The sequence below is a fragment of the Musa acuminata genome, chromosome BXJ2-9 (assembly GCF_036884655.1).
Source record: "Musa acuminata AAA Group cultivar baxijiao chromosome BXJ2-9, Cavendish_Baxijiao_AAA, whole genome shotgun sequence".
Classification (NCBI taxonomy): Eukaryota; Viridiplantae; Streptophyta; class Magnoliopsida; order Zingiberales; family Musaceae; genus Musa; species Musa acuminata.
In genome coordinates this window covers 42,178,921-42,303,856 of record NC_088346.1, presented here as the reverse complement: position 1 = coordinate 42,303,856, position 124,936 = coordinate 42,178,921, and the positions used below count along the sequence as shown (strand labels likewise).

The 124,936-nt window shown below is 41.2% G+C and overlaps 7 protein-coding genes and 3 long non-coding RNA genes across 13 annotated transcripts; 6 read left to right on the top strand and 4 right to left on the bottom strand.

The window, feature by feature from the left end:
- Positions 1-3,404: 3,404 nt before the first annotated feature.
- Positions 3,405-6,417, bottom strand: LOC135623456 (protein WRKY1-like). Of its 2 annotated transcripts, XM_065126446.1 has the most exons (4): positions 6,327-6,397; positions 4,970-6,224; positions 4,756-4,881; positions 3,405-3,906 (listed from the first exon to the last, which is right to left on the bottom strand). In XM_065126446.1, the coding sequence occupies exons 2-4, from the start codon at positions 5,758-5,760 to the stop codon at positions 3,729-3,731; spliced, it is 1,095 nt and encodes a 364-aa protein (XP_064982518.1). In that variant the 5' UTR covers positions 5,761-6,224; positions 6,327-6,397; the 3' UTR covers positions 3,405-3,728. The 2 variants fall into 2 exon arrangements, with proteins under 2 accessions (XP_064982518.1, XP_064982517.1); XM_065126445.1 differs by having other exon boundaries at positions 4,970-6,417.
- Positions 6,418-7,665: 1,248 nt separating this feature from the next.
- LOC103975113 (uncharacterized) lies at positions 7,666-18,262 on the top strand. Its single transcript, XM_065126443.1, has 13 exons — positions 7,666-7,812; positions 7,946-8,008; positions 8,086-8,256; positions 8,738-8,869; positions 10,235-10,374; positions 10,975-11,061; positions 12,045-12,170; positions 14,674-14,829; positions 15,042-15,104; positions 15,563-15,664; positions 17,217-17,387; positions 17,466-17,545; positions 17,880-18,262. Exons 1-13 carry the CDS (start codon positions 7,782-7,784, stop codon positions 17,935-17,937), a joined length of 1,380 nt encoding a protein of 459 aa, XP_064982515.1. The 5' UTR covers positions 7,666-7,781; the 3' UTR covers positions 17,938-18,262.
- Positions 18,263-20,522: 2,260 nt separating this feature from the next.
- On the bottom strand, positions 20,523-26,077 carry LOC135622152 (uncharacterized). Its single transcript, XR_010490993.1, has 5 exons — positions 25,250-26,077; positions 24,996-25,166; positions 24,775-24,915; positions 24,514-24,576; positions 20,523-20,948 (listed from the first exon to the last, which is right to left on the bottom strand). It is a non-coding gene; the product is annotated as an uncharacterized LOC135622152 (long non-coding RNA).
- Positions 26,078-26,517: 440 nt separating this feature from the next.
- On the bottom strand, positions 26,518-28,280 carry LOC135622153 (uncharacterized). The gene is made up of 5 exons (XR_010490994.1): positions 27,747-28,280; positions 27,411-27,557; positions 27,234-27,301; positions 26,944-26,997; positions 26,518-26,861 (listed from the first exon to the last, which is right to left on the bottom strand). It is a non-coding gene; the product is annotated as an uncharacterized LOC135622153 (long non-coding RNA).
- A 3,790-nt stretch (positions 28,281-32,070) lies between these two features.
- LOC103998610 (phytochrome-associated serine/threonine-protein phosphatase) lies at positions 32,071-43,243 on the top strand. The gene is made up of 10 exons (XM_009420118.3): positions 32,071-32,295; positions 33,630-33,776; positions 33,880-33,947; positions 35,105-35,162; positions 35,402-35,512; positions 35,722-35,772; positions 42,136-42,279; positions 42,351-42,443; positions 42,605-42,676; positions 42,964-43,243. Exons 1-10 carry the CDS (start codon positions 32,215-32,217, stop codon positions 43,045-43,047), a joined length of 909 nt encoding a protein of 302 aa, XP_009418393.2. The 5' UTR covers positions 32,071-32,214; the 3' UTR covers positions 43,048-43,243.
- LOC108951234 (receptor protein kinase-like protein ZAR1) lies at positions 43,220-49,111 on the top strand. The gene is made up of 4 exons (XM_018818134.2): positions 43,220-43,295; positions 43,467-43,531; positions 44,994-47,556; positions 48,074-49,111. The coding sequence occupies exons 3-4, from the start codon at positions 46,062-46,064 to the stop codon at positions 48,721-48,723; spliced, it is 2,145 nt and encodes a 714-aa protein (XP_018673679.2). The 5' UTR covers positions 43,220-43,295; positions 43,467-43,531; positions 44,994-46,061; the 3' UTR covers positions 48,724-49,111.
- A 2,533-nt stretch (positions 49,112-51,644) lies between these two features.
- Positions 51,645-52,037, top strand: LOC135622045 (uncharacterized). The gene has a single exon (XM_065123676.1). It carries the CDS (start codon positions 51,645-51,647, stop codon positions 52,035-52,037), a length of 393 nt encoding a protein of 130 aa, XP_064979748.1.
- A 27,588-nt stretch (positions 52,038-79,625) lies between these two features.
- LOC135621988 (uncharacterized) lies at positions 79,626-83,121 on the top strand. 2 transcript variants are annotated; one of them, XR_010490989.1, is made up of 3 exons: positions 79,677-80,310; positions 80,387-80,950; positions 81,131-83,121. It is a non-coding gene; the product is annotated as an uncharacterized LOC135621988 (long non-coding RNA). The 2 variants fall into 2 exon arrangements; XR_010490988.1 differs by lacking the exon at positions 81,131-83,121 and having other exon boundaries at positions 79,626-80,310; positions 80,387-81,018.
- A 648-nt stretch (positions 83,122-83,769) lies between these two features.
- Positions 83,770-101,283, top strand: LOC135623454 (uncharacterized). The gene is made up of 9 exons (XM_065126441.1): positions 83,770-84,153; positions 84,244-84,321; positions 94,805-95,482; positions 95,598-95,700; positions 98,149-98,249; positions 98,359-98,533; positions 100,367-100,537; positions 100,612-100,712; positions 100,811-101,283. Exons 1-9 carry the CDS (start codon positions 83,842-83,844, stop codon positions 100,886-100,888), a joined length of 1,797 nt encoding a protein of 598 aa, XP_064982513.1. The 5' UTR covers positions 83,770-83,841; the 3' UTR covers positions 100,889-101,283.
- A 10,571-nt stretch (positions 101,284-111,854) lies between these two features.
- LOC135623453 (uncharacterized) lies at positions 111,855-115,742 on the bottom strand. Of its 2 annotated transcripts, none has more exons than XM_065126440.1 (5): positions 115,159-115,742; positions 114,563-114,724; positions 112,475-112,573; positions 112,218-112,373; positions 111,855-112,129 (listed from the first exon to the last, which is right to left on the bottom strand). In XM_065126440.1, exons 1-5 carry the CDS (start codon positions 115,636-115,638, stop codon positions 111,998-112,000), a joined length of 1,029 nt encoding a protein of 342 aa, XP_064982512.1. In that variant the 5' UTR covers positions 115,639-115,742; the 3' UTR covers positions 111,855-111,997. The 2 variants fall into 2 exon arrangements, with proteins under 2 accessions (XP_064982512.1, XP_064982511.1); XM_065126439.1 differs by having other exon boundaries at positions 115,168-115,737.
- Positions 115,743-124,936: the final 9,194 nt, after the last annotated feature.

The window sequence follows — 124,936 nt, the reverse complement described above, 5'->3', positions numbered from 1 at the left end:
TCTTCTTGCTTTAATTATATCAGTTACTTCTGGCTGAATTTTAGTTATTTAGAGGAAGATCGAGTTGTTGAACTCATAGATTCGTAAATGTGTGAGTATCATTGTCATTGTTTGTCTCTTGAAATATTCTGATCCAAAGGTTGCATACTGTTGTCTTCCCCAAATTCGAGTTACTTGATTACTTTTCTTCTTCATCCATAATGCAAACTTTAGATTAATTTCCATCAATCCCAATATTTTCGCAATCAGCAACTCTCCAACCTAATTATCAGTGCAACCATTAGTATCTGGCTGTTCCTGTCATTTGGATTAACAGTTAAAGAGTCCTATGAGGGTCCTATGAGACAACTTGAAGCTTTTGGCAAGAATCTAAACTGTGCAAAAGTGAGAACATTGGTTACAGCAATTTGTAGTTTGCATCTACTTGTTTCAATTAGTTGAGTCACCACAAGCTGTAGCAAACCAGTTGATTAACTTGTTCCAAACAAAATAAGCCTCATGCAAATTCATAGTTCTTTTATTTGATGCCAGCCATTAGTTTATTGGGCTCCTAGTGGTAATCATCTCTTCTTGGATGAACCTTTCTTGTTCCTGAGCTTATTACTGTTGCTTTCTTTCCTTGTGGTATCGTTCTAATCTAAAAGTGTTTTTCAGTTATAGACGTGTTTTTCAGTGATTTGGTAGGACATCTCCTTCTCTTGTTTAGGCTGTTTCACTTGATGATTGCAAGGCTGACCTGAACAGTTAATTTTAGCTGCTTCTTCCTTCAAGGCCTTTCTCTCTCTCTCTCTCTCTCTCACTGTGTTTGTGTAGTGCTATGCATCTTTCTGCAGACTCAAATGCTTGATTTGTCAGAACAATATTGTCATTCTTTGATATCTACACTTTGCAAACTAATGTTATGTCAACATAAGGCAATGGTTAAATTGGTTCAGATAATCCACAAATATGGATGTATCACAACTGCAGCTATGCTTTCTGGTAATGCTCCCTTGTGTCAATCAATATACTCTATTCTCTAATCATGACTGACTGCTCCCCTGAAGCTAAGCTTGACACCATATTGCTTTGGTAGAAAAGATGAATAGGTAATGAAGCCACATCAACAATGCAAAATGTAATGAATAAGCAAATTGAGCCATCATCAACTGATCGCTGGGAAGTGCTTTTTTGTAAGTTCCCAAATGATATCAGAATTTGTTAGATGTCAGATAGCATCACATTGTGGAATACAGTGGGGTGCTTCTTATGAGTTTGAATATTGTTATAATTCATTTACTTCATGAATGTTGGCAATTGTAACGATCATCTTTTGTGTATGTTATCAAATTTTGTGAGAATCATGCGCTACGAGACTAGCTAATATATCTTATGAGTTACGGGAACAGTTTGCCGTTTCCAGCCAATAAATCATTTCTTTAATTGATGTATATACGATGTAATGGATATGGCCTGTTTGGAGGTGAGAATTTTGCTGCTGTCCACAAAAAAGTCACACTTCCATCAAGCTTAATCTTTCCTCTACTGTTAGAAACTTTTGCAAGCTCCTCTGTAGAATGGTACATTCAGCTTCTTTTTATGAATCAATTTTGGTGATGAATTATTGAGTGTACTCAGCAGACAAGTGCTTCTTGTCATTTTGTCATTAATCAAAGTAAAGATTACTATCAATCATTACTCAACTGTCTTTACAATGCTTACTACAAGTCATCGTGTTTCACCGGCATAAGAATGAAATGATGAACTTAGTCATTTGATTTTAGGTTTGTGTTGGACTGATCCTATACAAATCTGGTCCTTTAATATCTTGTTCAACTTTCCATTTATGACTCCGTTGTTCTAGTCCTTTAGGATGCTATATAACATTATTCAGATTAGAAGGAAAGACAGCTTGTCATGTAGAAAAGAATTTTAAGCATTGCAAAGTTAAGAATTTTTATGGTGCATTTGATGAGGACAATCTGTCATGGAGCATATGTTTTGTAACTGTGGAGACTGAGAAGAATTGATTCCGGCTTTACAAGTACTATCAGCTTATGAAAGAAGGTTAGTACTATAATGCTATATGCATCAGTTGATTCTAAGCACTATCGATCGAATGAGAGAAGGTAATCGCTACGATTGCCATATGCATCCAAGTTTCTAAAGGTGTAACAAGATGGGGAAATTGCAGAGATTTTGGGCATATTAGATGATGTGTGTGCATCCAAGCACTGTTTCTGTGTATCAGTGAAACTAAAGAAAGTTCATTGCTTGGTGTTATGTATAGCTTTAACCTCAGACTATTAGATGCTTATCGATCCAAAATGCTACCATCTAAGTAATGTTTCTTCTATTGTTTATGTAGCTTTCACCTCAGACTATTAGAAGCTCTGTTTGTAGATGTTTGCAGTTAACCACTTGTTGTTTCCTCGCATTACAATTTAGCTTCTATAACATGCAAACTCATGGCTGTAGGATCAGGTCTTCCTCAAATTGTTACCAATTGTGGATTGTCTCATACACTGGAGACAGGTTCATACACTGTAGGATTCAAGGACACCCAGTCTTGAGCAGAGACATCAAAGAACATATGGTGGGAAAGCAAACCTTGTGTTTCCCTTCCTTCAACCAGGACTCGACGATGTAGCATTGTCAGATGTTGCTGACAATTCTCTTTGCAGGCAAGTTTCTCAGTTGTTTGTTTCTATGATCTCCCTGAAGCATTTCCAGCTGCTGCTTGGCATTTTGCATGAATCATTCCAGAGAGCATCAGATACTGCACAGTGCAGGGAAATCACTTGCCACACCCAAAAACTAAGCCTGTAACCCCAACATGTGGAGCAGTTGATGGAGACTTACATGTCTCTCATGATAAAGATAAGCTGGGAAGCTCCATCAAAAAACACTTGTGAGAGACTACTCTATAATTTTTCTCAAATACAACTTCTATGTACAAATCTTGAAAACAGAAAATTTATAAAATGTGTCGAGAAACAGACATTAATCGGAATCTACAAAGGCAGAATCACAAATAGCAACATCCAGCAGATGTAGCAGAATAGAAACATGTATTACCCATCATGCTCTCAAGCTATAATCAATCTAACAGCAAGATGTTATATTTGATTATAGCTTTACCAGAGTTTAGTCGTTTAAATAACAATAAATGAAGACAAGTGTACATTAGTTGATGATGTCAAAAACATTGCTGAACAGATGCCATCAACTACTATAGTACATACATTACTGGTTAGCTCAGCAAAGTACAGATCGTCAACAAAGAAACCAAATCAAAATTCATAGTATCAAGTAAACCCCACAGAAAACAAGTCCAGTGCACTCCCAAGTACAAAACCAGCATTTAAGGCCAATAATTCATTCACAGGTATTTTGCAAAATGGATTATATTATACCAATCAGGATGGACACAATTTAAAATTCTTTCAAACCATGGCTTTGTACTATCAGAAAGCCATTCTGCTAGGTTTAACAAGAGATCACTATTAGAAGCTCCAACCAATCCTATTTCAAACAAATAAAGATCACAAAATTCCTCCATGGTGATGGTCATGATATTCAACTAATAGTAGCATTCTTTTGAGGCTCTATCGGTGCATCTTCCATCTTACATATTTTCCCATTGACCTGAACCCATGCAGCGGCTATACCCCAACATGTTTTTCTTGAACACAAGGAATATATACAGGACAAGCTACTTGCAATGGAAACTGAATGAAGAAAAAAAATCAACTCGTCACTAATGGCTCTTTGACCGACATCAATATGTGGGCAGACTGGGTCAATAGCTTGGCATGGTTGTGTTCTCCTTCATAAGTAACAATCAACATTGTTGGATCTTCAACACACCGCTCGACATGCTTTTTTGCAGGGCAGCCCTTCATGCTGCTGCATTTGTAGTATCCTCTGCTCGATTTATAGCAGAAAATATTTTAGTACCAAATTAAAGCTGTCTAGAACAATATTACAGGACAAAAATCATTTAATAGTATATAAGATTGACTATGATGACACTTCCATATCATCGAAGAGAAGTACAGTGAATCTACTTAAATACTCCACTGGTGGAATTATTAGTAAAATGTTCGAAGTCAATTTTAGGATTTAAAAGTGAAAATAAGCAAACAAAATGGTATTTGTTACTGGTGATTGAACCGTGGGACCTTTACTTTGTAGCATGAAGATCCAAGACTCATGGAGATTATATGTTGAAGCCTTGAAGGCCCAGCATCTTAATCAGCCTTGCATGTTATTTGGTAACTGAAACAATCTGGAAAAGTATGTGAACATACTTAAATTTAACCAACATTTGAGAAATGCTAGACCTATTTTCTGCTATAAAAAAAGAAAAATTACTAAAGAAAAAAATAAATTATAACTAGCAATCTATTATTATTCTGATAAGGAAATTGTAAAATAATAGTTTACTGTTTGTTTGAACTTGGTTATGAAAAGAAAAATATAAAGAATTTGTTAGCTAAAGTTCCAACAAAATCAAACAAAACAATGACTAGATCCATGCAGTTTCATCATCTGAGAGAGAACAGATGGAAAACAAGGACATGCTTGTTTCTAAGAATTATTACCTAAATTTGTGTACCACTGGCTATTTAAATTTATCAATAATGATTCCTGCTAGATTACCATTACGGCAATGATGTCAAAGCACAATAATTATGCAATAAACAACAAACATCTGGCATGTCAGGTCACTCAATCGAAGAGAAGTGTTTAGGAAAGCCAACAACACCATACCTAGGATAGGGAGAACCCTTGATTGGCTTCTGCCCATACTTTCTCCATGAGTAGTCATCTGCAGGGATATCTCCAAGCTTGTTACTTATAGCAGGAACCTTAATGGTTCTCTTCACTCTCAATTTCCTGCAAAAGCCAAGGAGAACTTTGTCTGAATGAGAACATATTCATGAAAAGAAAATAGAAAAAAAAAACATTACACAGGACCCCTGACCTCTTCTTTGAGCAGTGGCACCTGCTTGTTTTGGCACATTTGCCACTTCCATCATTCTCTCCTCTAGAACACCTCCTATCATTTAGGTGCCAGTTCATCGAGTCGGACAACTGTGGTCCACCAAACAGGTTGAAGGCCTTCCCATCCATGCTCCCCATGCTACCATCAATGCTCAGGGATGACAAGAAAGAACGAGAAGACGATGCAGTTGCTGTGCAACTTGAGTTGTCAAACATGAGGTTCTTGCCGCTATTGCTGCTTCCATACATCTCATTCTGGAACTTCATATGCTGCTGAATCTGAAACACCTGACTGTTGTGCTGCTGTTGGAGGAAGTGAAGGTGGGTGGGGTTAGGACTGTAGGCAGCTTGAACAGTGCCCCTGGAAGCAGCATCCGTTGCAGCTGCTGGATTCTCAAGCAACATTCTTGGGGGGATTTGTGGAGGGATCTTGGCAGTGGAACCCAACTCGTTAACTGGCTTTTCTAGTAGGTTTCTTGGAAGGAATTGGACCAACAGTGGAAAAGGTTCAGCTCTGGATACCGCCGGACTATCTAAGAAGATGGTATGGTTAAAGTGGAGTTGTTGGGGGTTCGTGAGCCTCCTTAGCCTCGCATGACCTACACCATTACTAAGCATGGAAACAACCTTGTTAAACATAGAAATAGCGTTTCCAGTCTCTGCCTTTAGAACTTTGAAAGCTAGGGTTTGGTCCTGAGTCTCGGATAGCAGGTTCAGCACTCTGTGGCAGCTCACCACAGCTGCGCTATTAGCTTCTTCCACACCCTCCATCTCAGAAACCCCTAAGAGTGACCCCCTACAGATCTCTTCCGCTCACCCAACACACTCCCTCAGCAGCAGAAATTTCCCATGTGTCGCCACCTAGATAACCAGAGATGAATCACGAAGCAACCGAACTACGCATTTCACCAGATTTTGCTCTCTCTCACAGTGTTCAAATGCGAAAAGCAACTGATTTGATCTACTGTAGTGCAACTCAATCAGAAGAAAAAGGGGGAAGACGAAGAGTCCTCAAGAAAGGTCAAAAGGCAAAGCAAAGGGCATCCGAGGACTTGAAACCAAGCTAAAAACGAAAGCATCTAAATATCAAACACGAGAGAACACCATGAAACCGGTAAGCTGAGGTAATCCAAGATCCAATTCTGACGATACCGATCCGCTATAGCTGCCATTTTTTTCTCCCGTTTGTACCGATAGCATCAAACGCTAGAAGAAATCTTTCGTTTCCCGGAAACCTACAAGAAATAAATGATATCTCGACACCAAAGGCGACCGGAAGAGACGAAAAATAAAATGAAAAGAAAACCCCTCAAAAGATGGGAAGGGAAGACGGAAACCCTAGAAACCGACTGCGGGGGTTGCTGGGCGTCACAGCCAATACCAGAGAGAGAGAGAGAGAGAGAAGAGAGAGAGAGAGTGATTTCCTTCAACGAAAACACAACGGAAATTAAAGAACTAGATTCCGAGGAGAGGGGAAGGGCACACCGCCACCGCTGGGGGATCCTCACCGCTGGAAGTGGATCGGACGGCGGAAGAGAGGTCGAATCAGTGTTGGAGGTCACGGGCTCTGACGATGCGGGCCCCACGCGCCGGCACGACTCGGCTCGGATGGTTAAATCTTGGGTTAAGCAATCGGTTGTCGCTTTGCTCTTTTATCATCGACCTTTATCGATCCTGGATCCTCTCCAAAATGATCCGACATCCGACTAGAATCAGACGGTTTACCATACCCAGAATCACAACTAACGGACAGATGAGCGTCTATTTTTCAAGAAGGATTGGAGAGAATCTACAAACCTTCGTTCCTCAAAGTCGTCGTCGTCGCGGTCTCGGTTGAGACAACGCCTCCATGTGTATGTTGACGGGGGGAAACGGAAAGGGTGCGGTGGCGGTCGGCTGACGCGGACGTGGGACCCGACGACCCTCACGAGTCGCAACGCAGTTGACGCGGTGGGACCGGGTAGCGTGTATGAACTCGTGGTTGGGTCGAATATTAGGAAAATTGTCATACAATTCCCTATAATAATTAATGGATAATCCCTTAAATCAACTGCAATTAGTGAGCTTTAACATGTGTTTTCTTTTTCTTTCACATCCTAATCTTTCTAATTTTCATTACACATAATCCCTTTGCCGATTTAATATGCATGGAGCTAAAATTGCCTAATTTCACATAGCTCAGTGGAGGGTGTCACTCTCAAAGATGTCCACAATATGAGAGTCAAAAGTGACGTGCGGATGGCTAAAATTTCTCATTCTTGTCTTTCTTATGATGGAATTAATTATTTAATTTAATCGATTAATATTATAATAAAGTGATACAATAAATATTTTGATTGTAGACTTAAACCATTACTGGGATTAATTTTTCATTTCACAATGTGTTACTACCATTTATTTTGGATACTTTCTCAATTTTACTTCGATTTTGAGGCTATAAATATCCTATGTCACGTGTGATTTGGGAGGCATCCACATTGGATTTTCATGTAATTATATATATAATTAACTGACAATTATAATATTATATTTATAAATTTTGGATCTTTTATATATATATATATATATATATATATTACAAATGGACACGCAATAACCAACCTTATATAGACCACTGGCTAATCCGACGGTTTTCACGTACTTTAAGATTCGTATTGCAACCCGTTAAACCTAGCTACATTAGCGGGTTCATTACGTCCCTCCGAACTCCAAGTTTCTACGAGACGCCGCTCTCTTCGAGAACCCGTCCGCCCCTTCTCCCGGAGGACGAAAACCCGCCGTTTGTTCCTGCCATGGCATCCGATGCTTCCGCAGCCCTGTCAGGTACAGCATTTCTTCGTTAAGAATCGCGACAAGCCAACCCTTTCTTCCTATTCTCTTCTCGTGTTTTTTTTTTTTTCCATCTGTCTTCTGTTTTATTGATTCGTTCTGGTCGATCCTCCTCTTCCGGATGCAGTGAGGCAAAAAGTTCAGAAGTTTCTTGATGCCGCTCGCTCTGGGAACCTCGATCTCTTCAAGAGTTAGTGTCTTGATCGTCGTTCTTTCGTTCGATTCTTGGTTTGGCTTGTTTCCCGAATGTTCTTGTTGCGACTTTAGAGCTGGCGAAGCAGCTAGACGAGGGGAAGGGGCTGGCGACAACGGTGGCTGACGTGAAGGACGCGAATAAGAGGACTGCGCTGCACTTCGCGGCGAGGGAGGGGAGGACTGAAGTGTGTAAGTACTTGCTGGAGGAGTTGAAGGTCGATGTCGACGTGAGGGATGACGATGGTATGCATCTGAAAGCTAATGTAGCAGAAGTTGGATATCCCTGTTAAAGAGTCGTTAAAATTCTGATAAACCTTGATTTTGGAGTTGTGAACGTGATGAAGAAACTGGCTTTCTTATGAGCTTCTTATCCATTGAATCGTCGACCTTAATACAGTGTTTATGATTGTATGCATTTAGCATGTTATACTTGGCTTGACTAACTTTTTTCCTTTTGCTAAAATCATGTCGTCGACTGACCTGCCTGCAAACTTCAGTTTTCGTAAGCATAATATTCTTTTAGTTGAATATTATTTCTTATACTTTTGTTGTTATAGAAAATCTTATTTCAGTTGTTTCTTCCTTTTAAAATCTTCATTTCGTACATGTTTTTTCTCATAGAGGTTAATATATTTGACTGCATAACAAATTTATTTTATCTTGTTGGTTGGATGACCAAAAGGAGCATCTGGTGCTAGAACTGTAATTTTTCTTTTGCTTACAGGCGAGACTCCTCTTATTCATGCTTCTCGTCAAGGACATAATCTTACAGCAAAATATCTACTTGAACAAGGGGCAGACCCTTCTGCTTCCAGTGACTTAGGAGCCACTCCTCTTCACCATGCTGCTGGAACAGGTGAACTCCAACTTTATGGTCAAAGATTTAAATGTGCTTCTCTGGAGTTCTGTTAGCCTCCATATTTATTAGCATGAAAATTTATTGTCGTGTTTTGTTATAATGAGTTGTTCTTATATGTTGGAGATATTCCAAGCTGTAAATTCAGTGCGACCAAATTTTCAAGTATGTCTTTTTCCTGTTTTAGAGCGCTAAGCACTCTATCCTCTGGGGGAAAAAACATGATATTCACTTCTTCTATGTGATATATGACTGATTTTTGAAGTCCTTTTACGATAGACTAACAAGCTTTGATAATCTGCAATGTACAAGTGTTACAGACTTATTCTCGGTCTGAGATAGCTTTTGATTTGGTAGTCTTCTGTTACTTTATTGTACAGAAATTTGTAGTTGATGGTAAGTTGGTAACTGCTAATTCTCTGAGTTTTTGCATTAAAAATTGTGGTGGATAGATGGTGAATGTTGCTAATTTCATGTGAACAGAAGCAGAACATGGCTTATTAAACTTATTTTGAGGAATGCTATCAGTTGGTTGAGACATTTGATTATAGATTTCATCCTTTAGATCTCTTTTTAACTAAAGTTTAGCTAGGCTGGTAGTTAACCTAAAAGTCGCTTTATTTGCTCTTTGAAGGAATGCAGCATTTTTTTTGTTAATTTAATTGATAAAACTGGAGGCTGGATAATGGATTTTAGTTTTCCTGCATATCAAGTTTTCCCTTGTTATGTACTGGTCCATATGCTAAAAGGCATGGGCCCCATCCAAACTGGGAAAACCTAAGTGCTTTAGCAGGTTTGGTAGTAACTCTTCAAGTTTCAGCTCAGTATCAATGGATATTTTAATTTAGTTTTAGCCCCATATGAGTTTCAGTGCCAATTTGATGTTTGAAGCTTGATATGATTTGATAAATATTCTAAGAGCATATTTTGTTAGGGTTGCGTTAGGCATTCAGGAGGGTTGGTATTTGTTCTGAGGCAGATGCAAATTTGGGTCAGGTTGACCCTTTTCTCACCTAAACAACCAAACAAATCATTTCGTAAACAACCTTACCTACTACTAGGTTTGGCTGAGCAGGTCCACGTCAACTCCAAGTTGCAGCAGTTAAAACTTATATAGCTTCTTTAACCTGATTACTTCTTTGTTTCTTGTGGTCTTTTGTGTTTAGGCTGAGTTTTTCTTATCTAAGCAACCAAATAATTCATCTACGCAATCGAAGGCCTACTACTAGTTTGATGCGAGGAGGTTCATGTCAAGTCCAAGTCAAGTTTCAGCTACCAGAACTTATATAGCTTCTTTAACATGATTACATCATTATTTCTTATGGTCCAACATATTTCCTATCTTATTGGATTGGATATATGCAGGGAACATTGAGCTTTTGAACCTCTTATTCTCAAAAGGAGTTAATGTGGAATCACAAAGTGATGCTGGTACCCCTTTGATTTGGGCTGCTGGACATGGGCAGGAAGAATCAGTGCAATTTTTGTTAGAACATCATGCTAATGTAAGTTGTGCTTATGCTAGTTAAGCACTTCCAAATTTTACGTTTTTTTGGTAGATCCAATGAGCAATGTTTAGTTTATATTACCTAGATTTTCACCTTGGCTTCATATTTTGCAGCTGCTTCTCACAAACACTGATGTTCGTTGAGTTTGTCTTATCTAAGTTTTCATGATAAATAAACCTTTTTAATGAAAAAATCTTGTAAGTTATAGGTTAAACATCAATTTTGTCGTCACTATTGGACTGATGGCTTTGATAAACCATGATAAGGTTTCACTACTAGAATTCTATTTTTTTTCAGCTTTTTGTCCAGTATAACTTACAGTGTTTGCTGAAAAACTCGTATTGCCAATGTCGTGCATATTTATTTAGCTAGACTTACTGTCAAAAGCTGTAGTTTTTAGTCGATGACCTCATTGTGGTTTTTATTTATCTATCAAAAAGAAACTATGTTGAGTCCTTCCTAGGTGATTAAACATAGAATCTTGTCGGAATCACCTCTTAACGTCTCCTTTTTCACCTTCTTCCTCTTTGTTGTTATTCTACACGCGTCCACATTAATGAACTCATGATATGCTGTGATTTAATGCAAATTCTGTAGGCCAATGCTGAAACTGATGACAATATCACTCCACTATTATCAGCTGTAGCAGCTGGATCACTTCCATGCTTGGAATTGCTACTTCAGGTATAATCTTGTGGTGTTTCTTTTTTGTGGTTGTTTAAATGTTTGGTTGTATGCATATATAAAATTAGTATATTACTTTATTGGTTACTTTTTGAATATATCTTGTGGTATGTGGTTTATTGTAAATTATAGTATTTACTGGTCAACCATATTTTCAGGTGATTTTTATGAACTTCACATGATATAGTTCTAGTTTTTGTTGCTTGTGCTTATATCATTGACTGCCCTTGTTATATCTCTTTGCAAAAAGAAATCAGTTAGTTTCACAATAGACAGTGGCATTTGTGGGAAGCAAAAGCCACAGAAGACTTGGTTAGAAGTAGTGTCAAGGGTTTGATGCTCCAAGGATTGTAGTTGGATGAAACCTGAAGGACACGGTGGGGAATTACTTGTGCAGAACACAAGGTTCCAAGTTCAGGTGACATGGAAGATGCAATAGTAAAATGATTTGATGAGAATTCACAGTAAAAGGGATGAAAATTTGAACTTAAGGTGTATCTGTTGGAGTTAAAAACAAGGTATGCTAGGCTAGACATTTGATCAGGATTTAATGGATCTAGGATTGTAAGAGGATGAAATACATGGTGTGAAACAACTTACACACCTGTGGTTATAAGTTTAGATGGCTTTTGGATGTGCCAATCGCTTACTAAAATCATATGGTGGACATACTGAGCTATGCCGGCTTTCAAAAAATTGAAAAAGGAAGCACAAAAAGATCAGCAAGCTGTGATGTCCAAATTATTTGGATTTAGGCCAGCTGAGGGTGATATTATTCATCATTAAATCATCTTTATGTCTAATAAAGTTATCATAGATTTCATCCACCTTTCCTCGGACATGGCTCAAACACATCCTTCTGTGTTGTATCAAATTAACACAATTCTTTGGAAGTAGCATGTATTTTTCTTCCAGTGTATAGCATTTGTAACAAAAATATACTTTATCTGGTGAGACAGTGACTTATGTTTTTATCCGTGTAGGCAGGTGCTAATCCAAATGCCAGTGCAGGAGGAGCAACTCCGTTGCATGTTGCTGCTGATAACGGAAGTAGAGAAATTGTCAGTTGCTTAATAAGAGCTGGAGGAGATCCTAATCTATGTGATGATGTAAACTCTTGCAAGTCATTTTGTTTATGCTTGAAGCTGACTTGTTGTTTATCAATATCTTATTATTGGATTGTGAATGTGCCCGACTGTCCATGTTAGAGAAGTGGGTTTCTGCTTTAGCTCTCAGTGCACATGAATTGGGATGTTATGCTTAATATGGAAATTGGAATAATGGCATTAAGAAAAAAATCTTTTGCAAATTATGATTCAATTTCTATTGAAATTGACCATATCATGTTTTAGTCTCCATCAAGGTTTGTCATACCGAAGCGTACCGCCCGTATCGGGCGGTACATACCGGTCTGACAGGTTATCGGTACGCGGACCGTCCCGTTCCGCTATAGTGCTACAGTATACAATAAAAAATTATTCGGTACACCAGGGTGTACCGCTCGGTACGCCCTGATGTATCGCCCGGTACACCGGTTCCATACCATACCGAGTTCGGGTAGAAACGTCGGTATGGTACGGTACAGCGAACCTTGGTCTCTATTATCTCAGCATATCTTCCTCTACTGAACCACAAAAACAGGATTATTGTATAAATTTTGTCTTAACATTTTTTGAGGTACAAGATGTACAAGTCTTGACCTTTTCGGAGAATTGTTTTTCTTGCAGACTGGAGAAAGCGAGATAATGCTGATTTTCATGACAGGGTTACTTTGTGATGCAGGGACTGATATGTAGTGTTTTACTTAAATCAGAAACAATTTTATTATTTTCTTTACGCTCTTGATGGTAATAAAGGCATAAAATTCTATCTGGAGTTGTTTTCATATCTTAGTAGATGTTATAGTATGGGATTTCAAAATTGATTATTATCTGATAATTTTAGGACACATAAGGGCTTGTAGTGTCTGGTGTAAAGTGTAAACTAGATGGGTTGTCAGAATAACAGATATAGGCTCTCTTTCGTTTATTAAATGGTGTGACTATGCAATGGAACCAAAGGTTTGAAATCTTCTAACCTTTGATTGATTATCAGACCCTAGAGTGATGCATTCTGTTCCTATTTTCTTTGAAATTATCCTTTCTTTTAATATCTCTTGTCAATTTTCTTCTTGCACCCTTGATCTTAAACTCTGCAGTTGTTCCTTTATGATTATAGAAAACCCCAAATCCTTAATATCGCCCTGCAGCCTGTTTTTAAAAGCAAGGTCTTCAATTTCGAATAATACCGCCCATACCGGGCGGTACGTATCGGTCCGTCAGCAGACCGGTACACTGACCGATCGCTACCGGGCGGTGTATATATATATATATATATATATATATATGTATGTATGTATGTATGTATGTATATATGTATATATATGTATGTATGTATGTATATATGTACATATATGTACATATATATATATCTCGTATCTCTTCTCCCCACGTGGGGTGATGTCACTGAGGCGACGATGTCTCGGCGATGTCACCCCACATGGGGAGAAGATAGGCGACGTTGCAGATTTTTTACTTTATATATATATATATATCGTTTGGTATATAGTACCATACCGTATCGAGCGAATCTCGTAACTCTGGCATGGTATGATATTTTAATCATTGCTTAAAAGTCTTATTAATTGTATTTTCTAATTATCTGGGTTTTAATCTCAAAATGTTTTGGATTTATTCTTTTCTTTTGCTCTTCTTGAGGCAAGGATTAGTTGTCATATCTGATAAACAGGAATCATGCTGCTGAAGCTAGCCTTTGGTTGTTGGAACTGTTGGACAATTGGCTTCTTGCTTTCTTTTGTTTTAAAGGAGCCATGATGTCAACTCCAGGCATCTTTCCACATGAAAGGAATGAATTTGATATACTCCAGGTATATTCATTTTAGTTAGTTTAGTGATTTTATCTTCTTTATTAGAGTACAAAGTGTGAGCTTATTTAGTTACTGGGATTCAACCTGCTCAAGATCTCTGAAGTAAACCATTTTGTAGATTCCCTGTAACTAAATAAGCTCACACTTTCTACTCTAATAAAGAAGACAAAATCACTAAACTAACTAAAATTAATATAGACAAAATCACTAAACTATTCTTCATCAACATATTACTCAAGCATATCATTTTGTACAAGTTTCAGTTGGATTAGTCATTTCTTCTCTCTTTTCTAGTCCTCTGTTCCATTTTAATAAATTGAATGAACCTCATAATCTAATCCTCTGGCTCTAGGTAAGGCTGTCCTGCAGTTGACTAGAATGTGTAAAATTCAAATGCTCTGAGACTTTGCTGACATTTTTAACTAGTAACTATTAAGGAAGTAGATAGTTTGTCTCTTCATGACTGCATTGCTACTGGTGATATCAATTTCTTTTGTGTGGCATTATCGTTTTTCTGTCTTTTCCTTTGGATATGTCTTGAGCTTATATGTACAAGAGACTTGTTTAATGGAATCAACTAGTGATCCTGGTCAGTTTAACTGCTTAATTTGGCAGCAAAGTTTTAATGGTTATCTGCTTTGTGAAACAAAAGCATATTGCAACTAGATTTTCTACTTTTGTTGCAGGATGGTTTAAAGCCAATACAAGTTGCTGCTTTGAGGGATATCAGAGATGTTGTTGAAGTTCTTTTGCCATTAACATCTCCAGTTCCAAACGTTTCAAACTGGAGCACAGATGGATTAATTGAATTCATGCAGTCTGCTGAAGCAAGCAAGGAACAGGTTTCTGAATGATGGGCCCTAGTCATCTAGTAGTAGAAGAAATTTGTTTCCTTCTCACTTATGCATGTACTCGTGCATAAAACTAGATATAGTTAGCATATGTCTTTGCTGTTAAGTTTCAAGATTGACAGCTTTGTAGGTTTTTAGTTCACTTTTGTGTTTGCATGTAGCTGTTTACTTTTATCCAGTAATGGACTAATGTGAACTGACAGGCCAGTAGAAGAGAAGTTGACTTGCCAAGGAGTGCCATTTTGCATAAAACAGAGATGGTTGAGGTGTCACTCTTGCTCTTGGATTTCATTTTCTATCTTATGGTTGTTGTCAGTACCCTGTGAGAAATTTTTTTAATCAGCCTGTAACAAGTAGCAACTTTAGATATAATATAATTGTTATCTATCCCAGTTACATTACAATTGAAATTGGAATTTCAGTTTTATCTATTCTTAGAAATGTTAATATCTTGTTTCCTACAATGTCGTTTTATCTATCCCAGTTTTATCTAGTCACGGCAGAGATGCCTAGTGTAAGAATAAAGGGGTCCCTTGACTATCTGCTAAAAAATTCTCACTTTGGTAGTCTAAAACCAATAATCACTAATTTGTTAAGCCTTAATTGGTGGTATGTGTGGTTTACCATAAGAGATCTAAAAAAGAAATAGGTGCTCTAGTGTATCAGATTGTCATTGTTCAACTATCTTGTTAAAACACTTCAAATGCTCATTTCAATTATGCAGGTAACTCCTGAATCCAAAAAGAGATCTATGGAAGCAAAGTCACGCGGTGATGATGCCTTCAGGAAAAAGGACTACCAGATGGCAGTAGATGCTTACACCCAGGTAATTCCTTGGGCTGGATTAAGATATTGACCAACAACTACAAGTTTGAATGGTTCTTTTATGGATTTGCATATACTAACCTAGGAGGAATAACTGTATTTCTATCAACTGAGTCTCTAGTTGATAACATATCTCTGATGCTGCAAAAAAATTTTGTTGATGACACTTAATCTCCCACCACATCCAAAGTGACAAGAGATCACATCTGTTACCACATATCTAATGCTGAATGCAAATTGGAAAGAAGAATTGTGATTGATAATAGGGTGGTGGCCAAAGGCATGAATCTGAATCCTTTGTTTGATCTTTTCTATATTTAGGTTGAAGCATTTATTTTGGGTGGGTGTCTGTGCTGTTCAATTACCTAGAGTTTTAATAAAATTTCATTAATCCAAATTTCACTTATTTTTTTTACCATTTTAGTTTATGTAACGTTTGAATGAGATTTTTTTGCATCTTTAATAAGCTAAGACAAACATCTGATGAGTCACCTTTTCAATGTCATCCTGTTATTTAAAGTAATGCTTGGCTTTTTTTTAATTATATTGAACATTCAATTGTAGATGACTTCAATTGAGATTTATATTGAACAGTTTTAATCGGAAGCATGTTTATCACAATCCCTTGTCTTTGGTTTTTGATAAAAAAAAATGGTCTCTATTTATCATTACAGTTAAGGTATCTATGATTGCTACAGAAAATACTCTCTAGAAAGAAACAAAGAAAACTAGTTCTGAGTCTTTGCTAGATATAGCTCTAGATTTATTGTAATTTATGATGTATATTTGTCTTCTTGGTTTGTTTCAGGTTGGCTGTAGTTTTGTCATGTTATACTGAATTCAGATATTTGGATCCTAGGTTTGGTTTAAATTTAATTTGTCAATTGAATTTGGTTTATGTGATTTTGACCCGTGATGTGTCAATGTTGATGGGCTAAAAAATTGTTGGATTTTAACCAGCAAATATGGTGATATAAAAGGTAGATGAATGCACAAGAGGAAGCACAAAATTCTGAGAATGTTTACAATTCAAACAACATTATCCTCCTGGGTCTGAAAAAAGACAATTATTGGGGTAAATACAATTAGAAATGTGCAGGTAAATAAAGTATACTGGACACCAGCTATATGTGTCTGTGTAAGCTCAGATCCGTAATGTTGCAGTTCTTAAGCCACTTTGCCATGATGAACTTATGACAGATAAATTGTAGTTACTCAATCTGTGATCTTATGTCGTTCTAGTGGCTAAACTGGGTTTCTGGTTGTCACCTGAAGTAAGATTCTTATTAGAGTTCTAGTCCATGATATTTAATGTGTGATGCACATTCAAATTTTTTTTTTTTTATGAATAAATGATATCTCAATGTCATAGTATTACTTGGTTGTCACTAGTTCAACTTCTGTTAATGTAAATAGCAATTCATTAAATCATCTCCAGCTTGTCCACCCATTTGGACTAAAGCTTAGACTGCCATCCTGATCTCATACTAATCATCTCACTGAAATTATTCATACTATCCTGTGGAATTGTAACATATATAATTATAATTCAGGCTATTGATCTGGACCCAAATGAAGCTGCTTTGCTATCAAATAGAAGCCTCTGCTGGATACGACTTGGACAAGGCGAACAGGCCTTGGCTGATGCTAGGGCTTGCAGAGCGCTGAGGCCAGACTGGGCCAAAGCTTGCTACAGGGAAGGTGCAGCACTACGTCTATTACAAGTATGGTCTCTTCTTCGGATATTTGGTTGAATAAAATACTTCTGTGATGAGCTTATTATTTCACTTTTTCTTTATCAGAGTTTTGATGAAGCAGCAAGTGCCTTTTATGAGGGAGTGAAGCTTGATCCTGAGAACAAGGAGCTTGTAGATGCTTTCAGGTATATATATATTGTAAACCATGAATTCCATTATCAGTTTGTAATTGCATGCACGGGAAGAAAGGATAAATAGTGCTCTGTTTTTTCGGTTGAAACCTTAGAACAAACAGAATGAACTATTCAAATTTGTTATATGAATAAACCACTATTTTGTCCATGAGTTGCTCTGAATTGAGGCTATGCTGTAAAACGAATGCTCTGTGTTTGCATTGGCATTAACAATTGACATGCCGAGTCACTTGGTGAGATCATAATACTCCGAATATGCTTTGAGTACCAGATTTTGTTAATCATAATTGTTTATTAATTTCACTCTTTCCTCTTATTTCAATAGGGAGACTGTTGAAGCTGGACGAAGATTTCATGGAACCGAACAGCAGCAAAAACAATAGCTTAAATTATTTGGCGGGGGCTCAAGATCCCTGTATATTTTACCGAAAAGTACTAATCATTGTCTAAAAGCAACTGTTGTGCCCGTCTTTGACCCAGAGGAAGTGTAAATAGGATTTTGGTGAGCCCAAATTTTTAGACCATTTGCATGATTAATGCTTCCTTTTTCGCTTAATATTGTTAGAAAACCATGTTGCTCCCAGAGGGATGGTGGGGCGTGTATCGGTGGACAGACTAATTTGGTATTCAATCATGCAACTGTCAAAATCAAGAACTGCTATGGGTACTAAAAATTGCTGTTGCAAACTTGGGTACTTTTTCTTGTCACATCCTTGTTGTTGGTGGTGTTATATTTTTGTTTTGGTTTGTTGCAGCAAACATGCGGATGCAACTGATGAAAAGTGTACTGTTCGTCCATCAGAGTAGTGCTTATGCCAATGGTTTCTTCAAGTTCTTGCCTTGTTTATTTTTGCTGATATAGTTTTCTTGATCTGAAGACTTGTAAATCTCACTATGATAAGGTAAGGCGGCTGATTCGCTGGATTTGGCATCTCATGTGCAAACATACTATAAAGGGGGACTCCCCGAGTACCATTCCACACAAATTGAGAACCGTCGAACCATCCAAATCCAATACCGGCTCTTTTGATATTTAAGTCAGTTAGTTTTGGATTTGGATGGTTCAGCAGTTCTCAATTTGTGTGGAATGGTACTCGGGGAACGAGTCCCCTTTTATAGTATGTTTTAAGAAGTAGATTGTTATAGTGAATGGTTATGTGTTACTCTTGAGCCATGCATTAATTAGTTTGACTCAGTCGAGATGATGGTCACATATCGTTTACGTAGCTTCGAGCTGTTGGCGTATTGGCCACATGGTGCTATGTTGTTGTTGATCGTGTGATATGCCCGCGAGCCATGTGGTGTCAAGGTGTTGGCCACGTGTTGCCTGTGTCATTTCCATATCCTTAGCCCCCTCGCTTCTATAGGTTACATAGTCGATGTTTCAAAATAACTTTCATGAGTAGTAGTTGGTTGGATGTCGTCGTTCATTTGTGTGTCCAATCATTTCGATTGTGCGTCATCAATTTGCATGCTCGGTTATTTCAGCTGCACATTATCCATTTACATGTTTGATGGATTCAACGACAGGTAATAAAAAGATCGAACATGTATTTGATGATATGTAATAGAAACGACTGAACGGCGTGTGTTCCACATGTATTGAGAGCTCATCCAAGTCGTTGGAACGCAAATTCCACGTGGTTTAGTTTGGTACGTGTTCGATACCTTTGGAGGTCAGAAAGAAGTAAAATTTGCTGTGAGACTAACAACACAAGAAGGAACTTGAGTTCACTCCAAAACCGCTTCCACATCAAAATTTACACCAATTTATTTTGCTCTCGCCGCTGTTCGTTGCAAAACGATGTGTGTCTGTGCTGTATAAGCGATCGTGATCATACTATTCGTTATTCCAATTCTATGTTGCCTCGCGGGAGGTTTGCAGTATGCGATCGTATTGTTCTTTATTTCTCGATTCATTTGTGGGAGTTATTGCGATAGTGCGATTGTTTGGATGATAGATTGTTAATATTTGATGTGCAAGATTTTGTGGCTTAAGTCGATGTGGCTATTTGATTCCATTTTGGTTGGTTCGCTGCCACAAGAAAATGTGTCCTCATAATATAGTTGTCGATCGAGTTAGCGTGCCACAGCTGCAATCCTCAACGATGCCGCAGAATATAGTAGTCGATCGCATTCTCTTGCGAGTCTGCGAGTATCTTTTTTGGTGCAATTGCATGACAAGAATGTTTTGTTCAATCATCACATAATATTATTATTCATAGTATATGCCGATTGAGAAAATATTTGTTCTCAGGGCTAAACACGTACTGCCACAACGATGGAAAAGACAAATCATCATAACAGATCTGCTATGTCAGTCAAAAACAAAATAAAAAACATTCTCCTCTACACAATACCTTACCTAATAGAGTACTGATATTATAAATACTTGTTACAACGATGCATTCTAACGAGTAATCCGAACACCAATAATCAAAATGTTTAAACTGAAATCAACATAATACACTCGTTAGATCCTTATAAGTCAAACTTAATCTTTGTCCACTCCGATGTGAGACTAATTGGGGTATCACAATCACCCACACTCAATTAGCTTGACGTCATCCTCAAGACCCAACATAACCCATATTGAACCCTAACATAGTACATGTGAGATTTAGCCTAGTGGTGGCTTCACACCGTGATGAGTTCTCTGACTCTATCCACGAGTAACCCTTTCTTACTTGAGCCCTCTCACCGTGTTTAAATACTATATCAGCTCTAATACCAAATGTCACGATCCGAGCCCGATGAGCTAATTAGCCAATAACTCTGTTTGATTCAAATCACTAACAAAAATACTTAAACTGAAATTAACATAATACACTCATCATCATCAGACCCCTATAAGCCAAACTTAATATTTTTACCCACTTTCGATGTACTAATTAGAGTGTCAGAAAGAAATAAGCTCGATGTCATAAAGAAATATAAATCATTGGTAGATTTCCTCAGTATAATTTGATTAGACTACTTTTTACATATGATCTGTTCAAGCATCAAGAGATGGTTTAAAATAAATACACGAATACTTCGATCAAAAATGACCCGGTTACATCGTTCAGAATTAACTTGCTATTCATATACTACTGTATTCTACACCCTTTGCAGGGATGAGCCTCGAGTGGCACGTCTTGTAGTCTTCCGTGAAAACTGAACATTAAGCACTTCCTACGAGAAGTTAATCTTTTGCCAAGTCTAGATGAAGAAGAAGCAATCCTATGTAGTACACTATCGCCATCAATCCAGAAAAGATCAGTGAAGTACTTATGCAGCATCAAAAAGGTTTACACCAGTAATGATCACTGCAAACGCTCCATTGCTGCACAATTCCTGCCTGATTGTGAGACTCACTGCTGCATAACGCTTCCTGGCCGTAGAAGCTGCAGCACTGTATTTTATTTGGTTTATATTCTGAAGAATCAAAATCTCAAAGTAAAAAAATCAGATCCATAAAAAATATGCAGCTAGTGGATGTTGCAAGTTCATTGTCACATGAATCTAGCTTATTTAATAAGTTAATGCACACATGAAAAGTTTGAAGGTAAAAGGTTATGTTAGGTCACTGACAACTAACGTAAAATTATGTTAGATCTCATGAACATAGATCTTAATCGATTTCAGTGTAAAGTTAATATCATGGAAGTGACGCGAGACACCTTCATTTTTTGGGTGTTCCGAATTACAAACGATGGGCTAGAAGGTCGCCCAGAAACAGACCATCACATCAACACTCGGACATGGTGCAAAGTAAGCAAGGGTTATCTCATTGTTTTGGATCAATGAGAGTAAAAAAAATTAGTCCAAGAACAAAGGATTAAGTAAGCAACTTGGAATATAAGAATACTTTCATAAAAGAGATTAGAATTGATAAACACTATGATCAAAAGAAGAATAAATATTATTTGCTTACAAGAGACTAAGTGGATAGGAAAAAGTTTTAGAGAGATTAATAATAATGGATTTAAAATTTGGTATATTGAAAAAATTAAACATAAAAATGATGTAAGAATTGTTGTTGATAAGAATGTTAACAATAATGTTGCAGATGTGAAAAGATTTGAAGATAGAACTATAGTTTTAAAATTTGTCAAAAGGACAAGATATTTTGAATGTCATTTGTACTTGTACCCCTCAAGTTGGATTAGATGATCAAACCAAAAGAAAATTTTTGGAAAGCTTAGATGATATCATTTAATAAATACATATAACTTAAAAACTTACAATTGAAGGAGATTTGAATGGACATGTAAGCAAAATATATAATGAATAAAGAGGTGTGCATGGGCGCTTTGATTACGGGGAGAGAAGTGAAAATGATGGTATGATTTTGAATTTTACAATTTTGTATGATCTTATAATTGTAAATACTCATTTTAAAAAAAGAGAAACATTTGGTTACTTATAAAGTGTAGGCCCAATTATAGTAGATACCTTTTTCTCACTAGAAAAGTAAATAAAATTATGCATAAGAATTATAAAGTTATACTTAGAGATAGTTTGACGAATCAACATAGGTTGATTGTATTAGATATTTGTAGAAAATGAAAGAAAAAAAAGATAATAGAAAATTTTACTAGGACTAGATTGTGAAACTTTAAAAATGATAATGTACGAATTTTTAACAATAGGATGAAAAGAGAGGCAATTTGGAGCTTGCATGGAGATAATATTAATATTATTTAGACTACAATGACTAATAAAATTAAGAGCTTGACAAAGGAGATCTTTGGTGAAATTAAAGATAAAGGTGTAGCTTTAATAGAGAATTGGTGGTAGCGTGAGGAAGTTCAAAAAATAATTTTTATTAAAAGATCATGTTTTAATAATCGATAATATTGTAAAAATGAGGAGACATTTAAAATATATTAAAAAATCTAAAAAAGAAGCTAAGAAACGATTAGTATGACAAGATATAAAATTTATGATAATTTTTCTAATAAATTAAGTATTAAAGATGATGAAAATGATATATATTGAATTACTAAATATAAAGAAATAAAGTGTAAGGATTTAGATAATATTAAATGCATTAAAGATGAAGATCAAATAATATTTGTTATTGATAATGAAATCAAGAAAAGATGAAAAAAAATATTTTTATAAATTATTTAATGAACATTCCACATATGACTTAACTTTAACAATAAATAATAGTTATAGATTTAATAAGCATTAATTTATTTAAAAAATTAGAACTAGTGAAGTAAAAGATGCCTTAAAAAAGCTGAAAATATCAAAGGTGTGGGACGTGATGGTATCGTTATTGAGGTTTTGAAAAGTTTATATGACAAAAAATAGCTAGGTTAATTAGAGTTTAAGAAAGATACATGAAAAAAAAATAAAAAATTAATGTCAATTTATAAAAATAAAGGTGACATTCAAAACTATTCTAATTATAGAGGAATAAATATCTTGAGCCATATTATAGAACTTTGAGAATGTTGTTGAAAGTATGATAAGGTTTGAAACAAATATCATTGAAAATCAATTTGGTTTTATGCTTAGAAGATCGAAGCTATTTATTTATTAAAATGATAAATGAAAAGTATAGAAAGAAATAAAATATTTGCATATAATTTTTATTGACCTAAAGAAAACATATGATAAAATTTCTAGGGATTTATTATGGTATATTTTTGAAAAAAAGACCTATCCACTAATTATATTGATGTTACTAAAGATATGTATGATAATGTAGCTAGTATTATTATAACTATAGGGAGCATATCTAGTGAGTTCTCTATTAGTATATGATTATATCAAATATCCGTATTAAGTCCTTATCTTTTCATATCGATAATGAATGAACTTACTAATCCTTTACAGGATAGACCTCCTTTGTGTATATTATTTGTTGATGATATTGTCTTAGTTGATAAGAGCCTAAATGAAATTAATTATAAACTTGAGTTATGGAGGCAATTCTTAGAAACTAAATGTTTTAAATTAAGTATCACAGACTTAATATAAGAGATGCAATTTTAGTAATACTAGGAATAGGTAGGATTGTATAGTTAAGTTAGATGGATAAGAAGTTCTTTAAGTAAAAGTCTTATGTATCTTCGATCAATTATTTAACAATATAGAGAGATTGATAAGCATATTATTCATAGACTAAAAATAGAACGATTAAAATGGTGAGAGGCGCTAAGCATCTTGTGTGATTACTAGATACATTTGAGATTAAAAGAAAATTTTTATAAGACAATCGTGAGACCAACAATATTTTATGGTTTATGTGTGGAATAATTAAAAAATGATATATACAAAAAATTTATTACCGATATGAGAATATTGAAATGGATGTGTCGAGTTACAAAGAAAGTTCAAAAAAATATTTTTATTTGTGAACAACTAGATATTACATCGATAGAGGATGAGATGAGAGAGAAACGTTTAAAATGGTATGAATATATACTTAGGAGACCTATGGTTGTGATAATTAGAAGAGGTAAAATGATTAATATTAGTGATATGAGAAAAAACAAAGGAAGACTTAAAATAACCTTACTAGAAATTATAAATAAAGAATTAAATAGTCTAAACTTAACTAAACAAATAACTTTTATATATCATGGTTTGCAGTATGGGCGGTACGGACCGGTCCGACAGACTTTCGGTACGCGGACCATATGTTACTGTTCCGACACTGTAGCAGTATTGTAGCACTGTAGAACTGCTACAGTGCTCGGCACGCCTGAATATACCGCTCGGTACACTTGGGTGTACCGAGCGGTATATCGTACCGTACCGGTACCGAGCCCAGATCGAAACTCCGGTACGGTACGGTATTGCGAACCTTGTTATATATCTCAATGGCGACAAAAAATCCATGTAGTCAACCCCAAATAATTAAGACTTACAATTTTATTGTTGTTGTATATATAAAAAGTTTGAAGAATATGCATGTTACTAAAGTTTGCTGCACACAGTAAAAAATTCTAATGACATACCTCATGAGATGACTCATGAGTTACTCATCAACTTTGTGATTTGATCTCAATGCCACTCTTCTCCTAGAAGTCATGCAAAAAAGGGAAAAAAATGATAAGCACTTAAGATATAAACAAAGAATAAAGAATTATAGAATAAATTCTCCATTACTATGTGAAATTTTATATGGCATGACGAAACTTGAAACAAAATTAAGCCATTCACTATGTTTATAATTTTACTTTCATAAAAGATAAATTCAAATTATAGACTCAACAAACCATGGCTAAGGAAGGACCCTTCCGGAATTTTCCAGTTTGACTCCTCATGGTGACAAGCTCCTCAGCAGATGTTGGATGAATTCCAACGGTGACATCAAAATCTGCTTTTGTCAATCCAGCTTTTACAGCTATAGCAATCCCCTGAAGTATATGAAATTTAAGCCTGCTAAGCTAAAAGCTAGAAGATACAAAGGGATGGAATTAAAGCAAAACAAAGAAACCTGTATAATCTCTGGTGAATCTTCCCCACACATGTGCACACCTAATACTGTATTTGTGTTTGCACACACAATAAGTTTCATAAACACCCAATCAGGCAGGCCAGAAAGCGTGGCCTTTAGAGGCCTGAAGTTGGCTGTGAAAATATCAACTTCACCACACTCTTGAACAGCCTGCACCATTTTCGGATATTAGAGGGGAAAGAATATCTAATGCACACTTCAAAGAACAGTTATGACAGCAGAATTTGTCTCACTTGCTCCTCGGTAAGACCAACTTGTCCAATTGGAGGCTGGGAAAATACAGCAGAGGGCACAGCTCTGTCATACACATGCAATCCACTAATAAGATATTATTTTGCACCGACAAACTACCCATTTAACTTTACTTGCCCGAAAACTAAAACATACTGTTAGTGAGAGTTGATTCACAGTCTCAAATGTAGAAGCATGAATTAACATGTCTCACAAGAACACGTCATGCAAACTTAAGCTGCAACAAACAAATGTTCATCATCCATTTGCACCTATGCTTCTTACTTGGTTGACTAAGTGCATGGACACTCTTCATATCATATATTACCCATCAAACTAAGGATATATTTCCTTAAACCCTAAAAATAGTTTTGCAATTTACCCAACATAGCACAGGAAGCACCTGATCATAAGAAATTGAAATCAAAAGGTGCCATGAGTTACTGCACCATAGACTAATCCATTTAACAATACCAGGCAACTGCTTGCGGTTGACAACCAGCAAATATGTTCATGACCTCGGGGCAGGTTCCACCTTATTAGATCTAGGAGGTTTATGGTTGTAAAAGGCTATCTTTGTAACACTCCGTTCAAGTACATTAAAAGAAATAAAAAAGAAAGTTCTTTCCGATGGGGATAATTGTCACCTTGTGGCAATGATGGACTTCACAAGCTAAGACAAAAGACATTATCGTACAGAATTACTTGTCAAAAAGGGTTGCCATAACATTTAAAAAACTGGTACTGTTAAAGCTGGTTACCATAACACTGAAATATGGAATTTTAAGCCTGAAACCAATTTAATTGCTTAGTTGTTATAGCTAATTTTTTAACACAAAATAGCAGGTTTATGCATCTTTTCCTCTTCGATGAATATAAATCTGTAAATCAAAATTGATCGTGTTCATCTTCTGTTGTAATTATTTCCATGTATTATTTAGAGGATTGTTATTTCTTACACAAGCTTCATCTATAAACCAGAGAGTAGATCCTACATTCCAAATAGCCTTTAGGTTGATAGTTGCCAATAAAATTTGGCAAAGTCCATCTTCCATGAAGCGTATATAAACTTTATTTTGCTGCATACCTGACCCATAGCATCAGGAGGTTCAATAATGACATTCTGCAAAACTAAAGACAAAGAAAAACAACACATCAACTTCTATCATATGTGACGAGTAACGACAACTAGTAGGTTGCAAAAGAAAATGATAATGATAAACAAATATTAGATTAGAGATGACTCTGGAGGCTCATTTAGAACAATTTAACTAGCTAGCTGACGTTGCTAGTGGAGATAATCTTGACAAAATGCTTATGCAAGAGAATACAGGGATTCTAAATATTCTCATCTTCTTGTAACATGCTTGTTTCACTAATCATAATCAGGCCATAGTTTACCAGACATCATTTCTTTTTAGAGCACTATCTACAAATTGCCCCTACAATGCTATAGATACAAATCTGTAATCTGGTTTTGTGGGTTCAGTACCAAACACAGTTTCAGCAAATGCCCCTCCCTTCCATCAATGCAACAGGGGTCAAGTTCACTCTATCTGTAGCATCTCCAACAGCCCAAATGGAATCAACTGATGTTCGAGAGTATTCATCAACCTGAATCAAATTACTGTTTTCATACAAAGGCTATGAAGTACTTCTGAGACACAATAAATTAAGTTGGTGAATTCATATGTACCAATACTGCACCAATCTTTGCCAACTCTACTCCAACATCCTCCAGTCCCAAGTTCTGCATACATAAAGGAAAACCATACATAGCTATTCAACATTAGAAAGATCCAAAGTAATTAAGACTAGAGATGATAGTTATCTTTCACAAATGTATATAATGTATATAGGATAAAAGAAACAACAGAAACTTGTGCTGGCACATCTGCCCCCTGATTCTTGCAAATCATGCATACAATATACTTAGTAGAAAGCAGACTGAAAAAATGAACAACACTACACGAATATAAATTTTACCTGGCTTTCAGAAGCAAAAGAATTGTGAAAACTTCCAGATTGTTATAACCACGATCGACAAAGTCACCCTGGCTTTGATGTAGGCAAATTTTGAACCATACATTCATATTGGTATTCTTGCATAATAACATACATAAAAAAAAATCTTCAATTTGCTTAAAATGAGAAGAACTTCACCATGAATATGTAATTTGTCTCAGGAACATGACCTCCAGTTTGAAAAAGTTTCATTAGATCATGAAACTGGCCATGGATGTCACCACAAACAGTCACAGGGCTATTAACCGGTTGTACATTTGACTCCTCAACAAGAATCTCCTTAACCTGTTTACAATGAATATAATAGTCCAGAAAATTTTAAATTAAATTCTGACTTACGGAAACATAAAGTCTACCATTTACAGAAGACAGATTTAAGGATAAATTCCGATTCACGCGGACTCGCGAGAGTACAAATTGAATCAGACTCCTCAACTCTTTGCCGCAGAGAAAACCAAGCAAGGGTGCCCTTACGTATTCGCCTCTGGATGCTGCCCTTTCTTCACATTCGCGATCCACTGATCCAGTTCCTTTGCGGAGTCCTTCGTCGATTTGGGACGTCGTGTTTCGCCTACGACATGGCTCGACGAGGATTTAAGCCATGAGGATTTCGCCTGAGAATGCTCCGACACTCTCCCTCCCTGAGTAACCGCCGCCGCCGGCATCTGCACCAGTAGAAGAAGAAATATCTTCTCCACCAACCGTTCCGTCCGCTGCCGGAGAGCTCCGACAAAGCACCCAGCCGTTTCAGATACGGGTGGAACGGCCCCGCTCTGCATCTCCTGTCGTCGCCCGCAACAGATCGAACGGCACCGTTCCACGCGTCCGTCTTCCCCTCTCCCTTTTACACCTCCAACACGTCATCGTTTGGCTCCTCGGGAAACCACCACCACCCGAACTCAAGGACTGCAACCTAAAAGTTCGTTGCCGATGCAGTACTCAACTCACTGGTCATCCATCGGTCATCGGGTTACGTAATTTTAAATACTCGACGCCACATTAATCATATTTTTTATAATAATAATAATAATAATATTAAAATATATTGTCACTAAAAAATCGTAATTAAATTTTTTAAAAATCATAAATTAGTAATAATTTTATCACTAATATTATCACAAAAATTTTAGGTATTATTATTTTTTACTAAATAAGATATCATTACGGACCCATAAAGGTAACCAAACAATACAAACTTTAAATCCAACTTATGCTCAAAAAATTCAAAAATGCGATCGACTAAAATGACAATGAAAGTAAATATGAGATAACTCATCAAATTGAACACCACATAGCAAACAATGCCTAAGTATCTATAATACCAAATGCAGCAATATAATGAGAAGTAGGTAGCTTTAAATATACCAAGTCACACTAGGAATAATAAATTGACTGTAGTCGGTTTGGGAGATTCTAAGTATCCACGATTCCAAGATTCTAAATATCCAAGATTAATTTTTGACACATAAGAATCCAAGATTCTAAGTATCCAAGAAACAATAAGTAAATGGATAATAACAGACATAAGAATCGACTTAATCAGAGTAATCTTATCGGCTTGAGATAGATAATTAGCTTACTAAGAGCTAAGTTTCTATTGAACAATTTACACACAAGAATCAGAAGCTAAAGCAAACATACAATGAGGAGAGCTCATGGTTTATAGGTACTTAAAAGGGAATTTACCCTCCTTAATACTAAAGAACCCACAAATGGAAGACATAGTTTGCCTATTAGCATGATGAAATCTTTATATTTCCTAAGATTCATTCTTTGATTGATAAAATATTCATTGGCATGAAAGAGATCAATGATCATTCTATATTATTTTTTATTACCTCTAAAGCAAAAATATATATTATTTTTTATTAACTCTAAAGCAAAAAATTTATTCTTAAAATTAAAAAAAGGATAAGTTTACCATTCTCAACAACCTTGGTAAGAAGATAAGTTAAGAACTGAGCCAGAGGCAGAGAGATAAGGGATTATCCTATTTAAAACCCCTACCTACCTTAAAAACCTTAGATGATTTCTCATTAATCAAATAAGAAAATTTAGGAATAGAGATGCATAAATATAATAAATGAACACTTCAGGAAAAGCATGCAAAACTTTGAAAATAACATTTTATAAAAGCCTATTATAGTTTTTTTCTAAATCAACTTTAATAATGATAAAAGGGTTTTTACTCTTACGAGCAAGAGAAAAATAGATTGCTCCATGACAATTAAATCAGGTGAGAAGGGTTTGATCCTATTAGCAAGCAAGGGTCAAAATGTGATAAATAATATTACATAAGGAGATAAGTTTATAATCCAGAATAGCATTAGGATTAGGACATTTAGAGAAAAAAAAAAATAAAAGTTTGAACCCAAAGTTAATGCAAAAATAGAAGTACAAAGGAAATGATTAATGGAGACCCACATAGAATTAGAAACTATGTTGAGATATGGTTTTCAAGTTTTATAAATTTATCCATAATGTCTTTTGACTGATTAACCGCAAAAGCATTAATCTTAATAGAAAGAATCTGAATATGTCTATTCGAAGTAGTGATATTTATGATAGTAGTGAATATATCTGTCATCATTAGAAATTCACTTGGTTTTGACCAAGGCCATCACTAAAGACTAAGTTGCCTGAGGATAGCTTTGAAATGATTCTGTAAATAAATTAACTAATTACCTTCAACCTCATTTAGATTAGATCCAAACTAGCCTCCTTAATTTCAATTAAAGTAGTGTTAGCTTGAAGCTTAGATGCTTGCACATTAAGGTACCCAAAACATATCGAGTTTCAACAGGACAAACACCCCATAAGGTACTTGACGTTATAAGTAATAGAGGCTACAAATATAGAGGAACATAGATGCCTAGACTAATTAGATTAAACCACATCATTAAACTTCTTGTTTTTAATCTAAATGTTTTGAAATCTAAACAAATAATCCTTAAACTGCTTAGGATCAATCATAAAAAACATAATCAAGCAATGTTTAAAACACACCCGAAATAGATGAATCATCAAAAAGTTGAATCTAATAGGGATGGGCAAAAGCCTAGTCTAATAAGACCAAAACTTGCAATAGATGTATTTTTTTTAGGCCAAAAGCCCCTAAGTCGAAAAGGCCAAGGAGAATAATTCTTTAGTTATATGATAGCATAAATACATTGAGAATGGTTAGAAAGCACATGGACCATGTTCGTAGTAGATCAAGCTAGTAGTATTGCCCCGGACGCTCCCTTAGTAGGGTGGGTGAAGCTCAACTAATGTCGACCCAAATACCGAATCAACTCATCAAATTGAGAAACATCAACATGTGTTTCTTACAATACAATAATATCCAATAAAATAGAGGTCAAAAGAAACTTGAGATAATCTCTAATAGGACAAGGGCACACCTCACAAGAAACGAAAAGAGTAAGAGAAAGAAATACCTCCTCATGTCCTATGCTTATGAGTATTCTTTGACTCAACTAAGATGCAGTAGCCTTGAGTCTAGTCTCAGCGACCCCCCATGAGTGTTAGGCCACTTTGGCTAGAGGAATATCCACTATATGAGTATCATCAAGTAAGTCAGATGGCTACACTTGTAAATCCTTAAGAACCTCCACACCTTCCATAATAGGTAAGCCACACAAAATCGATCCGATAGTTTCCAGTAAGAGGGTAAAAGGAAGATTTTGAAGTGGTAGGCTTAGAAATCTTATCACCAGCTCTAATCAAAATAGGGGACCGAAGATGCATAGGCTACTACTTGGGTTATGAAGGAGGAACCATAGGGATTAAGACATTAAGGTCTATTTGTGGGTCAGCAACTATTACATCATTGATGCCCACCTTCTAAGGTAGGATCTATAATTTTCAAAAGATCAAGAATAGAATCTAAAGAATTAGTTGTCACACCACCCGAGTCACCCCAAGAGGTAGCTATCCCACTACCCTAGGCACCGGGCTATCCACTGATTGATTCATTAGCAAGCAAAAGCAAGAGCCACAACTTCCAAGATATCAAAAGTAAAATAATGAAAAATCTACTTGGAGGTAGTTGTCTCACTATCGGTTGGGAAATAATTGTCTCACTACCCAAGCCACATAGTAACCATCCATCACGTCCTCCTTGAGGTACCCATCAATATACAAGAATAACCATCTACAGATTCTTGAGAGCAATGTCTCCCTTTGCCTCACATGCTTCCTCAGCAATAGCTTTTAGTGACATCGCATGCTTCTTCGACATTTTCTCTTACACTAGCCTACTCGTCTCACTGATCAACACGATGTTTTACGAATCATTATTTTTTTAACTTTAATCAAGGAACCATAGATATTCGGTTCTAACGTCCTTAGACACAACTTTTGACAAAAACTATAGAGTCTTCCAATCCCAAAGAGGATTGCTCCACAACCTATCGAAGGATGAAAAAAAAAAAGAGACATATGGTAAGTGACTAAAACCATAGAATAAGACTCTGACTTATGCTCCACGTAATCATATTTAAAATAAACTATCATTAGATTTTTCATTAAAAAAATAATCTAAAAAATTTAAATCGAACCACCTAACCAAATTTCCTAGTTAAGGGGTTGGACAAATTCCCTTAGTGTATCGTTCCTTTCTAAGGTGAAATATCTCTCGTTCACCATGGATGACCAAGAAGAGAAGCCCGTTGGAAAAAGAGAATTTTCCATGTCATCCGTGACCGTCACAAGGAAAATACCCGTTATAATCATCAATACGTTTGTGTCGGCCGCTATAAGAAAACACGACTTTTGTATTCTTGGTCTTTATGCTAGAAAAAAAAAGGGCTCGCACAGCACGGCGGAGTCTATACTTCCATTGGCCCCTTTGCACAAACTCTTCGACTTGGGTTCCCCCTCTTTTCCTAAATCGACGAAGGACGATACCGGACGAATCCACCGGTTTCCTGCGTTCTCCGTGATGGAATTGGATCAGTGGATCGCGAAGGTGAAGAAAGGGCAGCATCTGGAGGAACACGAGCTACAACTCCTCTGCGAATACGTACGCTAGGGCACCGTTCTTTTCTTGTCTAAGCATTTTCTTGCTTCTTGTTCTCTGTTTTGTATCCTAGATCTAGGTTTGATGCGAGGTTAGCGTTTCATGATATGCCCTCATATCGTATCTTTATCTTTTTCGTTATCAATCATTCGTTTGTCTGATTTGGGTTCTTGTTGTCTGATGACTCTTTCGTTATCAATCATTCGTTTGTATGATTTTGGTTCTTGTTATCCGATAGCTCTTTAAATTCCCAATATATCGCTTTCTTTTGCAAGAAAATGTTTTGTTTAATAGTGAGCGTTGCTAAAAACGAAAACCTTGAAAAATCTTGATTCTATAATGTGATAGATTGGGAAATAGGATGTAGGCATGAAGGAATGACCAGTTTGGTTGGATTACTCTAGATGCTGATGTTTCGATGTGAAATGAACAGCGGATGCATGGAGTAACAGAGCTATTCTAAATCATGCACACGTTTTGAAGCTATTGTTAAGGTTAGTTTCCCAAGTAAATGAGTGACAGGTCTAACACATAAATGTAATGTATAATTATCTGATGACAAAAAAATTTAACTATTTACGAGCAAAATTCAAGTCATGGTTTGTAAATTTTCATTTCTTCTGCTTGGCTGAGAGCTAAGGTTGATGGGAAAATTCATGGCTTCAGATTAACTGTAGTTTCAGGGGAAGTTGATATTTAATCAACCAACCTGATCCCCATCAATTACCTTCCAATTTTCTTCTTTAGCAATTACCTTTTATACTATGAGAAGTCTAATATCAATTATCTTTCAAATATCTCGATCGTTCCCCTCTTAATTTTCTTTCTTAACTGCTCTGTCTAGGCTGACTTTATATAAAAATGGTCTTCATTCTTTATTGCACTTTTAGGTTGTCCAAGTTAGTCCAATTTTAATAGAATTGTGCTATAGTGATTGTTTCAAACAATGAATTCATTGTTTGCAGAAAATATTTAGGAGAAATTTTCTTGCTTCAGTTGTTCTATGGACAACGTGAAAGTTAGTGAAACCAGTGTTTATAATTTCACATGCTAATGTCGCTTCTCCATGTTGTTGTCGACATGCAGTACCTAATATTACGGTTGATCTCTTGTTTAGGTGTTATTGACATCTGCATGACATCATGCTTCCAATTTAGATATGCAGAAATGTGTACTGATTCTATAATCTCTTCCAAAATATTTGACAAGAGATTTTATCCAAGAAAAATATAACATTTTCTTTTATCCTTAATCTGTCTTCTGTAAATGGTAGACTTTATGTTTCTGTAAATCATATTTTTTTTAAATTTCTGGACTATTATTTTTATTCTAAACAGGTTAAGGAGATTCTTATTGAGGAGTCAAATGTACAGCCGGTTAATAGCCCTGTAACTGTTTGTGGTGACATCCATGGTCAGTTTCATGATCTAATGAAACTTTTTCAAACTGGAGGTCATGTTCCTGAGACAAATTACATATTCATGGTGAATTTCTCATTTTAAGAAAATTGAAGATTTTTTATGTATTTTATTATGTAAGAATACCAATATGAATTTGTGGTACAAAATTTCCCTACATCACTGCCAGGGTGACTTTGTTGATCGTGGTTATAACAGTCTGGAAGTTTTCACAATTCTTTTGCTTTTGAAAGCCAGGTAAAATTTATATTGGTGTAGTGTTGTTTGTTTTTTCAATCTTTTTTCTACTACGTATATTGTATGCATGACTTTGCAAGAATCAGGAAGTAGATGTGTCAGCACAAGTTTCTGTTGTTTCTTTTATCCTATAAACATTTATGAAAGATAACTGTCATCTCCATTCTTAATTACTTTGGAACTTTCTTTTTCTTAAATATGTATCTTCCCAATCTGAAAGTCCCAGCTGCTCCAAAGTCCAAACTCTTAATCATTGCACATCTTATTTGAAGAGCAATTACTCTGTGATATTAACTCTTGTAGTGTTCATGATCATTTTATTTTGGACGTGGTTGTAGAAGATAAAATTTAAATTCTTTTTTTAAAAAGCCCACTTCTTTCTTCATTTTTCTCTCCCTTTTTCTATCCTATTCATTGTGCCACTTTAACAATGAGCTGCATCAATTTTTTTAAAATGAAATATAGCATATGGTTTATGGACGCCACCATCAGTGATGGAAATGGGGAACAGATAATTATGTGTTTTGAACTTTTATGTTTGTTTAAATGATCTATATGTGAGGAATGTGTCACTTTCTAAGTTCCAGATTCAATTAATTAACTTTGCATTTTGACATTCTTGTTGTATGCCAAATTGCTTTGCTTGGTGCCACTAAAGATGCATGCATATCCATCCATTGGCTGTTGCTATTCAAACTAATTTAACATTAGAGACGGTTTGTAGGCCTAATTATGAGTTATAATGCCATCACAAGCTTTCCTTTTGTTATTTTTTATTTAAGATCACTATTGAAATACTTGGTGCCAATTTTTCAATATGTTGTATTTTGTAATGTTCTGATTCTTGCATTTCTGATTGAATTTGTTCACAATAAAAGTAATTATTCTTGTACGCATAACATCAATTTTTAGACATTAGTCTTAGGCTTCTTTGAACATAATCTTTGACTTCCTTGGTGACTATTATTTATTCTAATGGTGTATCTTTTATGTTTCTATTGTTATAGTTGCAAAAAAACAATAATTATTTTGATATCTTCGGAGTGGTATGTCTAAATAATCTTTTTTATCTTTCTTATCTTTGGCTATTACAGCCTTTTCATTGAGAAGAACATTGAGTATGATTTAATTGAAATTTTTATCTTCTTTTTAATCAGGTACCCTGCAAATATCACTCTTTTACGTGGCAATCATGAAAGCAGGCAATTAACACAGGTATCCAATCTTTTACTGTGATGATGATTATTATAGGCCCCAAGACAGATTTTTATGGTAGTTGAACTTTTACAGAGTTTATTTTAAAATGCATGTCCTAGTTGATATTTATTTTACCTTGTTTAATTGCATCTCTTCTCTTCATGTTTTATTGTTCTTGCCACAATGTTATTGGACAATCGAAACAATTTGTATGATTTTTTATCCTGTTTATTGCTGATGATGAATGTTTCTCTTAGGTGTATGGATTTTATGATGAATGCCAGAGAAAGTATGGGAATGCAAATGCATGGCGGTATTGCACAGATGTTTTTGACTACCTTACTTTATCAGCAATCATAGATGGAACTGTAAGCTTGTTTTCTTTTTAAGTGCTTATATTTATGTCAACATAGCAATTTAACTTTTTTCCTCCCCCTCATATTATTTGTTACTAAATAACAATATGTTTGAATATATCTGTTTTTATTGTAAATGCATATATTTATATTGACATAGAAATATAATTTTTTCTCTTCCCCTTGTATTATCAGTTATCCAATATCATGTTTCAATATAGGTGCTTTGTGTCCATGGTGGCCTTTCACCAGATGTGCGAACAATTGATCAGGTGTGCTTTTTCTCAGCATTAACGGTTTCCATAAAGTTTTTGGTTTGGCCCTTTAATTCCTTTAGTTCATAATTTATTTAATATTATGTAAATTTATCAAATTTTTATTGGTTGCATTATGATTCCACAGTGATTCTTCTAGGATAACTAAGGTCTTTGTTGCTTCCCATAATTATCAACTTATATTGTGAGAATAATCAAATGTCACTGCAACAGCAAACAGCGGACTATATACTTTATCTTGGTTTAGTTATTGCCATTTTTATGGCCTGAAACAACTTGCTGGCGCTTATGGTACTACCAAAATAGAAAGAGCCACAAACGAAAAAAAAGAATCACATCAGGTGATTAAAAGAAAAGTCCAAGTCTATCTAAAACAGCTTCTGGGAGTGTGTCCTTTACCTACTAGCTGTCTCTTTCACTCGGTTGGTTCTTTTGTGACCCCATTTCTGGTTGTTCTTGTTTCTATTCTCTCCTGCTCATTTACCTGCACCCCTTTTCTCCCAGTATCCTTGTTACTCCCATGTGGAAAATGTGCTCTTTGTCACACTATGTACTTGGCAATAATCAAGTTTTTTTTTATAAGTTAAAAATGCACATCGATTCCTTGTTCCAAGTGTATGATATACCAGTAATGGATAGATCAATTAGATTTATTCCCTCTAGCGGAATCTTGAAGCCATCCACTTAAGGTTCATGATATGGAATCAGTTTTAAGATTGATTTTGGAGTTGGTGCTAGTATTCAATTAGTTGTATTGCATCATGCAGCGATTTAAAAAGGTGCTCGAGCGCTCGCCTAGGCGCTCGGGCGAGGCGAGGCGAGGCCTGAGCGCCTCGCTAATCTTCCAGGCGGCACGCTTCAAAGAGGCGTCGCCTGGGCGCTCGCCCGAGCCCAGGCGTTGGGCACTTCGGGCGAGCGCGTAGGTTAACCAAGGCGACCGAACCAGGATTTTAGGTCTGGTTCGATCTTGGTTCGGTCTCCAGTGGTTGGTTCAATCGAACCAACTAAAACATATATCAGTGACAACCCAACCCTAACCCTCGTTGCCGCTGCCGATCCCGATCCCGATCCTACTGCTCGCCGTTGTCGTTGCTCGCAAACGCTGTCGCTGTCGCCGCTCGCGCCTCCCGCTGCTTGCCGCTTCCGCTCCCGCGTCCGCTCCCGCTTCCGCTCCCGCGTCCGCTCCCGCTCCCGCTTCCGCTTCCGCTCCCGCTCCCGCTCCCGCTCCCGCTCTCGTTGCCGCTGCCGCTGTCGCTGCTCGCAAACGCTGCCGCTGTCACCGCTCGCCGCTGCCTTCTTACACTCCGCTGCCGCTGCCGCTGTCGCTTCCTCTTTTCTCAGTCAGCAAGCTCAGCACCCCCTTACACTTCCTTCTTCTCCTTCTGTTAACAGTATACAGTATACTGTTAACAATATACTGTATACCGTTAATATTATTAGGTTTATTTAAAATTATTAATTTTTAATACTGTTAATAGATTAATAATATATTATTTTAATTTTAATACGGTTAATTTTTATTTATTTGAAATTATTGCTAGGTTTCAAGATAAATGACAAGTGTACAGAGCAACTCAATAGAGTCTCCAATAGCATAAAAAAAAAATTCAATGAAGATGATTTATATGAAAATGACGATAATATTGATTATGATGAATGACTTTGATATAAAATTTTATTGTTTTGAATTTTGAAACTTTTTGTTAATGTGACATTGTGATTTTGTATCTTAGATTTTCTTAATTTAATAACATATTTTAATTTAAATTTTTAAATAATTATATTTATTAATTATATTATATATTTTTATATTTTAGCGTCTCGCTTTGCTCGGGCGAGCGCCTAGCGCCTCGGGCGTTTTTGGACCTTGGCGCCTTTTGGCGCCTAGTGCTCTTTAAATCACTGGCATCATGTCTTTAGTCTCTTTCTTTTTCCGTCAAATAACAAGAAGTTAATATATAAAAAATTCCAAACTGGATTCAGTTATGCCAGGTAAACAGTCTATTCCCTCAGTTAGAGTCCACGATAATCAACTAGGTGTGGCAGAACGTCCTGACCAATCAGGAATTAGATATCTATTGATCTGAACCAAAAGGCTTCCTATTTGAAATTGAGGTAAATTTCAAATCCAGATTGCATTCAGTCGTGCCACATAAATCATTCTATCCCTTTAGCTAGAGTCCATCATAATCTAGAATGTCTTTTTGATTTGAATTGAGAGGCAATCTGTTTGAATTTGAGGTCAATTTCACCATCCTATTGCATCTAAGGGAAGACTATGATGTTTGACATCATCATATGAGGTTGTTAGCCTAATCCAACCCTTTGATGAAGGACCAACCTACTAGTTTGTAAGAAAGACAACTAAAAAGTACATGACAATTCAATTTTAAAGAGAATTTTTCTCTTCAAATGACATTTTTTGACATGAAACACGAGAGAGAAATGGTAGTCCAAGTATTAAACAGAAAATTTATATGCTGATGTACGAAGTCATGCTTGTGCATTGTTGTTATGAAAAGGAGCTCGGGTGCTTGCCTAGGTGCTCGAGCGAGGCGAGGCATAAGCACCTTGTATAGTTGCTAGGCGACGCGCTTTAGTGAAGCATTGCTTAGGCGCTTGCCTGAGCCCAAGCGCCTAGCACCTCAGGTGAGCACCTGGTTGGCAATCAAACCAGATAGTCAACTCTGGTTTGATTGAGCAGTAACTTGGTTGGTTCAATTGAAGTAATTAAGCATAGAATAGTAACTTGGCTCAATTGACCCAACTAAGGACAATAAATAGTAACAGTAAACCCCCTTGTGACCCTTGACCTATAAACCCTAGGTACTTCGCCACCCCGACTTACCTTTGGTCTCGTCGCTACCTCTATTACTGACGGAAGGGTCCGAAGCTCCCATTGCTATAGCTTTCGTGCATAGTTTCCTTTGTCGTTGCTACTTTTGTCTGCAGCTCCTTCCGCCATCAAGGGACAGGATCATAACTTCCTCCACCACCGACAACTTCCTCTGCCCCCGATGTCACTGTCTGTAGCTTCCTCTGTTGTCGATGTCATTGATTGCAGTTTTTTCCCTCGTTGTTGTTGTCGTCCATAGCTTCCTTCATCGCCATTGTTGTCGTCCAAAGGTTCCTCCACCATTGCCCTCTCCTTCCCCACATTCTACCGTCAGTGACTCCTTTCCTCCCTCTTTATTATTATGACTATTGTTAACAATGGATTAAATACTATTGACAATGAATTGTTAATCCTTAACTGATATTAAAACTATTGTTAAGTGTTAACTACTATTATGATATAATAAACTAAAATTGATATCAATCCTTAGAAATATTAACCTATTTATAACTAATTCTTATTTAGAATTACTAATCCTTATTTAGCATTGTTAATCATTATTTAGAATTGTTATTAGTCCCTATTTAGCACTGCTGATCTCTATTTTTTTAGAATTGTTATTAGTGTTTCAATATTAATAGCAAGTGTACAAAGCAATCCAGAAGATTCATAAAAAAAATCAAGAAATACAATTATCTTACTTGGAAATACAATTATCTAAAGGATCCTAGAGATCCTAATGCATTTACTTGTATCTTCTGTGAGAAGATTAATAGAGGTGACATTTTTCGTGCAAAACAACATCAAGTAGGGAACTTCAAGAATGCATCAACATGCAAGAAGTGTCCATTTGATGTAAAAGAAGAGTTGTTGGCTTATATAACTGAAAAAAAGACATAAAGGAACGGATCTTATGGTATTTTATTCGAGGATGATGTTCAACATATTAGAGATGATGAAGAAGACGATTATACATAAAGTATTAATGCCAATTGGAAAAGAGTATATGACAGAAAAGAAAAATAAGTCTTGATTGTTAAGAAGGGTAAAAAAGGACTGATAGACATATGTATATCAAGGATCATGGAAGCAACAATGTCAAACAAGAGCAAAATTAAGACAAACAAATATAAGTAATGTTTGTGATAAGAAAATAATGGGAAGAACGATGCAACATATTGCTCACTTTGTTTGTCAGGCTGGACTTCCTCTTAATACTTGTCATTTGGATAGTTTTAAAGAGATTATTGAAGCAATTGGAAGATATGGTGAGGTATTAAAATCTCTAATTTATTATGAGTTGTGAGTTCTATTATTGTAGAAAGAGTTGGATTATACAAATGACTTATTGAAGGGCCACAAAAAATCATGGGTAAAGCATGGTTGCTTTATTATGTCAGATGCTTGGATCGACAGGAGACGTAGGAGTATAATTAATTTTACGATCAACTGTTATTTAGGAAACATGTTTATGAAGTCAATATATGCATCTTCTTCTATGAAATCTGAAGAAAAGATATTTGAGTTGTTTGACAAGTTTATGGAATAAATTGGTGAACAAAATGTCCGTCTAAGTTATAATCGATAATGGAAGCAACTATATGTTAGTTGGTAAGATTTATCTTTTGAATTTTTAATCTTTAAATTGCTCTATGTCTTCGATTCAAATGGAAAAATTATGTAACTCCCAAGTCTTATCAATTTTGTTATCGTTTTGTTTTAGGTAAATTACTTGAGGTAAAAAGATAACACTTGTGTTGAACTCTATATGCGACACATTGTATTAATCTAATGCTGGAAGATATTGGAAAGATTCTTGACATTAAGAAGACTTTAGAAAGAGCAATCTTTGTCTTTGGATTTCTCTATAATCATATCGGAGCTTTGAATATAATGAAATAATTTATAGGCAACAAGGAATTAGTAAGAATTTATAGGCAAGAAGCAAATATGGACAAAAGAAGCGGAAGGCAGGAGGGTTAGTGATATTATCTTAATGCTGTCCTTTTGGAATCTTATAGTTTATACATTAAAGGTAATGAACCTTCTTGTTTGTTCGAGTCCTTCAGTTGGCAGATAATGAAAAGAAGCTTGCAATGAGATATATTTGAGACTATGGATAGAGCAAAAGAAACAATTCAAAAGTCTTTTGATGGAAATGAAGAAAAGTATAAGAACATATTTGCAATCATTGATGAAAGATGAGATTGTCAACTTCATCGTCCATTACTTTAAACCTAGAATTCTTTTTTATAAGAACATCTTCATTAAGTTGTAAAGGAGTTATATAAGTGCATTACAGGATTGATTCCAATCCTTGAGGTGCAAGATACGATCATATGTGAATTATCTTTATATAATAATGTCGATGATCTTTTTGGAATTCCTATGGCAGTTTGATCTAGGGCAACTACTCTCCTAGGTATTTATAACTTTATATAATTAATTTCATGTATAGTATGCTATTGTTAATAATAAAGTTAAATTTTACAACTGAATAGTAGAGTCTATTTGGAAATTCCACCTCGAACTTATAGTAATTGATTATCAAAATTCTTAGTATGACTCATAGTTTTGCAGATTGTGAGTGAACCTGGAGTGCCTTTGAACATGTAAGTATATAAGAATATTTTTATTTTAATTAATCTATTCTTTTTTAGATAGATGTATTAATATATTTTTGATTCATATGACATGATAGATTCATACAAAAAGAAAAAAATTGATTAGAACATCAACAATTACATGATCTGGTTTATATAAAGTAACATCAAGCACTGAAAGCTCATTATGATTTGTGAAATAATATTGATCCAATCTCATTACAAGACATTGATGATTCAAATAAATGGCTGGTGGGGGAAATGACTACAGACTTGCAAGATGTCGAAGATGAGTTTGTATTTGAAGATGATAGCTTGATATGAAGAGATATGGCAAGAGCTTCATGTGTTGGAGATTACAGGCATATACAGGATAGATGACGAAAGCAAAAATGGGTGCAAAAAGCCTCAAGGTCACCTCCTACCATTGTTGAAGAGGAGAAATATATTTTGATGAAGATGAACAAGAGGAAGAGAGATGATGATAAGTTTGAGAATGACGATGTTGATTGTGATGATGATTGAATTTGAAGTAAAACTTTATTGTTTTGATTTTTTTGATATTTTTGTTATTCGAAGATGGACAATGTGACTTGGTATCTCATATCTTTTCAATTTAATATCATATTTTTTATTTATATAATTATATTTATCAATTGTATTATATATTTTTTATATTTTAATATTCTAGAGCATCTTGTTTCGCTTGGGTGGGTACATAGGTGAGCGCATAGCGCCTTGGGCGTTTTAGAACCTTGGCGCTTAGTACTTTTAAAAACACTAGTTAGAATCTCAGACCGTCATTGTAGGTGTAGAATCAATGTAAACCTTTTCATCATGTGGGATCTTTGGGAGTGTCTTAACTGTTTTGACAGAGATTATATATCTCATTAATGTTTTTAATTTCCTTGTGGTTAACAGATAAGGGTTATTGATCGCAACTGTGAAATTCCTCATGAAGGTCCTTTTTGTGATCTTATGTGGAGTGATCCAGAGGAGATTGATACATGGGCTGTCAGCCCTCGAGGTGCAGGTTGGCTCTTTGGATCAAGGGTGACATCAGAGGTAAACAAAATTTTCTGGGTTGAAATTTTAATTGATTTCCACTGATCAAGAGTTTCATGTTTGTTCTATAGTTTAATCACATAAACAAGCTTGATCTTGTTTGTCGGGCACATCAGCTGGTCCAGGAAGGCCTGAAGTACATGTTTGACAAAGGGCTTGTAACTGTGAGTTCATCAGTAGCATAAATAGTGCTTCCCATGTTAATTATGGCAGAAAGTTAGCTAATTTTTAATTAGTTTTTTCAATTTCTTAGTTGTGACTTTGATCTTGCCTCTTAGCTTCCTGAACTCTGATGTCTGAAGATTGCACAATTCTTGGTCTTCAGGTTTGGTCCGCGCCTAATTATTGTTACAGGTGTGGGAATGTAGCTTCCATATTGAGTTTCAATGAAAAAATGGTATGATATTGACCTTTATGCTTTAAATGGTGTTCTGCCTTTTCTACTTTTTTTTTTTTTTCATTCCATGCACCTTTGATGTTTGTTAAGATTTTTGCATTTAAGTTTGTTATCAAAATTTATGAATGTGTAAAACTTGTGGAGGTACTCGAGTGATTTCAAATTTCCGAGTGATCCAAATCAAACCCATAGAGGAAGAAAGCTACCTTTGATGAATGGCACTTTAACTATGTGATCAGAACAGTTGCATTCCTATCCTTTATTTAACTATTACTTCATGAAAACAGGAAAGAGAGGTGAAGTTCTTCACTGAAACTGAGGAGAATAATCAAATGCGAGGGCCGAGGACGGGGGTTCCTTACTTTCTTTAAGGCAGATGACAGATTGTTTGATTTCATTTCTGTACCTCGTAAATTCATGCCACAGACATGAGCGTGAACCTGTAAGACGAGCATTGTAAGAGTTCGACGGGCTTCAGATACGTTGATTATTGCTGATCAGATCCTAACATATGTTGGAAGCTGATTGGTTTAGCTGCATATATTTTGTATTATGATACTTGCTACAGCTGTTTCTTGCCATGTATGTCTTGACTACGCCATTTTCTTGCCATTCAAAGGTTAGTACATCTTGTTGATGAAATTTCATCTAATGAAAATTTTCAGGGGTCTATTTTTCAGTTGTCACTAAATTTAGTTGTTATGTTGAACCTCATTCCTATTTCCTGTGATTCTCTAAAATAGATTGTCATGAAATATAACTTAAAATCTGGTTAGTGTATATAATGCAGGCTACGTGGTGGAGGAAATGATGCAGGTTCTCATGGTGAAGAAAAAGCAGGCCATTATGCTTGAGGTCAGTGTGTGAACTTTTCTTGTCATTAAGGTTCTGTTTATTAAGCGAAACCTAGGTAGAAAAATATTTACCTTTTATTAAACTGAGATGACGGAATACAGCCTTAGCCTCCTTAAACCATCTTATGCAATGTCCTCATCTAGCCAGTCTATTTAAACAGTAGAAATAGTATCCCAACCACGTAGGGGTTAGATGCATGCATTTGATGCTCCCCACAGGCAAAGTGAAGGACGAGATGAGTCATGACACGTTTCTCTATGCCCCATCCATTAATTTGACACCAGGGCCACAGAGTCAATGCATGTACAATGAGTCGTACATGTATATAGGTTTAGCAATTTATCATAAGAAGGCCTTAGTAATTGGTTTTTAGTAGATGACTTTTTCATAATTAATTTTCCTAAGAATTTTTTTTAAAAAAGTTTATACTACCTTTGAATCGGCTATTTCAAGTCGTAGATCCATTGGTCGGTTTGGGTTCAGTCTGACCATCATGGTTCGAGTATGGTCAATTCGTGGATACGGGTTGAATTAGTGTATGTCTGAGCATAACATAGAGTGTAATATAAGTATAACTCGATTGTAATCAGGGCTTTATCATCAAACAAATCTAAATTTTTTTAGAATTACTAGCACATGATTATAAGATATTTAGTTTTATTTTTTAAATTTCTTATGATCTTAAGGTGAATAAATTTTTAAATAGGATATCTTTTGGTTGAATTGATGATCGTGTGTAACTTGTTAAATTTTTATCAAATATTTTTATTTTTTTTCAAAATTACTAGGTGAAATGATAATATGTTTAGTATTATTTTTTTATTTTTATATGAATTAAGGATGATTAGTTTTTGAAATGAGATATCTTTAGGTTGAATTTATGATCGAGTGTAACTCTATTGTAACACGATTGTAACTCGAGATTAACTTTTTAATTTTTTATTAAAATCAATTAATTTTTTATGAGATGTAATATATTTAATATTATTTTTAAACTATTAGGATGAGATGTAATATATTTAATATTATTTTTTTATGAATTTAGGATGATTAATTATTCAAATAGTATATATTTATGTTGAAATCTATGATCGAGTATAAAGGAGAGGGAGGTGAATGAGAGAGAAGAGGAGAGAACCAAGAGAGAGGGAGGAGGCAGCAAAATGAGAGGTGGTGGTGGTCTTGGAGTGAGGAGGCAGTATTATTCAGGCTAAATCCTAAATGTTCTAAGTCCAATAATGGTGGGTGACATAATGCTTGAAATCCGAACACAATGCAGTCCAACTGACTGCCGAAAGAAAAAATTTATATCTCATCTTATATCTCATCATACCAACTCCTATATAAATACGATGGAAAGCTTGGCATCATCTTTCCAAAAATGAAACATTTAATCGTTTCCCGTAAATCAGCCTCCTCTTTATCCTCTCTCCATATCATAATCTGTCAATCTTGTACTCAGCGCGTGGTCACGACGTTACGAGCCTGCAAGCCTTGGAGAAACGCCCGGTTGGTCGTCGCCGACACGTTCTCACCCGCCTCGGGCGCGTGCTATCGGCACTCCAAGCTCACTCTGTCGACAAGTGGGAAACGTTGCAGGGCACAGGAGTCTCGATTCTGAGGCAGAAATGTGTGGAAAAGAAAGGTAGCAGCCTCGAGAGAGGGGATTCTGCTTGCGTTAAGAAGACGGCTCAGGAGTTTAGATTCTACTTCTCAGGCATAGGAGTAGTATATGCAGGTATCTTATGTGCCCTGACGAGGTGATCATACGACCAAGTAGCAGACAGCAGTACTCCCTGATGAAGTAACGCACAGGCACAGTTAGGTGACGTCCGGATAAGTTTACTGTATGTCATGGTGCTTGACTTGACTGTTTCCTTGGATCTACTAGCATAGCTCAAGGACGAGATGTACTGCTTAAACCTTGGATTCACTTATGATGTTGATATGTAACGAGCTCTTCTGCGAGGCTGTCGCGGAGAAAGGCCGGAAAGCACAGTCAGAGCAGGAGTACCAAAAGTTGGTGACAAACAATAATGCTGGGGTTTAGCTATCAGGTGACTTTTTGGTACGTGCTCCTAAAACCAACACACAGCTTCCTGAACCTACTCAAAAAGACTTGGTTTTGGTTGCACAGTGGAGCTCTATGGTAGCAGTCTTCTCTTTACGGAGACTTTTGCTAACATAACGATGCATGGCGCTCCAAAGCATAGAGAGAGGGAGGGTCCAATGCTCGTATAAACGTGTTTATGAGGCTGAGGTCAGAGAGAGAGAGAGAGAGAGAGAGAGAGAGAGGGACCACAGTCCTATGGACGCACTGTGAGTCGGTCTTCTTCATGTCACTTCCTCGTTTTCCTCCATTCTCCCAGCCCAACCCCGAAACCGTCACACCCTCATCGCGACTCCCAAGCCATCATTCCTCTCTCTAGTGGTCTCTCAACATCACAAGGCAAGTCCCTCGGAACAGAGTTCATATTGTGTTTGTATCTCTTTGCTTCTCCAACGGTCGACTCCTTGGCTTCTTCTACCCATGGCCTCGTCATTATCATCGTCACTACCATGTCCTCTGTTCTTTCTCTTCCTTCTCTGCAACACCTCTCTTCTCCTTGTTGTTGGTGGCCTGAACAGCGAAGGCACAGCTCTCATCTCCTTCAAAGCAGGCATCAGGGACGACCCCGCTGGCTCCCTGCGAAACTGGAACTCCTCCGACCAGGACCCCTGCTCCTGGAATGGGATCACATGCAGGGGAGGCTCAGTGGCTGCCTTAAGCCTGCCCAAGAAGAAGCTGGTGGGCTACCTCTCCTCTGCTCTTGGTTCCCTCCGATCCCTCAGGCACGTCAACCTCAGGAACAACAGGCTCTTCGGCAGCCTCCCCGCCAGCCTCTTCGCCGCCCGGCAGCTTCAAAGCTTAGTCCTTTACGGGAATTTCTTGTCCGGTTCACTCCCGCCGGAGATTGGCGAGCTTTTGTACCTCCAAAGCTTGGACCTTTCCGGCAACTTGTTCGCCGGCCCGATACCCAGCTCTTTGATCCACTGCAAGCGGTTGAAAGCCCTCGTCCTGAGCCACAACAACTTCACCAGTTCCTTGCCCCTTGGATTTGGTGGCAGCCTTGCAGAGTTGGAAAAGCTTGATCTTTCTTACAATGGATTCAGTGGCCCGATTCCGACTGACGTCGGTAATCTTACTAACCTTCAAGGAACGCTGGGTTTGTCCCACAACAGGTTCTCTGGCTCAATCCCGCCGAGCCTCGGCAATCTGCCGGAGACGGTCTACATCGACCTCACCTATAATAATCTCAGTGGGCCGGTGCCGCAAAATGGTGCTCTGGAGAACAGAGGACCGACGGCTTTCATCGGAAATCCTGGCCTTTGTGGCCCGCCATTGAAGAACTCGTGTCCTCCCGAAGTGCCATCGTCAAACCCCTTCCGTCCCATCAATTACTCACCTCCGGCACTCGAGGGAAATAGCACGCACAGCGGAAGCAGCAGCAGCAGACTGAGTAACGCTGCAGTGATCGCATTTGTGGCGAGTGATGTGGTCGGAATTGGTCTGATTGCATTGGTGTTCTTTTATTTCTACCGCAAGGCAATTGCTTCAGTTGGGACCAAGGAAGATGGAGAGACTTCTGAGAAGAGGCCAAAGGGCAGGAAGGAATGCATGTGCTTTAGGAAGGAGGACTCTGAGACCTCACCGGACAGTATCGAGCATCATGAGCTAGTGTCACTAGATAGGAATGTGCCATTTGATCTTGATGAACTTTTGAAGGCATCGGCATTTGTTTTGGGGAAAAGTGGGATCGGTATCGTCTACAGGGTTGTGCTGGATGATGGACTGACTTTGGCTGTAAGGAGGCTGGGGGAAGGAGGATCACAAAGGTTCAAAGAGTTCCAAACCGAGGTGGAAGCGATTGGAAAGGTCCGACATCCTAATATTGTTACTCTAAGAGCTTATTACTGGTCGATCAACGAAAAATTGCTCATCTATGATTACATTCCTAATGGCAACCTTTCTGCCGTGATTCATGGTATGAGCTCTGACGACTATCTCTTCTTCAGATTTTGATGGGTTTTGCTTATGCATAGTGCAGATGATTTTTGATCTGATGAATTATATATTGATAACCTTGGTTGTAATTTATGAGGGGTTGATCCATTGTCTAGAACTACATTCCATAAAATCTTCAGGTTAAACTATTTCTAAAGAGAGATCATTGTCTAGAACTCGAAATGCTGCCTTTGTTGGGTACTTGTTTGCATCTTTAGATGTTATAATTTAACATAGTTACTACATTAAACTCTCACTTTCCTGTTCCTCAAGCTTATCTTCACCTTGTAGTCTTTTCTTCTGTTGGAGATGAAGCACCGTTTTATGTCGCTCGAAGGTACCAGATTGGAATACTAAAACAATTATACTAGCACTTTGGCATGCTAGTATAATTCACATCTCTAGAGAAATTTGGCTGATGTTCCTATTGTTCAAATTTTATATGCACACTTAGTTCTTTATTTTAGTGTATTTCTTGGTACTGTGGCTAATGACAGGGAAAACTGGAACAAGGAATTCTACACCACTATCATGGGAAGTACGCTTGAAGATCATGAAAGGAATAGCAAAGGGTTTGGCTTTCCTGCATGAAATTAGTCCAAAGAAATATGTTTATGGAGATCTCAAACCGAACAATGTACTACTCGGACCGGATATGGAACCTTACATATCAGATTTTGGGGTTGGACATCTGGCTAACATAGCAGGAGGATCTCCATTTCTGCAATCAGACAGAATAGCTGTTGAGAAAATTCAAGGCCAACACTCAGATGTTGCATTCGGTCCCATCATGAGTAAAGGATCAGGTTATCAGGCTCCTGAGGCATCGATGATGCTGAAACCATCTCAGAAGTGGGATGTTTACTCGTTCGGAGTAATCCTATTAGAACTTATTTCCAGCAGGTCTCCACTTGTTCTTCTGGAGACGGTGGAAATGGATTTGGTTAGTTGGTTTCATCTATGTATCGAAGAGAAGAAACCCCTCTCAGATGTGTTGGACCCTTTTCTAGCTCAGGAATTGGATACAGAAGATGAGATTATCGCGGTGCTGAAAATTGCTCTGGTATGTGTTCAAGCTAATCCAGAAAAGAGGCCGTCAATGAGGCATGTCACTGATACTCTCGAAAGATTGATCAACAGAAACTAGTGGTGTGCTCAAGGACCATGAAAACTGCAGTCTGAATCCAAGAAGTGACCGCTTTCTCCATTTCTTGCATTGTTGATCATTCTCTGAGTTTTCTGCAAAGATGCTGTGTTTCCAAGTGCCAATCTGTTAAATCATTGGAGTGTGCCACCATGAAAGAAGAATGTTAACCAAGCCAGGTGAGGGCTTTGCTGTTCATTAGCTCAAATCTGAGGCATATCTTCCTTAGATTATCTTGCCATGGTTTTAGTGTGCCTTAATTGATCAATAATGCTTGTAACCATTATTATTCCAGGTCTTTATTTTATTTGGATCTTGCTAAATTTCATTATCATGGCATTTTACTGAAGTTGTGCTACTTCGCAATAATATAGGACATGTTTCAATGGATGTAGAATAGGGAGTCATTGCTTCTTCTCTGATGATAAACAATGTTGATATAGTTGATATAGCAGACCATATTCTTTCTGATTCTTGAATGGCGGCCTTGCCTTTCTGTCAAACTTTTTAGTATTGGCTCACCATCTTGAATGGTGGACTTGCCGTTCTGTCGATCTCAGTCCTGAGGGCTCACCATCAAAAGCTTTGTGTGGACCAAAAGAGTTCTTAGTTCCATTCACCCATGGAAGCTTGTGCACTTCATCATGATCAGGTTTTCTTGTCTGGATTCTAGCACTGTTATGGGAAGGAGATCACTATTGCTATCTGATACAGCATATTTTGATATTCACTGCACGGATATGTAATCCGTAGGCTACCACGGTGGACCTGGCACGATGTTCCAAAGCCAACGTAGTGCATTGAGCCGCCTGTCATCCATGTCGTTAGCACACTGCATCAACACTACTCGAGGCTGTATGGAGCGACATAGTCCCATCCTGAGCTACTCTAGAACTACTCTAGAGGCACAGAGCAACGCCGAATGAAGTAGGGCCGGACAAATTAGACTGCACCCGCGTCCCAGCATACGAGCTAACCACCCATAGCAATGGTGCCTTTAAACACCTGCGTATGAAGATGTCGACGATCATTAATAGCTAAATACGTTAACACACAGTAATAGGTATAAAGCCACCCTAGGAACAACGTTGGGGTCGGACTAGAGATGCACACACACACCAACTCTCTCACCTCTAACTTTTGTTGACTTAAGCATATGAGGGGTCGAATCGGGAATCCCCCTCCCGATTTTGACCTGTGTGCAGGCACCCAACGGATAGTTGAATGAGTGATCTTCAGCCTCCACTTGGTGATATTGTGCGCTCGGGACAGGCTAAGTCGTGCTGACACCTTGACCACTACATAAAGGTATAAAATAACAAAATATTTTTGACGCTAGAAGGAGGGCCTATGTCGCAAGAATGTTAGCCTCCGACCAACCTCGGCGAGCATCCTGGAGAAGAGACACATGCAACCCCTTCCACTTTTGGCCATGGGGGATAGCTCCCTCTCCCTCAACACGTAGATGAAAATGCTGCGTCCTCGACCCCGAGTTGCTACTAGAGGTTGTTTAATGACCCTGGGCTCTCCCTCATCGGGGCGAGCATGGGATCCTTCATCGTCTCCGTCGAGGCGTTCCTTAGCCTCACCCATCAGGTCCAAGCTTTGATTGGGATGATGCAAACCATCATTCCCCTCATCCCCCAGCTTGCTCAGCCGACATTGTCATCGCAACTGCCCTTGCCTGCGACCCCACCAACTCTCTCCCTTGAGCCTTAAGACCCTCCCACGATCGACCGATGACCTTGAGCGGCGAACGCTTGCCCACCAAATGAAGAATAGTTAGGAGGCCAGAGATTGATGCTGGAGCGTGGTACCCTAGAGGCCCCATGGGCCACCGTGAGTTGTCTAGAGTTAGACATTCTGTCGCCTAACTCAGTGAACTCTTTCAGGGCTCAATTGCACTTGGTTGATCGATGCCTAGATGAGGTCCAGAGAGAGAATCAAGTCAAAGGAAAAACATGGGGAAGACACCTTCGGGGGATATCCTTTTGTCCTAGAGATCTAGGATAAGCTGATTCCCCTCAATTTTTTCCTCCTAACATTGGAGGCCTACGATGACATCTCCGACTCGGTGGAGCATGTCGCTGCCTTCCGGGCCCAAATGGGTCTATATGGAACATCCGATACTTTAATGTGTCGGGCCTTTCCCACCACCCTCTAAGGTCCGGCTCGAATGCAATACAATAGTTTGAGGCATTCTTCGGTCTCATCCTTTGATCAACACGCAAGAGAGTTCGAGCTCAATTTCTTAGCCAGTGCTCAGCCCAAGCCATCTATGGTCATGCCAGCATAAGCTAGAAGGACGACGAGCCTCTTTCCCACTTCATCGCCCACTTCGCCACCGAAATCAAGGCAATCCTTGAGGCCATCGACGACTGTCCCAGAAATGCTCTAGCGAGCGAACTGATACATGTTGGCCGAGGCATTGGTGGTCAAGAAGCGCGAGGACCACAATAGACACCACGTGGAGAAGCCCCGAGCCCATAGAGCAAATATTGGAGCTCCCCCGTAACGAGTGCCAAACAGATCGAATTGTGAAGATTGGCTCCACCCTCCTGGAGAAGGGCCAAGTCTAGCTCATCAGTTTCATGATGAAGAACGTCGACGTCTTCGCCTAGTTGCCCAAATACATGCCAAGAATTGATCCCAACATCATGCAACACTGCTTGAACATCCCTCTCGAGGCGAGACCAGTAAAGCAGAGGCCTCGAAAGTTCGCCCTTGATCGACAAAAGGTGATCAGACATTAGATAGACTGACTAACGGAAGCAAGGTTCATAGCCGAGTCCAGATACCCTCGGTGGCTATCCAACATGGTCCTTGTCAAAAAAAATCTAATAAAAGATGAAGGATATGCAATCTTAACTAAGCATGCCCGAAGGATTGCTACCCCCTCCCGAGGATTGATCATGTTAGTCGGCATGACCTCAGGGCACGAACTCCTCACGTTCATGGATGCCTTCTTAGGCTACAACCAAATCCGTATGGCCCCTAGGGACCATGAGTATACAGCCTCCATCATGGACAGAGGGGTCTACTGTCACAAAGTCATGCCCTCCGACTTGAAGAATTCCGGTGCAATATATCAGAGGATGATAAATCAGATGTTCGAATATCAAATTGGGAGGAACATGGAAGTATATGTGGACATGATCGTGAAGAGCAAAGTCTCCAACACCCATCTGGGAGACCTTGCTGAGACATTCCAAAAGCCCAAAAGGTTTAGTATGCATCTCAACCCCATCAAGTGCACTTCAGAGTCAGCTCGAGCAAGTTCCTCGGCTTCATCATCCATCAAAGGGACATATGCATGAATCCCAAAATGACCCAAGCGATAACTAAAATGCAGTCCCCTTAGTTGGTCAAGGAAGTCTAGCGATTCATCGAGAGGTTAGCCGCCCTCAACCGATTCCTATCTCGGTTAGGAGACAAATGGCTTCTCTTCTTTCATGTTAGAAAATCTATGAGTGACATCATATGCGTAGTGGATGAACAAAAATAAAAATCTCAAAAAAAAAGAGAAGAGATTCATCGTCATGCATAGATTGGTGCACAAAAATTCACAAAACTAAAAAATATATGTGAGATAGTTGTGTTATTTAGGGAGATCATATATCCCTAAATTCCCATAGATTTATGGCAGAGGATGAATGAGGTCAATTGTTCTCCTCTCTAGTAGTGATTCATATAACAGGGGCTACGAATACTCTCCTCGAATCGTTGTCCCATTCTCCACATGCCCAAATAGGGGCTATTAGCTGAGGAGGAGAAGAAGAGAGGAGAATAGGAGCTGGTAACAAAAAAAGGCTTAGCTTATGACCCATTATTTCCCTCCTATTTATAGAGGCCCCCTATCAACTTAATCTAAACGGATCTTACCCTATTGGGTACTGGATCTCCATCCAACTATCTAAGCCTCTTAGACTAGTGGGCCTCTATCCAACAATCTCTCATCGGCTCTTATTGGAACTCATCCATAGGATCCAATAATTCAGGAGCTTATTGGATATCCAATAAGATAGGGGCTCCAACGGATATCTCATATCCGAACCTCTACTCGTTGCAATACCTACAATATGTGTGTGACTCTCTAGGCCTAATATCGAACTGCTCGTGAGTTATATCTATCAGAACTCCTTTAGGCTTAGTGAATTATTATATTTCTTTCCATAATAATTCACTCGACTCATCGACTACGGACGTGCTAGGTTATTACGCCGTAGTCCCCAAACGATATAGAGGAATCCAATCCTTTGGACCTATTTGTCCTCAGTTATTATATACCTATAGTTTCTCATCCATCTAATATCCTAGAGCCCATATATTATGCATGGTGTTGTTAGGCCGACACGATTTTTACTCGAGTCTTGCTTTAATCGGATTCTCCTGAAGAACTCTTTTACTCTCTATCCGAATGACCTTGGCTAGGGATTTGTCTAAGTAAAAATACATGAGATATTTCTTTCATGACACCGAGAGCAGATAATCCTCTATTAACACTCAATAGTCCCCATAAGGTTGGTTGTCACTCTCGATAACTAGTTATACTAGATCTGAAACTTTCAAACCTATAAGTCTAATATCAAAGAATAGAGTACTCATACAAGACATCCTTGGTATCTCAAGTCTAAAGACTAGATACACTACTGGGATGACGAAATCACTATCTGATAATAAGGCATCATCAACCATCCAGCATTCCATGAGCAGATCAATCAGTAAACTCATTCTCCAATGAGCACTTGCATTATATCCCTAGTGTCCTCACATGAGCAGCTATGAGACCAACCGCTTTCATCATATAGATTGATATATATATACCAATCTATTTGGTTATCTTGATGTCCTTCTTGAGTAACCTATGATTAGGATTATTTAAGGTCTGTGTTTAAAGGTTAATCGATCTCATTATCATGATCTCATCACGATTTGATTCCCATTGCATAGATCTATCGACATTACAATATATATGTACAACAAATAATATAAAATAAGAAAAATATTATAATAATAATAAGCAAAAAGAATGCGTATCATATCATACGTGTCATCACTCATATGATTGGCTTATAAGGCATCTATGACTAGCATTCCATACCTTGAAGCGTGCCAAATACTTCCATTGGACTTTGGAATATGAAGAAGCCTTTATAAAGCTAAAAGCACATCTCGTCGAGTTACCACAACTTACCTCAGCTGTCTCGAGCAAGCCACTCAACCTCTACCTAGTCGCCTTTGAATGCGCGATTAGTTCGATTTTTGTCCAAGAAGACTCAGGAACACAATAGCCATAGTTTGAACTTCCCGCTCGTAGGTGAAGCTTCATGTCTATAGGCATCCATTACTGACTACGTATTGGCTAGTCCATTGCTGAGCATATCTCGGTCAATCCACCCAAGCACGTATTAGCCAGTCCATTGTCGAGCACATCTCAACTAGTTCGCCCGAGTATGTCTTGGCCAATCTGCTTGAGCACATCTTGGCCAATCCTTTTCCGACTATGTCTCGGCCAGTCCATTACCAAGCGCATCTCGGCCAATCCACCCGAGCACGTATCAGCCATTTCATTGTCGACTATGCCTCGACTAGTCCATTGCTGAGCACATCTCAACTAGTCCTCACTGAGCATATCTCGGCAAGTCCACTACTGAGTGCACCTCGACCAATCCATTATTGAATGCACCTCGGCCAATCTGCCCGAGCACATCTTAGCATGTCCTTTGGTGAGCGCATCTTAGCCAATCCGCCTGAGTACGTCTCGGCCAGTCCACCCAAGTGCATCTCGGCTAGTCCATTGCTAACTATGCCTTGACCAGTCCTTGCCGAGCACATCTCGGCCAGTCCTTTGCCGAGGGCATCTCTACCAGTCCGCCCGAGCATATCTCAGCCAGTCTATTATCAAGCGCATCTCGACCAGTTTGCCTGAGCACATCTTAGCCAGTCCTTTGCCGAGTGCATCTCAGCCAATCTGCCCGAGTACATCTCGGTCAATCTACTCGAGAGTATCTCGGCCAGTCTATTGCCAACTATGTCTCGGCTAGTCCATTACCGAGCGTATCTCAACTAGTCCTTTGCCGAGCACACCTCGGCCAATTCAATGTCGAGGTACATCCCGACCAGAGTAATACCGAGCTGCATCCTAGTAGTACGGAGCCGAGCTTACAATAAGGCAATCCACCCAACCGGTGAGATTGAGGACCCGACCTGTAGTGACCCTAAGGCATGCCTCACAATTATCCTAAGGCACGATTCTTTTTCTTTTGGGTGGGAGGAGAATGATATAGCACATTCAAGCATCCACTCCATGGGACACATCGGCCGCCACGACAGACTTGGCATGGCGTTCCGAGGCTAAGGTGGCATAAAGAGCCGCCTACCATTCACACTACCAGCACACTGCATCAACACCACTTGAGAATGTATGGAGCGACACAGTCCCATCATAAGATACTCTAGAGGCGTAGAGTAGCATCGAATGAAGGTTGGATAGATTAGACTACCCTCATGTCCCAGAATTGACCACCTATGGCGACAGTGCCTTTAAACACCTATGTATAAAGACTCTAATGATCATTAACAGCTACGTACTATTACAAACAAAATTATAAACGTGGTGTTCGATGTAATGCTTATGTATGTCTGTGTCTTTTGGTTTTATTTATGCTTTGCACACAATATAAAAGGCTGGAAGTAGACTTCATAACCCTATTTTCTTTAATTTTGGTGGCTATCCTAGGTTTGCAAACAAAGGTTGTGTCATATGGGCACTTGTGAGGATTTTGGTATGTAGTGGACCATTTTGGACCCTTTGTTGTGCAACCGTTCAGAGCTTGTCAAGTTTGTTTGTAATTTACATTGGCTATGAAGTGTTTACTAAAATGATTGTTTATGGATCCCGAGTGAGATGCTTTCTCTAACCCATGTTCTCTTTTGTAAATCATAAGAGACTATAGGAGGTTTCAAGGAGGCTAACATTTGCGGACGGACATGCAAGGGTGCTGCACGACTTAGGCAAAACTAACTAAGTGCATGACATACGGTATCCGAGTGGGACAAGCACTCATAAAAACACTTGGCATACAAATATGGGGGACCTAACGGGGCTGCATTGAGGGCAGCCAGCACGCGTGATCGTTTGGGGGAAAACGAGCATGAAGATGTAGGGAAAAGGAGTTAGTCAGAGGAGCGGGCATCTGAGATTGACATTCAGAGGAATGATCAACCCTTCACGCAAGAGACACCATGAGGACAAACAAGTTGGGAAAAATGTGTAGTGCATAAAGATTGGGATGGCTGAGTTTGAGCTACGGCTCAACGTTGGCAACCATACTTGATAGTGCTCAAGGCAAGCGAGCCGTTTAGTAAAGGATGAGACCATGCAAGGTGGAATATGTTGTTTAGTGATCGAAAGAGTTGTGCAAAGCTCACAAATGTGAGGGGAATTGTTAACTCAAAGAATTTGGCACTCATGTAAAGGCTTGTATGCGAATGATGGAGTGTTCGTGGCTATCCCAAGACGACCGAAACTCAACACTATGGAGCATTGAAACTTTCTCTTCGACATAAGAAGGATATGCATGTAGGACACTGAAGTATGCAGCAAATTCAGCATGTTGCTTGTCCTTGAGGGGTGCAACAGGGGCTGTATTACCATAGAGTCGCAATCTAGCATGGTAGAGTTATCCAAGGGGATGGTGGTTTCCGAAAACATTCATAGAGAAGGATGCAAAGAGAGAAGTTGCTCCAATGGGACAAATATCTAGGAGGGATAACTCCTAGCTCTTCAGAGGGAGAATCATGTGCAACAGACCGAATATGTTGAGGAGGAGTACCTTAAAACAACTCCACAAAGCTCAATGGACCAAGCGAGTAGCGATGAGTCGTCTATGATCTCACTTGAGATAATACATTGGGGAATGTATTACGAGATTAAGTGGGGGAGCGACCCAAGACAACACAAATGAAGGCATACTTGGAGTCAATATGAAGATCAGACTCAATGGAAGGCTAACCCGTGGAATAGTGGGCGTGAGGTCCATTATCAACTCAATGTAAATCGAGGAGCAGAGTAACTTAGGTGTAACTTGGCGAAGTACCCAAGCCACATGAAGGGAGCCGACAAAGAAGATGAAATATGAAGCGGAGGCATAAAGCTTTCCTTAAACAAAGGTCAAGGACATGAACTCTTATAGAGGCAAGAGCGGGATCATGTTGTTCCATGAGTCCTTCATTCTGATGGAATAGACTCATCTTGCATGGTGCCAAAGACAAAGGAAGCTTCTGGGCACAAGCACCTTATCTCGGAGAAGCATTTGATGGAGGAACTAAGGCAACTCAACTTGTGGAGGCGAAGTTGGGTTCAAAAGGCCTTGACACGGGATAAGAGGACGTAGAGGCGAATACTCTTGAAGAATGTGCCATAGTGCTACCATTCAAGTTGCAATGAAGGAAGCGATGTGTAATGGAGATTATGCTGGTAGGGGCAAAGGCCCAGGATCCAGACAATGGTGCACCAATTTCAGCGAAGTCGGTGGACTTCAGGAGCTACTAGGTGACGGACTGTCCTAGAGCGGTGCTTCGTCTAGGTGTAACTCGAGAGTGGGTGGACGAAGGTAGAAGACGCTTTGCGATGTGTTGGTAGAGGCCACATATGGAGGGATCACAATATGAGTTTATCCCATAAGAATTAGAATGCAATGGAGATGTCACCAGGAGGCGGCATGATGTAGCGGAACATGGTGAAACAGTTCGTGGTAATATGATACACACGAATCTTGTCCCGCAAGGGACTATATCATACAAAAGTATGATCAGGAACTACTGGGAGCTCTACTTTGGTAAACAACATAACGGCAAGAAAGACTATGGATTCAATGAGTGAATGTCATGGTATCGTAGAGTCAGGTCTTCCGTGCGTGTATCAAATTTTACATCGGATAAAAGCTTTGGTTATCAGCATATGGGGGTTGTGTACCACCAAGGGAGTATACCAAATGTAAGTACCAGTGAGTCCTATAAGAGAGACTTGATCATGCAGAGGTATGATCAGAGTGGCTGGAGAGTTGGATTGCTCCAAAGCTCATATTCACTTAAGGAAGCTTGGTAAGTTAGAGAACAAAGCCGAGTAAGCGAACGTTGCTACCAAGGAAGCTAAGGAGAACAGAATCGATGCAAACCCTGCAACATGATAGTTGAGGCTAAGCATATGAGTTGTAATATGTCTTTCCATCGATCAAGGGGAACTGCTTGGAGTACATAGAGGTGTTGAAGCAGAGGGTTAAAAAGAGCAAGGAAGCGACGACGAGTCTAGAGGGACTTTGCTATCCAAAACCTCGATTAGAATGTAGGTGGACTCAAAGGAGTGCCACAGTGCCACCGAGACAGATCTAGGAATCACAAAGAAAGGATGTAGATGCGAGGTGACAGATAGGAGGGCCATGGGCATGGCAGCGTCATAGTACTGTAGAGGCGGGACTTCCGTGAAGTTATCGACCCCTTACTCTCATGGAGGGAGAGCGCTTAGTCATGAAAGGGGCCGAGGAGTTAGAGAATGCAGAGGCAAACTCTAAGTATTGAGACAAGACTGAAGGATAAAGGTCAAGAAACTTCATAAGACCAGTGTTAACAAGTTTTTCATAAAGATAGCCGAAAGTGGAGGACTTTGGGTTGATGCAAGAGTGCATAACCAATGAATGAAGTAGGAAGTACATAATGTTATACCTTTGCTATTCAGTGGAATAGTCGACAAGGTTGATGGAGAAGACAGTACAATCCCAAATGTTACCAAAACTATTAGAGACTTACTCCAAGTTGGGGTGAAAACTTCCTACATTCCAAAAGTGTGAGCAAAGAGTAGCCGAAGACTAGTAACCAGCTTGATGCATAGAGTACAACCCTTGAGGAGGCGGGCGAAATCAAAGTAATATTTGTCTTCTCAACTCTGAAGAGAATGGGCGAAACCAAGTACCCCAATTCTCTTATATATCCAGCAGATAAGCTCTGCATATGTTCAAAGACCCTTCGAAGAAACTAAATAAAGGACGATAGTTGTCAAATCCTCACCAATAGTGATTAGTGCTACTGAGAGTAGATTGTTTGCTTCATTTTCCAATAGAATGCCAATCGAAAGTAGAAATAATACGAACTTACTTAGAAGTGACAACTAAGTGAAAGAAGAGTCGATGAGCAAATTTTATAGAGGAAGGACCCAAAAACTTCAAAAGTTTATAAGGTGATGCTCGTTAAAACTCCAACAAGCATTCACCCAATTCAAGCGGCATAAGGCATTTGAGAGAATGATGCATACTAAGGATGGTCTTTTCCTTCATCTGAATGATTTGTAGGAACCAATAGTGATCAACACAACTCACCCAACCCCACACTAAAGTCAAAGTCATTGGCGAGTTAAAGTAGCATGGTGGATTAAAAGTTAGATTACTCAACAATAGCAGCGGAGAGCAGTTGGGAGCCAAGAGGCGCATTGCAGCTGGAGCAGAAGATTAAAGACTCAGTAAAGGCGAAGAATTATAGCATCAGCAAGGGCTTCGACGAGGATGTCAAAGAAATAAGTGGGGGAGAATGTCACAGATAAAATTATAAACGAGGTGTTTGATGTAATGCTTAGATATATTCGTGTCTTTCAGTTTTGTTTATGCTTTACACAATATATAAAGGGCCGGTAATAGGTTTAATAGCCCTATTTTATTTGATTTTATAAATAAAGGTTGTGTCGTGTAGGCACTTGTGGGGATTTCAGTCTGTAGTGGACCATTTTGGACCCATTGTTGTACGACTACTCAGAGCTTGTAAAGCCTGTTTGTAATTTGCATTGGTCATGAAGTGTTTATTGAATTGATTGCTTGTGGATCCCGAGTGAGATGCTTTCTCTAACTTGTTTTCTCTTTTGTAGGTCCTAAGGGATCATAGGAAGTTTCGGGGGGGCTGACCTTTACGGATGGATATGCAAGAGTATCGCACGACTTAAGCAAAACTAGCTAAGTGCATGATAGTATGTCAACACATGACAATATGTATAAAGCCACCCCTAGGAACAACGTTGGGGGTCGGGTTGGAGACACATACACCAACTCTTTCATCTCTAACTCTTGCTAACTTAAGCATCAAAGGGGTTGAATCAAGAATCCCCCTCTCGATTTTGACCTGTGTGCAAGCACTTGATGGACAATTGAAGGAGTGACCTTTAGTCTCTACTAGAGAGAACGACGCCTGCTTCCTCATCATCGGGCCCTACACACAAGTTGAAGTCGGGGGATGTTTCCCGACCCGATCACTCTGAAGGTCAAGTTAGTGGAGTTCTCACTCAGAGTCTTCTCCCAAGTTGTTCGAGGAAAAAGTCTCCCTTGGCGTAGCTAGGTAGTTGGCTCTTATACATGCGCACGAGGGTTGATCGTACATGGTTTGTTTAATGACTGTCGACCACTACAAGCGGCTAGCTCATACCTTCTGTGCGGTCGATGTCTACATTAGGACGGTTTTGTACTTGGCAGTGATGTCCCGAGTTCTTGGGGTGGGCTTTATACTTGAGATGCTGTCTCGAGTTTCTGAGGTCAGCTTTTGTACTTGACGACGTCGTCCTGAGTTTTCGAGGTCAGCTTTTCTACTTGACGACGTCGTCCTGATTTCTTGAGGTCTGCTATGATCTTGATGGAACCGACCCGGGTTCCTCGGGTGGGGTCGTACCTAACGACCACAACCCGAGCATGGAAAGGAGGCTGAGGTGGTGAGGCCTAGTTGGTTGTGCTGTCGTGGATGCTATCATGACAGGTATGCTAAAATATGCCCTATCATTCTCTCCCCTCATAGAGGACCATGCATTGGTTCCCTTGGGGCATGGTTCTGTTCCTTGGCTTATGCAGGGCTGTATAGGTGGTGTGACTTTTGGGCAATATTTATCGGGAGTGGAACCCATTGGCGGCACGTGATGGTGGATCGCGTGCCCGGACATACTATGTTGTTTGAAAACTGAGCAGCTTTGGCACTATTGATCGAATGCTTTGAAGCCCCGTGATTTATTGACTTGGTTCCTTGAGGTTTGATAGTGTCGAACCTAGCGACTTAGGTATTTTTGAAGATTGATGATGTCGAGTAAAATTACTCAGGCACTTGAAGACTGATGGTGCCGAGTAGAGCGACTCGGGCACTTGAAGACTGATGGTGCCGAGTGGAGTGACTCGGGCACTTGAAGACTGACGGTGTCGAGTGGAGCGACTCGAGCACTTGGAGACTGATGGTGTCGAGTGGAGCAACTCGGGCACTTGAAGACTGATGGTGCCGAGTACAGTGACTCGGGCACTTAGAGACTTATGGTGCCGAGTGGAGCAACTCGAGCACTTGAAGACTGATGGTGCAAAGTATAATGACTTGGGCACTTGAAGACTGATGGTGCCGAGTACAGCGACTCGGGCACTTGAAGACTGATGGTGCCGAGTGGAGTGACTCGGGCACTTGAAGACTGATGGTGCCGAGTATAGCGACTCAAGCACTTGAAGATTGATGGTGCCGAGTGGAGCGACTCGGGTACTTGAAGACTGATGTTGCGGGTACAGTGACTCGAGCACTTGGAGACTAATGGTGCCGAGTGGAGCGACTCGGGCACTTGAAGACTGATGGTGCCGAGTATAGTGACTCGGGCACTTGGAGATTGATGGTGCCGAGTGGAGCGACTCGGGCACTTGAAGACTGATGGTGCCGAGTATAATGACTCGAGCACTTGAAGACTGATGGTGCCGAGTACAGTGACTCTAGAACATGAAGACTGATGGTGCCGAGTGGAGCGACTTGGACACTTGAAGATTGATGGTGCCAAGTACAGCGACTCGGGCACTTGAAGACTAATGGTGTCGAGTGGAGTGACTCGGGCACTTGAAGACTGATGGTGACGGGTACAGCGACTCGAGCACTTGGAGACTGATGGTGCTGAGTGGAGCGACTCGGACACTTGAAGACTGATGGTATTTAGTACAACGACTTGAGCACTTGGAGACAAATGGTGCCGAGTGGAGTGACTCAGGCACTTGAAGATTGATGGTGCCGGGTACAACGACTCGAGCACTTGGAGACTGATGGTGCCGAGTGGAGTGACTCGGGCACTTAAAGATTGATGGTGCTGAGTACAACGACTCAGGCACTTGGAGACTAATGGTGCCGAGTGGAGCGACTCAGGCACTTGAAGACTGATGGTGCCGAGTATAGTGACTCGGGCAATTGAAGACTGATGGCGCCAAGTGGAGCGACTTGGGCACTTGAAGATTGATGGTGTTGGGTACAACGACTCGAGCACTTGGAGACTAATGGTGCCGAGTGGAGTGACTCGAGCACTTGAAGACTGATAGAATTGGGTAGTTATAGGATCAGACCTGTGAGCTTCAAGGAAATGGCAGAGTTGCCCCCTGGAAGGGAGCGGGGATGTCAACTTCCAGGAAATGGTGGGAAATTCGACTTTCGATAAATGGCAGGAAACTTGGTTTCTGAGAAATGGCAGGAAAGTCGACTTCGGCTTGCTAGTCATAGGTGCCCAGTAAGCTAATCACGTGAGTGATGACACGTGTGACTTGATACAGAATCTTTTTGCTTATTATATTTTGGCGTATATCACTTTATAACTATTGTATATATATATATATATATATATATATATATATATATATATATATATATATATATATATATATATATATATATATATATATATATATATATATATATATATATATGGGAATCGGATCGTGATGAGATCACGATAATGAGATCGATTCACCTTTAAACACATATCCTAAATAATCCCTGTCATAAGTTACTCGAGAGTGACATCGTGATAACCGGACAGACTGGTGTGCTGTATACCCATCCATATGATGGATGCAGCTGGTCTCATAGCTACTCATGTAGGGACACTAGAGATACAGTACAAGTGCTCATTGGAGAATGAGTTCACTGATTGATCTGCTTACGGAATGCTAGATGGTTGATGATGCCTTATTGTCAGACAACGATTCCGTAGTCCTAGTGGTATATTTGGTCCTTAGGTTTGAGACACCAAGGATGTCTTGTATGAGTGCTCCACTCTTTGATACCAGACTTATAGGTTTGGTTGTCCCAGATCTAGTACAACTAGTCATTGGGAGTGGTTGTCGACCTTACAAGGGCTATTGAGTGTCGATAGAGGATTGTCCACTATCGGCGTCATGAGAGGAATATCTCATGTATTCTTGCTTAGACAAATCCCTGGCCAGGGTCATTCGGGTTAAGAGAGAAAGGATTCTCCGGGAGAATCCGATTAGAGCGAGACTCGAGTAGAAACCGTATGGGTCTAACAGCACCATGCTCGATATACGGTCTCAGGGATATTAGATGGATGAGGGACTATAGGTACATGGTAACTGAGGATAGACAGGTCCAATGGATTGGATTCTCCAGTGTCATCTGGGGACTACGGCATAGTGGCCTAGTACGTTTGTAGTCGATGAGTCAAGTGAATTATTACAGAGATAATAATTCACTGAGTTAGAAGGAGTTCTGACATATATGACTCACGGCCAGCTCGATATTGGGCCTAGAGGGTCACACACATATGGTAGGCATTACGTTCGGATATGAGATATCCGACGGAGCTCTTGTCTTATTGGATGCAAATCCAATACCCACTAGGGGAGGACCCATTAGGGTTTGATAGGGGACCTCTATAAATAGGAGGGATTCAGAGCCTCATAGGCTAGAGCCTTTACTTGCCTCTCCTATTCTCCTCCCCCTCTCCACCTTAGAGTATGCCTGAAGTTTTGAGGAGCGTCGTCGCAGCCCTGTTGTGTGGATCACCGCTAGAGAGGAGGACGCTTGACCTCCTTCACCCTCTCCTAAAGATCTGCTAGGAAACAGGGATATATGATCTCCTTAGGTAACACAATCTACTATATATGCAGTTTTAAGTTTCGCGGATTTTGCGCACCAATCTTCACACGACGACGAACATCTCTTTGGGAATCAGGGTTTTATTTTCTTGTTCTTCCACTGCGCATGTGATGTCGCCCCCAAGATTTCCCAACAGTGGTATCAGAGCCAGGTTGTTCATGGGAATGATTGGTTTGAACTGCGTGTGTTGTGTTTAGGAAGAATTTTGACGTTAAAATCGTTGACGCAAAAACAAGGAAGGGCAGCAACAGTTGTTGTCCTCGATTTGCATGCGTGTAGCACAGCCGAAGGTAGGCAGAGAAGGGGCTGCGCCTACAGTAGCCGGCCGGCAGCCTGCTTGCAGCAGGCTTATAGTCGGTGGGGCTGGCAGCCCGCGGGTGCCCCACCTGCGGTCGTTGCCGCACGACGCCAGTAAGCAGGGCTATAGGCAAGGCGGCCACCTACGTGCGGGCACTATGCCCGTGCGCAAGGGCGACGCCTACGGGTGCTAGACCCGCGAGTAGAGGCACCGTGGGGCGAGGCGCCTATGGCCGCAGTGCTCGCGGGCTGAGGCACCACAGGGCAACGGCGCTTGCAACCGCTGCTCCTGCGGGCAAACCCCCCCGCAAGGGTTGCCGCCTGGCGGGGCACTGCACCTGCAGGGGCGGCGCCCCCGCCCCGCCGCACAGGCCGCCGCCAGCAGGGTGGCAACGACGGCAACAGCAAAGGGGAGTAGGGCATTAAGGTTTTTTTAGCAAAAGACAGTTTTGTCTCTCGAAATTTGAGAAATTCTAATTTCTATCTTTTGTCCATATTATGAAAATACCCCTATGAATTCAGAAGTTCCCTATATGACCTTGATTTCATAAAATACTAATTAATTAAAAGGTTTAGTTGATTATTATTTTTTATCATTATCTAATAGTCCTACATGATAATGAATATTTATACATTGATGTATGATGTGTCGATGGATGATTAGGGACCGTGTGATGTGTGTATTTGTGATTATTATTATTGAGGTCTATGAGCCTCCATTATATTTCTCGTATATTGTCGGGCCTGCGTGCCTATGATTAAGTTGTAATCACATGAGAAGGCGCAGCGGGAGCGTGGATGCGATAGCGAGACCCACGAGACGGATGATCGCGATGCATAAAGATGCATCAAGATGTCGACGAAACTAACGAGGACGAGATGGACGATCACAAGGCATGGAGATGCACCGTTGCACACATAGATCTTGATGTGAGTGATTAGGCCTACTGGCTTGGGCCTAATCACATTAGGTTGTAGTCCATGATCATCTGGTGTGATTGCTTATACACATACTAGATATGTATATATATTTGCATGCGATGTAGATATATATTAAATATGTATATGTGTGACATGTCATATTAGGAGACCAAATCATAGAAACATCTCTCTCGATAATATTTAGTCGGTAAACATGAGGCAATTTGATTGACCCACGTGGCCTTCCATTGTTATAAGTAGGAGCTGATTCCCGGTGTAGGTAGAGTTGGCCGAGTCCGTTGAGACTCACCTATATCACAATTCGCTATCTTGCTTACGACATAGAGATGTCACCGGTGACCTAAGGGCATGGTATGCTTGGTCGAGTCCCTCGAAGGTATATAATCAAATCAGACTCATCTTGTAACGAAGGTGTTGACTTAACCGAGCATCATAGTTGGTCGAGTCCCTCGAGGCGATGGTGATTCGGAGGCCGAACAGGATGGGAATCACAAGGAGTTGTGATCGGCAAGAGTTGCCTACCTTTTAGGCTTAGTGTGATTGGTCGAGTCCCTCGAGGTTACACTAAGACGCTGATTGGATCCTGAAACCCATTAGAAGTCTGCCGGAGACTTCCGTTTCATGTGTTGAGGGTGTCGCATGACTCGTCAGTAAAATAGTGGGAGCATATTAAGATACAAGTCCATATCTTGATAGTTTATTTCTAGCAAAATATGATGTTATTCATTTCTGCTACATCTTTATTTTCAGAAAATGTCGCTTTCAAATCTCTTACGTGGCATACTTGATGTCAACCGCCTCACTAGTCCAAATTATACGGATTGGCTCTATAACTTGAGAATTATTCTCACGACGGAGAAAATCGTGTACGTCCTGCTAGTCATAGGTGCCCAGCAAGCCAATCACGTGAGTGATGGCACGTGTGACTTGATACAGAATCTTTTTGCTTATTATATTTTGGCGTATATCACTTTATAACTATTGCATATGTGCATATATATATTGTGATGTCCTTAGATTTGTGCAATGGGAATCGGATCGTGATGAGATCATGATAATGAGATCGATTCACCTTTAAACACATATCCTAAATAATCCCGGTCATAGGTTACTCGAGAGGGACATCGTGATAACCGGATAGACTGGTGTGCTGTATACCCGTCCATATGATGGATTCAGCTGGTCTCATAGCTGCTCGTGCAGGGACACTAGGGATACAGTACAGGTGCTCAATGGAGAATGAGTTCACTGATTGATCCGCTTACGGAATGCTGAATGGTTGATGATGCCTTATTGTCACACAACGATTCCGTAGTCATAGTGGTGTATCTGGTCCTTAGACTTGAGACACCAAGGATGTCCTATATGAGTGCTCCACTCTTTGATACCAGACTTATAGGTTTAGCTGTCCCAGATCTAGTACAGCTGGTCATTGGGAGTGGTAGTCGACCTTACGAGGGCTATTGAGTGTCGATAGAGGATCATCCACTCTCGGCGTCATAAGAGGAATATCCCATGTGTTCTTGCTCAGACAAATCCCTGGCCAGGGTCATTCGGGTTGAGAGAGAAAGAGTTCTCCGGGAGAATCCGATTAAAGCGAGACTCGAGTAGAAACCGTATGGGTCTGACAACACCATGCTCAATATACGGTCTCTAGGATATTAGATGGATGAGGGATTATAGGTACACGGTAACTAAGGACAAACATGTCTAATGGATTGGATTCCCCTGTATTGTCTGGGGACTACGGCGTAGTGGCCTTATACGTCCGTAGTCGATGAGTCGAGTAAATTATTATAAAGATAATAATTCACTGAGTTAGAAGGAGTTCTAACAGGTATGACTCACGGCCAGCTCGATATTGGGCCTAGAGGGTCACACACATATGGTAGGGATTGCGATGAGTAGAGGTTCGGATATGAGATATCCGACGGAGCCCTTGTCTTATTGGATGCAGATCCAATACCCACTAGGGGAGGACCCATTAGGGTTTGATAGGGGACCTCTATAAATAGGAGGGATTCAGAGCCTCATAGGCTAGAGCCTTTGCTTGCCTTTCCTATTCTCCTCTTCCTCTCCACCTCAGATCAAGCCTGGAGTTTTTGAGGAGCGTCATCGCAACCCTACTATGTGGATCACCGCTAGAGAGGAGGACGCTTGACCTCCTTTACCATCTCCTAAGGATCTGCAAGGAAACAAGGATATACGATCTCCCTAGGTAACACAATCTACTCTATACGCAGTTTCATGTTTCGCGGATTTTTGCGCACCAATCTTCGCACGACGACGAACATCTTTTTAGGAATCGGGGATTTTGTTTTCTTGTTCTTCCGCTGCGCATGTGATGTCGCCCCCATGATTTCCCAACAATGGTATCAGAGCCAGGTTGTTCGTGCGAATGATTGGTTTTGAACTGCGTGTGTTGTGTTTAGGAAGAATTTTGACGTCAAAATCGTTGACGCAAAAACAAGGAAGGGCAGCAACAGTTGTTGCCCTCGATCTGCGTGCGTGCAGCGCAGCCGAAGGCAAGCATCATAGCGCCGGCGCATGCGCAAGCGCTGTGCCTGCAGCAGTCGGCCGGTGGCCTGCTTGCAGCGGGCTTGCGTCCGGCGGGGCTGGCAGCCCGCGGGTAGAGGCGCTTGCGGCCGCTTCTCCCGCGGGGTGAGGCGCCGTAGGGCAGCAGCGCTTGCCGCCGCTGCTCCCGCAGGCGAAACCCTCCCCCCCACAAGGGCGGTCGCCCGACTGGACAGCACCCCCTATGGAGGCAGCGGCGCCCGAAGGGGGCGCCCACCCGCAGCAGCAGCGCCGCCAGCAGGCGTGCCGCCTGCAGGCGAGGGCAGTGCCCTCATTCGCCGCATAGGCCGCCGCCGGTAGGGTGGCGGCGGTGGCACCAGCGAAAGGGGGAAAGGGCATTAGGGTTTTCTAGGCAAAAGATAGTTTTGCCCCTCGAAATTTGAGAAATTCCAGTTTCTGTCTTTTGTCCAAATTATGAAAATACCCCTATAAATTCAGAAATTCCCTATATGTCCTTGATTTCAGAAAATATTAATTAATTAAAAGGTTTAGTTGATTATTATTTTTATTATTATCTATTAGTCCTACATGATGATGATTATTTATACATGTGATGTATGATGTGTGGACGGATGATCATGGACCGTGTGATGTGTGTACTTGTGATTATTATTATTGTGGTCTGCGAGCCTTCATTATATTTCTCGTTTATTGTCGGGCCTGCGTGCCTATGATTAAGTTGTAATCACATGAGGAGGCGCAGCGGGAGCGTGGATGCGATAACGGGACCCACGAGACGGACGATCGCGATGCATGAAGATGCATCAAGATGTCGACGGAACCGATGAGGACGAGATGGACGATCACAGGGCATGGAGATGCACCATTGCACACATAGATCTTGATGTGAGTGATTAGGCCTATTGGCTCGGGCCTAATCACATTAGGTTGTGGTCCATGATCATCTGGTGTAATTGCTTATACACATACTAGATATGTATATATATTTGCATGCGATGTAGTTATATATTAAATATGTATATGTGTGATATGTCATATTAGGAGACCAAATCATAGAAACATCTCTCGATAATATTAAGTCGGTAAACGTGAGGCAATTAGATTGATCTACGTGGCCTTCCATCGTTATGAGTAGGAACCGATTCCCGGTGTAGGTTGAGTTGGTCGAGTCCCTCGAGACTCACCTATATCGCGATTCGCTATCTTGCTTACGACATAGAGATGTCACCGGTGACCTGAGGGCATGGTATACTTGGTCGAGTCCCTCGAGGGTATATCATTAAATCAGACTCATCTTGTAACGAAGGTGTTGACTTAACCGAGCATCATGGTTGGTCGAGTCCCTCGAGGCCATGGTGATTCGGAGGCCGAACAGGATGAGAATCACAAGGAGTTGTGATTGGTAAGAGTTGCATACCTTTTAGGCTTAGTGTGATTGGTCGAGTCCCTCGAGGTTACACTAAGACGCTGATTGGATCCTGATCCCCACTAGAACTCTGCCGGAGACTTTCGTTTCACGTGCTGAGGGTGTCGCGTGACTCGTTAGTAAAATAGTGGGAGCATATTAAGATAGAAGTCCATATCTTGATAGTTTATTTCTTACAAAATCTGCATGTTATTCATTTCTGCTGCATCTTTATTTTCAGAAAATGTCGCTTTCAAATCCCTTACGTGACATACTTGATGTCAACCGCCTCACTGGTCCAAATTATACGGATTGGCTCCGTAACTTGAGAATTGTTCTCACAGCGGAGAAAATCATGTACGTCATTGATACAATGATGCCTACGCCCGAAGAAGGGGCAAGCGAGGATGAGATCGCTCGCTACGTGAAGTACATTGATGACTCCACTCTTGCTCAGTGCTATATGTTGGGCTCTATGACTCCTGAGTTATAGAGACAACATGAAAAGATGGATGCTAGATCCATTCTCCTACTTGTTCGCAAATTGTTTAAGGAACAGGGAAGGACTCAACGATATGAGATATCCAAGAGCCTTTTCCGCGCTAGGATGACTGAGGAGACACCGGTTCAGAACCATGTCCTAAAGATGATTGAGTGGATAGAGAAACTCACAGGTCTAGGAATGGTCCTAGAGGATAACTTGTGTGTGGACATTGTGCTTCAGTCCCTACCAGATTCCTTTTCAAAGTTCATAATGAATTTTAATATGAACAAGCTTGAGGTGACTCTCCCAAAGCTCCTCAAAATATTGAGGGAGGCAGAGAGTACTATTAAGAAAGAGAAGCCAGTTCTCTACACTGGTGAGACCAGAAAGAAAAGGAAAGCAGAAAGGTCCCTTAAGAAGGGAAAGGGCAAGGGCAAACCAGGTTAAGCAAAAGTTGCTAAGAAAGACCCAACAAAGAACAAAGGCCAGTGCTTCCATTGTGGTAAAGATGGGCACTGGAAGAGGAACTGCAAAGAGTACCTTGCAGAAAGGGCGAAACAAGAAGCTTGGTGAAGCTTCAGGTACATTCATAATCAATCTCCAATTGTTAGATTTTTTGTGATAGTGCATTGGTATTGGATACCAATATTGCTTATCACATCTATAATTTATTGTAAATTCTAGCAAAACTAAGGGGAGATTGACGAGAGGAATATTACATAAATGTTTATTTATGTTAGACACTACTCTACATATCATGAATGTAAATGTGTCCAAAAGAAAACGAGATGAGTTGAACAGTGCAAACCTGTGGCATTGTAGGCTAGGTCACATCCATGAAAGAAGGATTCAAAAGTTGCTAAATGATGGATATTTAGATCAATTCGACTATGTGTCATATGCAACTTGTGAGCCTTGCATTCGTGGAAAATTGACCAACTCTCCATTTAGTAGAACTGGAGAGAGAGCCACTGAGTTGTTGGAAGTCATACATAGTGATGTATGTGGACCCATGTCAACTCATGCCATTGGAGGTTACTCCTACTTCATTACATTTACTGATGATTTATCAAGGTATGGATATGTGTACTTAATGAAGTACAAGTCCGAGGCCTTTGAGAAATTCAGAGAGTATAAGAATGAGGTGGAGAACCAGACTGGAAAGAGTATCAAAACTCTTCGATCAGATCGACGAGGTGAGTACTTAAGTACAGAGTTTACTCAGTTCCTCAAGGACCATGGGATATTATCCCAATGGACACCTCCTTATACACCTCAGCTCAATGGTGTCTCTGGAAGGAGAAATCGTACGTTATTAGATATGGTACGGTCCATGATGAGTTTCGCTGACCTACCCATCTTATTCTAGGGATATGCCCTAGAGACCGCAACTTACCTTCTGAACAGAGTTCCAACTAAGTCGGTAGTGTCTACACCATATGAGATATGGAAAGGGAAGAAGCCTGATCTTAAGGTTGTTAAGATTTGGGGCTGCCCTGCCCACATTAAAAGACACAACCCCGATAAGTTAGAATCAAGGACAGAGCGATGCGAATTTGTGGGACACCCCAAGGAAACTTGTGGGTATTATTTCTATCATCTCGAGGACCAAAAGGTCTTTGTAGCTAAGAGAGCAGTGTTCCTTGAGAAGGAACACATTTTTGGCGGAGATAGTGGGAGAATGATAGAGTTGAGCGAGGTTGGAGAACCAAGCTCAAGCACCACTCTACAGCCCGAGTCTGTTCAGGTACCTAATACACAATTTTCAACTTTACGCAGGTCTAATAGAGTATCTCATCCTCCTGAGAGATATGTGGGACATATTAGAGGAGAGGATGTTGAGGATATTGATCTTCAGACCTACAAGGAGGCTATTATGAGTATAGACTCCGGGAAGTGATAAGAAGCCATGAATTCTGAGATGGATTCTATGTACTCTAATAAGGTTTGGAACCTAGTTGATGCGCCCGAAGGTATTGTACCCATCAGTTGCAAGTGGATCTTTAAGAAAAAGATCGGAGTAGATGGAAAGGTAGAGACCTATAAAGCAAGGCTAGTGGCTAAGGGGTATCGTCAAAGGCAAGGTGTTGACTACGACGAAACCTTCTCACCCGTAGCAATGCTAAAATCCATCAGAATTCTATTGGCTATTGCAACACAGTATGATTATGAGATCTGGCAGATGGATGTGAAAACCACATTCCTCAATGGGAACCTCGAGGAGGAGGTGTATATGATGCAACCTGAGGGATTCGTGTCCAAGAACTGTCCAGATAAGGTGTGTAGGTTGCTTAGATCCATTTATGGATTAAAGCAAGCTTCCCGAAGTTGGAACATAAGATTTGATGAGGCAATCAAATCTTATGACTTCGTTAAGAACGAAGATGAGCCTTGTGTGTATAGGAAGGTAAGTGGGAGTGCTATCACCTTTTTGGTGATATATGTGGATGACATCCTCATCATTGGGAATGACGTAGGAATGCTATCCACGGTAAAGGCTTGGTTATCTAGACATTTCTCCATGAAGGACTTAGGGGAAGCATCCTATATCTTGGGGATTAGAATCTATAGAGATAGATCCAAGAGGATGCTTGGCTTGTCCCAGTCCAGGTACATAGAAACCATTGTCAAAAGTTTTGGCATAGAATATTCCAAAAGAAATGGCGAACATGAATATGATACCTTATGCCTCAGCAATAGGGTCTATCATGTATGCTATGCTATGTACTAGGCATGATATAGTGCATGCTCTGAGTGTCACGAGCAAGTATCAGGCGGATCCAGGCTTGGAGCACTGGAAAGCAGTAAAGTGTATCCTTATGTACTTGAGAATGACTAAGAATCTTTTACTAGAATATGGAGGTAATAGCCTTAAGGTTGAAGGCTACATTGACTCAAGTTTTCAATCTGATGTCGATGATAGCAAGTCGAATTCAGGGTATGTGTACACCTTGAATGGAGGAGCAGTGTGCTGGAAGAGTTCCAAGTAAGATACCACTGATGACTCGACCATAGAGGCGGAGTACATTGCTGCATTAGATGTAGTAAAGGAGGGAGTCTGGGTGAATAAGTTCATCACAGATTTGGGAGTCGTGCCGGGTAGCGAGGAGCCGATCTCCTTATATTGCGACAACTATGGGGCGATTACTCGAATAAGGGAACCCGGGTCTCATCAGAAGTGTTCTGAGGAGGTTCCAACTTATCAGAGAGATCGTAACCCGAGGATATGTAGCAGTGGAAAGAGTTCCATCCGAAGATAATATTGCAGATCCACTAACAAAGCCGTTGTCTCATTTTGTATTTGAGCGTCATAGGGGTCTGATGGGGATCAAACACATAGGTGATTGGCTTTAGGTCAAGTGGGAGATTGCTAATCATAGGTGCCCAGCAAGCCAATCACGTGAGTGATGGCACGTGTGACTTGATACAGAATCTTTTTGCTTATTATATTTTGGCGTATATCACTTTATAACTATTACATATGTGCATATATATATATTGTGATGTCCTTGGATTTGTGCAATGGGAATCGGATCGTGATGAGATCACGATAATGAGATCGATTCACCTTTAAACACATATCCTAAATAATCCCGGTCATAGGTTACTCGAGAGAGACATCGTGATAACCGGATAGACTGGTGTGCTGTATACCCATTCATATGATGGATGCAGCTGGTCTCATAGCTGCTCGTGTAGGGACACTAGGGATACAGTATAGGTGCTCATTGGAGAATGAGTTCACTGATTGATCCGCTTACGGAATGCTGGATGGTTGATGATGCCTTATTGTCAGACAGCGATTCCGTAGTCCTAGTGGTGTATCTGGTCTTTAGACTTGAGACACCAAGGATGTCATGTATGAGTGCTCCACTCTTTGATACCAGACTTATAGGTTTGGCTATCCCAGATCTAGTACAACTGGTCATTGGGAGTGGTAGTCGACCTTACGAGGGCTATTGAGTGTCGATAGAGGATCATCCACTCTCGGCGTCATGAGAGGAATATCCCATGTGTTCTTACTCTGACAAATCCCTGGCCAGGGTCATTCGGGTTGAGAGAGAAAGGATTCTCCGGGAGAATCCGATTAGAGCGAGACTCGAGTAGAAACCGTATGGGTCTGACAACACCATGCTCGATATACGGTCTCTGGGATATTAGATGGATGAGGGATTATAGGTACACGGTAACTAAGGACAGACAGGTCCAATGGATTGGATTCCCCTGTATCGTTTGGGGACTACGGCGTAGTGGCCTAGTACGTCCGTAGTCGATGAGTCGAGTGAATTATTACAGAGATAATAATTCACTGAGTTAGAAGGAGTTCTAACAGGTATGACTCACGGCCAGCTTGATATTGGGCCTAGAGGGTCACACACATATGGTAGGGATTACGATGAGTAGAGGTTCGGATATGAGATATCCGACGGAGCCCTTGTCTTATTGGATGCAGATCCAATACCCACTAGGGGAGGACCCATTAGGGTTTGACAGGGGACCTCTATAATTAGGAGGGATTCAGAGCCTCATAGGCTAGAGCCTTTGCTTGTCTTTCCTATTCTCCTCTTCCTCTCCACCTCAGATCAGGCCTGGAGTTTTTGAGGAGCGTCGTCACAACCCTGCTGTGTGGATCACCGCTAGAGAGGAGGACGTTTGACCTCCTTTTCCCTCTCCTAAGGATCTGCAAGGAAACAGGGATATACGATCTCCCTAGGTAACACAATCTACTCTATACGCAATTTCATGTTTCGCGGATTTTTGCGCACCAATCTTCGCACGACGACGAACATCTTTTTGGGAATCGGGGATTTTGTTTTCTTGTTCTTCCGCTGCGCATGTGATGTCGCCCCCATGATTTCCCAACACGTCCTTGATACAGTGATGCCTACGCCCGAAGAAGGGGCAAGCGAGGATGAGATCGCTTGCTACGTGAAGTATATTGATGACTCCACTCTTGGTCAGTGCTATATATTGGGCTCTATCATTCCTGAGTTACAGAGACAACATTAAAAGATGGAAGTCAAATCCATTCTCCTACATGTCTGTAAATTTTTTGAGGAATAGGGAAGGACTCAGCGATATGAGATATCCAAAAGCCTCTTCCGCGTTAGGATGACTAAGGGGACACCGGTTCAAAACCATATCCTAAAGAAGATTGAGTGGATAGAGAAACTCACAGGTCTAGGAATGGTCGTAGAGGATAACTTGTGTGTGGACATTGTGCTTCAGTCCCTACCAGATTCTTTTTCACAGTTCATAATGAATTTTAATATGAACAAGCTTGAGGTGACTCTCCTAGAGCTCCTCAATATGTTGAGGGAGGCAGATAGTACTATTAAGAAAGAGAAGCCAGTTCTCTACACTAGTGAGACCAAAAAGAAAAGGAAAGCAGAAAGATCCCTTAAGAAGGGAAAGGGCAAGGGCTGACCAGGTAAAGCAAAGGTTACTAAGAAAGACCTAGCAAATGACAAAGGTCAGTGCTTCCATTATGGTAAAGATGGGCACTGGAAGAGGAACTGCAAAGAGTACCTTGTAGAGAGGGCAAAATAGAAGCTTGGAGAAGCTTCAGGTACATTCATGATCAATCTCCAATTGTCAGACTCTTATGATAACACATAGGTATTGGATACCGGTAGTGCTTATCATATATGTAATTCATTACAGGTTCTGGCAAGGCCTAGGAGACTAGAGAGAGGCGAGATGGACCTCAAGATGGGTAATGGAGCAAAAGTTGCTGTAGTAGCTGTTGGAGAGGTCGTCCTACATCTGCCTGGTGGAGCTTTTATTCCATTAGATGCATATTATTTTGTTCATTTTATTATCAAAAACATTATCTCCATTTCATGTCTGATAGTTAGTGGATATAAATTAGTTTTTAAGAACAATGATTGTTCGATATTATTAGATGATAAAATCATCACGAAAGGAACATTGCATAATGATTTATTTATGTTAGACACTACTCCACATATCATGAATGTAAATGTGTCCAAAAGGAAACGAGATGAGATGAACAGTGCATACCTATGGCATTATAGGCTAGGTCACATCTATGAAAGAATGATTCAAAAGTTGCTAAATGATGGATATCTAGATCTATTCGACTATGTGTCATATGCAACTTATGAGCCTTGCTTTCGTGGAAAACTGACCAACTCTCCATTTAGTGGAATTGGAGAGAGAGCCACTAAGCTATTGAAACTCATACATGGTGATGTATGTGGACCCATGTCAACTCATGTCATTGGTGGTTACTCATACTTCATTACCTTTATCGATGATTTCTCAAGGTATGAATATGTGTACTTAATGAAGTACAAGTCCGAGGCCTTTGAGAAATTCAGAGAGTATAAGAATGAGGTGGAGAACCAGACTGGAAAGAGTATCAAAACTTTTCGATCAGACCGAGGAGGTGAGTACTTAAGTACAGAGTTTACTTAGTTCCTCAAGGACCATAGGATATTATCCCAATGGACACCTCCTTATACACCTCAGCTCAATAGTGTCTCTGAAAGGAGAAATCATATGCTATTAGACATGGTATGGTCCATGATGAGTTTCGCTGACCTACCCATCTCATTATGGGGATATGCCCTAGAGACCGCAGCTTACCTTCTGAACAGAGTTCCAACTAAGTCGGTAGTGTCTACACCATATGAGATACGGAAAGGGAAGAAGCTTGATCTTAAGATTGTTAAGATTTGGGGCTGCCCTGCCCACGTTCAAAGACACAACCCCGATAAGTTAGAATCGAGGACAGAGCGATGCAAATTTGTGGGATACCCCAAGAAAACTTGTGGGTATTATTTCTATCATCTCGAGGACCAAAAGGTCTTTGTAACTAAGAGAGCAGTGTTCCTTGAGAAAGAACACATTCTTGGCGGATATAGTGGGAGAATGATAGAGTTGAGCGAGGTTGGAGAACCAAGCTCAACCACCACTCTATAGCCCGAGTCTATTCAGGTACCTAATACACAAGTTTCAACTTTACGTAGGTCTAATAGAGTATCCCATCCTCCTGAGAGATATGTGGGACATATTAGAGGAGAGGATGTTGAGGATATTGATCCTCAGACCTAAGAGGAGGCTATTATGAGTATAGACTCCGGGAAGTGACAAGAAGTCATGAATTCTGAGATAGATTCTATGTACTCCAACAAGGTTTAGAACCTAGTTGATGTGCCCGAAGGTATTGTACCCATCGGTTGCAAGTGGATCTTTAAGAAAAAGATCGGAGTAGATGGAAAGGTAGAGACCTATAAAGCAAGGCTAGTGGCTAAGGGGTATCGTCAAAGGCAAGGTGTTGACTATGACGAAACATTCTCACCCGTAGCAATGCTAAAATCCATCAGAATTCTATTGGCTATTGCAGCACACTATGATTATGAGATCTGGCAGATGGATGTGAAAACTGCATTTCTCAATGGGAACCTCGAGGAGGAGGTGTATATGATGCAACCTAAGGGATTCGTGCCCAAGAACTGCCCAGATAAGATGTGTAGATTACTTAGATCCATTTATGGACTAAAGCAAGCTTCCCGAAGTTGAAACATAAGATTTGATGAGGCAATCAGATCTTATGACTTCATTAAGAACGAAGATGAGCCTTGTGTGTACAGGAAGGTAAGTGGGAGTGCTATCACCTTTTTGGTATTATATGTGGATGACATCCTGATCATTGGGAACGATGTAGGAATGTTATCCATAGTAAAGGCTTGGTTATCTAGACACTTCTCCATGAAGGACTTAGGGGAAGCATCCTATATCTTGAGGATTAGAATATATAAAGATAGATCCAAGAGGATGCTTGGCTTGTCCCAATCCAGGTACATAGAAACCATTGTCAAAAGGCATGGCATAGAAAATTCCAAGAGAGGTCTCATATTGATGAGACATGGGATATCGCTTTCTACGAGTATGTCCCCAAAAGAAAGGGCGAACATAGATATAATACCTTATGCCTCAACAATAGGATCTATCATGTATGTCATGCTATGTACTAGGCCTGATATAGCGCGTGCTTTGAGTGTCACGAGCAGGTATCAGGCGGATCTAGGCTTGGAGCACTGGAAAGCAGTAAAGTGTATCCTTAAGTACTTGAGAAGGACTAAGGATATTTTACTAGTATATGGAGGTAGTAGCCTTAAGGTTGAAGGCTACACAGACTCAAGTTTTTAGTCTAATGTCGATGATAGCAAGTCGAATTCAGGGTATGTGTACACCTTGAATGGAGGAGCAATGTGAGTTCCAAGCAAGATACTACTGCTGACTCGACTATAGAGGCAGAGTACATTGCTGCATCAGATGCAGCAAAGGAGGGAGTCTGGGTGAAAAAGTTCATCACAGATTTGAGAGTCATGTCAGGTAGCGAGGAGTCGATCTTCTTATATTGCGACAACAACGGGGCAATTACTCAAATAAGGGAACCCAGGTCTCATCAGAAGTGTTCTGAGGAGGTTCCAACTTATCAGAGAGATCATAACCCGAGGAGATATAGAAGTGGAAAGAGTTCCATCCGAAGATAACATTGTAGATCCACCAACAAAGTCGTTGTCTCAGATTGTCTTTGAGCGTCATAGGGGTCTGATGGGGATCAGACACATAGGTAATTGGCTTTAGGTCAAATGGGAGATTGCTAATCATAGGTGCCCAGCAAGCCAATCACATGAGTGATGGCACGTGTGACTTGATACAAAATCTTTTTGCTTATTATATTTTGACGTATATCACTTTATAACTATATATATATATATATATATATATATATATATATATATATATTGTGATGTCCTTGGATTTGTGCAATGGGAATCGGATCGTGATGAGATCACGATAATGAGATCGATTCACCTTTAAACACATATCCTAAATAATCCCGGTCATAAGTTACTCGGGAGGGACATCGTGATAACCGGACAGACTGGTGTGCTCTATACCCATCTATATGATGGATGCAGCTGGTCTCATAGCTGCTCGTGTAGGGACACTAGGGATACAGTACAGGTGCTCATTGGAGAATGAGTTCACTAATTGATCCACTTACGGAATGCTGAATGGTTGATGATGCCTTATTGTCAGACAGCGATTCCGTAGTCCTAGTGGTATATCTGGTCCTTAGACTTGAGACACAAAGGATATCCTGTATGAGTGCTCCACTCTTTGATACCAGACTTATAGGTTTGGCTGTCCCAGATCTTGTACAGTTGGTCATTGGGAGTGGTAGTCGACCTTACGAGGGCTATTGAGTATCGATAGAGGATCATCCACTCTCGGCGTCATGAGAGGAATATCCCATGTGTTCTTGCTCAAACAAATCCCTGGCCAGGGTCATTCGGGTTGAGAGAGAAAGGTTTCTCCAGGAGAATTCGATTAGAGCGAGACTCGAGTAGAAACCGTATGAGTCTGACAGCACCATGCTCGATATACGGTCTCAGGGATATTAGATGGATGTGAGACTATAGGTACATGGTAACTGATGACAGACAGGTCCAATGGATTGGATTCCCCTGTATCGTCTGGGGACTATGGCGTAGTGGCATAGTACGTCCCTAGTCGATGAGTCAAGTGAATTATTATAGAGATAATAATTCATTGAGTTAGAAGGAGTTCTGACAGGTATGACTCACGGCCAGCTCGATATTAGGCCTAGAGGGTCACACACATATGATAGGCACTGCGATGAGTAGAGGTTCGGATATGAGATATCCGACGAGCCCTTGTCTTATTGGATGCAAATCTAATACCCACTAGGGGAGGACCCCTTAGGGTTTGATAGGGGACCTCTATAAATAGGAGGGATTCAGAGCCTGTTTTGAGGAGTGTCGTCGTAGCCCTGTTGTGTGGATCACCGCTAAAGAGGAGGACGCTTGAACTCCTTCACCCTCTCCTAAAGATCTGCTAGGAAACAGGGATATACGATCTCCCTAGGTAACACAATCTACTCTATACGCAGTTTTAAGTTTCGCGGATTTTGCGCACCAATCTTCGTACGACGACGAACATCTCTTTGAGAATTGGGGATTTTGTTTTCTTATTTTTCCGCTACGTATGTGATGTCGCCCTCAAGATTTTCAAACAAGACTTCTGTCCTAGCGAGACTATTGCCTTTATAATCCTTCTGGCTGGTTGTGTCGCTCATCGGCTCTGCAATCTCTTTGGTAGCCTTCTTCGGTCTCCCTTGGTCTTTTAGTGGTCCTCCTCAGTTTCTGTGTTTTTTTTTTAGTCGTTCAGGTCGGTCGGGATTTCTTCCTCTTCCTCCTTGTCCTCCTCTTCTTTGTCTCCCTCTTCGAGTAGTTCCGAGGAAGTGGCTCGTCATCGTGCAGAACTTCCCCATTGAACGAGAGGGTTGAGCGAGCCCTTCAAGTTTTAAAGTCATTACATGATTTTGACTCTGTTGTGACCGAGGAAGTGCTCGGCCACGTCTGGGAGCGCTACAGCATCCCGAGCGACTATAAGCTTTATGCGCCTCAGCCAGGGCAGCGTGCTTATGATCCGTTCCCGAATGGGTTCGGCTTGACGCTGGATGCTTTAGAGGTGGGACTTTGGTTCCCCCTACATCCTGTGATCGAGGCCTGCCTTGCTCGATGGTGGATCTCGCCATTGCAGATGGCACCGAACTCGTGGCACTATCTTGTAGCTTTCCTAGGGGAGTGTCGAGGGGCGGGGGTTATCCCGACCCGCTCACTCTTCTTCTCGTGCTTCCGCCTTTCCAAAGGGCTAGGCGACTACTGGCTGTCATCCGGAGGAGGTTTTCGGGTGAGTGGGGCTCCTTCCAACAATAAGAGGTGGAAGAGTCGATATTTTTTTATCAGCTATAGTCGAGGCTGGGGCTTCGACCTTCGATGGTCATCTCGATCGATCGATAATTCTCTTCTGGGCTTATCTAATGATGAGCATGAGCAGCTCGGTCGCTTGAAGGAGGTCCTTTCTTCTTCCCGGACAATTAGGGACATAATCGAGGAGTGACTGATCGAAACGGGGCTTACTCTGACTCCTCGGGGTATGGTCTGGGCCCGTCTTCCTATTTTACTCATAAATTTGTCTTTTGTTGAATGACCCGGATCTTTCTTGGGCAGGTTTGGTGAATTTGAAGGAGTTGAGAGGGATGCCTCGTGCTTCCTCAGCCCCTCGGGCTTCGGAGCCGGAACTGCCGGCCTCGGGGGGTCAGGAGTGACCTTCCGGGTTGGGGCCTGAACAGCCATGCAAGAAGTCTAAGGTCTTGACCCGCAAGAGACCTGCGCCGACCGCAACGCAGGAGGCATCTGGCGAGGCCGGGAAGCGTCTTCGCGAGGCTTCTTCGAGCAGAGCGGCCGGAGGGAGTGCTTGGGGCAAAGCCCGTGCCGATCCTAGGGGGGGGGGAATCGACGAGATCTGCGTGGACTTGAGATCTCTGTGGCACTCGGGCACGGGCCAACGTCGAGCCCTTCCAATCGCTCTTCATGGGGGACTTGTCTGACGGGGAGGGAACTGCTCCCCTTGAGCCGTGCTGGTCGGGGCTGACGCTCGACGATCGGATTTGGGCGGGCGATGCTTCCTATGGTGCTTATCTCTGAGGTGCCCTTATCCCGGCAATCGCAAAGCATGTGTATAACTCGCCTTCCGAGGTGCTGATTGATAAGTCAGCCAAGTCCTTGGTATAGGTAGGTGTATTGCTTTGTTATCGAGGCTATAGATCGGGAAGGCTTGCCCCGACTCCTCCTGTTGATCATTATCTTTCGTTTTTGTGATGCATAGTGATATGTCAAGTTAAAATCCATACTAAGGTATTTGCTCGTCGGAAGGGCCTCGTCGAGTGATCCTGACGAAGATCATTTTTGTAGGAAAACACAATCACCTCACAAAGACGAGCTGCCAACTATCTGAGAATCGCCATCTAGTGCACGAAGGAGAGCAGCCAATCGGTTCGGATCCTGACCAACACCAACCCGCACTCCTTCCCGAGGGTATGGCTACCTCACGAAGACGAGCTGCCAACCACCCCGGAGAAGGAGAGACGCAGCTCGGCATACACGGTGCCCGGATCGACACACCAAAGAACGCTGATCAACACCCCATCGTGAGGGCCCGATCAACCTCGGCATCCAGCTCAGCCGATAGAAGATTTCCGACATCGATCTATGGACCAACCCGTGCTGACTCACCAGCCACGACACATTTGTTCACTAACACATAGCCAACATTATCACACCACGTTGCTTGACCAGGTGTAGGGCGCAGGTCAGGTGATTAGCAATATGGGTGACAAGATTGCTGAGCTCCGTGGTCCGATTGAGGAGCTGAAGAAAGGGATTGCCCCGAAGGCTATTGTTGCGGCTAAGGTCGCAGCTTGAGGATGTCGAATGACAACACGACGAAGTCAAGGGCAAGCTTGAGTAACATCTTCCGGAGGCTCAACGTTTGTTGAAGAAGTCGCACAGGCAGGTTTGCTCTATGGAGGGTGAGCTATTGGACCTAGCATGGACCTTGGGGGAGGCTCGAGCAGAGGCGGCGAAAGTCAGGGGGTCTCTCGCCAAGGAGACCCGAGCAACTCTAGAGAAGCATAAGAAACTAATAGAATAATATAAAGAATCGCATGGCTTTCTACTCGGGCTGTAGCGGTTAGGATAGGTCAGCTATGAGTACGGGTAACATGTTGCCCTAGCTCGGTTTCGAGCTTAATTTCTTGACGTGAGGGTTGAGGAAGACCCTTTCGTCATCCTCCCTACAAATGACAATGTAGAGATGCCGGATGAGGTCCCCTTTGATAATAGTGTAGGTCTCCCCGAGGATTAAGGATCTTCTCGGGGTGTATTTTTGTTTTGTTAATCGGTTTGTCAAGTGCTCGGGTATCTGTGTTCCGAGGTCGGCCTCGAGTTTTCTGAACCCCCCTCGTGCGGCAAATTAGCGCCTTCTACTTGGGGTTGCTGAGCGGCTGAGGATGGTGCTTATGGTTCGGGAGCGAGGGTCGGTGGGTCCCGCGACTAAAGCGGTGGTTGGAACAGCGCTGGTTGCTGCATGAACTAGGGAATGAGGTGAATGATAGCCTGCATCATCCTTGCTAAGGTTTAGACTTGGTGCGTGAGGTTGTGGAAGGCCTTGGGCGAGATAGGAGGTCGTCCCATGGCGGTTCCGGGAGGTGTCAGCCTGGGATCGCTGAACAGCCGCTAGCAGCGGCTCGGAGTTCCAGTAGTGGCATTCCCTTCCAGGCTCGGAGGGGGTGGAAATTGTCCCCATATTCTGAAGGTCGAGTAAGGCGGGGGTGGCTCTTCTTCGGAACGTTCTCCAAGGTGACTCTATTGGGGGCGTCCTTGCGACATCGAGCCCTCCTTCTAGCGTCAAAATGTTAGTGAACTTTACACCATGGCCAGGGAGTCAGCACGGCTTGGTTCGACTCCAAATGTCCAAGGAGGCACCCACGAAGACTTTGGGCTGGTCGTTGGGTCGGGTTGAGCGGAGTAGGTCATCGTTTGCTTCCTTGTCGTCGGGCCCTACACACAGGTCGAAGTCGGGGGGATGTTTCCTGACTCGATCGCTCTGAAGGTTAAGTTAGTGGAGTTCTCACTCAGAGTCCTCTCCCAAGTTGTTCAGGAAAAAAACCTCTCTTGGCATAGCCAGGTAGTTGGCTTTTATACCTGCATATGAGAGTTGATTGTATAGGGTTTGTTTAATGACTACCGACCCCTGCAGGCCGCTAGCTCATACCTTCTGTGCGGTCGATGTCTACATCGAGGCGGTTTTGTACTTGACGGCATCGTCCCAAGTTCCCGGGATGGGCTTTGTACTTGACGATGTTGTCCTGAGTTTTCGGGGTCAGCTTTTGTACTTGACAGCACCGTCCCGAGTTTCTAGGGTCAGCTTTTGTACTTGACGGTGCTTTCGGGGTCAGCTTTTGTACTTGACAGCACCGTCCCGAGTTTCTAGGGTCAGCTTTTGTACTTGACGGTGCCGTTCCGATTTCTCGGGGTCGGCTCTGATCTTGATGGCGTTGACCTGGGTTCCTTGGGTGGGATCATACCCGATGACCTAGCCCGAGGAGGTTGAGGTGATGGGGCCTGGTTGGCTGTGCTATCGTGGATGCTGTCGTGACATGTAACTAAGATATGTTATATCAAAAATTAATGTTTGATATAAAATCTAAAGAAAAAGAAGACTATAATAAATGGTTTAGTCTTAGTGACAATAACCCATAGCTGAGTTCCCTAACTCCTCCACGCTTCTTCAATGTATTCTCACACCCATCCTTGTCTTCGCGTCTCGCACACAGCGTGGTCTGCATTTGTTCGTTCCTCTCGCTACCTTCCCCAATCGTGCAGCAAACGAAAGAAAAAGAACCGTCTCATTTCATACCGATCCAACGTTTCCCTGAAATTTATCCGACTTTTAATTGACGCACAAAGTAGGGCCCGATGGAGAATCAGCGTGTCTTCGAATCACGGGACAGGTAGAAAAATGGATGACGTGTAAAAAAATTGACATTAATGAGAAGGGAAAGAAAAGCTATTATACGGGAGTAAAAGCAGAGAGCTCCTCGGATCGCTCTAACCAGTTTGCGATGTTTGTTCTCCACCACGGCGACGTCCGCACCGCCCTCGCCGCGGCGGTCGCGGCCTTCTCTTCCCACAACTCCACCCCTCCGTTCGGCGGCGGCGGGGGACGGAGGGAATGGCAGCCGGCGGCCTTTCTCCGCCCCGTGGCTGCCCGCGCTGGCCCGTCACAGCGGCCTCTCTCCGTCTCCATCGCTGCCCCTCCTTCCGTGAAGGACGGAGAGAAGCCGGAGATTTGCACCGCTGATGAGCTCCACTACGCGCCGGTTCCTGGCACCGAGTGGAGGCTCGCTCTCTGGCGATACCGGCCGCCTCCTGAGGTCCCGACTCTTAGCGATCCGTTTATCGAATTGGAATTTTGATTTGTTTTCGGCACTTTGTTGAACTTTAGATCGGGTGGGGATCTGCAGGCACCGAAGAGGAATCATCCGTTGATGCTGTTGTCTGGGGTCGGAACGAACGCAATTGGGTTTGATCTCTCCCCGGGGGTGAGTAATTTGAGCAAACAGGATATCTTTTTAGTTAATACTTGATGTCTTGGTTGTTATTCTTCTTGATGGTGTCATTTAGTTGCCTTCTTTAGCGGATTTTAGTTGGACATGCGATTATTTGACATCACGGGTAAAGGAAACGATACGCGTCAGAGATTTTTGGGAACTGTGGCATTTCCTGTTTCTCGTGCTGTGTCTTGACCTTCTCTGGTGATGAGGGCAAAAATGGTAACCTGCCGACCATGACGTCAGCCACCCCAGGTGGACGCACCGCCCAAGGAAGCAAGCTTTAATGCCGACCTGATGGGAGCACGTCGACCGAGGCTCGCCATACCCTGCAGCAGCTCGGTCTCCCACGCAGCCCCAGTGGCAATGTCAGCTGCTCCAAATGACGTCATGCACCTCGGAATTGATCAGAACGCTGACCGAGGCACATTAAATCCTGCAAAAGCCAGGTCCAACACGCTGACCGAGGTACATCCTGCAGAATACTCCCCTATAAATACCCTCTCATCCATTAGGAGAGGTGGGGGAAGACACTTGATCGTCGGAGGGGTCGGGCCGAGCTTCCGACCCGACCTGTGTGCAGGAGCGAAGACGAGGTGACCTCTTCCCGACGCCGCAGCGGAGCTGCCGACCCGATCTATTGCCCGCAGCCACCGTCCCGACCGGGAGACTCCGGGGGAGCTGCGCCCGAGATCCTCGACATTCCGAGCCCCAGAACCGAGCCGCGTCGGCCCCGAGGCCACGGCTTAAAAAGTTACTTACAGTAACATTTTGGCGCTAGAAGGAGGGCCCGGAATGACGGTACGTTAGTTTTCTCTTCGGTTGCAACGGAGCAACCAAAGCCAGCACGCTGTCGTGTTCCTCGGCTGCGTGGTGCCCGAAGCCGCGTCCTCGCGTCCTGCCCGCCTGATCGTGCTACTCGGTCGCATGGCCCTCGTGACCACGCCTGCGCGGTCACCCCGCCTGCGTCGTGCTCCTTGGCTCCATGTTCCCGAGACAGACCAGTGCCGCCAGTACGCCCGCGTCGTGCCCCTCGGCTCCATAAACCCCGAGACACGTCTGCACGGCCAGCCCGTCCGCGCCGGACTCCTCGGCCATGTTCACCGTCGATTCTGCCTCAGGGCGGCCCACCCACCTGGGTCTCGCCCCTCGGTCGCAGCCTGCCTGCACCGAGCACCTCTACCGCTCGTTGCCAAGATCCACCTCGGCGCGGCCCGCCCGCCTGCGTCGTGTTCCCTGACCCCATGTTCCCGAGACACGCTTGCGCGGTCGACACTCCTGCGCCGAGCCCCTCGGCCATGCACTATCAAGTCCACCTCAGCACGGCTTGCCCGGCTGAGTTTTCTCTCGGCCCGAGCCTACCACCTCGTCCGGCGCCGTGTCACTCGTCCGCATGGCCCTCGCGACCACGCCTGCGCGGTCGGCCCGACGCACGTCGTGCTACTCGGCCGCATGGCCCCCGCGACCACGCCTGCGCGGTCTGCCCGCCTGCGTCGTGCTCCTCGGCTTTTTGGCTTTACGCCACCCAAGACATGCTCGGCCGCGCCTCGGCCCTTCGGCTTTACGCCACCCAAGACATGCTCGGCCGCTCCTCGGCCCTTCGGCTTTACGCCACCCAAGACATGCTCAGCCGCTCCTCGGCCCTGCGGCTTTACGCCACCCAAGACATGCTCGGCCGCGCCTCGGCCCTTCGGCTTTACGCCACCCAAGACATGCTCGGCCGCTCCTCGGCCCTTCGGCTTTACACCACCCAAGACATGCTCGGCCGATCCTCGGCCCTTCGGCTTTCCGCCTCCCGAGACACTTGGCCCCTTCTCGGTCCCTTAGCCTTGCTCTGCACGGGAGGCCAGCCCCCTTCCGCACCCCCAGGGTCTGTGACTCCGCAGCCGACCAACTCTAAAACAAAAGCCATGCCTCGGACTCTCGCTACGACTGCCGACGCATAGCTTCTTTCCGGGGGGGAATATGATGAGGGCAAAAATGGTAACCTGCCGACCATGACGTCAGCCACCCCAGGTGGACGCACCGCCCAAGGAAGCAAGCTTTAATGCCGACCTGATGGGAGCACGTCGACCGAGGCTCGCCATACCCTGCAGCAGCTCGGTCTCCCACGCAGCCCCAGTGGCAATGTCAGCTGCTCCAAATGACGTCATGCACCTCGGAATTGATCAGAACGCTGACCGAGGCACATTAAATCCTGCAAAAGCCAGGTCCAACACGCTGACCGAGGTACATCCTGCAGAATACTCCCCTATAAATACCCTCTCATCCATTAGGAGAGGTGGGGGAAGACACTTGATCGTCGGAGGGGTCGGGCCGAGCTTCCGACCCGACCTGTGTGCAGGAGCGAAGACGAGGTGACCTCTTCCCGACGCCGCAGCGGAGCTGCCGACCCGATCTACTGCCCGCAGCCACCGTCCCGACCGGGAGACTCCGGGGGAGCTGCGCCCGAGATCCTCGACATTCCGAGCCCCAGAACCGAGCCGCGTCGGCCCCGAGGCCACGGCTTAAAAAGTTACTTACAGTAACATTTTCTAGACTCCGGGGGAGCTGCGCCCGAGATCCTCGACATTCCGAGCCCCAGAACCGAGCCGCGTCGGCCCCGAGGCCACGGCTTAAAAAGTTACTTACAGTAACATTTTGGCGCTAGAAGGAGGGCCCGGAATGACGGTACGTTAGTTTTCTCTTTGGTTGCTCCGTTGCAACCGACCTGCACCAGAAGCAGCGACTTCTGGGGCTGGTCTCTGCCTGCGCCGAGCTTCTCGGCTCCACGCGCGCGGCCAACCCGCCCGCGTCGGCCCCACGCGCGAGGCCAAACTGCAGCTTGCTGCCGCGCCCCAAACGCGCGACCAGCCCGCGCGCCTCGGCCCCTCGGCCCCGTGCGCAGCAACACGCTGCCTCGGCCCCTCGGCCCCATGCGCGGCTTGCCCGCCTGAGTAATCTCTCGGCCCGAGACCTCCTCGGCCACGACCTGTCCGAGACCTCCTCGACCCGAGCTGCGAGCCGACCTCATGCGCTGCCTCGGCTCCTCGGCCTCATACGCAGCAAGCAGCCCGCTGCCTCGGCCCCTCGGCACCATGCGCAGCAAACACGCTGCACGCTGCCTCGGCTCCTCGGCCACAGCCTGTCCGAGACCTCCTCTACCCGAGCCGACCTCATGCGCTGCCTCGGCTCCTCGGCCTCATGCGCAGCAAGCGGCCCGCTGCCTCGGCCCCTCGGCCCCGTGCGCAGCAACACGCTGCCTCGGCCCCTCGGCACCATGCGCAGCAAACATGCTGCACGCTGCCTCGGCTCCTCGGCCACAGCCTGTCCGAGACCTCCTCTACCCGAGCCGACCTCATGCGCTGCCTCGGCTCCTCGGCCTCATGCGCAGCAAGCGGCCCGCTGCCTCGGCCCCTCGGCCCCGTGCGCAGCAACACGCTGCCTCGGCCCCTCGGCACCATGCGCAGCAAACGCGCTGCACGCTGCCTCGGCTCCTCGGCCACAGCCTGTCCGAGACCTCCTCTACCCGAGCCGACCTCATGCGCTGCCTCGGCTCCTCGGCCTCATGCGCAGCCAGCACGCTGCCTCGGCTCCTCGGCCTCATGCGCAGCCAACCCGCTGCCTCGGCCACTCGGCCTCATGCGCAGCCAGCACACTGCCTTGCTGCCTCGCTGCCTCGGCTCCTCAGCCCCATGCGCAGCAAGCAGCCCGCTGCCTCAGCCCCTCGGCCTCATGCGCGGCCAACGCGCAGCCTCGGCCACTCGGCCTCATGCGCAGCCAGCATGCTGCCTCGGCTCCTCGCCCTCGTGCGCAGCCAGCACGCTGCCTCGGCTCCTCGGCCTCGTGCGCAGCCAGCACGCTGCCTTGCTGCCTCGCTGCCTCGGCCACTCGGCCTCATGCGCAGCCAACGCGCAGCCTTGGCCACTCGGCCTCATGCGCAACCAACACGCTGCCTCGGCCACTCGGCCTCATGCGCAGCCAGCACACTGCCTTGCTGCCTCGCTGCCTCGGCTCCTCAGCCCCATGCGCAGCAAGCAGCCCGCTGCCTCGGCCCCTCGGCCTCATGCGCGGCCAACGCGCAGCCTCGGCCACTCGGCCTCATGCGCAGCAAGCAGCCCGCTGCCTCGGCCCCTCGGCCTCATGCGCGGCCAACGCGCAGCCTCGGCCACTCGGCCTCATGCGCAGCCAACACGCTGCCTCGGCCCTCGGCCCTCGGCCGACGGCGCAACCTGCTGCCTCGGCCCCTCGACACCATGCGCAGCTTGCTGCGTCGGCCCCGTGCGCGGCCAGCCTGCGTCAGCTGCTCGGCTGACGGTGCAGCCCGCTGCCTTGACCCTTCGGCCCCATGCGCGGCAGCTCGCCTCAACTGCTCGGCTGACGGCGCTGCCTGCTGCCTCGGCCCCATGCGCGGCCAGCCCGCCTCAGTTGCTCGGCTGATAGCGCAGCTTGCTGCCTCAGCCCTATGCGTGGTCTATCCGCCTACACCAAGCACCTTGGCCAATCACTGCCGAGATATACCTCGGCGCGGCCTGTCCGCCTCTGTCGTGTACCTCGGCCGCATGGTGCTCGAGTCCACGTCCTCGCGTCCTGCCCGCCTGCGTCGTGCTACTCGGTCGCATGGCCCTCGCGACCACGCCTGCGCGGTCTGCCCGCCTACGTTGTGCTCCTCGGTCGCGTAATGCCCGAGACCACACCTGCGTCGCCAGCCGCCTGCGTCGTGCTCCTTGGCTCCATGTTCTCGAGACAGACCAGCGCCGCCAGCCCGCCTGCGTCGTGTCCCTCGGCTCCATACCCCCCGAGACACGCTTGCGCGACCAGCCTGCCTGCGCCGAGCTCCTTAGCCATGTTCACCGTCGATTCCGCCTCAGGGCGGCTTGCGCGCCTGAGCGGTGTCCCTTGGTCGCAGCTTGCCTGCACCGAGCACCTCGGCCAAACTTTGTCGAGATCCACCTCGGCGCGGCCCAACCGCCTGTCGTGTTCCTCGGCTGCGTGGTGCCCGAAGCCGCGTCCTCGCGTCCTGCCCGCTTGATCGTGCTACTCGGTCGCATGGCCCTCGTGACCACGCCTGCGCGGTCACCCCGCCTGCGTCGTGCTCCTTGGCTCCATGTTCCCGAGACAGACCAGTGCCGCCAGTACGCCCGCGTCGTGCCCCTCGGCTCCATAAACCCCGAGACACGTCTGCACGGCCAGCCCGTCCGCGCCGGACTCCTCGGCCATGTTCACCGTCGATTCTGCCTCAGGGCGGCCCACCCACCTGGGTCTCGCCCCTCGGTCGCAGCCTGCCTGCACCGAGCACCTCTACCGCTCGTTGCCAAGATCCACCTCGGCGCGGCCCGCCCGCCTGCGTCGTGTTCCCTGACCCCATGTTCCCGAGACACGCTTGCGCGGTCGACACTCCTGCGCCGAGCCCCTCGGCCATGCACTATCAAGTCCACCTCAGCACGGCTTGCCCGGCTGAGTTTTCTCTCGGCCCGAGCCTACCACCTCGTCCGGCGCCGTGTCACTCGTCCGCATGGCCCTCGCGACCACGCCTGCGCGGTCGGCCCGACGCACGTCGTGCTACTCGGCCGCATGGCCCCCGCGACCACGCCTGCGCGGTCTGCCCGCCTGCGTCGTGCTCCTCGGCTTTTTGGCTTTACGCCACCCAAGACATGCTCGGCCGCGCCTCGGCCCTTCGGCTTTACGCCACCCAAGACATGCTCGGCCGCTCCTCGGCCCTTCGGCTTTACGCCACCCAAGACATGCTCAGCCGCTCCTCGGCCCTGCGGCTTTACGCCACCCAAGACATGCTCGGCCGCGCCTCGGCCCTTCGGCTTTACGCCACCCAAGACATGCTCGGCCGCTCCTCGGCCCTTCGGCTTTACACCACCCAAGACATGCTCGGCCGATCCTCGGCCCTTCGGCTTTCCGCCTCCCGAGACACTTGGCCCCTTCTCGGTCCCTTAGCCTTGCTCTGCACGGGAGGCCAGCCCCCTTCCGCACCCCCAGGGTCTGTGACTCCGCAGCCGACCAACTCTAAAACAAAAGCCATGCCTCGGACTCTCGCTACGACTGCCGACGCATAGCTTCTTTCCGGGGGGGAATATGATGAGGGCAAAAATGGTAACCTGCCGACCATGACGTCAGCCACCCCAGGTGGACGCACCGCCCAAGGAAGCAAGCTTTAATGCCGACCTGATGGGAGCACGTCGACCGAGGCTCGCCATACCCTGCAGCAGCTCGGTCTCCCACGCAGCCCCAGTGGCAATGTCAGCTGCTCCAAATGACGTCATGCACCTCGGAATTGATCAGAACGCTGACCGAGGCACATTAAATCCTGCAAAAGCCAGGTCCAACACGCTGACCGAGGTACATCCTGCAGAATACTCCCCTATAAATACCCTCTCATCCATTAGGAGAGGTGGGGGAAGACACTTGATCGTCGGAGGGGTCGGGCCGAGCTTCCGACCCGACCTGTGTGCAGGAGCGAAGACGAGGTGACCTCTTCCCGACGCCGCAGCGGAGCTGCCGACCCGATCTACTGCCCGCAGCCACCGTCCCGACCGGGAGACTCCGGGGGAGCTGCGCCCGAGATCCTCGACATTCCGAGCCCCAGAACCGAGCCGCGTCGGCCCCGAGGCCACGGCTTAAAAAGTTACTTACAGTAACATCTGGTCATCCCGGAAGAGGTGTTAACGTGACATAAGATGCCTATGGGGTGTGGGTTGTAGGCTTGCAGTGCCATAACTTGGAAATTCTTTGCTATTTTCTGGATGGAAGATTTGAATTTGTGTAACTGTACGTTACATTAAGGTGTCATTTTCTTGGATGGAGCGAACTTAAAAAATTAATAAACAACTATAAATTATCCGGCTTACTGATTTCATGATAAAATCATGGTCCTGACAACAACAATAACAACATGCCAACCATTTGGATTCGACTACATGGATCGTATTCTTTCATGTTATTGAGCTTGTTTTATATAATCAATAAATTCAGGAGCATCAAAATCTTTATTTATTGATTCTAGTAAATTGTTTTAGGTCTCCGTCTATCTCTCAGTCTACTAATAGTAATTGTCTCACCTCATCCAACTATAATATCTATAAGTATTCTTATAACACATTCATACCATCTTAGAAGATTTTTTCTTGGTTTATTCTCAATCATAGCTAGTAATTACATTTATTTTTTATCTTTTGCAGTCACCCTATCACCCATCTCAACAGTCTCCTGAACAATTATTATTCATGGCACAATTATGCCCTAGCTGATAAAATAAAAGAAAAACCCTTAGCTGATTGGTTTTGAAGTCGATGTTCGATTGAGATTGATACTTTTGCTCATGACAATTTTGAAAATCAATGCTTTATTTAAGATTGAAAGTATATGTCGTGCATAAGTTTTATTTGTTAGCTCTATCAACTTAAATTCTTTGTGTTATGGATTGTTTGATATTAGTGTGTGTGTCTGTGTCATGACCTGCTTTAACTCTATAGTGTGTGTGTGTGTGTGTGTCATGACCTACTTTAACCCTAGAGGGGTTGACTGATTGACTTAATTGGCCTAGATTCATGTGATCCAAAATGCTTAAGCCCATGTTAATAGTATTATTTCCAACTAGCCCTATAAACCCAACTCAAATCCTCTCTACGTTTGATGACTTCATGCCTTGATACACATCCACCCCATCCATGATTGATAATCCTTTTCTATTTGGGCTCCCTAACCATGCCCAATACTAGGCCATCATTTGTCATTTATCCAAACCTGTCTGTTGGGATATGACCTATTAACTTGATAGATCAAATATCACATGCCCTGAAATGTTTAACTCAAGTTTATAGTAGTATACCCATCTAGCCTTATAGATTAACTCACTTCTGATGTGAGATTGAACTGGGGTGTCACTATAGAGGCCTAATTTGCCTATGTGAGGAAATGGATGCAGAGACCAAAGTTGCAATATATAGATTGTTGTGTCAACAAAGAAATGCCTGTCTCAGTACTCTTATTATGTTTTGCTGCTGGCACGTGTCTGGTGAGCGTAGTAGCATGGAACTGACGTGCTGTGCTGGTAGAACATAAAAGGAGAACTACGAAGGATGAGGAAAGGAGGAAATAATGACAAATGAAAAAGGATAGGTATGTATTCTGGGAGCCACCGATGATGTCACTTTTGGCTCTCTTTGGATGATCACTCTGCAGTTACATTTTTGGCACCTGAAGAAGTCTTTCACTCAGTGTTTTCAAAAGACACTCAGTTGAGGTGAGGCAAGGAGAGACTCGAGCGCCTCGTAACACCTCAAGGCAAGGCGTTTTAGTGAAGCACTACTTGGGCTCAGGGATGCTCTGCGCCCAAGTGTTGGGCAACTTGGGTGTGCGTCGAAGCCAAATTGGTCATGGTTTAGCATAGGTTCAAGCCTGGGTGACTAAGTTGGGTCAAACAAACCAACTAATACCACTTACTCCCCCCTCCCTGCTTGATGTAGTGAAAGCAACCAGCAAAACCCTACTGCTTCATCCGCCGTTGTAGCTTTGTCCGCTTCACTTGCCTCCATCTACAACTTTGTTCGCTGCCAATTTCCACCTTGCTCCATTGCCTTTCGTCGATTACTTCTCTATCTCCTCTCGTTCTCATTTTATAGTTAATAGCCTTATGTACTGTTAAGCAGAATGTACCTTTTCATTACTCACACCAAAGATTGCTGTTTTGGGTATTGGACCCATTTTAGCGATCTGTCAGAGTGGTATATACCAGTTTGTATCAGTGTTTCATAGAGGAAGAAAAAGAGGGAGAAGAGGAAGGAGTGGTGGAGGAATAGAGGAGGGAGGAAGGAAGAAGTGGAAGCAGTGGAGGAGGAAGAAGAAGCAGTGGAGAAGGAAGAAGGAAGAAGAGGAAGAGGAGGTGGGAGCGTACTTGAGAATAAGAAGGAACAGTGGCAGGGGCAGCGACGAGGCAATGGCAGAAAAGATGGTGCCAATGGCAGCAGCAATGGTGGCAACATCTGTGTTGTATGTGAGAAGCGACTCATGTTTGCAAGCCCTAATTTTTTTTTTTTTCTTTTTTTTAACACTGAGTTGGATGGGCCCCATCACTTTTCTTATTTTTATAATATTTTAACTAGGCCGCCTGAAACAATGGTGATCCGCATACCGGTTCACGTGTATGTACTGCCCATATCATATCGCTTCAGGTGGTACAACAATCCTTGACTCACACGAGTTAAGCACTAGAAGTGTAGTGATACATGGAGTTATATCAAAATGTCAAGGTTTTATTCCAAAAGTAAAGAAAAGAAGAAAATAAAAGGAGTTACCATGCTATCTTTTATTTTTCTTTTTAGAACTATAGAAATTTTAACCTCAGTCACTTAAATGGTTTAAAGAAAAGGGACATTTAAACAGCCATGCAGCTTACTTGACTGGCATAAAAAGACAACCTGGTCCAATATAGTTTCCATGCTTATTTACCTATATAAAAGAGCTATCATGATAATGTTTCTATGGTCTGTGTCCATTGCCTCTTCTGCAAGATACACACATTATGTACAAGTAAGCTTACAAGAGCTGCTAGGTAGCTGTAATTACAAGAGATGAAATTTGGTACTATATATGATTCTAATCTTAGGTGACATTTTTATTTTTGTGATCATATTTATCATTCATAATATATATTTTTTACATTTTAATATTCAGGAGCTCCTCGCTTTGCTCGAGCGGGCGTCTAACTCCTTGGGCGTTTTGAGACCTTGACATCTTTTGGCGCCTAACGCTTTTAAAAATAATGTTTTTACTTGTAAGACTCAGAACCTTGCGGCACTGCATACAAAAGACTTAGTTGTGTGGCAGCCTGCTTTAACTTATTTATGTGTATTACATTCATATCTAAACCAGTTATTAAGTAATAATTAATTCATCAAATTCAAGAATCAAAATGGCTGAATTAAAAAAAGAAAATTATTATTATTTACAGGATACAATTGCTATTACCACGTCAATGACTGAATTTGGCCAGGGATGGCTACATATTGGGCAATAAATCCTGGGAGCAATCCTGCAGGAGCCCTTGGTGGCAGCTTATTGAATAACTTATTAACTTGTTATTCAACATTATACTTGTTTTCACTTATCAGTATCATTGGAGTTGGTTGATGTGTTATGTGTACTTGCATCTTGGACTTCTGTAGTCCAATACTAAATTTCCAGGTCTGATTGGTTGTTAAAATAACTTCTTTTGTGATTGTCTTGGATACCTCCAATTATTGAGTTCTGGGCCTGTAAGCATAGTGTGCATCTGCTTAAAAGTAATTAAACTTTTTGTCATGTTCTCTTTGGTTGTCTAACTTAATACATGAACTTTCTACAAACCTCTTATGTTTTCTGCTGATGCATATCAATTTACTTCCAGGCTTCAGTCTTGCCATGTCCCTTTTGGTCGTATCACTTAATGCATTAACCTTCTACAAACCTCTATATCCTTCACTGATGCATATCGATTTTCTTCCAGGCTTCATTTGCTCGCCACATGTCTAGCCAAGGGTTTGATACATGGATTGTTGAAGTGAGAGGTGCTGGTTTGAGCATGCGTATAAATGAGTTGAAGGCAATCGATGAGCCTTTCACTAAGCCTATCATGTGTTGTACAGATTATGTTGATAAGATCAATCCAAATGATGCAATGCTAGTCAAAGAAAGATTAATTGGGAGCTCTGGTCCAATGCCAGATTCTGAAATTGCCAATGTAAATGACAAAACAACAGATACAATTACTTGGAATGAACCAAAGTTGGTAACTGAGTTAACTGCAACCTTTATGCGCTTGGCAGAAAGATTTTCAGGCTATCTTAATGAAGGTCAGTTAAGGGATATCTCAGCTAAGCTTTTCGATCAAATATCAAAACTTCTGGAAGATACTCGACTCTCCGAAAGATATAATGAAATTGCCGAAAACATCTCAGCTTTGCTAGAAACCAGGCAAAATTCTACTGTTGCTGGGCAAATCAAAGATCTAAGCCAACGTTTAGTAAATGTGATCGAGGAAGGTCAACGATCGGTTTCACCACAACTGTTTGACTTGCAAGAGCGCCTTTCGGCGACCATAGAAGATTTCCAGAAACAGCTCGATCTGATTATTACTTATGACTGGGATTTTGATAATTACTTGGAGGAAGATGTCCCTGCTGCGGTGAGGTGACATATCCTCTTGGTATTTGAAACTTAGTATTTTTGTAACTGTAAAATTATGACTAACCTAGATTATTGAATCAGGAAATTACACCTGTTATATTTAATTTATGCAGATGGAATACATAAGGCTTCAGACTCAGAGTAAGGATGGAAAATTGCTAGCAATTGGACATTCCATGGGGGGAATCTTGTTGTATGCTATGCTGTCAAAATGTGGTAAGATTTTCACATCACTCTTATACGAGTATATTCCTTTTTCACCGATATTAATGGTGGGACTGCTGTACTTCTACTCATTTACTTATCATGCTCTTCATTTTTTTCCATCTATGTTTGGATTTTTTTGCTGGTGCTGTAGTGATGCACATTGGTAATTAGGTGCCATAATTTCAACTCTTTGACTTTATAAAAATAATTGCAATTGCTATTGCAGAACCTGATTTTAATTTTATGTCCATTGTCAGCTTGATTGTAATGGCTTTGCCCGGTTCCTGGCCAAACATAATTTAGATGAGAGAAGGGCCTACTGCAGTAGTTGAAAGGGTAGCTGGTTTAGAATTCCTACCCTTTAGCTGCAGTTATTCTTATACTGACATTCAATCCTCCAATGTATTCCCAACTTGCATATTGTCTACACAAAGGGAGAAATGAGATAAGGAATATTCTCATGTTAAAGATGCAGTAAACTGATCCAACCAATGTATCGTAACTGATGATGCATCAAGTAGAGAAGCCCTATAGTTGCGTGGTGGGTCTAAATTCTGCTTAGCCTGAGTCTTAGTTTTTTAAGTTTGACTTTCTAACAGTCTGGACAAAACTGGAGTAGCTTAGCTGTAATAGAGTCAACTTTCTGACATTTTAGACAAAACTGGAGTAGCTTGGCTATAACAGAGAGTTAGAAGTTCAAATAAACCTGCGATAAAGCAGAAAAGAAGTATAAGAATGCAGAGAGTATAAAGTTTGAAGGTTGCCAAAATAATTTTTTATATGATAAACAAGAGAATAACACATATAGAGGTTCCCAATTAGAGAGAAATAGGAGGGAGGAGAGCCAGCATCTATCCAAAATAATTTGTTGGCAAATACTTTTAAAATTTCCTAGCCAACCATATGTGTTATGGAACATAGTATAGCACAGTCTTAGTCCAACCGACTAGAATTGAATAAGGGTTAAGCACATGCTTTCCTAATGTACTATGATATAACAACAACAATAAGCCATAATCTCCCGATTATTTGGGGTTGGCTACATGGACTTTTTGCTGTCATTGACCACCTAATATACTATCACATTCAGCTTATTTCAAGCAAATAGGACTTGGAAGTTGAAATGCTGAAAATGACTCTCTAAGGAATATAATAAAAAATATCACCCCTCCATAAAAGAACTTTTATCTGTTATGATTCATTTTCAGTTCTCAGTATGAAGTCTTCTAGATGTCCATAGTGGACCAAACATGCAATCTCCAGTCATCATGCAATACAAGTTATTTGTTATTTATGGTGTTTACACAGGACTTTTTTAGCTGATATTAAAATGGCGTTTTGGCATAGTTGCCAAGAAATGCAAATCCCATTTGAGTAAGTGGTTCATCAAAAAGTGAACTTGGCAATGAGTTGATTTGCTTCCAGATATGGGAAGTCATGAATTCACAACCGAGAGTGATTTCAAGGTATAAACATAAGTTCTCGTAACTCAGTCTCTTTATTCTTGAGCCAAAGGTGTGTGTCAACTTGGATAATAGACAATTTGAAGCACAGACAGTTTGTTTAAGGTTGCTCATTTTTCTGGCATTGTAACTTAATTGGTATGCGGAAAAGAGAATAATAGGGAGGGAGGAAGAGGTAAACAGGTGGCGATAAAGAGGGAGAAGTGAGATGAGGATGGTCTTTGCTTTTCATGAGTAAATGATTACTCAACGAATCAGAGGAGTGGAGTAAGGTAATTGTGAAGGATATAATCTCTGGACAGCGGGCTTGCATCATTCATGTTGTTCTTCTGAAATTGCATAGAATAATATTTCCGGACTGGAGAAAGTATTAGTTTCCCTTAGTGCATATATTTTGCAGCATTATGTGGAGCAGTGGCATGATTCATTTGATATTGCTTGTTTAGTGACAAGTATCATGGATTACTGTACCAAGACTTACCAACAATTCCTAGTGCATTGTACCAGTTTGTCCATGCACTGGGTCTTCTACTGTACCAAGTGTTTACTGAGACAGCCTTGACAATGCCACTAGGATCTGTTGGCTACTATTCGACATGAAAATCATGCTGACTGTACATAATTGTCCCCCAAGAACTGGTATGAGAGTCTACAAAACAACAAACCTTAATAATTATGTATATGGTTCTAATTCCAGAGTATACTATTGGCAATCCAACCAGCTGCATTTTATCCATGATGGGAGTCCACATGGAGTGCCAATTTTACAGTGCCATCTCTTTTTTCTTTCCCCTCTTGTTTTTTAGGTTCTCATCATATGTGGCACACAGTTTTTTTTTTTAATTCAGTGAAGCAATTGAGTATGACAGGTTTATCATGAATAAAATCTTGTTCTGAACTTATTGCTGATTTGGAGTAGATTGGAAAAATATGAGAGTAAGCAGAAGATATTTCTCTCTCACCAAACTAACTTTTTCCTCTTCTTATTGCTTAGCCCATGAAAAAATAAAATCCAAACTGGCTGGAGTTGTTACTTTAGCATCATCGATTGACTACACAACCTCCAAATCATCGCTGAAGTTGTTACTGCCACTTGTAAGTTATTAATATGTATATTTAAATTTGCATCAGGCAATTTTGTCAAATTGTATAATTGTTCTATATTACTGTATGATCAAAACTAAAATTTGTTTCTGTTGTTCAGGCTGATCCTGCACAAGCTCTTAATGTCCCTGTTGTTCCTTTGGGAGTATTACTTGCAGCTGCTTATCCTTTATCATCTCGTCCTCCATACGTTTTGTCATGGCTTAATGATCAAATTTCAGCACAGGATATGATGCACCCTGAATTATTTGCAAAACTTGTCTTAAATAATTTTTGTAAGTGCAGTCTTGCTTTGCCTTTCCCACATTATAGGTGTTTACTGTTTATTGTGGCATGCAAACATGTTGGTGTCACGTGCATTTTTATTGGTTATTTATTATAAACTAAATCTTTTGTTTTCTTTTCTTACACTGCTTGTTACTGCCATTTTGCTACTTTGATTCTCTTTAGATAGTCAATTAACCAAGGCTTAATATTTCAGGGTAAAAAGCACAAAGATTTGGCTTCAGCTTTAAATTTGCTCCAGCTTTACATTTAAATCTTCAGCTTTATCTCCAACTTTAGCACCTTCATTTAATGCTGTAAAATTGAAAAAAAAAGGTTTAGCAGGAAAATGAATTATTCCAAATTTATATGAATACCATGGGTTTGTTGTTACTGTGCTACCCATGATTTGTGATCCTTGGAAAGAGTTAGAAATTTTGCAAGTATCCTAAATTTCTATACAAACAAATGCAAACCAGCCAGATCATCAGTGTGAACCTTGTAATAGTTCAATTATGACAACATGTTGTAATCACCTTTACTGCTACCACTATTCACAGTTTAATCAGAACTTGAAAGACTTCGTTAATGTTCAATATTACAAAACTAAAGAAACTGTCTTAATTACTTCTTAATTCTTTTTTCTGTGAGGTTTCTGTTCCTTTTTAATTTTCTGAAACTTAGACAAACTTTTGTTCTTGTTAATTTAACATTTACTTATTAGGTCTGTAACTACATAGTCCAAAGTCCAAGTCAACAATTGTAGATCCATCTAATTCTAGAAATCTAGTTCTCCTCTCACTTCATAGGACTAAGAAACTAAGACTCAACTCATAGTCCAGAGTCATGCCTAACCGACAGCATATGGAGTCCTAGTCCAGAGATGACTTTACAATGGATTGTGCCCTCAACCTTATTTATCAATGATTCTTTCTAAATTGGGCACCCAACCATGCCTAGTATTATGGATTACCCTTTCCTCTTTCCTATGAGCTCTTCCATCATGCATAGTGCTAGGTTCGCTTTGATACTAATTATCACAATCCTATTTAATGAGAGAATTAATCCATTAATTTAATAGGCTTGAAATCTTGTGATGTATAAACCCAAATCAATATTAATAAGCCCATCTAACCCTATATAAACAACTTAAGTCTCCTTCCATTTCCAATGTTCTCGACTAAACTGTGGTATCACAGCTATTCAGTGCTTCCAGAAGTTGTGTGTCCTTATTATAAGTTGGACTCTGAATTTTATATTTTAATGGTCTACATCACTTATAGTAGCTTATCTGTCATGGCTTTTAGATTAATCACTTGACGTTTAGCATGGAGGATAGATGAATGAGGCTCATGTTTTTTTATTTTATTTTCAGGAGATAGATACTTCGATGATTTAGGTTCAATTTAGCTGCACATACTCATTAATTTGTAACAAAACTCAGTTTTGATGCATTCAGCACCCTAGTTTATGTAATTTTATTGAAGTTTCTTGGTATCTGTGCATGGACACCCACCAGCTATCATACACGTCAAAAACCTTTTTGCGCAATGTGTCGACAGTCTTTCTTTTCAACAATTGGACAGTGATCAATGATAGCCTTGTGGCTGTTGATCACCCATGCTCAAGAAATATCTGGAACTATGTGTTGTTCTGCCAAATGTAGTAAGCTTAAAATACTATTTTCTGCCAACTTAACATCTTCTATTGAGAAATGCTCACAAAATGTGTAATCTATTTGCTGTTTCATTCTCTGTATTCCTTTTGAGTTCATTGTACCATCACCGGAAAATTACATGATAGTTCTGCTGGACAACTTTGATCACTCTCAAATAAATTGGCAGGCACAGTACCTGCCAAGGTGATCCTGCAGCTAACTACAGCTTTCCGTGATGGGGGCTTACGTAACAGAACTGGAACTTTCTTTTACAAGGATCATCTGTGCAAATGTGATGTTCCGATCCTTGCACTGGCAGGAGACGTGGACCTTATATGTCCTCCTGAAGCTGTGTATGGTAAGAGGAGAAATTTGCCACTGCAGTTTCATGCTGAACTGGTTTCAACTAAACTCTCTATGTTAAATGCACAGAAACTGTAAAACTCATTCCAAAGGAGATGGTCATATACAAAGTCTTTGGAAAACCTGATGGTCCCCACTATGCTCACTATGATTTAGTTGGTGGCCGAATGGTAAATTGCTCTCTTTTTTCCCCTTCATCTTCAGGAATCAGCAAAATTATGTTAGTGTGTGGCTTCATGCATTGTGTTCTTTTGGTTAACTTATGCAGGCTATTAAGGAAGTCTATCCCTGTATACTACAATTTCTTTCTCGTCATGATGACTTGCCGACACCCGATTCAGATTGATGTTAGATTGTTGTTTTTGATCGAGTCCGACTATAAGTGTTGTTTAATATTTGAGAATACAAAACCACACAAGGACTTCCGCAGAAGCCAGCAGTGCGACATATGATATACTTCACATCTCAGTGCCGATTGGTGCAGTTAAACAAGCAATCAATTGTGGATCATGAATGCCGGTGACCACGGATGAACAGAAATATCATGTAAATGTATTGGTGTCAGCCATATAAACATACTAACAAAATTGTAAACCTAACCTAAATGTTTCTGACTTGCAATGTTAAATAAATGCAAGCTGGTCATAGACAAACAAAGGTCGACTCTTTCTTCTTCTTCTTCTTTTTTTTTTTTAGCTGTTGAGGTCATGTCTCATGAAGATCCTTCATTGCTTTGCATTGTGTTCTGAGCTATTGATTACTGTTGATTTCTTGTCATCAGATGCTGTCTGCAACCATGGGATGAAGGCTCAGGTGGGGTTTCAGTTGGGCAGGTGAGATCTTGAAATTCAATTTCGCCGATCTGTATCAATCTGTAATTATCGTTCTAAGCATGAATCGAAATAATAAATCATCCTATTTTGGAGGGTTTCTTTTTTTTTCTTTTTTTTTCAATATGTTAAGCCTAGAATTTTTACTTTTAAAAAGACAGTGAATTGAATGCTTAGTGCTCATTTTTTTCTTTATATACTAACTACTTGTCACTGTCTCACCTCCGATATTTTTGTTTATATACTATATTGATATGTCGGTATGGATTGGAATCATACCGATAAAATGATCAATCAGTACGGGCCCAGTACCAAAAATTTCATTCCTTGGGTGAGGTTAAGCTTAGCTGATGTTGAGTTATCTTGCTAGAGTTTACTTCACCGGACTCCGCTCTGATGGAAAAGCACCAGCCTTAGGCGCCATTGAAGAACCTGTTGGTAGGTCCTATATTAAAGTCTTTCTTTGTCCGTTATGACCGGACTAGCTGGCTCATGTACTCTCTTTATCAGATATGCTGTTCTTGTTATCATCAGTGTCTTGGGGTGCTTCAGTATATGTCATTAGTCTCTGGATTTATCCATCGACTGCCAACTCAGTTGCTTACCAGCTGACATTTCAAACTTGTGAGATTGGCATAGTACATTGGTCGGAAAAATAGTCATCGACCCAATCCGATATATCCAAACTTAGAAGATACAAGAGTATTCAATGTCATTTTGAGGTGACTCTAAAATAACTCCGAGGTGACCCTGAGATGGCTTTAAGGTGAGGGGATCGAGCTCCCAAGGTGTCGTCTATACTAAGATCGATGTCGATAGAAGTTATCTAACCCGATCCCTTCGACGTTTAAGTTAGTTTAAGTTCTTTTTTGGATATGGATTTTTTTTTCGAAAAGAGGATCTCTCGGTATAATGTTGGGGCTTAATTTTTATACTAGGTCCATGAAGGGGACAGCCTGCAACTACCCCAACTTTCCCCTTTGACGTTTTGTCTATATAAGCGACAAGGTGGAGACAGGTCCAAACAGCCTCCTTCGGATTATTGTCCGCAGGGGCAGACATGTGGAACGCAATTAGGACATTTTCCTTCTATGTTAGCCTCAATGTGGTGACAAGTGTCGGATAGTGATTGTTCATTAATATGTTTCCTATTATTTGTCCCCCTCCCTCCCTCCTCCGAAGGCATGCTTCGGGGCTCCACTAGATATGTCTGGAGTGCGATGTTTAATTCACATAATAGACCTATCACTAACCTGTTCCTCTATAGCATGAAGAAGATACCCGTAGGCACATGTCAATTTTCCTTAACTCATAAGACTTGGACATATTTCGCTTTGCACCTTTGTCGTAGTAGATTTATCTTGGCGTGGGTCAAGTTTCTCGACTCACATGCCTTAGGCTTATCTGACCTTGCACCTTCGTCATAGCGGATTTATCTTGGTGCAAGTCATGTTTCTCGACTCACATGCCTCTAGCATATTTCGTTATACTCTTCTTGCATAGCAAATTTATCTTAGTGTGGGTCGGGTTTCATAACTTACGCACGTCAAGTATATTTCGCCCTATACCTCCACCATAATAGATTTATCTTAGCATAGGTCAGGTTTCTTGACTTACACATCTCGGTTACATTTAGCCCTATGCCTCTGTTATAACGGATTCATCTTGGCGTGGATCAAGTTTTTCAACTCACATGCCTTGGGCATATTTGGCTCTATGCCTCTACCGCAGTGGATTTATCTTAGCGTGTGTTATATTTCCTGACTCACATACCTCGAGTATATTTGGCTCTACACCTCCATCGTAGCAAATTCTTTTTTGGCATGGATCGAGTTTCTTGACTTATGCACATCGAGTATATTTGGCCTTGTGCCTTCGCCATAGTAGATTTATCTTGGCATAGGTTGGGTTTCCTAGTTTAAATATCTCAAGCACATTTGGCTCTGTGCCTCTGTCATAGTAGATATATCTTTCGTCGACTGTGGTGGGCTTGAAGTCTTCACTCTACGATAGCAGATTTTGGGTCTTCTCTCTATTATGATAGATTTTAAAGTCCTTCCTCCACCGTTGTGGATTTTGAATTCTCCCTTTGCCATGGCAGATTTTGAGGCCCTTCCTCCACCATGGCGGATTTCAGGTCGTCTTTTCATCATGGTGGATTTCAAAGACCCTCCTATACTGTGGCGGTTTTTGGATTCTTTTGCTATCAGTCTCTTTTGAGAATTGCCCCCTATGGGATACTTGTCTCGATCATGGAATGCGAGAGATCGACAACTTAGTTGTGAGAGGAGAGAGATCGACATCTTTCTTATAACTCCCCCTCCCCACATAGGGCATGACTTATTCTTCCACTTAAGCTTCCAAAGTCCAAAATCTCCAAGGCCTCAGGAGCTCTCAACCTTATCACCAAAGCCTCCCTAGGAGCATCTCCCACCTCACCCTTATTCCCGATAAGTAAGTCGATCTTCGAGTCCCTCCTCTCAACATTAGTTCTGCTCTTTTGTCTCAGGTCAGAATATCTCTCCTCTCTCATACAAGTTCTTTTCAATTCTCTAGTCGCTAGTCAATCAATGTATGTATTCGTCTTCAAATAGTCCAAGGGCAGAAGAAGTCGGGTCCTCTTCATCCGAGCCATCTCCCATGAACCTGAGGGTTCTTCGAAACTTGGAATCCATGAGAAGTTCTCATGATTGTAATTCAATAGTAAGCGCACCTCTCTTGGATTGCCTGTGAACTAGGTATTGTATCTCGGCCTAATTCGACCTGCAAGCTCCTCAACCTAGTCAATGCCCTTTTAACCCTACTCCTAGGTCTTTGTGCTTATTTTGTGATACCCTTGAGGTGGGCCTTCATCTTTCCTTTCACTCAATGATAGTGCCCTATCGCCAATGGTGAAGGATATCGCCTTCTTAAATGGTACTCAACTCATGGCACTATATGATAGTGCTTATCGATATTTTTGGTGTGTCAATATTACTCTGACCCACACCCTCTTTGTCCCTTATTTTTTATTATACAAGAAGAAAAGAGGCTATTCCTTAGTTGCTCGGGGGGGCTTCAAGATCAATAATGCCCCTTTTAACAATAAGGGTTAGAATGAGCGCTTTTTTCTCATGAGTTCAAGTCAAGATTGAGGATTCAACCTTGCTTGGTCGACACATTACATTGATAACACCCCTCTCTTCCTATCGGATAAGGAGGCAGATCAAGTCTAAAAGATGAATGAAGACTTCATGATCGATGCAGGTCTCAACTTGGCTCCTCGAGGTATGACCCAAACCTTCCCTTGCTTTACTTGATATTTTTTTAATCCTTAACTTTGTGATTTGGATTCTCTATAGGCATGAATCTGCATGCCCTAAAAAAGAAGGTGCCTCGCTCTTCGTTGGGTGTGGTAGAGCCCTGTTCGGCCCCGATAGCCACCCATAAGCCATCGGTAGAGGTGTTGGATCAGCCTTGATCTAGTCATCAAGACAAAATTAATTGGCCAAAAACTAAGTACAAGGTTATAGCGAAGAAGACCCAAAGCCTCAAAGCGGTGATATACCCGAAGAGTCGGTTCAGGAAATGGAGCATCTCTCGAGCCCCTAGGAAGCTAAAGTTCTAAGTTGGGCTCGAGGAAAAAAAGGGGGTAGGCCACGATTGATGCTGGACTTATGCAAGGGGAAGTCCTTGCCTTTTATGCCCTTGTAAATAGTTGACCTACCATACCTGACCTTGGATGCACCATTGCAGCATCAGTGGAAAGGCCTGAAGGAGATGCAAAAGGTGTGGGGTGAAGGTGCGGCTATTCGAGCTTGATTGTGCCCGGCTCTTCGAGCTACCACGGCGTCAACGAGGAGTGTCCCATCTTTTTTGTAGCACAGAATCTCATCCATCTAACTCAGTTCCTCCTTGATTATGGCTACGTTATGCCTTTCGATGGTTCAAATTAGTAGTGTCTCGACTATCGACCAACCCTCTCTTGAAGCTTGGGTGGAGACTATCTTGGCTAGTGCATTTGCTTGGGCATTTTCTGTGTGAGAGACCCACAACACATTGAGTCGAGAGAAGCTGTGAACTAATCACTACTCCTAGGTAAGGTACTTCACCATGGTCACATCTTAAGCTTCGTAGCTCCCCTCTACTTGACTCACGACCATTTGTGAGTCACCAAACACTATTAAGTCTTGCACCTAGAGTTCTCGAGCAAGTCGAAGCCTCGAGAGAAGGGCTTTATATTTAACCTCAGATTTTGAACTTGAACTGAAGAGCTTGTTCATACACTTGCTTATTCGGACCTTTTAGGATATGTCCGTAATTACCCCTTTCTAAGGTGGCGAAACCATCTATGAACAAAGTCTATATTGAGAGAGTGTGTTCGTTGACCATGACCTCGAGTGAGAGGATTAGCTCCGATATGAAATCCGCCAATGCTTGAACATTTATAGCAGCCCTTGGTATGTATTAAATGTCAAACTCGCTCAGCTCTACTGACTATCTCAACATTTTCCCCTAAATGTCAAATTAAGAAAGGACATACTTGAGTGGTTGGTTGGTGACCACCTGTATAGGGTGCACTTGAAAATAGGGATGGATCTTTATCATTACCAATACTAGTGCAAATGCTTGCCTCTTAATTGGGGTTCTCTCCTTGGGTCTACTTAGTATATGACTAACTAATAAATGAGTCTTTGGATTCCCAAGTCATCTCGCACTAACACCAAGCTGACAACCTATTTGATGGTAGCGAGACAAATATTTAGAGTTTTGCTCGAAGTGGAGGAGAAGAGTTGTGGCAACCAAGCGAGGTGGTGCTTCATCTCCTCAAATGCCTCTTCTTGGTTCATAAGAACCCTTTTAGATTTTTTAATGTCTGGAAGAAAGGTAGGCACTTTTTGTCATACTGGGATAGGAACCGGCTAAGCTTCGCTATTCACGCTGTTAACTATTATACTTCCTTTACCGATTGAGGTGGATGCATTTATAATATGGCACGGACCTTCTCGAGGTTTATATATAATCCCCTTTGATGAATAATGAATTAAAAAAAAATTCTCCCGAGCTAACTCCGAAAGTACACTTGGACGGGTTGAGACGCAGTCTAAATCTCTTTAAAACCTGAAACATCTCGGCTAGATCCACTAGATGTTAGTTAGCTATTCTATTTTTGAGTATCATGTCATCCACATATACCTCAATGTTTTTCCCATTCTGGTGTTTGAATATCTTATTTACCATCCTTTGGTACATCGTCTTCATATTTTTTAATTCAAATAACATGACTCTGTAATAATATATGCCTCGGTCTTTGATAAAGGAGGTGTGTTCCTAATCCCGTGGCACCATTCTTATTTGGTTATATTATGAGAATGCATCCTTAAAAGTAAGGAGCTATAGCCTAAGATAGCACCAACTAGCTCATCAATCCAAGGGAGATAGTAGCTGTCCTTTCGACATGCTTTTTTGAGATCGGTATAATCAACACACATTATCTATTTTTTATAATTTTTAAATAATTCAACATTAGCAAGCCATTGGAGGTACTGCACCCCGATAATAAATCTTACTTCTAGCAACTTATTTACTTAATCGCTTACTAGCATTCATAAGCAAACTTACTAGGTTTTTGCTTCATACGTTGAACCTCGGGTGAGATGTTCAAGTTGTGCTAGGCCACATTTGGGTTTATTCCTAGCATGTCTCTCGGTGACCATACAAACATCTCAGTATTTTTCTTAAGAAAGTTGATGAGTTACACTCGCTTCTCCCTAAGAAGTGTTGCCCTGACCTTGATGACCTAATTGGGATAGACCTTGTCTAAAGGTGCCTCGACCAATGACTCTATTAGCCTTAAATGTGAGAGGGACTTAGGAAAATCCTGAGAATCCAATGGCAGTGCCTCAGGCTTAGCATTCTTTGGTAGGGAGACTGTCATCAAATAGAATTTGTCGAGACTCCTTCGAATTGCTTCTCAACTTCTAGACGTTAGTCCTTATCGAGAATTTTATCACTATATGGTAGGTCGACATTACAACCCTTAGCCTGTTGAGTGTGGGTTGACCTATGACCGTATTGTATGCCGATGGGATGTTTGTTGGGAAACCTTGGGTAGCATCACATGCACAACGGAATATAAAATAAAATAAGTTCACAAAGATTCAATATCGGATGGTCATGTGAAGATTGATGCACGAAAAATAATAAAATCGATTGCGTAACATGTGTGAGATGATTTACCTAAGGGAGATTGTATATCCCTAAAATCATGTATTCAAATCTCTAGATGAAGGAGATCAAATGTACTCCTCTCTAGCGGTGATCCACACGACAAATGACATGATGATGTGCCTCCTTTTGTAGTGTGATCTTTCCTCTCCTTTGCACACCACAAGACTATGGTAAGATCAAGAAGGGGTTAGCCCTTCTTGCTACCCACATGACCCAAATAGGGCTACCAGCTGAGGAGGAGAGGGGGGGAGGAGAATAGAAGATAGCAACCAAAAGAGTCTAGCCTATGCCCATTTGGTTCCCTCCTATTTATATAGGTCCCTATCAACTTAACCATAATGGATCATATCCTATTGGGTATTAGATCTCTATATAACTAGCCAAGGCTCTTGGATTAATAGATCTCTATTCAATAATCACTATTTATTGTTATTAGGTCTCACCCAAAAAATCCAATAATACAGGGGCTTATTTAATATCCAATAAGAAAGAGGCTCGACAGATATTTTATATTCAAACCTCTACTTGTCACAACATCTATCATATGTGTGTGACGCTCTAGGCCTAATACTAAGCCAGTCGTGAGTTATACCTATTAGAACTCCTTCTAACTTAGTGAATTATTATCTTCATAATAATTCACTCGACTCAGCAACTATAGACGTATTAGACCACTACGCCATAGCCCTCATATGATATAGAGGGATCCAATCCATTGGACCTATATGTCCTTAGTTACCGTGAATCTATAGTCCATCATCCATCTAATATCCCAAAAACCATATATTGGATATTGTGTTGTCAAACTCATACGAAGTTTACTTCAATCTTGTTCTAATTGGATTCTCTCGAAAAACTTATTTATCTCTCAATCCAAATGAACCTAGCTAGGGATTTAATTGAGCGAGAACACATGAAATATTCCTCTCATGATACCAAGAGTAGATGATCCTCTATCGACACTCAATTGCCTTCGTAAGGTTGACTATCACTCCCGATGACTAGTTGTGCTAGAACTAAAACTTCTAGACCTATAAGTCTAGTATCAAAGAGTGGAGTACTTATATAGGACATCATTAGTGTCTCAAGTCTAAGGACCATACACACAATTGATATTATAAAATCATTGTTTGACAATAAGGTATCATTAACCATCTAGCATTCCGTGAGCGGATCATTCAGTGAACTCATTCTCCAATGAGCATCCGCATTGAACCCTTAATATCCCATCCTCATACGAGTGATTATGAGACCAATCGCCTCCATCATATGGATGGGTATATAGCACACCGGTCTATCCGACTATCTTAATGCCCCTCTCAAGTAACTTATGACCAGAAATATTTATGATCTATGTTTATAAGCTAATTGATCTAATTATCATGATCCAATTCTCATTGTACAGATCCAAGAACATCATAATATATCAAATAGACAATATAAAGTGAGATAATACTAATAATAATAATAATAAATAAAAATATTATGCAGCATATTGCATGTGTCATCATTCATGTGATTAGCTTATAGGGTACTTATGACTAACAATGTCAACCACCATAAATTTGGTCATCATCAAATGTGATGTGTCGACTCATGGTCCTAAGAGGAGAGATGGTGTCACCTATAAACCTCGCTAGTGAAGAAGTCATAGGGGTGAGATTATTCGCCGAGAGCCCAAGTTTTTGAAAAGCATCAATATAGAGAATGTCGATAGGGCTACTGGTGTCGATCATAACCCTCTTTACGCAAGTATTAATCATCCTTATAAAGACCACTAAAGCATCGTCATAGTTTGGGTTGAGGTACTGCATCTCTTCTTCCTTGAAGGTTATTTCTAAGTTATCTTTTGAGCTCGAGCATTTTTTAATGGTGGCTGAGCATAGGCTTTGTGACCTAATGAGTTGTCTCCTCTCAAGATATATCCACTAATGATAATATTGATTTGTCTTTCCACTAAACCCTAAGGTCGGGGCAAAGGTTCTCGGGGCCTTTAGACAAATCGCTCAAGGTGCCCCTGATGAATGAGATCCTCAATTTGTTCCTTTAAATAATGATAATCCTCTATGTTATGGCTATAATCATAGTGGTAACAATAGTATTTAGATTTGTCCCTCCTTTCTAGTAGTGTCTTCATCGATTTAGGGTCCTTCAAGAGTCTTTTTTCCTTTATCAGTAATAAAACATTGGTTGTCGTCAAATTCAGGAGATTCGACTCAGACCACGAGCGAGGCAACTCGGGTCGATCATGTCTTCATCGTCGTAGTGGCCTTGAGATTGGAGCTAACAATCGTCATTCCTACCATGGTCTCTTGCGTGTCTCCTCGCACTTACTTAAGACTATTACCTACACAATTATATATTAGTTAACCCTCTGGAGAACCTCGAGTATCATCGCTGGTGGCCTCTCCACGAATGACTAGAAAAGGTAAAAGGGCATGAGCCTCATCATGAAGGATTGAATCATGAGTGACAGATGGGTCAAAGGATATCTCTTTCTCCCCTTGCTTGAGTTTGAGCAGTATCACTATCAATGGCCTTAGATATATATTCCCAAAGAAATAGAGTTCAAACTCTTTTGTAAGCTAAGCGAAGGATTCGATTGAGAGTAGCTTCAAGCGAGTGTACCATTCACCGGGCCTCATAGAGTTGTTAGGAACACATGATACATCAGAGCATCCGAGGTGTCATACAGAGATATTTGGGCACGAAAGGCGGTAGTGTATTCTATCAAGTTGGTATTGCCATTAAATGCTTCTAGTGATGGGAGGCAGAAGTTTGTTGGGATTGGTTCTTCTTAGATATTTAAGTGAATGAGGATTGAACCAAGGTAGGATCAACTGAACTCTCCTCTCGAGACTATTGAAACTCTCATCGTATCTCATCTAAGCATTGGTCCATTTGCTGCAATTGGACCCTAAGGGAATCATCAATTGAATATGTCGATTTAACCTCGGATTCGAGTAGAGCAGAGCGACGGTGTAGTGGTACACTAAACTCCACAGTTGAGGAGCGGGGTGCTCCTTCGGTTGGCAATTTTATGGCCGTTAGGCGATCCTAAGATGCTTGTATTACGTCGATTAGGGGGATTCCAATGGGTGTCGGTGCCAATCGACATCGACGGTGGCTAAGATGGTGGCATTGCTTGTTAGGCTAGTTAAGGCAAGAGCAAGGTGATAGCCTACATCATGCTTGTGAGTGTTTATACCTGATGGGTGAGGTTTAGGAATAACTTGGTAAGAACGAGCAGGTGGCTCAAATTCATCCCTAGCGGTGAGAGGCCTCAGTCATTGAACATACGCTAGTACCACATTGAAGTTTGTGCCGAAGTGGACGTATCTACATTTGGGAAGAATGGTAGCTGACTCCCTAAGTAAAAGAGCTATGTGTTGGAGGCAGGGCCTCCTCACTAGAGCGTTCATTGAAGATTAGCGGGTGAACGTTCCTATGATATCAAGCCCTCATTCTAGCGCCAAAATATTAGGAAAAATTATCATCAACATTTGAATCAACCTAACGTGGTCCAATCTTATAGGCATAGGAGTATTTAAAGTGGCCCCGAGGAGGCCCTAAAGTATCTCCAAGGTGGGGGTGTCGAGCTTCCGAGGCGTTGCTTGCACTAAGACTAATGTCAGGAGAAGTTTCCTAATTCAATCCCTCCGACATTCAAGTTAGCCCTTGATCCTTCTTGAGCATGAGTTTTTCTTGAAAAGAGTCTCTCGACATGAATCGAGAATTAACTTTTATACTTGGTCCACGGAAGAGATGGCCTACAACTACCTCAATTTTTCCTTTTTGACGTTTTCTCTACATGGGCAATATGGGGAGACAGGCCCAAATGGCCTCCTTTAGATATTATCTATTGGGGCGTATAAGTGAAGGGTAATTGAGAAGAGAGGGAGAGAGAGAGAGAATATGGAGTTAAGTTATTGTAAATATTAAAGATAGATATCAAAACACTTGACACCCACCAGCAATCTTGCAAATTGGAGCACCTAAATAGGGATGGAGTATGGACAGAAAGGAAGGTTGCATGCATAAATTTTATAATTCATGGTCAGAATGCCCTGCAAATAATGTCTTTGTTTTTGTCATTAGTCATTGAAGCTAATTGCTTTTGCAAATGATGCGAAGCAATCCACACCTTGGACTAGTAAATATTCACCAACATTTCTTTACGAATTCAATCAGTGAAATATTCAAGGCAGATATGAGTTGTGGTTGCAATAATCATAAATGCTCAAAGCAATCAGAAGTCGTGGCAAAGCAGACTTCACGGAGATACCACAATCTTAATAGTAGGTATAATCAACCCAAATGAATTAATAATACACTGTATGTCAGAGAGCTGAAAGCTGTACAGGGAAAAGGGGAAGAACAGTGAGGAATGTGGCTTCCAGTGTCGATCAACAACATTAGGTTTTAAGAACAGGTGACTTGCAAACAGGGCAAGCATTTTTTAGCAGAAGCCACTGCTTAATGCAATGCATATGATAGCCATGGCCACACTCCAACCTTCCTGTTTCATCGCTGACTTTGTATTCTTCCTGCGTGACAAAAGATGAAGCACTTAGCCATCTGCGATTGTGGGATGAATGCTTCAGCCTTTTGAAAACAGAGATAAAGAAGACCTACTTGACATATGCTGCACTTCCATTCAGTTTCAGTTGATAAATGTCTTGCTGAAGCACCAAAAACTGAATGCTTTATTTTCCTGAGGCTGCGTGCAATCTCTTCCTCTCTCAACCCCGTGCTCACATGCCCGATTTTTTCACCTAGCTCAAGCAGTTCCTGTAAAGAGGGGGAAATGGTAAAGTGATCTCCGTTTGAATGCAGAATAAATACTGCAAGGTAGAAGGGTAAGAAGTACTGAGTTACAGAAAATTAAACACCTCGTATGACATATTATCAACATCAAGTCGCCAATCCCGGAACTGATCGTATACATCCAGTCCACCACCTAACAAAACTCGACTCTGGAACATCATGATCTGCAATGTTAAGGCAAGCATGAGTGAGCGATCAATCTTCACATGTGCCACGTGAATATAGAGAGTATAATAGATGGAAACTCTAATTTCAGTTTTCATCATCAGCTGAAGCACTCTCCTGATCATCATTCTTGCAGCATGGTAATTCACTATTTAAATTCTTATAACTTAGGCTAAAAACTCAGATAGCAGGGCAGTGGAAAGGATTCGTAAAACTAAATAGCTTCTCTATATGGATTGATCAAACTATAACTAAAGAACAGTCGCTTCTAAAATCAATTACACCTATGCACAACAATTAGTTTATATTTTTTTAACAGGATTTAGAAACTAAAACTGTACATGACAAACTTGGGTTTAATGTCAATCTTTGTTTTAATGGAGTCTATTTGTTTTGTAATGCACTGCTTAAGAAATTGGAATGGTCAAAAGTTTTGAAATTTGTACAAATTAACAATTGCTAAAATAATTAATATTCTTTCAGCTCAATCATGGTAACCAATCACTTATCATTTCAATATCTTTAAAATACTGAAGCGATAGTTACTTAATCTCCAACCAGCCTTAACAACACCATTCCAGTGAAGCATATAACTAGACAAACTTGCTGAAACATCGGAAACTAGCAAACCAGCAGAAACTTCTCAATCCAATCAATACTTGTTGGAACAGGCCAAAACTCTAAAACTCTTAAAGATATAGATTGATTTGACTGAAATTTCAATGTTGAGTAGATGATCCAAGAATTTTAGACAAAATGATGGAAAGAGAAATGATACAGGATGCCCCTAAGAAAGTTAAAATCAAATTGAATTGAATCATTAGGATCACTACAAAGGACGACCAGGAGCTTCTAGTTAATAGATTAAGCTAAAATTAGTGACGAATAATATATAATCAATGCAAGGTCAGAATACGAAATAACAATGAGACTTCAAATTGTTGTGCTTATACTATTGAAGCATCATAGCATGGTTATAAAAAGACCACTCTATTATCAAAAGTAGGATGTGGGCAGTCTTTTCATCAGTATCAGCCACTCTGCTTTGCAATATCTTTTATTACTAATTAAACAGTCTGAAATATTATCATATGAGTAACTTATGTTGAATCCAAAGAAACTTGCCATAACACCATGTACTTCCTCCTCCGTTTCTGCCATAGCCGAGCAAGTCTTCTTGGCCAACCCCTCCCCTGGTTAATGGCAGTGAGTTGATTGACTAAGGCCTTCCCTTATGACGATGAAAGTTTTTCATTTTTTAGTTTTGATATACATTGAGACAATACCAAAACACTAAATTAGATTGTTGATCACAATTACTTTCAATATAGTTTTCTTTTTACAAATGATAAGTGGCGAAGGCGAGATTCAAGCTCAAGACCTTGCAATAAACTGTCAAGATCTTTACCAACTAAACTAGCTAACACTCTCAAAAACATAACGAATGAGATTTCAAACCCTCAATCATTGGTAAATTGGCGTGGTACACCATCATCAGACTAATGTTCAAGGTGTTACTTTCAATATACTTACGAAGGAAAGCAGAAAAATTTAAGCAAGACCATCACCAAGTGTCTCAAAATACTATGTAAAGCAATATCCTATTCAAGTCTTCTGGGGAGTACCTTTGTGAATGGACTAATAGTCAGATATAGAATTTCTTGACACCATGGTGCAGTTCCAAACTTATAATTTTAGATTTAATAGGAATTCATGTCATATATGAAAAAAATTACCCTAAAATAAACAAACATATGAGCAAAACAACCATGGTGTGAATAAACCTGTGCGCAAAACTACCAAAAGTCAATCAATGAATAATATCATATAAAAAACAAGCAAGCATCTTCCCAGTTGATGAAAATTTATAAGGGTAGCAAGACCATTAGTGAACAGAATAATTTGTAAGACCACAAATAATTTAAACTTATAAATGAGAGAGAGAGATAACAAAAAGGTCATTTCACTCAAAAAGTAGGGCGCATCACCTCCTCAAGCCCACTGGGAGTCCGATGATATCCTTGCAAGCGATGAAGATGCCCTGATGGTAAAAGATCTTGTCCAAAAAATGGTGTACTGAGATCTGGGGGAGAATACATGAATGATGAGATCTGTTCTTGGTGGCTGACCCTTCTAGGGATGAAAAACCGCTGCAATCAGCATAATATAAGATGTCAAAAACAAAAAGCCAAAAGTCAACAACACTTAAACCATTGCTATAACATATATATACATAACAATACCAAAGGCTAAAAATCAATGAGAAAATGATTCTTTACTCTCCGAAGACGAGGAAAGATTATAAAAGAAGATAGGAACAAAAGAAAAAAATATATAGAAGAAGAAATGTGTCGCTCTAAATCCATGTATAAGCTTTTGTAAACAAGAGAAGAAAGATAATTATGCAGTTGCAGAGAATTGGCCGATGAAATAGCAGATTACATCCGAAATTTCATTCTTTAGAAGATAAAACATGAATTAATATTTCCCCATTAGAATTGTACATGTAAAACAAGTAATCAAGAAGAAACGAGGCTTGAAAGGAAATAACAGGAGAAGGAAGAAATTACTGGAAGAACCCAACTCGTACTACCTCTCTGTGGATCCGCTCGGACGCAGCATCCAGCCTTCCTCTCCCCACCATCGGCTGGTGCGCCGCGACGCAGTCCACCGACGCCTCGGCGGCGAACGGCATCCCGGGGGCGCACCAGAGGTCCCCCCCGCCCACCTGGCTCCCCCTCTCCTTCTTCCTTTTCTTCTTCCCCCTCCTCCCCCGAGGCCGCTTCCCCTGCCACTCCGCCGACGCCCTCGCTGCGGCGGCGGCCGGCGCGTGCGCATCCGACGCCGCCGCCGACGCGCACCCGAGCCCGCGGAACGCTGCCGCCGTGATCCCCCTCTTCTTGCCCGGCGACGGCGGCGGTGGAGGAGGAGGAGGGGGCGCGATGAGGGGGTGGTTCCAGTCGGCGGCGGCGTGGGGCCTGGAGGAGGAAGAGGAGGAGCTGAAGAGGAGGCACCGGAGGCTGCGGCGTGTGGACGACAGCGAGACGGCATCGGCGAACGCCATGGGAGACCACACGACAACCACAATTCGACTCGGGTAGAATAGAGTGCAGACAGAATTTGCGAAGAGAAGTAATACGATAGAATGAAGCCGAAGAATGCGGAAGAGGAGGCAGATAAATAAATGTAAAGAGGGAAACGTTAAGGAGCTTCTCTTTCCTCTTTCGTTGGTAGTCATGCACGTGGGTAAACTGTGCTTCTTTACGTTCCGGCCTAATTAAATATTATTTCTTCTTTGATTTAAAAAAATTATATTAAAATATCGATAATCATAAAAATAAAATATTTAATTATATGTATCCTAACATCATTAGTTTTATAATACAGTACATATAAGAAGGATATAAAAATAATGAGAAAAAAATAATTTTAATATCTTAATTACGTTTTCTTTTTTCTCGATCGAATATTGTAGTGGTGGGAGATGACAATGCTGCTAAAAACCATGAGTGGCTGTTGTGGTTATTGTCAATGAGAATAATATGATGATCGATGAGAATGATATGGGAATGTCCTTAGCGATGAGCTAGGTAGAGTTCTAAAGCTAGAGTTGAGGGACTTGTGCGACTTCTTACGGAGGGAAAAGGAGGAAGAGGAGCGAGAGCGACCACGAGATATGAGGTAAAGTAAAAGGGAAAGAGGACGATGCAGATGTCGACGTTTTGTATTTGCGTCGATGCCACTCAGCATCTATGTCGACACCGACAAAGATACAGAGTGGCGAAAGGATCGCTTAACATCTACATATGCACCAATATAGGTGCAGATGCAGAGTGTTGCTTAGCATTTATATCGGTGTTGATATAGATACAAAGTTGTAAAAGGGGGAAGAAGGATGAGGGATAAGGAAGGGGGAAGAAGGGAGAGTAGGAGGAAAAGGAGGTAGAGCAACAGTGAAAAGTGATACAAAGGGAGAGGACAAAAAGGATGATGCAGATGCTGACACTTTGCATTTGTGTCAGCATCACTCGGTATTTACATTGGCGTCAACATAAATGAAGAGCCGTGTAAGGGTCGCTTGGCATTTGCATTAGTGCCAACATAAATATAAATGCAGAGTGTCGCTAGGCATCTACATTAGCAGCGACGCAGATAAAAAGTGTTGCTCAGCATTTGCATTAATTCCAACACAAATACAAAGCTATAGAAGGGAGAAGAAGGATGAGGGATGAAGAAAGGGGGGAAAAGGAGGGGAGAATTGAGAGCAACAGTGAAAGGTGAGGTAAAAAGAGATGAAGAAGATGATGATGCAAATACCGACATTTGTATCTACATCAATGTCACTCGGCATTTGCATTAGCACTGACATAGATAAAGAGTTACGAAAGGGTCACTTGGCATCTACATCGGTGCCGATATAGATGCAAATACAGAGTGTTGCTTGATGTCTGCATCGATGTCGACATAGATGCAGATGTAGAGCATCGTTTAGCATTTGCATCGGTACTGATATAGATACGGAGTGATAAAAAGGGAAAGAAAGATGAGGGATTGGAGAAGAGGGAGGAGGAAGAGGAGGGAGAGCAATAGCACGAGGTGAGGCAAAGGGAAAGAAGAAAGAGGATGATACAAATGTTGATACTTTATATTTATATCGGCACCGACATAGATGCAAAGCAAAGAATGGGTCACTTAGCATATGTATCGATGTTGACACAAATGTAGAAGTCGGCACCGATGCAGATATAGAGTGGCACTACTCTACATCTATGTCAATGCCAATGTAGATGCTAAGTGACGCTTTGCATATGCATTTGTGTCAGCACTAATACAAATGTCAAGTGGCCCTCTCATTACTCTATATCTACGTTTGTATCGACATAGATGTTGAGCAACATCGACATAGATATAGAGCATCAGCATCATTTTTTTTCTCCTCTTCCTTTGCTTCACCTCTTGCCGCCACTCTCTCTTATTTTCCTTCTCCCCCTACAAGAAACTATAGAAGTCCCTCAACTCTACCTCTAGGATTCTACTTAGCTCATCTCTAAGGATATTCTCAATATCATTCTCATCGACCACTGTGTCATTCTCGTCGATCATAATCACAATAACTATGTATGGTCTCTAGTGGCATTGTCATCCATCACCGTCATAACAGTTGACTAACAAAAAATATATATAATTGAGATATTTAAAATATTATTTTATCCATCATTTTTATAATGTGTTGTATCTTCCATCGGTAAAATCAATAGTATTAGAATAAATAGAATTAAAATTTTTATTTTCATAACTATAGAGATTTTAATATAAATTTTTATAGGGGTAATATATAATTAGCCCACTTCTTCTTATTTTCAAATATATTGATAATATGTTTTACTTATGACTAAGAACACTCAAATGTAATTTTAGTCTCACATTTGACGTGGGAAATGATTTGAGAGTTTATTATTATTAAATGATATAAGAACCAATATAATATTAAATTTGATGAAAGACTCCAGTGAAATATAATTATCTATGGATGAAATTAGAATATAATTAATAACTTAAAATCATAACTAAACATATATTATACATATGTCAATCATGTCAAGCTTTTAGATAGGAAAATTTGTAAAATCTTAATGGAATTCTACATGAAAATCTTAAGAGGATTGGATGGATGTATTCTCACTGGTTTAAGTTTCAACATTTTGATACACTAATTTAAATTAGTAGTTCAGTTGATGGATCAAATCATCATGTCTTAATATATTGGGTTTAAATACTCTTTTTATCATTTTTTTTCATCGTTAAATTAGGTTACTAAATCATGCCTATTTCCGGAAAACACTTCCAATTGTTTTTGGATCTATGAGACTCCAATTTCCCAACAAAAACAACCTGTTTTGCTTCTGCTTGAAAAAAAACTTCTTCTTTTTTGTTTCAGATGAGAATGATTCCTTTTGTTTTTAGTCAGAAACAGAAATGTTGCCAAGACAGGCCCCTCTGTTCCACTTGGAAGGATAATGACAAAGTACCAAGTGCTACTGAGCTGTCTCAGTGATCTAAAGTTTGTGATGGTGTAGCTTTCAACTTCCCCTTTTGTGGGAGTCCTCCCTCCTCCCACTGCTCACTTCTGACTCTCCTGTTCTTTGTCCTCCATGGCAGCACTACTCTTTCTTCTTGTTCTATCCTACACATGTTGCCATGTTTCTTCTATTGCAGAACTTTAGGAAAATTTCAGTTGCTTTAGCTCCACTCTCACAATCTCAAGGAACAGTGGATTCGAAGAGATGTTACTTCACCCCATCTTTCTCCAGCCCAGAGAGTTCGACTCTCCCTGTATCTTCCCATCTAAGTTGGTGTCTCTTCAAGCATGGAGCACAGGTACAATGGCAGGTGTTTGCAGTGTGCTGCATGAATGCTGTTGCAAGCTATCATTGTGTCTGAGTTTATCATCAACATTAGTCTACTTTGACACATTAATGAAGCTGCATTCTCTTCTCAAGCATTTCTCATTAATTATCATCCTTGCTTTAAACATGTATGCATAAATAAATATACATGTCCAAAGACTCACAGGGTACAAGTTGGCTTCTTGATAGATAAGATCAAAGTGTTGGCTATGATCGGGATAAGTGAAGTATTGTTTTTGTTTGTTGTCTCACAATGGGACCATTAAGTAAACTTGCCATGAGTCTAAGCATATAATTGAACCTATAAATTTGTCTTGTACAAGACTCTTCCCATCTAAAATACAGGAGAATACATAATCACACAAATGACTAATACTTCGATAAGATACTACACTGGTCCATCGTAGTACGTTTCATTTCTTTTTCGATTCAACTCAATATTCTACTCTTTTTAATGCCTTATTGTTTCACTTATTACACATCGACGTAACTTATCTTCATTATTCTGTCGATATGACTCGGATATCATGTTAGAAATTGATAACGATGAGTGTTGAGTTAAGCTTGGTTAAATTAAATTTATATTTATTAAAAATATAGTAGTCGTAGAGGGAAGCCCGTAATCCTTGCTCAAATTGTACAAGGAGATGAAACATTACCACTTCAGTATCTAAACATAAAATAAATCAGCATTGTTCTTATACAGAACTTATTTCAATAATGAAGCATTTTTTAAAGTTAAAGCTTTATTTTCTTTTAAACATGATTCAGTGATCCATGCAAATGAAGCTCATGAGTTACAACCCATGAAGAATTGAATTAAGTAATTGTGTGATGAATCAGTTGAATGAAATAATTGATCAATTAATTAATGAGCTTAAATCACCAGTAGAAAAATTCTTAAGCACACGCATCAAGTTCATTATTTGATGGCTCTATATGGTAATGTGTCTACATTCTATTTAGCCTCGTTCATGAGTAATCCTTTACTTAATATTAGGTAATCTTGTATCATTTGTCACGACTTGAAGATTTAATACATGATAACTAGATGAATTCAAGTCATTATTCTAAATACTTAAGCTCAAGTTAATAATAATGAATTAGATCAATTTGTCTCGAAGATACCAAATTGGGTGTATCATTGCACAGAAGACACTGTTGTTTCATGAACTTGAAGGCCATGTCTGATGGGATCAGAACAACAGCATTCAGCAAGGAGTGGAATAAAGTGATTGAAGAATGGCCATTACACGCTACCAGCTGTTGAAAAGCCCAAAAGAAGCACAACGTTCAAAGTTCTTCAACTGCTCCTCCCTTTTATCTTTGCATCTGCAACAAGCTTCTTGTGACTTGTCTCGCTTTTAACCCGCAGCAGAACGCAGAACATGGCACAGTTTAGAGAAAGTGGCCCCTCCACTGTTTTATCCGATGGAAATGGACGTGCCAGGAGTGGAGGATGGAGATGGAACTGAGTATTGATGCACTGTTCCCATCATTGTTCTTTGTTCAAGTGAAGAATGGTGCAGCCTAGCCAGCTGCGGACAGAAGCAAAGGGTTGAGAGAGAAGGACAAATGCTAGCAAACAAGTGTTAAAGATAATGTTGTCATGGAACTTTTTGTTTGATTAGAATTAGAATTTGATTTTGCTTCGAATTCTCTTTCATATTCATAGTCAAATTATTAGGCTTTAATAGCCCATAGCCTATCTCTTTTTTAATCTAAACCTAGATCCAATGAGAGGGTGTGGTGGCTACGAAAAATAGAGAGAAAACTATAGTAACGAGGCAGAAAAACTGTAGTAGTAACGTGATTCAAAAAGAGAAGAAAATGATAGAAAAATAAGACAAGGAAAAGAAAAAAAAGAAGGATGATGCAGAAAGACTGTTCTTAATCATCTAGGTAGTGTTATTATCTACTATAGATCAAATATATAGTAAATTCTTACTGTGATTACTTAGAGAGATTTTAGATATTGTGCACAGAGTGACATAATCCTTGTATCTTAGTTATTCTGTTATGAGTGTTGCTTGGATTTTGGACAAGAGACTTTGAGATCTGTATGTTCATTATTCTTATTGTGGATTTTCTGATTTGTCTCGTGGTTTTCACCCTTCACGTTGGAGGGGTTTTCTACGTAAATCTCGGTGTCATATTTTATTATGATTCCATTTAATTCCGTTATATGTTATGATCTACTTATATTTGTTCATATATAAAAGTTTCTCTCTTTATATCTCATTAACTAGTATCAGAGCATGTTTTTGGTGATTTAATTTTTATGTTCGAATACGGAGGCGAGTAATTTTTCTCGCATGATTAGCTTGAATAGAAACAATTGGATGATATAGAAACTAAGAATAAAAGATCTCTTATATTGCAAAGATTTGTATGGATCTTTGCAGGGCATAGTGCAAAGCCCGCAACTATGATAGATAATGAGTGGAAGAGGTTAAATCGAAAAATAGTTTGGTTTATTCGACAATGACTCGATGATAGTATCTTTCACCATGTTTTTACTGAAAGTTATGTATATTCTCTTTGGAAAAAGTTAGAATGTCTATATGAAAGAAAAATAGTTGGCAACAAAGCTTTCTTGATAAGAAAACTTATAAACCTGAAATATAAAGAGGGTATTTCTATTGTTGAGTATTTGAATGAAAAGCAGAGTATCACTAACCAATTATCCTCTATGAAAATGTCTCTTGATGATGAGTTGTAGGCATTGTTACTTCTTAGTTCATTATCAAAAAGTTGGGAGACACTGGTAGTTTTCCTTAAGAATTCTACGCCAGATAATGTTGTCACAATGAGTCAAGTAATAAACAATTTGTTGAATGCGGAGTTGAGAAGAAAAAATTCAGCAACATCTCAAAATAATTCACAAGCACCTATCTCAGAGAATTGAGGAATGTCAAAGTCCAAGGATAAAATCAGTTCACGCATGGGTAGAAGTCAAGATCAAGAAAAGATATTGTTTATTATAACTATAGTGAGAAAGGCATTACAAGAACCAATACAAGTAACCTAAGAAGAGCAAGAAAAAAGAAAAAGAAGTTGAGTATACATAGTCAGAAGATAATATCACAACTACAGTATAGGGTGGTGATTCTTTGATTTTTGCTACCTATAGGTCTAAAAATTTTGGTGTTATCAAGATGGGCAACTATGGCACAGAAAATACCACTAGCATAGGTGAATTGAGGTTGAATTTAATTTTAGTTGGAAGATTAGATGATGAAGATTATAATAACAGATTTCATAGAAGGCAATGAAAGCTCAATAAAGATTCTCTTGTTATAGCTAGTAAAAAGAAATGTCACACCTTATACAAGTTGTAGGCCAAAGCTTGTGGTGAGCAGCTAAATACTATAGAGAAAGACTTCAACATGGAGTTATGACATAAGTGATTGAGACATATGAGCGAGAAGGGGCTGCAAACTTTTTCCACGAGAGAGGTATTACTAGACTTTAGAGGTACACATCTAAATCCTTGTATTGATTGTTTAGTTGGTAAACAATACAAAGTTTTATTTGCTAATCTTGCATAATCTAGAAAAATACATGCTTGGACCATATTTATATAGATATATGTAGTCATTTGAGGACAAAAACTCCTGATCCATTAAGGTTCCTAGCATTAGTGGTGCACGTTATTTTGTTACTTTTATATATGACTTTTCCAAGAAAGTTTGGGCCTATGCTATGAAGATAAAAAATTAGGTTATTAATGCCTTCAAAAAGTTTTATGCTAGAGTTGAAAGGGAGACAAAAATATAATTAAAATACATAAGATCAGATAATAGTGGTGAGTATATAGGATTATTTAATGATTATTACATGTCACATGATATCCAACATGAGATGACAGTTCCCGATAAACCTCAACATAATTCAATTACAAAGAGAATGAATCATACCATTATTGAAAAAGATCAGATGTATATTTTCACAAGCCAAGCTACCCAAAAAGTTTTGGGATGAGGCTTTGAGGACTATAGTTGATATGATCAACTTGTCATCTTGTACAACCCTAGATGGTGATATTATAGAGCATGTATGGTCAGAGAAAGATATTTCCTACCAGAATTTGAGAGTGTTTGGTTGTCGCATATTTGCATATATTCTAGACAATGAGAGGTCCAAGCTAGATGGTAAGACAAAATAATATATTTTTCTTGGCTACTTACATGATCAGTTTAGTTATAGGCTTTGGGATTTATAAAAGCAAAAGGTGTTTAGAAGCAGAAGGCATATATTCTTCTTTGAGGATCAAACCTTTAAGGATTTGAAGAAGAAGGCATCAGCCAAGACTTCTGCAAAAGGATTAGTAAATTATGACCCAGTTACTCCAATATATCAGGGTGATGGGGAGATGTACAGGAAGATAGTATAGAGCCCGATGTTGATCTACTTGTAGGATATGTTTAGTAAGAAGAAGTTCGGGAACAACTTTCCGTAGAACCTCAGTTGAGAAGATCTTCTAGACAACGTCAACCTTCCAGAAGATACTCCACATATGAGTATATGATACTAACTAATGCAAGTGAACTAGAGAGTTATTAGGAATCAGTTGAAAGTGAGCAAAAAAAGAAGTTGTTAGTTGATATGTAGGAAGAGATAGATGTTCTACAGAAAAACCACACCACACATATGATTTGGTGCAACTACCAAAGAAAATGAAGACCTTAAAGAACAAGTGAGTTTTTAGGCTGAAGACTCAAGAATATTATTCTCAACTAAAGTAGCTTTGGTCAAAGGAAATGTATTAATTTTGAAGAGATTTTTTCTTTTGTTATTAAAATATCATCTAGTTATGTTGCTCTTGGTATTACTTCTAGTTTGGAGTTAGAGGTTGAGTAGTTAGGTGTAAAGATAGCTTTCCTTCATGGTAATTTGGAGAAGAAAATTTATATGGAGCAACCAGAAGGCTTCAAAGTTAAAGGTAAAGAAAACTTTATTCGTAAGTTGAAGAAGAGCTTTTATGGGTTGAAACAAGCTCCAAAACAATGGTACAGAAAGTTTGATTCATTTATGACCGAAAATGGATATAAAAGAACGGCTTCGGATCATAGTGTATATATCAAATGGTTTGGTGAGGATTTTATTATTTTCTTACTTTATGTTGATAATATGCTTATCCTTGGAAAAGATATGTCTACAATTGACAAGTTGAAGAAGGAACTAATTAAATCTTTTACAATGAAAGACATGGGGCTAACAAAGCAAACATTGGGCATGAAGATTTTTCGTGACAGAAAAAATAAGAAGATTTGATTGTCGTAAGAGAAATACATCAAGAATATATTAAAAAGATTTAATATGAGCAAAGCTAGTTGGTTCACCTCTTATAGGTCACTTCAAGTTGTGCTCGAAACAGAGTCCGTCAAGTGATGAGAAAGAGAAAATGCAAAAGGTTCCTTATACTTCAGCAGTTGGAAGTTTAATATATGTAATGGTATATACGAGGTCGGACATCACATATGCAGTGAGTGTAACTAGTAGATTTATTGCAAATCCAAACAAAAAGCACTAGGCAACAGTGAAGCAGATCCTTAGATATCTCAAAGGAAGCTTTAAAGTTTATTTAAACTTTGGAGATGAACCACCTCTACTGACAAGTTATACAGATATAGATATGACAAGAGATATAAATACAATAAAATCCATATCAAGTTTTGTACTTACTTTTTTTGCAGGGGAGCTGTGTCATGGCAATCCAGATTGTAAAAGTGTATTGCTCTCTCTACCATAGAGGCAGAATATATTGTTGTTATAGAGGTTTGCAAATAAATGTTATGGATGAAAGAATTCTTACAAGATTTGAGGTTGAAATAGAAAAACTATATGATGAATTATGACAGCTAGAGTACCATCCATTTGTGTAAGAACCCAACATTTAATTTCAAGTCAAAACATATAGATATCAGATACCATTAGATTCGAAATGTACTT

Bases quoted from the DNA above. Each gene is read 5' to 3' on its own strand.
- LOC135623456 (XM_065126445.1), bottom strand. From the start codon at position 5,760: ATGGAGGGTGTGGAAGAAGCTAATAGCGCAGCTGTGGTGAGCTGCCAC. The intron at 4,882-4,969 runs GTCAGGGGTCCT...TGGCTTTTGCAG, and splicing joins TGCCACTGCTCAAAGAAGAG to GAAATTGAGAGTGAAGAGAA. The intron at 3,907-4,755 runs GTATGGTGTTGT...TAAATCGAGCAG, and splicing joins AAGGGTTCTCCCTATCCTAG to AGGATACTACAAATGCAGCA.
- LOC103975113 (XM_065126443.1), top strand. From the start codon at position 7,782: ATGGCATCCGATGCTTCCGCAGCCCTGTCAG. The intron at 8,870-10,234 runs GTGAACTCCAAC...GGATATATGCAG, and splicing joins TCACCATGCTGCTGGAACAG to GGAACATTGAGCTTTTGAAC. The intron at 15,665-17,216 runs GTAATTCCTTGG...ATTATAATTCAG, and splicing joins CAGTAGATGCTTACACCCAG to GCTATTGATCTGGACCCAAA.
- LOC103998610 (XM_009420118.3), top strand. From the start codon at position 32,215: ATGGAATTGGATCAGTGGATCGCGAAGGTGAAGAAAGGGCAGCATCTG. The intron at 32,296-33,629 runs GTACGCTAGGGC...TATTCTAAACAG, and splicing joins TACAACTCCTCTGCGAATAC to GTTAAGGAGATTCTTATTGA. The intron at 42,444-42,604 runs GTGAGTTCATCA...CTTGGTCTTCAG, and splicing joins TTGACAAAGGGCTTGTAACT to GTTTGGTCCGCGCCTAATTA.
- LOC108951234 (XM_018818134.2), top strand. From the start codon at position 46,062: ATGGCCTCGTCATTATCATCGTCACTACCATGTCCTCTGTTCTTTCTC. The intron at 47,557-48,073 runs GTATGAGCTCTG...GGCTAATGACAG, and splicing joins CCTTTCTGCCGTGATTCATG to GGAAAACTGGAACAAGGAAT.
- LOC135622045 (XM_065123676.1), top strand. From the start codon at position 51,645: ATGACCTCAGGGCACGAACTCCTCACGTTCATGGATGCCTTCTTAGGC.
- LOC135623454 (XM_065126441.1), top strand. From the start codon at position 83,842: ATGTTTGTTCTCCACCACGGCGACGTCCGCACCGCCCTCGCCGCGGCG. The intron at 84,322-94,804 runs GTGAGTAATTTG...ATTTTCTTCCAG, and splicing joins GGTTTGATCTCTCCCCGGGG to GCTTCATTTGCTCGCCACAT. The intron at 100,538-100,611 runs GTAAGAGGAGAA...TTAAATGCACAG, and splicing joins TCCTCCTGAAGCTGTGTATG to AAACTGTAAAACTCATTCCA.
- LOC135623453 (XM_065126440.1), bottom strand. From the start codon at position 115,638: ATGGCGTTCGCCGATGCCGTCTCGCTGTCGTCCACACGCCGCAGCCTC. The intron at 112,574-114,562 runs GTGATGCGCCCT...TTAACATTGCAG, and splicing joins CTCCCAGTGGGCTTGAGGAG to ATCATGATGTTCCAGAGTCG. The intron at 112,374-112,474 runs GTGTTTAATTTT...CCCTCTTTACAG, and splicing joins TTGATAATATGTCATACGAG to GAACTGCTTGAGCTAGGTGA.